Genomic DNA, 141,535 nt, shown 5'->3' with positions numbered 1-141,535 from the left:
GCTGCAATATCTAATCATAAGCTTATTGTAATTTACATGTCCTCATTTACATGAGGCTGTAATTCTTTGGGTTTGTCTTTGCCTTTAGCTTGGTCAATAAAGCAATATGTGTTTTAATGTAATATATCCTGGTCTCCAGTTTAGAAACTCTTTTGGGCAAAATATTTCTTACTGCATGTGATATGAGATTGGGTATCATCAGTGTACCAAAAATAATTTACATAAACTGACCTCTCCCTGTAGATTTATATAGACACTAAGAAACAGGGCAGAAAGGGCAAAATCCTGCAGCTCTCCACAAGGAGATTTCTCTTAGCGAATCTCTCCACCACTAATGATGGAGCACATTGGACATGGAGCAAAACTAGTACCAAGCTAAGCCTCAATACCCTAATACACACAGACAGTCCAGAAGGATACCATGTCTTATGAAATATAAGGCTGTCAGGAAGTGTAAAAGAATCAGGATGGACACCCATCCAGGTCTCAGCACAGTTTATCTACAAAAATAACTAAAGCCATCTCCATCTCATGCGCAGTACTGCATCTTGACTGGAAAGGATCTGAATACAGGTGGGTGCTTGATTTATGACCACAGATTGAGGCCAAAATTTCTGTTGCTAAGTGGGAAATTTGCTAAGCGAGTCTTGCCCCATATTACAACCTTTTTTGCTGCAGTTGTTAAGTGAATCACTACACTTGTTAAGTTAGTAATATGGTTGTTAAGTGAATCTCGTTTCCCCCTTGATTTTGCTCATCAGGAGGTCACAGAAGGTGATCATATGACCTCTGGACATTGCAACCATCATAAATATAAATCAGTTGCCAAGCATTTGAATTTTGATCCAACAATGCATCCCCATGACTAAGGGGGATGTCAAAATAGTCGTAAGTGTGAAAAACGGTCATCGGTCACTTTTTTTCAGTGCTGTTGTAACTTCGAACAGTCACTAAATAAACTGTTGTAAGTCGAGGATTACCTGTAATGTATTTCCATCAGGGCAATGTTTCTGCACCTTAGCAACTTTAACATTTGTAGATTAACTCCCAGAATTCCCCATCCGTTATGCTTTGAGAGTTGAAGTCCGTGTATCTTAAAGCTGCTAAAGTTGAGAAACATTGTTCTGGGTTACTTTGTAATTACAGCTCAACAACAGGCTCCATAATTACAGTGGAGACTGCTGCATGTATGTTGGTTGGCCAACTTTTTTTAAATCACAGTTCAATTTTAGCACAATTGGATATATTTAGTTTTAGAAATGGCAGACATCTAGGGCAGATGTTTATTTGTCTCTGCAAATGATTAGACGAGGAATATTCAGTTGTTTAAAGTATGCTTAATTAATTTGGAACTGGGGGGAAAAAACCGCATCCTGATGTTCTTCAATTCACTGGAATTCTGAACATTATGCTACTTTCTCAAGACTACTCTTTATTTTTCTCTCTCCTCCATAATCTTTTTTCCCCTCCTTTCCACTGCCATCGTATCCTTCTCCTTACGCTTAACATCCAGCACAAGGCACGTATCCTTGTGACCTTCAGTTGTGACCCATAGAGTTCTTCCAAGCATTGCTACCATAGAGGCATGGTTAGAACAATTAAATAGATGGAGATTAATTACCTTTCCTGCCATTAATTCATTTGATTTGATTTAAAGGCAAAAGAAATCAAATTGAAGGCATTGCTCTTGCTCGGATCTACTTCCTTGTCCTAACTCTGCCTGATTTTTGGAATGCAGCTCTGCATGCCACTCAGAAATAAAATGCAGATATTGTTTAAACTTTTTAACTGTGTGTAGGTGTCTGCAGCTATTTCTGGCATTTTTGTTTGTCCAGAATACCTCCATGGAGAAAAGTGAGGAGAAGCAAGGGAAGATGAGCCATCTGGTAAATATTTCTTAAACGGAGGAATCTTCGTGTGGCTTTGTGTTTGGGGACCTTCCTGCTATGGGCCCAATAATCACGCCCTAGTCATCTTGATAACTGTAGGGATCCTAAGCTGCTTTCCATTGGGTGGCCTTTGGAATGCAAAATATTCCAAAGTCTCAGTCCAGCACAGCTGCCAATGTAGTAACAGCTGAGAGAGGTTATTGTTTAAAAGAAAGGAAAAGGGGAAGAAAAAAAGAATTCCCAGAAAGGTCACTAGGTTACAAAAAGATAATAACTGAACATCCCAACTTGTATGTAATTAAATGGAGATTGATTTATATTATGTTTAATGCATACTGTGGTCAGTCAAGCATCGTTTTCAGGATTAAGAAATTGCATCGGATGTAGCAGTGCTAAAAGATTTCCTTAGCAGGACTCCTTGAAACAGTCAATGCAGCTTCCATTAGTCTCCCCCACCCCTGCGCTGCTGTAGATTGTGGCAATAAACAATCCCCACGATGAACTGAAGTCTTAAATCAATCCCCAGATCTTTAACCTTAGGCAAAATTTATTGTCAATTTATAGAATTTTTTGAGAAACAAGGTAACATAATTCTTTTCCCCCCTTCAGCTGGAGGGGCAGGAGGAATAATATAAAGGAACTAGAATTTGTTCGATTCTGTCAGTACCGTCATTAATAAACTGGTGTCAGCTTCTCAATACAAATAATAAAATATTCACACTGCTACTTGTTCTCTCTATTTTATCTTTCAGGGAGGAGACTCAGGTTTAAAATTTTCAACCCCCCTCTCCTCCATGGCATTTTTAAATAGTAAACCATCTAATGCTAGTCACAGATTTGAGTCAGAAATATTCAATGAAGCACATATAATGCTGAATGACAACCTTCAATAGAGTTCCCTTTGCCAAATTGATGGCATACAGTCTTGATGGACCAACTAGTAGGAAATTAGTTGCAATCCTAACACACAGTGGCATCTGCAGGTCTCACCGCTTCTGAAGAAAGCAGCATTGCAACAATAAACCACAAGCTTCCATCTTTGCAATTATGTATACAATGTCACAAGGCATATAGAAAAGAAGGGCTTGCTCCATAACTTCACAATGCTGTTTGTGTCAGTCCGACCCTCCTTGCCCCCACCCCATCCTCATAGGCAGACACCACGGGTAACACATCTATAAACTGTTTGCAATCCAAAACAAAACCATCAGCTCTTTTTGTATAATTCTGTAACATTGCTCTGAAAACATTACATTGGCATGCTCAGTATAGCAGTCTGTCAGCAGCTCCATGTTCAAACCACTATTTGGACTCAGATATGCTGAGTCTGGCTGAACACCCTTAGAATTATCCTTCCAACATCAGTAAAATGAAGACCCAGATTGTTGGGGGCAATATGCTGACTCTATAAACCATTTAGAGAGGGTTGGAAAGCACTATGAAGGGATGTGTAAGTCTAAGTGCTATTGCTGTCATTATATATGTCTGTTTTTTTAACTCTTCTATGTGTCATGGCTGTGAGGTTAAGGATGGAAGTACAGCCGCATCTGCTTGCTGCCACCCATTTAGAAACATCCAGGCAGCGCATGCAGTTTAAGGGATGTACAGAGCCGGGAAACTGCAGTACTGATATGCAAAGTATTAAAAATATTGTGCAAGACTGCCCATGACATGCATTCTTGGGTTGCTTAGAAGATCTGCATGAAACAATAGCAGAGGAGACCACCTGGATAGCTGAATTGGATATCCAGTTATAAGGCCGCTACTCTACCCCATAAAAGATTTGTACATGGATTGTGTATATATGTTTACTCTCTTTGTCATGTTTTCATCTTGCAATAAATAAATAAATAAATAAATAAATAAATAAATAAATAAATAAATAACAGTCTGTCTGTCTGTCTGTCTGTCTGTCTGTGTCTATCAATCTAGCTATCTAGCTATCATCTATTATCTATCATCTATCTGCCTAACTTCAGTAGAAGTCAAGTTGCAGGAAACAAGTCACTAGTTAAAGTCATGGGTATATTCATACAATGCATGGTTAAACTAGGGATTATTATCTATGTTTGTATGGACATTGAACATAAACTAAACATACCTAGACTGACTCTGTACAATTTGCTAAGCTAAATTGTGATTGTGATTGGTTAATTTGGGTCCTTGCAAACACAACATGGTACATTTTCTGTAAATGCAAAACATTTTCTTAAGACTGTTTTTTTGTTTGTTTAACTATTGACTTAGCTACCGGAGGGCACCTGCATGAAGCTGAGATTTTGCAGAAATAACAAGCTGCATGTTTTATCATTTGTTCAAATATTGCTTTTCTGCCACTTGCATCCTCAAAATGGTTTGCCATCATTATCGTACATTTAAGAATTATGTCCAAAAATCCAAAACAGTATAATTAAAAATATACAGCTCCTTCACTGCTTACAAACTATTACTATCACAAGGAATGTTGCAACTTGAATGAGAGATTGAAAATCTTTTAGATTATAATGCCAGCAGGATATAGTAAGAAGATCTGAATTCAGATTTTCAGATTAAGTGCGTTTTAATAATCTGTGTTAATTTGAATGTTTATAAATATGCTTGTACTCATGCAAGTGTAAAAAAAAACATACACAAATACAATATATTGTTCTTTTGTCTAGAATTGCTATCCCTTATAAAGCTTCAAGTTTTTCACCTATCAGATCCTACATGAATGAGCAGAAGTAGACTAAAACTAAATTTAACAATCTGGATAGGTTAATAAGAACTGTGTTCTTGCACATAGAACTGCAAGATGAGAAATTAAATAATATCTGTATCTGATGTCTATAATATTGAAGCAATTTATTGTCCAAGAAATGAATTACTGGCCATCCATTTGCAAGGGTGCTGATTAGGATGCAGAGAAGAGCAACCAAGATGATTAAGGGACTGGAGGCTAAAACATGTGATGAACGGATGCAGGAACTGGGCATGGCTAGTCTAGTGAAGAGAAGAATCAGGGGAGACATGATAGCAGTGTTCCAAAATTTGAGGGGCTGAGGAGGAGGTCAAGCTATTTTCCAAGGCAGCTGAAGACCAAACAAGGAATAATGGATGGAAACTGAACAAGGAGAGATTCAACCTAGAAACAAGGACAAATTTTCTGACAGTGAAAGCAATCAACCAATGGAACACCTTGCCTTCAGAAGTTATGGAAAGCTTCATCACTGGAAGTTTTCAAGAAGAGACTGGACTGCGATCTGTCAAAAATGATGTAGGGTCTGCTTGGGCAGGGAATTAGACTAGATGACCTACAAGATCCCTTCCAATTCTGTTAATCTGTATCTGTATCTAAACATATCAAAATATCTTCCCCTTTTATTTCTTACCATTTATTGGCAAAGAATAGAGGGGAAATAGAACAGTGACTTCTAGTTACCAGAGGGTGGGACACTCTCCAGAAACTGCCACTACAGAAAGTGAAGCAGTTGAAACAAAAACAGTGAGACTTTCTTTGCTCTCTTACCAAACTTTCTGATCCAATATAAATATACAAAGTACATTAAGAGAATTTACTAGTTGATTCATTTTAACTCCGGGCACTGGAGGACAGACATTCCAGAATGTCTGGTACAATTGCTGCTTAGCCAGCATGAGAAACTTTGGTTAAAGAAGAACACATTTCTAACCAGCATGTAACCATATGAAACTCTGAAAAGTGAAAGAACAGCAATATGAAATAGAAAGGTAATCTGTAAAACCAACATTTATTTTTAAATAAATAAATAAATAAATTTATACATTCCTGCAACAACCCAGTTCATGATACTGGGGAAAAGATGTCTTTATCAGTCTTTGTGACAACAATGGGATTTTTTGCACCTTGTTTCCAGATGAAAGGCAAAGATTAGAAAGCCTACCAAATACTAGATGGCAAGACATTAAAACAGAAAACTCCAACTCTCTTGTGCCATCTAGTAGCCATCTAGAGCTTTACAGCCAATTTTGGTAGGGCATCAGCAAGCCTAAGATTACCATCTGCAACAAGTTTGCCATACTAATACACCATGGAGTCTAGAGTTAGGAGTACTGCATCATTGCTCAGTTAAAGCGAACTTTATTGAAACAATAGGAAGATGCTAGCATAAGTAGAGAGTGCCATGTACAATTCCCAACTCCAAATGAAAGGACTGACTGACAGGAGAACTGTCAAAGACTTTTCCTTCCAACTTCAGAGCTGCTGCCAGCCATGACTATGTGTGTCTTGACTGGCAGCCTGACCTGATATAAGAGGTCATCCAATGTTGCAATGATAGATGATTGACTAATAAAGCTCTAAGAGTAATGCTCCTTATGATTTTATGAAGCCTGCATATTATTGGCTGTTAATTGTTGATGGGTCACCTCCTTTCCTGTGAAGCCTTCCAGGGCCACTAAATTGCAACAGCTTCTAGAGGCTACCTTAAATGTCTAGCATGGACCTCGCCCCATTCCTAAGAGGTCTGTAGGGGGGCTGCATAAGCGCACCAACATGCCTACCATTCCTGTCCTACTGTCCCCATTTATTCATATCCATTTCCTGTGCTCATGTCCATTTTTATACTTATACCTGTTATCTTGTACATATTTGACAAAGTTATGTATGTATGTATGTATGTATGTATGTATGTATGTATGTATGTATGTATGTATATATATATATATATATATATATATATATATATATATATATATATATATATATATATATATATATATATTTGTGCTGATAAATAAAGGGAGACTAGTATAGATCTATTTCAAGCTATTTAGTTCTCATCAGCTATATATATATATATATATATATATATATATATATATATATATATATATATATATATATATATATATATATATATATATATATATATATATATATATATATATATATATATATATATATATATATATATAAACTTTAGAAAATAAGAAAGAATCTTACAGCATTTTTTTTAAAACTAGCATATTTATAGTAAATAACAAGTGGTACTTAGGCTGCCCCAAGGATCCAAATTGTTTGCATTTCCAATTCTCTTACATGGGAGCAATATCTCATCATCAACATGACTTAGGCAGCTTGAATTTTTATTTCAAGTTACCAGAGGCTGGGGCAATCTGTCCTCCAGCCTACCAGGAACCTTTTCATTCCAGTGTGAAACAGTGGTGGGATACAACCAGTACACCCCGGTACAGGTGTACCAGTGCCTGCTGGGAGCACCAGGTCCCGTTCTGATACAGTGCTCCAGAGTGCCCACCTGTCCGCCCTCCTTACCTGTATTTGAGCCGATCGGGGCTTCCGCACAAATGCATGGAGTGAACGGTGCCTGCGGAACGCTCCGCTGAGCAGCTGGAACGTCATGGAGCATCATGGGTGGTATGTATGCATGTGCGCAATGGACGCCCACTCCCGTTGCACCGTACTGGTGTGACAATTTACAGCCAGTTATGAAGTATTGGAGTGGAGAATCTAGCAATGGAAGCAAAAGCATACATATGGAGCCCTGAAGAAAAAGTACCCAATAGTTCAGTCTTCACAAATCCAGAGCTAAGAACAGAAGCAGGAAAGAAAATAATTAGGAGCAATGTTCTAACTTACTTACACCTTGATGGATGTTGTTGAAAATTTACAGGCAAGGTGTGCTGATTGTTTAGGGTTTTCCATCAAAATAGAATAGCTATAGAAGACATTTTCTGCCTCCATAGTCAAAATGCAGAGGCCCCCAGTGCAAAATGTTCAGGACATAAGCATTGTAATGTCTTGATGTGTTTTTTAAAATGACATTTTCTCTCTGCGGGAACCTCATCATTCTTTCTAATGAATCTAGTGGATTCTCCAGTTCCAGCTCTGTCTGTCAGCTTGAAAGTAGCTTTAGCATCCCTTTGATCTATATCCAAGGGCCGTTGGGAATAATGAGGCCTATGATCAAAAAGACCAAAATGAGGAAGGCGGGAATTTCAGTACTAACTAATGATCTCTGTGTGAGAGAGAATATCTGTTTTGTGCCATCATTCGGGCAATTTGCTGGTTAGTGTCTCTTGTGTTGGCAGAATATATTTCATATTGCAGAAGAGTTCCTTTCATCAAACATTCATATATTGTACAGAATTAAGCCAGGATTCACATGTTGTATGCAATTACAATATGCATTCACATATTGTATAGAATTAAGCCAGGATTTTTAACTATGAATCGTTGACAGGACATAATAGCATAATTTGCACAGAACCTTGCTTATGCTACAATTACATTTCAAAGACCAAAATGAGGAAGGCGGGAATTTCAGTGCTAACCAATGAGCTCTGTGTGAGAAAGAAGTTCAAAATTAGGCAGAGAAAATTGGTGAACAATTTGGAATTCTCTAAATTTCTCCATAGAAAGAGAAACTCATAAAATTTCTCAGGGATGGGATTCTTCCCTTAACCATAACAGGAGAGCCATTTTTTGAAAAAGCCAAAACGGAAGGAATCAATGCCTGATGCCTCCCCTTACAGAGAGAATGAAACACGAAAAAGTAAGGGAATGGTAAAGATGATGTCCAATAAAAGAAAAAAAATCTACATAATGACCAGATTGTTAGTCCTATTTTTGGTTGCTAAACAAGGCAAAACATCACCAATCAGCACCATTTTTTGTTTACACTTTACTTTTTGTTTCTAAGTGTATGGTATATGGTATGTATAAGTATATGGTACTTGAAGATATTCTCAGAAAATAAATCTGGTGGGTTATTGCAACCCAATTCTTTATGTAGCCTACCTGTATATTACATGCATACATACCTACTCTGAAAATAAGGCCAAAGTAGATAATAGGATAATGGGAAAGACGTAAAGTATATACGTGGGGCAATTTACATTGGTATACTTTCTTGTGAAAGTATGTTCTATTCGTTATTTTGTGAATGGACATATTTATTCATAGCAGCCATTTTACAGTATGTGGTCAAAATTCCAGGAACACTTTCTACATCTATTTATTTACTGAGCACATTTTGTAAAGCTACTGAGGATTAGATGTATTTGGTTCTTGGCATACAGGAAAAATACCTTAACCTTAACCTCTGAGTCTTAATTGATGCCAGACTTATTTATGTTAAAAAAAAAAAAAAAAAAAGCTCAAAGTTTAATGCTGAAAAGTTGGCTTTTCTCCCGCGAATAGAACACCAGGTGATAGTGTCTTATGCTCTCTATGAACTACTACAATTCTATTTACATGACGTTTCCTTTGATGACACTCAGAAATTGTAATTGTTGCAAAATGCAGTGGTATAGATGCTAGTATGCAAGATCTATTGTAGCCATAAAACACTATTACAATGGCTTTCAGAATGCTTCTGAGAACAATTCACAGTGCAAGTCATACCTTATGGACATTCCCAGGGCTGGGTTGGTGCTAGCATTACTGCCAGTTTGGTGCACAAAAATTTTTGCAAAAATTTTTTATCTGCATGCGCAGAACCAAAATCAAGATGGTGCCCCAGTTTACGGGTGTGACAGGCCTGGATCGCTGCCGGTTCCAGCGACCCAGACTGCCAAATTACTACCAGTTTGGCCGAACCAGTCTAAACTGGTAGGAACCCACCTCTGGACTTTCCCATCTGGCACATTCACCCCTGGTGGAGATTGTAAGGTAAGGTAAAGTGAAATGAGTAACAGCTTTTCTACTTTTCTATGGAGGCTCCCAATTTATAGAACAATGTCCTATGAGATTCAGGTTTCTCAGGACATTGATGCCTAATAGTTACGAAGATTATATGGTATCATGATTTTATTTTGTATTTATTATTCTTCTATTGAATTGATTTTAATATGAGAGTAAATCATCAAAAGATAGTAAAACTTCGATGTGTGTGTGTGTGTATGTGTCTGTGTGTTGCATATTAGTAAATGCACAATAAATAGCACATATTCTCAAATGCTATATCCTGGATCACAGAAAGCATAGAACAATTATGGCTTTGCAAGAATTGAATATAGCATTTTCTTTTCAGGGCTGGAGTCGCTTTTCAGGGCTAACTGCTTTTTAAAAGCAAGCAACCCATTTTCAGTACAGTCACAGCACAAGAAGTACAGTCACAGCTCAAGGAAGAGAAACTGGACAAGGATTATTTCTGCTAAATGATCTCAAATGTTAACTTTCATGAACACAATATGTTGAATATTTAACTAACATATGAAAATATGCAAAACAGATTTTTTTTTTAAAAAAAATTCAGTTAAGAGAATTTGAGTCATTCCTTAAAATTGTTTTGCAGATACTTGCGTTGCTTAAAAGATCAATGCAATCAGAAGAGGACATTATACTTACAGATTCCAAGGAGGACCAGTAAAATGAATGAACGTTTTGAATGATTAAAGCCACACATGGAACACAAGAATAAAATTTAAAAGTGCAGAAAAAAATACAAAGACTTAGACATAAATGTCATGTGCTAAAAGACCAATATGAGTAATATGTGCTCTTTAAAAGAGAACAAAGGCACATAAACATTTTTTTCTTTGTTGAGCAACACGTGGAGCATGTTGCAAGGTGGGTTACTGCAACAAAATCTACATGGGAGCATTCCTAAACATGATCTGAAAATTGCAACTGGTCCAGAATGCAGCTTTGTGCAATATTGGACTCTTCACAGTTGGGTCATGTTACGCCACTGGTGAGTGAGTTGTACTGGTTTCCATTTTCTTTTCAGCTGCAATTTAAGCTGCTGCTTTTCACCTTTAAAACCCTGAATATCATTGGACCAGATAATTTGCAGGGCCACCTTCCCTGATGGTACCTGGCTGCTCCTCCAGGTCAGGTATACTCTGGCTCTCTTCCTTTAAACATCACCATCAAATGGGATCTAGGCAGCATGTCTTCTCAGAAGCTGCTCCTGCCCATTGGAATATTCTTCCTTCACGTTCTGGTATGTACCTACCCTCCTGGCCTTCCCAAAATTTGTGAAGACTTGGCTGTTTTCACAAATGTTGGATGAAGTGATGATGGAAATCAGTACATTGTTTATTGATGTGTGGTTGCCAGGAATTTTTGTGTTAGTTTTATGGGTTTTACTGTTTTTACACTATTACTGTTTGTAAGCTGCCCAGGTTTATGGTGCATTAGATGGGCAGCTGTATAAGTCTTAATTGATTAAATTTAATTAATTTAAATTTAATTAATTAAACAATTATCATTTTAGAAATCTATTGGAATAATTAAAAATCATAGGCTAGTGTAGTCAAGGGTATTAAATTTAAGAGCAAATCTGAAAGTAGTTTTATATCCTATACATTCAAGAAGGCATATGATAAGGAACTAAGAACAAGAAATATACCGTAAGCGAATTATGTTGTATCAAAAGCCAAAATAATGAATGAAAGATTGATTTATTTTAAAGTCCAGTTTGCCTCTTGAAAAGCACCTTTGGTACATTGATTTATTTTAGGACATATCAAGATGTTCTTGATTTGGGAGAGAGAAAGGATCAAACTTTCAGCAAAGGGGTGACATGTAGTAATAGCAGGGAGTGGCATCAACCAGTAGAACATTCACAGCAATACACAAAAGTCTTGGTTCAAAATTCACAGGCTGTGTAGTTGGTCTTCAGTCAATGGAACTGCCAAGTTCTAATGCAAACCACTAGTCTAGGTTAATATTTACACTGCCTTACTAAAAATAGGCAATGCTCTCCTGATGACACAGCCTACCACTGCCACAATGCTATGCTGAGCTGGATAGGATTTGAAATTTAAACCAAGTTGTCTATCCTGCTCCACACAGACTACCAGTGGTTGTCCAGAAATTTGACAGGGCAATCTGGCCAGCCCTGTATGAAATTACTTATGATTATCACTGATAATGGCACCCAATCAGAGGTGGGATTCTACTGATTCGTGTGAACCTGTAGTTCTGAAGATCAGCTGGGAGAGAACCGGTTCACTCCCACAAGCCCATCTGCCCTGTGCTTTACCTACCTTTATCTTCTCAGCTGAGTCACGGAAGAGTGGATTGCTGTGCCTCAACTGTTTTCCTCCCCAAGAAGCAATCCGAAATGTAAGTATTCTGTAAACTCTGCACACGCACACAGCAAACTGATTGTTAAACCAGTAGGAACCCACCCCTGCACCCAAAGTAAGTCTGTTCAAGCTCCTACAGCATAGTAACTCAGCTGGCACTGGAGGCTCTCAGAGCAGCAGCAAATTTGAGGTAGGGATTTTTGTCAAACTCAGAATTTCATGGCCCACACAGTCTCTGTATGCTTATCCCAGGTAAATCTCAGACTTATTCTATATGAACGGTGAAGCACTAAATCTTGTGGTCACCTCAAAACTATGGCAATGTGATCCCAGTCTTTTTTATGTATTAATTATTAAAGTGCTGAAATCCAAAGAGTATAAAAAGGGATTTCTTCCCTTTCTACCGATGGTATGTTTATTTTAGAATTTACCCTATGGCTTCATATGTTTACCAGTTCAAAAGGATGGGAAATTGTTATCATTTTTAGCAATTGATTGCAAAAAGGGAAGTTGGGGGCTTTGATAACTCTTAATTTGTCTACAGAACCACATTATTAATAAGCTAATTAAACTATAGAACTTTACATCCTTAAACTAGGCATTCTTTAAATGTTAGAACTAAAAGTCTTAAACTTTTAGCTAGATGTGAGTCCCACAAATTTTAAATGATCTGTTAGAATATCTGTATTACAAATTGGTCATTTCTCCCTTTTAAAAAAAATCTGTGGTAAAACCCTCTACACTTTCGCTCTCATTTTTTTAAAAAAATTGACTGATGGAAGAAGAAACTGACACTATTGTGATCTTTAGAACATAAAAAGGAAGGGGTCGAGCTATTTTCCATAGCACCTGAAGGCCAGACAAGGAATAATGGATGGAAACTGACCAAGAAGAGATTTAGCCTAGATGAAGTTGTGGGGGCTTCATCACTTGAGACTTTCAAGAAGAGATTGGACTGCCATTTGTCAGAAATGGTGTAGGGGCTCCTACAGGGGGTTGGACTAGATGACCTACATGGTCCCTTCCAACTCTGTTAATCAATTAAAAAAAGTCAATAAGAGAAATAAATAACATCTCCAATTTCAAAATAGGAAATGAATTTTTCAGCCACATAAGCTATAGAATTATTTAAGAAGATAGAGTCGTGTTGTCCATATTCCTCAATCTTTACCATGTGAATTTCATGCAATTATTCCCATGTATAGCATCAAAATGAGGGCTCAGTGATCAGTAACTAGGACATGTGTTGAAAAGCCTTAAAGTAGATAGAAGCATAATTGGTAAGGTGGGTTCCTTGTATTTGGAATGGAATCTTTAGAGTTTTCTTTGTTTTTCTTTTAAGGCTTAGAATATTTCTTTCTGTGTTTTAATTTTCACAATAGCGATAGAGCAATATTCAGCAACTGTGATCAGAATGAACTTCCAAAGAGCTCTGAAACTCTAAGTTGCCACTTTGCTTTATGGGCAAAGTAGTTTGGGCTTTAAAATGTGTTGCCTTTTATCAGGTAAATTAATAGTCAGATTATGCATCACATCAAAAACAGCAACATTATTATACAAATATATGCTCTGAAAAAGGCAGAAATAATTTTACAATGCATTTTTTAAAAAAAAACATGATTATAGATCTGACAACAACACTGAACATTGCTATAATAAATCTTTTGGGTTTTTGAAGGCTTTTAAGAAAAGTCCTTCAGCTAAGGTAAAATGCTTAATGGCATGATATTGCCATGTGATAATTAAAATTAATTTGGAGGGGCTGCCTAGAATTTAACTGAATAACAGACAAAGGCCCTTTTTGTGTGCGAATCTGCCAGAACCAGATGTTCTCCAAATATTAATGCAAAATCAAAAGAAACCTCACATGAATGCTTAGAAGCAGCTGATAAAAATGGATCAAAGGGCTCAAGCAAATCGCTTCTCAGAATTTGAATGGATTTATGGAAATTATATTTTGATATTTGGATAATTTCTGTGGTTAATATATAGCTCTATTAGATGTGTGAGATGAATGGACAAAATACAGAAACAATTTTCCCCAAATGCTAATTTTTGGTTCCTTTTTACTTAATCTACATAAGGATTTTGTTTGTTAGATAGGATTTCTGGTTGCTGAATTCTACACATACAGTATTTGCTGAGATACAGCTCCTTGTTCAGTATAGTTAACAGGGCTTCCTGTTTAAATGGGTTTAAGATTGGAGCTTAACGTTTCCAACAAGGCAAGTAGAAATAGAATATTTTCTATTTTTGTATAATCCTGCTTTATTTCCAAGGAGTTCATATTATATCAATGGATCTTTTCTACCATTTTTATCTTTACAATAATTCAATAATATGAGATATTATATTCAGTCTGAGAGATGCTATGCATCTCTCAGACTGATGTTTGAAAAAGATGTTTTTGCAAAATGTCGCTCCTTGCTGAGTCTTTCTTCCCGGCTGAATCACAATAAAATGTTCACACATTTCTCTTGAGTTTCATCTTTTGCTGAATAAAAGTCTAATAAATTTCCATAGTACTTTAATCAGATTATGACAAAATGTTTATTTTTGTGTAATTTTTGTCCAGACTGCTTCTGTCTATTGCCTGCTTTCTGTTCTTTTCTCCCAATTTCAGAATATCAAGTCTACATTACATGCTTAATTTTTATTTCCTGGCCCTCTCTTAGGTGCTTCTAACATATAATATATGATTCCCAGATGTCTCCTCCCTAAACTTGCTGGGGCAAGGCCAGCTTCTTTAACTTCAGGTACACAAAATATTTCCACATCCTGATGAGGCAATTAGCACTGCTTTCCACCCACCATCCAAAGGAACATGGGCTATTTTGTGAAAGAGAAGCATTCTGTTCTGTCATTTCTTTAGTCCCTACAGATGCGCAGTGACCATTTAAGGATCCACAGATGGCTTTCCATAAATTACCAGTTGCAGTATGAATTAATTGTTAAATTTAAGTGCTAGACAGCCACCTGTTCTACCTCCTTCATTTGTAATGGCTTTGCCAACAGTTGTTTCTAATGAATCTGAATATTATAAAGAAAATGCAGCAAAAACTTCTATGGTTTGGAATTAGAAGGAACTGCAGATGCTGAGGTTCCAAAGACTTTACCAATGTTATGTTTTGATAGCACTTTTAAAGAGGATTTCCATAAGAATAGTAAGTAATTGTGTAGATTTGTGGAGGGGCTACCTATTAATACTGATTCCTATGAGGAACATGTCTGTGAGTGTTCCATGATTAAAATTATCTCTTATATTGCAATGAAAGCTATGAGCAAAATGAGGACCAAGGAGTTGATTCCAAAGCAAATAGTAACAGCTTAAACTGAGATATCTAATTGTTCTTTACTAGGTCTACAAGAATCAATAATCAGAGCTTTTGTTAAGCAATGAGAAACCCAGAAAGAAGAATATTAATAGAGCCCACTTCACTAGGATCATCATCACAGCAGATGACAGCAGTAGCTTAGGCATGATTATTTCCTGATTTCTAAAATTTCCCTGTGTCAGGAACATTTTCTTCTTTCTGAACATTTGCTCTAATAAAGTGCCCTGAAGCCGATGCTCTGCCAGGAGACCATATGTGCAGAGAAAGATGTGAAGCCTGATAATTTATTCTTCAAAAGGAAAAAGACTAAGTAGATGCAGAATGGTTCTTATATGTCTGACATTTACATAAATAGTTCAAATCCTTTTGACTCCTTAATAATAAGGAGAACTATTTAGTGATCAACCTTTAGTGGATGGACTGATCTGAGAAAAAAAAATAGTAAAGACATTTCCTCAGCCAACTAAACATGATTGATCTGGAGTTGAAGATGGCTCCTATCAGGCATTGGCCTACATAAAACTTTATGATGAAGCCATGAAAATAAGGTAATTATGAAATTTCTTTATTTAACAAGGACTTTCTGTACACTTGAGAAAGATGATGCAGGTGGGCTATTATCATAAAATGGACTGATGAGCAATCAAGAAGACATGTTTTCTCTTTGAAATAAACTCATGAAAGCACATACCAAAATGTGTTATTTGGGCTACCTTGAGGGAAATGTATCTAAAATGGTAGATTAAACAATTCTACAACTAGCCAAAAAAAATGTAGCCTAACATAACCATGGTTTGAAACTCTTTTCTTCCAGTTAATCCCTGATAGAATGAATTTCTTTTGCTTATTGTCGGCTCTTTTGAAAGATTGATAAACGTTTCCAATCATATAATTGTATTGACGGTATTATAAAGTTTGGTAATGTAGTTGCATTTGGTATACTATGTACAAGTATGGTAGTTCCATCTCAAAAATCTTTCCCAACTGAAAAAGCTGCAGAAAGGGGGAAACCAAAAAGAAGTAAGAACAGACATATATTTGATTAAATATCTTCAAATATTTTTTATAAAGGCAGGGGATACAATGCCAGGGAACCTATAGTCAATGTTTATAAAAGTATGAATCTTTGGCATTCTGAATGCAGAGACGATTTATTAGTTCTTTCACTGGATTTTTATTCTGTCTTTTCTACAGAAATTGTATTCAGAACTACTAAGAAGGAGTTGCCAATTACTTCAAGAGTCATTTGTTGGGAATTATTTTAAGTTGCCAATTATTTCAAGCTACTTTGTTTATGGAATTTATATAGCTGCCCATCATATTCTCTCGGCAACTTACCAAGCAAAACATAAAAACAAGATAAAAACAATATTACAAAAAGCCAAGCCCCTAAAAAGAATAATCCAATCAAACTATGCATGTTGGTCTCTGTTAATAGCCTTGGCCAAGTGAATAAAAAAGAAGCCTGGTCTTCAAAGTTTTCCAGAAGGTATATAGGATCAGGGCTATCCAGATTTCAGGGGGATTCTATTCCATCAGGTGGACACTGCATCAAAGAATAATTTATTGGGTTCTATTAGATGGGACTGTTTCATGGAAAGGACTAAGAATCTCCTCATTCCATATGACCTAGTGAGTTGGATGGTCAGATCTGTGTCTGTCTGTCTGTCTGTCTGTCTGTCTGTCTCTCTCTCTCTCTCTCTCTCTCTCTCTCTCTCTCAGAAAATCAGTAAACTTTCATTTTTCAGCCACACCTTTTTCTTTTACTCTGGTTTAGCAGTATTTTTTACTGATTTTATGAGATTTTCAGTGAGTTTTAATTGTTTAGCCAACTTGATTGTTCCATTAATAAATGGATTAACCCTTAACCACAGATGTACTATTTCCACTATGCTATTACAGACATGAGGTCATAATGACCTCTCATATAATTTTCTTAATCTATGAAAAGAATAGGTGGGATATGTTGTTAAAATTAATTTGTATCATTACAATTTTCATTTATTGATCAAATTAACACATTTGATCAATAAACCCATGAGCCAAATCCTTTTGTAGCCCAAGGGGTTTTTCTAGATTGCACTGCTGAAACTGGTGTCAAAACACTTTGTTGGACTATTTTCAGCATTAGTGATTCTTGTAAATGCATTAAAAAGCAAACAATTCAATGTTTTTTTTACTTCAACCCACACATGCCATGTCACTAGAAATACCAAGTTTGACTTTTGAAGGTGCATAGAATAAAAGGCATCTCTTCCTGTTTTATACTCAGCCTGACTCCTCATCACATGTTCAGGCTACACCTTCTTATGGCCCATAACTCAACAGTTACCATTTTAAAAGCCAGTCTCCCTCATACCTTGTGAGAAATAATTAACTTGAACACATGCCTATGTAATTACATATTACCCATTAGCATATAATTAGAAAGTTAAAGGATAGTTAAGCAAACATACTGCTGAATTATACAAAAATAACTTTCCTGATTTAAAAACATTTAGGAACATACTACTGTATTGGGGGACTTAACTTAAAAAATGTTATTTGGGGCAAAATTAATGTGGTTAAAATATATTTTTTCTCAGAACATCTAATGAAACTTCCTAATGTGTCACAATAAATAGTTTTAAACCCTAGTGGGTGGATTTTAACTAGTACATTTATGAAAAATGCAAAACTGCAGGGAGAATTCTACTTAGGAGATGCTATATTTACAATGCAAGCATATGTATGTCTACTCAAAGTAAGCCTTATTACCCTGATTTGCGCTAACTTCTAGGTAAATGTGCAAAATTTGTACTGAATATATAAAGTGAAATACAGTGCAAAATTACTGCTGATATTGAGACTCTCCATTTCAAAGGGATTAAAAAGTATATATGGAATACGTACTTGACTACAGTGGTCAAAATGCAGAATTGCAGACAAACTCTGCCCACAGCCTGGAGTTTGATCCTGATGAAATTCAAGGTTGAGTCTTCCTTTCATCCTTCCAAGGTAAGTAAAATGAGGACCCAGATTGTTGAAGGCAATATGCAAATAATGCTTACATTGTAAAATGCCCAGAGAGGCTAGAAAGCACTATATAAGCCTAAATAATATATAAGCCTAAATGCTATTGCTATGCTATTTAGATTGTTCTAAGATATCAAATATTTGATGTATTACATCATGGATGCATTATATCATGGAAGATACAGTACATATCTTTTATAAAGCTAGCTTAGAAAGGTTTTGGCATACTTACCTTATGGCAATTTCTTTCAACAACTAGAGCTAAAAAGCCACAGAAAAATGAAAGGATGAGAAACAAGAATAACTAACAAAATGATGACTATAATGGCCATTTTAATAAAAAGTGATATATGAACTCAATCACCAAAAATTGTGCCAACTAATATTATTAATTGTGCAAGAAAATCATAGCCAGCAACCAAGACTGAACTGAAATAAGTAATAATAGGTACTACAGGTATGGAAAATTGTTAAATGGTTAAAACTATTATAAACATTTCAAAAAAATATAAACACTAGAAAAAAACCTAGGACCTGAATATTCTAAACATGATGGAAAAATCATAAGATTTATTGACAGATCTTGATATAAATGTATCGTTGATATAATGATGTTCTCGGGACATCCTTATTCATATGGAAAGTTAAAGTCATGTATTATGTATTATTTTGTGTAAGCATAATTATCTTTTTTTCATATATAAGCATATGTATAATTATTAAAAATAAAAATACTTATAGTCAACGCTAATTAATGACAGCTTAGGTAAACCAACATCTAGAGCTGATTCATAAATACATGTGTATCACTTTAGAACTTACATGTGAATAAACTATCACAAATCAAACATTACACAACAATTCTCAGCATTGGGAGGCGGGGCTGATGTCGCTACAACACAACATGCAATCTTGGAGCTCCAGGATTGCTGTTGATATCTCTGTTTCTGGACGGCCCTTTTGGACCTAAACCGTCCTGTAGAGATGGTGATAGAGAAGAGCACGTCCTGCTGATCTCAGGGACATCGCAAAGTCCCTGATAGATCCAGGAGAAAGCTCTTTTTGCCGGCTACAAGAGAAGCAGCCATTTTAACCTGCATAAGGTTGGGACAGACCCTGAATGGAAGCTGAGCAGGAGAGAGAGTGTGTCGGAATTGGTGAGATAAATTTTACTTTTAGAGAACACTCAAAAAGATTTAGAGTAAAGTTAAAATTGAAGACAGACGAGAGTAAACGGTGGATTAGCCTGAATTAAAACTATTATGTTATCTTTTTTTCTTTAATTTTGTTTCCTTTTTATGGATGAAATTTTTACAATGCCTCTTACTTTTTAAATTGGACTGGTCTCTTTTTCCCTTCTTCTATTTTTTCTCATTTTTTGTATTTGTGGATTAAGGATTCCTTTCTTATCTTTTCTTCAATGCATGGCAGGATTGTCCTTTTTAACCATTTTTTTCTTAACTCAAAGAAAGCTTAATGAGAGAGCTAAAAGCAGAGGAAAAATAAATATAGTGACGTGCGGTGAGCTTTATGGCTGGTGAGGCAAGCGGGCAAAAGCCACCATATGTCTACCACCCTATGTCTGCCAGCACCGGGGCTTCGGCAGGGCTTTCTGAAAGGGCAACACTCCGAACATGGCATAAGCCGCAGCCAGGGCAGAGGGGAAAGTGGCGGCAGTGGAGGAAGCGGCAGCAGCTGATGAAGTTCCCACGATTGCTGCCGGGTCTGCAGCAAAGGCACTTGGCAGCTCTCATGATGGGAACCGCCAAGCCCCTTTGCTGCAGACCTGGGTATGGTGCTGCTCAGCACCATACCCGAGTCAGTCCAGCACCATACCCGGGTCTGCAGAAAAGGCGCTTGGCGGCTTCTGCGATGCAAAGTGCCCACCAAAGTTGGTGGGCAGGTGCCGCCAACGCCGCCACCTGCCCACTGCCCCGGCCTGCAGCCAGCCCAGCAGTTAAGTCTGTGGGCTTTACTTCTCAGTAGCCCCATATTCGCTTACCATGTTTGTTGGTCATAAATTCCCAAGTGGCTTCCATATGCAGATTGCTTTAATTTTCCATGTCGGGGATGATAATAACAATAATGTCTTAATGCAGACTTAATCATTGTTAAGGGAGAGTTTTTGAAATAAGAGACCTCTAAGTCTTCTGATGGTTCTGCTCTTGGCGGCTCCCGCGATGCAAAGTGGAGAGTTGAACTTGCTCAGAGCATGAACTTTTCCAACACAGGGATGTTTTACAAGCAAGGCTCCTGCTGCTAGATTGCGCAGTCGCTCAAGTGCAAGGCATGATTCGCTGCTCCCAGATCAGGAGGCGGGAGAATTACGTGCCTCCTTTGCATACGATTTTTTTCACTTTTTAACCCTTGCTTAACTCTTAAAAGGCGAAAAATTTCTTATGCACAGGAGGCCCATAGTTCTCTCGCCTCCTCCTATAGTTAACACTAAGCAGACTCCAAGCCACTGTGACTTGGAATTTGTCAGCAACTACCTTGGCTTTAATTATTTTTTAAAAATTCTTTAAAATTATTTTCTTTTCCTCATGACTGGTGAGGCCATGCCTCCCCTGCCTCTAGTGACTGCACGTCCCTGAATAAGTAACACTGCTATCTAGAGGATGGAGGCTTGGAAATATTTTTTTAAATATTTGATGTATATCTCATGCTTCAAGGTTTCAGAATTTGTTTATTGAAAGAATAGTGGGAAGAGTACAGGTGCTTACACAGGTGCTCTTCTGGAATACTATCAGTAGCTGGACTGCAATAAAGAGAAAGCCTTGACTTGAAAGATTATAGTGAATTTATTTGAAACCTAGTAAAAGGCTTTGGATGTCCTAGTGGCAGTGTTTACAACCTGGAAAATGGTGTAATATGAAGAAGAAGAAAAAATAACTTTGCAAAGAATTATGCTAGAAATTCAAGAGTCCTAATAAGCACAGAAAGAATTGAAAAGAATCTGGGGATTATAGAACAAAGAACAGAAAGAATTGAAGGAAGAGTTGAGGATATTGATAAAACAATGATGAAACTTGAAGATAGAGCTCAAAAAATTGCAGAAAAATATGAACAAAGTGACAAGAAAATTGTTGATACTGACAGCAAATCGAGTGTGGAGGGAAATGATATGTATGGATACTGAAAGGAGAGGTAGATGAATTGGATCTCTATCTCATGCCTCAAAACATAAATGAAGAAAGGGGAGAAAACTTGACAGAAACAATGAGAGTATCTTTGGCAGAAGTACCAGTGATAACCAAAGGCAAGCTGGTGAAAGGAACAGATGGAGGGTTTCATGTCTTTACAAAATATGCAGTGATCAACAAGTTGCCAAGAGAAGTTCACATAAGACTTATCAAGAAAACACCTAGAATATAGATTTTACAAATGGCAAGAGATATTGGACTGTACTACTACTGGAAGGCTATGAAATGAAATGTCATAATAAAATTAAGTTAAACTTAGTTAAACTTTGAGTACTATGTATAAGACAAAGTAATAATAGTTATAGTCAAATAAATGATTAATAATGCTAATAATGCATTTATATATACTAGATTGATATATGGAATTTTATATAAGCTGTAAACGAGGACCATGGAGATGATGTGGAAAAGCCTTTTTTAAATAAAAGATAAACAATTCTATATAGAATACAATACAAAGAGGTAACACCATTGGATGAGTCCAGGATGATGAAATGAAATGTCATAATATAAATTTACTTTAAATTTAATATGCTTCACATAAAAAGGATCTAATAATAACTATATTCTATGAATGTTTAATAATAATAATAATAATAATAATAATATGCATATATATTAGATTGATGATATGAGCAATGGAATGTGCGAAAATGAGTAAGTTGATATATGAAATTAGAGAACAAGAAGATAAACAATTTTATAGGACATGGGATCTGTTTAATTAGTGGTTAGACTAAAAAAAAATAAGGAATTGAAGATTTATTAGATAATGTTACCAACACCAAAATAATAGAATGATTTAAAATAGGATATAAAAAAATACTTATTATTGGATATGTTGAAGATGATGTAACAAATTATTATAATATAAATGAACCCATATTTAGAATACCTCATTTAAAATGAAGAAATAATTGTAACAGTCAAACAAATGAAGTACTAGGATAATAATATATACAAATATATTTGATTGACAATATATGACTTTATATAAAATTTAAGGGATGACTACGGAAAGGATGCACAAAAACCTTGTAACCAGTCGACACACTGTACGGAATGGAAGATGTTTTTATGTTACCTGTTTTGTTTGTTTGTGTTTGTTTTAAAAAATAAAAACATATGTATAAAAAAACAATTCTCAGCCCTGAGATATTACCAGAATGGAGGAAGGAAGCACCATATTTTACCAGCAACAAGTGATGTATACAAGTGGGTAAAATAGCTTTCAGAGTAGCTTGCATACATAATTCATGTATATGTATGAATCATACACTATTATCTTGACTGCAAGAACTTGTGAATATACAAACTTCCCTCATCAGCTGTCATGCTTAACAGGCAGTCATCCAAACAGAGGAGACAGGGAACTCCACTAATATCTTGACTATATTGTGTGAATCCAGAAAGAAGTTTAATTCAGTATCTAAGATAAGATACTGAAACTATAGTTCCAAAGCCATGTCTTCCCCATTATATTCAAGAATTGCCACTGAACTATACTATTAATATATAAAGAAATATAAGAAACCTTAAGAATAGTTGCTATGTTTTAATTAAAATAATGCTTAAATCATAATTAGAATTTTTTTCTACATTCTACCCACTTTTTGGATTGTACTCACAGCTTGCATCTCATAAAGCCAAATAATATTGGCCTAATAAGATTTCATATCTTTGAATTTGAATTAATGAACAGTATGGTAAACAGTACTTCTGTAGTAACTTGTAAAGTACAATGCAACTTTTTCTACCAATTAATTGCAAAACAAAACAGTTTCCAGACTCATCAAAGTACAAGTGTAGCATTTGCTTGCAACCCTTTAAAGTAGCTATGCCTTTGCTCCTGTTTCAGTATTCCTTGTTAGTTTTCAAGATTCCAAATTAGTTTGGAAGCTTCTGCTATTTATTAAACACAGTTTGTTCTGCTTAATTTTAGTTATGAACTTCACTCTGTGTTCTATGGAATTGGGCTGTTTTTATTAAATATGGTTCTTATGTAGTATTTTAGATGTGGGGAAAAAGAGCGGCATTAACTTGAATATGTTGACTCCTTAAAATAGTTGCATCTTTTCCCAGGTTCGTATAAAGACTATTTTAATAAATGACAGAAACATATGCTTTTTCTGAATCAGTTTTCAAGTTATGAAACATATCTCTTACCTTTACAAAGAATATCTTGTGTTTGTGTGTGCATGTGCGTGTGTGTGATAGATACAGAGAAATGATTGTTAACTAGAAAAATACACGTCAAAGAAATGTGTACCTGCACACACATAGACGCACACATACTGTAGATGGCATGGTGGCACTGCCTTATCTATTCTGGCATGTGCCAAGACAAATAAATTGAAAGCCCCATTATGTCAAAAACTTCAATTTCAAGTTTTTCTAGCAGCAGAAAACTTCTGGAGTCAGCACAGAAAAGCTCCAGTGGTTGCCCAAGGGCACATGTTAGATGATGTGTTTTGCTGCTACTATAAAAACAGTATTATGGATGTTTACAGAAGCTATTCCCAAATATCCAAAACCCCTTGCTTAGTATTTATTGTTTACTTCTCAACACCTTGTGTCTCTTACTTGGAATCTTTTCATTTTAAAGGGTATCTATATTTGTTAGTTTTGAAATACTAGGTGATAATAGGTAGGTAGGTAGGTAGGTAGGTAGGTAGGTGGGTGGGTGGGTGGGTGGGTGGGTGGGTAGGTAGGTAGGTAGGTAGGTAGGTAGGTAGGTAGGTAGATAGATAGATAGATAGATAGATAGATAGATAGATAGATAGATAGATAGATAGATAGATAGATAGATAGATAGATAGATAGATAGATAGATAGATAGATAGATATAGATACATAGATAGATATAGATAGATAGATAGAGAGAGAGAGAGAGATAGATAGATAGACAGACAGACAGACAGACAGACAGACAGACAGACAGACAGACAGATAGATAGATAGATATAGATAGATATAGATAGATGATAGAGAGAGAGAGAGAGAGAGAGAGAGAGAGAGAGAGAGAGAGAGAGAGAGAGAGAGAGAGAGAGAGATAGGCAGATAGGCAGGCAGATAGGCAGGCAGGCAGGATAGGATAGGACAAACAGGCAGGCAGGCAGGCCTTAGGGGAATAGTTTTTGCCCTGTGGGCTTTTATCCAGTCTGTGTCAACATATTTAAAAAGGGAGAGTTTTGAGAAAGTGCAACTGGTACATAATATAATGCCGTAGTAGTGCCATAAATTGGATGGATGGATGGATGGATGGATGGATGGATGGATGGATGGATGGATGGATGGATGGAAGTTTGCTGTATGGACTCTTGAAATCTTTTAAGATTCTTATTTATCACATTATACCCAATTTTCACTTTGAGGTAATAAAATGACTTATAAATGTCATTATGAGTCAGCTTTGGTTTCTATTCCAGGAAATGTTACTTTTAATCTGAAAAGGTAAGCATGATCAGATTGCTGCTTTAAAATGTTTGTATTAATTGGACTTACTTGATAGTATCTATCATTCTCTATTGCTCCAGAGGCCTGACTCAAATGTGTGGGTAGAAATGAAGAGAAACAAGTTTTAATCGAGCTAGAAATATCCTACTCCCTTAATTTCCTAGTAGTTAGGAATTACAAATAGTATTTGCAATGCTGTCTCTTCCATTCAGACTTAGATATGAAAAAAGTACTTTAACTGCATTGCCATAATAGCCTGGGCTGGCAAAATAAATTGGATATTATCAGCATTTTGATGACATGGCACGCTAAACTGATGGATGACTCTTCCAGTGCCTTCATGTAGATGTTGAAAGTGGGAAGGAGATGCTTAGCCATATGGCCTTCTGTATGTAAGACGTCAGTAAACTGATATTTCCTACAATCACTGGCATGAATCATCTGCCAAGGAATAGAATAGAATTTTTTATTGGCCAAGAGTGATTGGGCACACAAGGAATTTGTCTTTGATGCATATGCTCTCAGTGTACGTAAAAAGACAAGATACATTCATCAAGAATCATAAGGTACAACACTTAATGATAGTCATAGGGTACAAATAAGTAATCAGGAAACAATCGAGATCAATATAAATTGTAAGGATACAAGCAACAAAGGTACAGTCTTGCAATCATAAGTGGGAGGAGGTAGGTGATAGGAACAATGAGAAAACTAATAGTAATAGTAATGCATCCTTGTAATGGTTTGGCAGTGGCGAGGGAATTATTTGTTTAGCAAAGTGATGGCGTTCAGGAAAAAACTCTTCTTGTGTCTAGTTGTCTTAATGTGCAGTGCTCTATAACGTAGTTTTGAGGGTAGGAGTGAAACAATTTATGTCCAGGATGCGAGAGGTCTGTAAATATTCTCATGGCCCTCTTTTTGACTCATGCACTGAACAGATCGTCAATGGAAGGCAGGTAGCAGGAAGCACACAACCTCAAATTCTCAACCTTATAAGTGACCTAGAAAGATGCCATGGTTGATGGCATTGAAGGTCACAGAAAGTTCTAACATAATCAGAAGAGAATGTGTGCCTTCCATTTAAATGGTAATCAAATTTATCAACCAGTGTGATGAATAAACTTTCTATCCACATCTGAAACCTGAAAGAAAAGGCTCAAAATAATTCACTTCCTTTGAAGTGCTTTGTGGCTGCTTCCTATCACAGCATTAGCAACCATAACTTTTAAAAAAGAAGACTGAAGTCATGAAGTTGGCTATCTAACACAGAGAAGTACCCTCAAGAAGGAACATGGTAAACAGTTCCTCCTGCAATACGGCTGTGATCACATTTGAGATTACAACAAGTATGCTTCTTCCTGATCTCCATAGGGGAAGAAATTGTCCTACCAGTGGCAGGGCTATATGCTATGCAGAAATGCATCCATATAATTAACAGTCAAAAGGACTCCTTATTGGGGGAAAATGCCATCTGGGCACTTGCATTCAGTTCAATCAGGAAAAGTCAAGTCTATGGTGAATCTGACTGACTTGTCAGCAAAATAATGTGCAAAATAGTGAGAGCAACCTCGAGGAGGAAGAGGAGAAGGAGAATGAGAATTTATTACCTTTATCTCCAATTATATGGAAATTAATTGTTAAAGTATTTGAAAACTTGGGTTCATTCTGGCTTTTTATAGGGCCATCTGTTTGCAGTATTATATTGTGTTCTCGGCTTCATATGTGTTTTTATGCAATCACTGTGAACAAAGTGATTTATCTTTGTTGTTTTTCATCCTCATTGAAAAACTAATCACGTTAATTATAGAATATTTTGCCACAAATCACAAAATCCTCATTATTGATGTGCAAAAAAAAAAAAGATTTTAAAAAACAGGAAAATGTCTAGTGACATATGAAAGCATTCTGTACCATGGAAGTTGAATACACATTCTTCTACGTAGTATGTGACAACTCTCTTTGGTATTTTATCTTCTTAGTCATTCTGGCAATTCATACTTAGCACAGTTAGTCTAATTTCAGACTTTCTGCCTCATGTCTGATCCTTTCTTCCTTTCCCTTTTCCCTTTCCCTTTTCTTTCTACTTGTTTTACCACAGTATTATTAGAAAATCCAGTTAATCTTTTCTAAAACCAAGGAAGTCCACCTGGCATGCATACAGATTGTTCTCAACTTACAACCTCAACTGAGTCCCAAATTCCTGTTGCATTTTGTTGCTAAGCAAGAACATTTGTTAAGTCATGTTTGCCCCATTTTACAACCTTTCTTGCCTCGGTTGTTAAATGAATCACTGCCCTTGTTAAAATAGTAACATGGTTGTTAAGTGAATCTGGTTTGCTTGTCAGAAGATTGCAAAAGATGATCCCATGACCCTGGGACACTGCAACCATCATAAATATGAGTCTGTTGCCAAGAATCTGAATTTTGATCACTTGATCATGGGGATGCTGCAATGGTCAGGTGAAAAGTGGTCATGCATCACTTTTTTCAGTGCCGTTGTAACTTTAAACGGTCACTAAATGGATTGTTGTAAATCGAGAGCTACCTGTAGAAAGACTAAACATGAAAATTCCAGTCCTTGATTTTTCATCAGACGTGGCCTCTTTTTTCTAGTGTTTTTTTTTTTTACATATACGATCGAGAGACAGAATTCATTTTGAAAATTTCTACCTTACGAAAAGGAGTATTAAATCTTAAGTAAATAACAATTAAATAAATTGTATGTTCTAAAACTTTTTAAAACATTGAAATACGTTGGGTGTCATATGCACTAAATGGTGGGTTTTAGCGGCAAAAACAGTTTGGAATTTGCATGAATTGTGAACCATCCAGAGTCATTTGCTGAGATGGACAGCTCTAGATATCACATAAATAAATAAATAAAATGAGCCCATTTCAAGGATAGCTGTACATGTCCACAGAATAGACCGGTCTCCTTTACCAAAATATAGGTGACTTGGATCGATGCAAAGCAAACAGCTCATTTCTTTTATTTTTGACATGTTCTGCTCCTAAAAATTATTCTGTAGAAGGAAACAGTGATCATTTTCAATTGTCCTGCTCTATCTGAATTGCAATTGTGCTGATTGCTTTGCTTTTACCATATGTAAGTCACTTAAGCATGCTTTTAAACAAAACAAAGATAGAACTATCGATGGTTTGCTAGCTTCACATGTGCATACCATCTTAAATCAAGAACATGAGTTTTCGTGATTGTGTATGTATGTGTTTGAATTCCATTCATTTGAACTGTTACATTCTTCTTTGTTTCTAGGCACCAATTTACTTTCCTTAGTATCCTATCAGGATCCCTTCCCAACTGGACTTATAAATAATAATAATTTATTATAATAATTATACTAATTTGTAACATTTGCCTACAAGGAAGAACTGCTGGGACAATAAAATAGACAAAGTAATAGAAAATGAAAAAGCTAAAGTGCTCTGGGACTTTAAAATTCAAATAGGCAAGCACCTGCCACATAACGCCCCAGACTTAACAATTGTTGATAAGAAAGCCAAAGTTTGGATAGTGGATGTGGCAGTACCTGGAGGCAGCAGAGTGGAAGGAAAAGGAATGGAGAAAGTAACAAAATATAAAAACCTGAAAATAGAAATATAACAAGTAGAGCAACAATAGTACCAATAGTGATAGGTGCCTTGGGTGTATTTCCAAAATATCTGGAGCATTACTTGAACACCACTGGCATTGAAAAAATCACCATCAGTCAACTGGAAAAGGCAGCTTTGCTTGCAACAGCTTACATCCTGCAACTTTAACACCATCAAACATTTGCCTGTTCCCATTCCTTGGGAATGACTCAACAGATGGATACAAATGCCAAATCCAGTTTAAACATCTGGCTGTCTATGCAACCAACCATAGTGATAATAATGTAATTGATATTTTATAAATACTACTGTATTTGTTAAATTGAATGTTAATTAATTATAATGAATGTATTAAATTATCCACTTATTCATGGATTGGGTTAAGTTCGTTGAGGTGGCTGGGCATTACCTGGGATCATGAAATATGAGGGACTTAGCTTACCAATTTAGAGAATGGGTTTTATTGGGCATCTAATCATGAAACAAGTAAGTTCACCCTAAGATAGTCATTTTATGAAAGCAGCTATGCCATGCTATCAAAATCTGAATTATTTACAATTTAGTAATAATTTGGATTTGAAAATCTGCACAATTTAGCAATCACTCTCGGCAGCGTTCAGATTTTTAACATACATGCATGGGACATAAAAGCTAACCAAAGCAATTAATGGTAACAGGGGAAAATACACTAGAACAATAACAACAGACAATATACTCCCAAGTAGACGCACCTCGATCTTTTACAGAGCTGGGGGGGGGGATATTTTCAATTATCATTTAAAGGATTTCAGGGTTCAATACAATGACATCCCCCCACCCCAGAAGGTTGCCTTCTTCGATTTAAAACATGGTTTGAATGTTCAAATCTATCAGCAGTCTCTCTCAAAGGAACAGTGAAACTTCATGCATGAAAAACATTGGAAATGAACTGAATCTGCATGAGCTTTTTATTTTATTCCCAATTGACCTTTTTGTCCAAGATCTTGATAGGTTTTTTTTTCTTTCTGTTGTGATTTTAGCCAATATATTATCAACTAAGTATATTACAGCCTGCTCTGTCCCTAAGGGATTAAGAACTATGTGAAAGCCTCCTTTTCCCCAGAAACACATGGAGGCATAATTCCAAAAAGAGCAACCAATTTCAACATCACTCCAGGAGCCCCCAGATTAATTAGTAATGTGTTCCTCTTCCACCACACTGCTTTGAAACTGTTTGCCTCTGGTGCTTCTGACAAACCGGCTGCAATTAATGCCATTGAGATGGAGATGGGCTCTCACAGAGCCCTAATGAGCAGGCAAGGTATAAAAATGCAGAAAAAAACAGCTGATGTGTCATTTCCTTTGATATACTGTTTTTAAATGCTTGCCTCAACAAAAGAAATGACCAAGTATATTCTACACAGTATGAGATGCTGGTGTTGACATAACACCCCTGGGATAACAGTAATGATTCCAACGCAAGCAAATAAGTTACTTTAATGCAACCTTCTGCAGATGTGCAATCCATGGCTTGCTAGCATTACATATGGAAGCAGTTTGTATGTATGTGCTTCTTTTTCGTTCACTTTTCTCCTTCTCACACACACAGATGCACAAACATGCACACACTTTTACTTACAACAACCTTGGGAGGTAAATGAAGCTGAGAGTTAATGTCTTGAGCAAATTCACCCAGTGAAGACTGCCCTCATTCAAATTTGTAAAATGGCCTTCAGCTCTTTTTGATCCACTGACTCTCCAGTTCAATTCAGAGCAGCCTCTGATTTGTAATCATATGAGTGCTACAGATAATAAGTATACAGTAAGTATGCTTAATAGAATAATAGAGTTGGAAGGGACCTTGGGGGTTTTCTAGTCCAAATCGCTGTTCAGGCAAGAAACCCTATACTATTTCCGACAAAAATAAGCCCACAGTGAGCTCTTTGCTTCCATCTGGTGGTTGTCTGGATGTTTACTGGGCAGATATGGTGGCCACACACATTGCCACGCACACACACGCACACACACACACAATTTTGACACATTTGATATCTCAGCACATTGATTTGATTTTTAAAAATGGATTGAGGTTTAGTACATACTTCTGATCACCAGTTTCTAGCACAATATGGATTGGTCATTAAGATTCTTCCATGGTAATATTTGGGTATGGAAGAGAGAGGAGGGGAGAGCAAGGGACAAAGCGAGAGAGAAAGAGAGAAAGGGAGAGAATATCTTTCTACCTATCATCTTTCTGTTTGTTTATTCCATTTGTATGGCTGCCCAGTTTATTAAGGTGACTCTGTGGAAAACAACCATAAACAAATTAAAACAAATTATCATCGCATTATAAAAATTAGAATATATATAGCAACCTCATAAGGGTGTTATATTCAGTTGTTATATTCTACCTGAATTTAGGTTGAACAGGCTGCCTTTCCTTCAGGACAAGAAATTAAGAACATGCCAAAAAAGCACTTTGGACATTATATTCATATTTTTTATGATAGTCCTTCAATAGTCCGTTTTTAACATTCCTACCTAATATATCCTCTATGTTTACACAGCTTATTTAGACATGCTTACTATTGGGTTGACAATTTATTTAAACCTTGATTTGTTTTACTTATGATTTATTAAGCAAATCATACTGGGTTAATGCTACTACCATAGTGTTGCAAACCATAAATGATGGGTTCACATCATTTATGCTGAAACCACATTATGAGTTAGCACAATGTGGGAATCTATCCTACTTTGTGGACTGGCGAATCATCTTATCACTATCTCCTACTGCCAATTTATGAAATGATGGTTATATGTACTGTATTTTTTGGAGTATTAGATGCACTCCCCCCTCCCTAAAAATGGGTGAAAATTTTGTTGTGTCTTATAGATCAAATAGGGGCCTGTTTTTCGCCTCCCAAACCCTCCTCACAATGCGTTTTCACTTTCCCTGGCCCCCAGAAGTGCTCCTCACGTTCCGTTTTTGTCAAAACAGGCCCATTTTTTGCCTCCCGAACACTCCATACATTATGTTTTCACCCTCCCCTGTCCCCAGAAGCAGTCTGGAGTTTTCCGGATGTTCCATTTCTGGCAAAAATGCAACACGTGGAGACTTCAGGAGGCCAAAAATGTGGGGGGCAGTGAGAGCGAAAACAAGATGCATGGAGGCCAAAAACTATTTTTTTCTTGTTTTCCTCCTCTAAAACTAGGTGCATCTTATAGTTCGAAAAATACGGGATATATGATTACCCCAATTGACATTTAAGATATTAAGCAGCAAGATCTGTTTAGAAGGAAATTGCCTTCATTAGAGCAATGAAGCTGACTAGAAGAAGCAGGTTGTTTTCACTCCAAAGTTCCTCTTTAAGTCTGTGGAAGCTTTGTAGAAAAGAAGAACTGATCGCTTCACAAAAACACAGCAGCAAGGTGTCTACATTGCAACTTAAAAGTGATTTTTTTTAAAGGAAAAACATCAGGAAATTGGAGAACTCCATAAATGGGATTTCCACAAATATCTCTATCAAGTGCTAGTATATGCTATTTCAAGGCTAGATCCTGTAGTAAAGGTAGCTCCCTCAGGTTTTAAGTACCTTTGCAGTATATGTGACCCTTGAATTACTTTGATGTAGATTATCACTGAATTTCAAAATCCCATTTCTCTCGAAGACTTCTCCTGAAGAGCCAGAATAACAGTGTAAAGGGTTGACAAGAGAATAAAGTTCTTCCTACATATTATATAGAAGTATTTATAGAGATTACAATTTATAATCTTCAGTTATGTAGGAAAGGAAAGAGTTATGCCCAACAAAGAGCTCCCTTTTTCTTCCGCTAAGAATTCTTTCCTGAAAAACTCAAAAACTGGGCTTCATTCCTATTATTCACACTACAGCCACCAAGCTGTTAGGAAACCCAGAAGTTCTCCATGATTCTTACAATGATGCTGCCAGATTTGACATGGAACTGGAACACACTTACCTTTGTAGCACCATCATTGAAAAAAAGAGAAATAGCCAGGTAAAAATAAGTACACAAGGGGAAAAGGATACTTAGGCTTATGTAGCAGTCACAGAAATGTATGTATGGAATAAAATCATTCAGAGAATATATACGAGTATATCCTCTTATCATAATGACCATTTTTAAAAAATAATGTTAAGCATTCCTACATTCTGATACTGAACTTTTTCTATGATCAGAGGGCTGAAAGGAATCTTAGTGGTCTTCTAAACCAACATCCTCCCCAGGACAGAAATCCTTAAACCGTGCCCAAAAATTAACTGTCCAACTGTCTTTGTTTTCCTCCCTCCTCCTTAAGGCTACCAAAAGGCTACCAAAACCTGGCTATTCCGGCAGGCCTGGGGCTGTTGACCTCATGAATGAGGTCCAGCCCTGCCTAGATTGAGTGCATGAAGTGATCTTTTAATCTGTTTTTTTCTCTATTTTTAATTCTTTATTTTTAAAAAAAATGTATTTCTGTAAGCCGCTCGGAGTCCTTCGGGATTGGGCGGCCTATAAATTTATTAAATACTTAAATACTTAACCTTTCTCCTTTTTCAAACTTTTATATTAAATATTTCTTGTCTGCATTATCTTTAAAATGTCAAAATAATACAATAATTAGTCATAGTAGTTTTTGAAAGGCACACTGTCCTTGGGTCTGTCCAAATACAGTGGCTTTTACATATAGCCACCATCTTCATCAACTATGCCATGGAGAGGCTGCTCTTATCACTCCTTCTAAAGCAGGGGTGTCAAACTTGCATTATCATGGTGTCGTCACATGACATATCACGATTTTTTCCCCTTCGCTAAACACCACATGGTTGTGGCTAGTGCGTGACACATCCAGCCCATGTACCATGAGTTTGACACCCCTGTTCTAAAAAGATAGGTCACTAACTGATACCTTTTCCAAACTATGATCTTCCCTTTCCATATTTATTTTTTAAGGAAAAATTAATATGGAACTGAATTTGAGAAACCTCCAGTTTACAGAACTTAATTTGCAAACCAAACATGTAGTATTATGTTATATGTTTGGGGTGCAATGAATGACTGTCCCATTATTATTCACTGTGACTGGAAGTTATCATAGAACCAAACTGCAGGATTTGCAGCATTCTATGTAATTTCCTCCAATCTTTTTCTTAAATCTTCGTGAAAAGTAGCCATTAGATGGTGTAATCAGGAAAAAAGAAGGATGAGTCGGAAGGAGGCAATTAATCAAAGGTTTCTCAGAATTGCCCTTCAGTCTATCTATTGTTGAAAAGGAGAAAGGCAAAATAAGGGGAAGAGCTTTGGGGAAAAACTAGCCAACAAGGAAATAAATATGGCCATTCTTCCTTTTTTGCTTCCACTGTTGATTACAGTCTCTACAGATTGCTATTCATTTACAAAAATAATACATGAAATGTAGCTGGAGAACATTATAAAGAATTTTCTATGGTAGATTCCATTTTCTCTACCCATTTCCCTCCATTAGCAGCATTTGTGTAGGAGATAACCAGGCTGAGCCCAAGGGAAGAGTCAAACATGTCACCTCTAGACAGTTTTACAGAGTCAGCCTCTTGCCCCCAACAATCTGGGACTTCATTTTACCAACCTTGGAAGGATGGAAGGCTGAATCAACCTTGAGCCAGTCAGACTCGAACTGCTGAACTGTTGGCAGTCATTAGAATTAAATCTATGAAATTGGGGAATAATTACAATAGGTATAAAAAGAATATTGAGGCTTTGCTTACTTTTTAATTTGAGGTGTGCAGTCAAGCTTTTTGGAATACATTTTTGTCTTCTAATTTTAATGAATCTAGATTTCAGTTATCCCTCAATCAGGCAATGATGCTACCATCTGTTCTAACCATAGACCTAATTCCTGGATAAATGTGGATACTAAGATTTTAAAAGCCACCTTGGCCTGTAGATTATCAGCATGCTCTTTCATTGTAAGCTAGATTCATACAATAACAGAATTTTAATTGATGCTCATGCTTTAACTCAAAATTAATACGACCTAGTCAGTATAATTTCTTTGGAAGTGAAGACAGTATTTGATATGATCTCTTGACAGTTTGTGAAGTGGGTCTTGATTTATTTTGGGATTTTGCCTGAGTTTTACATTTTGCATTGATATAATTTATTCAACTCCTAAATCATGTGTGATTATTAATGGTGCACTTTCTCTCTGGTTAAATTTATGATGAGGATATGTCAAGGATGTTCTTTTTCTTCTTTTCTTTTTAATCGGGCTTTAGAACTCCTTGCCTATATGATTACACTTTTCTGAAAGTATTGATGGAATTACAGTATGGGGAGCAAAGCAGAACATTTCATTATGTACTGACAATATTTTGTAAATAGAACAGAAATTTATATCCCTAATCTTATCTCATTACTAACTTTGATCTTGTCTGGTTGCTTTAAAAATGGGTATAAACAAAACTTGATATCAGAAAATCACAATAATAATTTAGTAAAGTATAAGGTTTGAAGTTTGGGTTATGTTTTGATTGCTTTATTTTTATGTTATATCTCAGAAATCCTTCTCAGTTAATATAGTTAAGTATATCCTGTTTTGATCCATATGCAAGATGATCTAGAGAGATGATCTTGAATTTCTATGAATATTTGGGGTTCATTAAATTTGATTGAGGTGAACATAAATCCAAGATTAAATTATATTTTGAGAGGCCTTCCCACATTTATTCCAACACATTATTTTCAACAAATATCGAAGGTACTAAATACATTTCTTTACTGCAAGATTTTCATTTCATAATTACTGCTACTCACAGCCAGCTCTAAATCCCAGCTATTTGAGTGTTATTTAGGATCAACTCAGCCCTGAGGAAATTAGTTTCAATTTTTTTCCCAGAATTAAAAGACAAGTTTGATTTATCCAAGTGCTTCTTGGCAGTATACTCAATTTAAGAACTTGTTATTTGTTTAAACCAGGCACAACTTGGGAAAGTCTATATAAATTAAAGGTTGGAAATTATCAACTATGGCTCCTAAAGACTAAGGCTTCTTTATAGCAAGCTGAAGGAAAACATGAGAATGAGAATCCAGAAAGAAAGTGAGGTTGTCATTGTGTAATGTGGTTCTCCTGCATGTACAACAACTCTAAGACATTTTCTTATATAACTTACAGTAAGCACCTCCTTCCAAAGCAGATGCTGCCCTCTATAGCAACCAAATCACAGGGTCTTTGCAATGTCCCTTCTCAGGCTGACTAAAACTTTCTCTTCTGAAACAAATCATAGTTTCATTTTTTTTTAAAAAAATACTTTGGTAGACTTAGGTTTTTTGCCAGGAGAGCATTTGTTGTTTAATTGATGATTGGTTTTGCAGCTACAGGTAGACAGAGTAGAGTAGAGTAGAGTAGAGTAGAGTAGAGTAGAGTAGAGTAGAGTAGAGTAGAGTAGAGTAGAGTAGGGAATAGGGAATAGGGAATAGGGAATAGGGAATAGGGAATAGGGGAAAGGGGAAAGGGGAAAGGGGAAAGGGGAAAGGGGAAAGGGGAAAGGGGAAAGGGGAAAGGGGAAAGGGGAAAAGGGAATAGAATAGAACATAAAATAGAACATAGAATAGAACATAGAATAGAATATAGAATAGAACATAGAATAGAATAAAACAGAACAGAACAGAATAGAATAGAATAGAATAACAGAGTTGGAAGCACCTTGGAGGTCTTCTAGTCCAACTCCTGCTCAGGCAGTAAACCTTATACCATTTCAAGATAAATGGTCGTGCAATCTCTTCTTGAAAACTTTCAGTGTTAGAGAATTCACAACTTTTGGAGGCAAGTTGCTCCCCTGGTTAATTGTTCTAACTGCTCAATTTGTAGGTAGTTGTCTCATTTAGCAACAATTCACAATTATGAAGAAGATGAAAAAGTAACTTTCCAACCAGACCTCACATTTACAACTTTTGCAAGCCTAAAGCAAAAGAAGCTGAAATAAGATCATAAAATTGTGATCTTTCACTTAATGACCTCTTCAGTTAATTATTGAGTTGCCAATTCCTATTATGGTGGTTAAATGAAGACTACCTGTACACAACTCCTTACCACAAGGGCCATTTGTATAATTTGATTTTGTATATGAAGATTCCCAGTCATTCAGGTCATGGTTGTCCCAAAGGTGCTTTTTCAAGAGGCAACTAGACTTCCTTGTTTTTCTTTGAAGACGTTTTGCTTCTCATCAGTGGTGGGATTCAAAAATTTTTACGATTGGTTGTGTAGATGTGAATTGGTGGGCCTGGCATGGCATGGCTTGGTGAATGTGGCAGGGGAAGGATTCTGTAAAATCTCCATTCCTTCCCGATTAGCTGGGACTCAGGAGGCAGAGAATAGATGGAGGCCTGGGCCAGTCAGAAGTGGCATTTGCTGGTTCCTTGAACTACTCAAAAGTTACGCTACCGGTTCTCCAGAACTAGTCAGAACCTGCTGAATACTACCTCTGCTTCTCATCCAAGAAGCTTCTTCAGCTCTGACTGGATGCTGGGAAATGAAAGGATTCTCCACTACCAGAAGAAGCTCTTTGAATGAGAAGCAAAATGTTTTCAAAGAAAAACAAGAAAGTCAGTTGCCTCTTGAAAAAGCACCTTTGGGAGAATTTGTTTGTTTGTTTGTTAAATACAAATACAATCTCAGCAACAGTTTCTGTGCATAATTTGTGATGTAGGAAGTAATTATGGTCAAATTATTTTCCTGACAATAACACCATTGTTTTTAACTGGCACTGCTTTTATCTGCTTAAGGGGAAAAATCCTAGGCATTGAAGTAAGAATGAATAGATTCTGCTGTGTTTCATTTAGCCTGATCTCAAAATTCTGAGGGGGTAAAAAGCCAAGGGGAATTGAAATTTAGCTACTGAGTATAAATCAAACTTTGTGCCTTAGCATTTCCATAAAGAGTCTTTGCGGAGGCTTTGCCTTAGTTTAATGAATCAGTGGTGTGCTTCCTTTTATTCAACCTGCTTTCTTTATGCATTTGTTTTCCTTTTCAGTTTCTCTCACTGGGTTGGTTGCTTGATTAAAATTTATTATTCTCCCCCTCATTTTTTTCAGTGAATAAGTCATTTTAATTATCTGGGTTTTTTCACACTAATTATATACTAAAATTAGTTATTGCAGGATATGTTAAGCAGGTAAATCATTTTATTGGAGGGACATCCTGTGCCAACTACGTTTCTTAACTGTTCTGGTGGCCTTCAGTGTGCGTAAAATATCAATGTGCGTAATATATCTATATATATCTATGTATATAGATTATTAATCCTCAGTGCTTTATATAGATAGAATTGAGGCAACCAACCTCATGGTTCTGCCAAAAATCTTTTTAATTGTGAATTTTGAAAAATTTTGAAAATTGTATTTAATAATTGCACAATGGGTGCAAAAGTACCACTATGGGCAAGACTATCAAATGTTTTCTTCACCCATTGTCTAAATTATGAGGGTTTCACAAAGTGTGATCTGTCATGGCCACCATTTTAACTTTTTAAAATTTATTCTGCACCTTCCCCTGCTTTATTGTGTACAGTTATGATCTTCTAAGACTGATTGTGTCCACCTTAGCATTTTGAGAAAGTATACCCCCCCCCCGCTTCTTCCTTTCAGCCATTTTGTGACAGCATCTATACTGTAATTGTCAACATTTAATATTGGCTCAAAAATGTTGGAAACTACTTGTAGAGGGAACATAGTTTCTATGTAAAAAAAAGAAAAGAAAGGGAACTCATTTAATACTAATAGTGAGAATGCGAAGGAGAAGGCACAGTGAGCATTCAAGTCTTTTTCTATCTTCTTGAATTGCAATCTGAATAGAATTATTTTAAAGGTCACTTGGAAAACAAAGCGTCAGTACTGAAATGAAGAACAAATCTTTCAATATGTCTGAGTGTTTAAAAGAAAATTATCATATGTTGGTGGTTTTTTCCCACATTTGGTAGAATGATTTTAAAGTTTCAATAATCAGACTTCTACCTCCACCACTATTTTTTCACTGGATATACTAGTCTCTAAAATATAATTGGCCTTCAGTGACATTCCCTTCCAATGGCTCAACTCAATATGAATGTAAAAAGTGTCATGATCCAAAAAATAAGATAATAGATGCTGCATTATGGAAAGTTTCATATAAGATTCTTCACCGGTTTGAAAATCACTTCTGAGTTCTATGTTCCCACAATACCAGAGTTTTTATTATGGCTTTCTTGTTTTGAGATTCTGTGATTCCATTTCCTTGTGGAATCACAGAGCTGCAGGGGAGATGTTAGAGTGCAGTACTGCAGGCTACTTCTGCTGATCACCGGCTGCCAGCAGTTTGGCAGATCGAATCTCACCAGGTTCAAGGTTGACACAACCTTCCACCCTTCCAAGGTCAGTAAAATGAGGACCCAGAATATGCTGAGTCTGTAAACCACTTAGAGAGGGCTGTAAAGCACTGTGGAGCGGTATATAAGTCTAAATGCTATTGCTAAGTGCTATTATGGGCTTCTAAGCTTTAGAGAATTTAGTTTGACCTTCAGATTCTAAACTGGCTGACTTTGTAGCTCTCTTTCAAGTAAGTAAAACCAGCTTCGGCTTAAACTGGTAAATGCTTTGTCAATTTCTCATCTTCTTCAGCATTTGTGCAGTTACTGGAGTCTGTACCTCCCTTGTTTTTTTCCCTTATGGATTGGGAATGAGATTTTTACTTCCTATAGCTGCTTGAGGCAGAGCACTGATTTTTCTGCTATTCTCAGCATTTCAAGTGGCAGAAGGGAAGAATATCATGATTGTTTTCAATCTGTTTCAAAGGGCTTGAAAAAGAAGAAAAGTGGCAGGGTGGAAATGTCCTACCTAAACTGAAAATGCGGTGCCGTAATAATCCTAAAACAAAATAAGAACATGACTTTCGTTGGATTTCTTTTTAAAACCATTAGCATAAGTATGATTTTGTTATGTTAATAACAAGAAATATATGGAGCATATATTAACATACCAATGGGGAACTATCAGGTTCAGAACATAATTTAGGAATGTATGGATGCAAAAATAAAATTTGGAGAGTTATATATATTACTGAAATTATTTTACTTGGCCAAAGTTTTTGGACAACAAATTTATAGGAAAATGATGCTTATTTATCTCACAGTAGAATAACTTTTTGTCAATATAACACAGTAGAATAACTTTTTGTCCTTGTATTTTATTTTTGTTAACTATTGACTTTATTAAGTAGTAACTATTTTATTAACTTTAGCAAATTTTAATTTTATTAATGTATATCACTGTTTGGAAGTTCAGAAGTTGCATACATGAACATTGCACTAAATACTCTAGCTATGATCATTTGTAAGCCAGAACTTATTATTTAGCAGGTTACAAAAATCAAATAATTGTGATTTATTCGGGTCTAAAGCAATCCATAATTTTAGCTTCTATTTTTATTAACCAGGCCATAAAATCTTGTTATAGTATCTTCAATGTCCTGCATCTACCACTATTCCTGGTCTTTCCCATTCCTTTGACATTTATTTTTCATGTTCAGTGTATTGATCAGTATTGCTATTTTTTCTCTCCTTTTTTAATACTGTATTCTGCTAAGACAAAAAGCAATAGTTTACTTGAAAATAATAGAATTGTAGCTTCAAGTTGTTTTATAGCAACCAGGAGTATACTCCAAGAATGGCTTCTGAGTCTCTGAGGAAGTGCAAAAATCTTGTATTAATATTGTCTATCTTATGTATTACATGGCATCAGAAGCATGAAAGCAGTACGAGAACAGTGAAAACAATTCTCTATTAAAGAATACAACATTGCAGCTGGCCTCACTATTCCCTTGTTTATTTGCAGCTTGACCTCACTGAGAGCCTGGCATGCAAACTCAATCTTATTTTTGCCTCGCACAAATGAATGAGAAATGCATCTGGTGCTGGTAACAGTTGTTATTTAAGTAGCTAGTCTACCATGTAGCTGTTAAATGGTTATCAGTAAGATTGACAGTTTAGAAATAAACTTTCCATAGTGTAGGGATCTATACATATTCTGAAGTATATATTTGTATTCTCTCTGCACTAGATATACGTATTAGAGCTGTGGTGACAAGTGGTTAGAATGCAGTGTTGCAGATTCATTCTGTTGACCGCTGACTGCCAGCAATTCAGCAACTCGAGTCTCATTGGCTCAAGGTTGATTCAACCTTCCATCCCTCCGAGATGGGTAAAATGAGGACCCAGATTGTTAGGGGCAATATGCTGACTCTGTAAGCCACTTAGAGAGGGCTGTAAAGCACTATGAAGAGGTATATAAGTCTAAGTGCTACACCACCAGAGTTCTAGTGGTAAGAAGAGGTAAACTAGTTTTTGGGTTTTTATTGCCTTTTTAATAATTGCTCTCCTGTGTATAGCTTGCTTCTGGCAAGACATTTTGCTGTCTGAACAAAACAAAAAACCTCTAACCCCTGTTTTATGTAGAGAGATGCACTTAGAAGGACAACTAAGGTAAATACCTTAGGATGTATTTAAGATGCACACTATCATTGAAAATGGTTGGCTTAAAGTTTCTTAGACTGTGTGTGTGTGTTTGTGTGTGTGTGAGTGTCTGTGTGTGTATGTATGTATATATATATAAGTATATATATATATATATATATATATATATATATATATATATGTATGTATGTATGTATGTATGTATGTATGTATGTATGTATGTATGTATGTATGTATGTATATGTGCATGTATGTATGTATGTATGTATGTATATATCTATATATCTATATATCTATATATCTATATATCTATCTATCTATCTATATATCTATATATCTATATATCTATATATCTATATATCTATATATCTATATATCTATATATCTATATATCTATATATCTATATATCTATATATCTATATATCTATATATCTATATATCTATGCATGCATCTTGTTCTCAACAAGTAGATGCAAAGTACATAATCATACCCAAAAAGCAACATTCCGTATATAAATACTTAAAATACTGCAACAAATCAAACAATGCCTTTACCTGCTTTCACAAATTTTTCTGGGTTTTCTTTCTTAAAATGCTAGAATATGATAAAAGGTGGAAAGTGACAGGTAAGTTCAAACCAAAGGCAGTTTATATTTATAGCAAATAAGTTGGTTCTATGGCTTTAGTTGAAACAGGATCCTGATTTAGCTCAAGCTATCATAAGTCTGGTAATGCCCAGTCTTCCAACATATCCAGCTGGCCCTTTGATGTGAAAAAAAATGGAAAAAGAACAGTTACAGACCAGATGGAAAAAAAGATCAGAAAATTGGTATTACGCAAAATGAGGACAATTTAATAAAACAAATTACGGATCAAAGTCAAATGCATATAAAAAGGTTATATAATGTATTAATAGAAATGGATTCGAAAACAGAATTAGTTAAAGATTGCATGATAAAGTGGGCACAAAATTTTGAAGAACCAATAATGTTGGATACATGGGAAAAGATATGGGTAAGGAATGTAAAATTCACGCAAGCCCAAAATCTGAGAGAGAATTTTTATAAGATGTTTTATAGATGGTATTTAGATCCTAAAAAACTGGCTTGTATGTATCCGAATTTACAACCTAAATGCTGGAGATGTGATTGTGTTGACATAAACTGGAATTTCATATACGTATTACCATATATGGTGGACTTGTAAGAAGGTTAAAGCATTCTGGATAAAAATTTGGTTGATTATGCAAAATATTTTTAAAAAGAGGATAAAATTTACCCTGCCGTTATTCTTGTTAGGTATAACTACTGATTGTACTGTTATAGAGACTAACTTGATTCTGCACCTAATAACTGCAGCAAGACTGTTGGTGGCGCAATACTGGAAGAAGGAAGATTTGCCTACTATTCAAGAGTGAACATTAAAAGTAACAAACTTAGCAGAGATGGCTAAAATATCAGCATATCTTAAGGATCATTCAGATGTGAAATATAAACTGGAATGGAGAAGATGGATTGACTATATTCAAAATAAATACGGGACTAAGAAATTCCAGTTTATGACTGAAAAGGCGAGGAGTGATATAATCTGTTTAGAGTTAGCCCAACAAAGAGGAGTTAAAGCACAAATGAAAGAGGATACTAACTTTCTTTTAGTTTATTTTAAAATATGTTTGTTAAAGATTTATACCCTGTATTTGCTCTGGGAAGTTGGGGGGGGACATTGAGAAGGGGTTGGGTTTGGGTGGGGAGGGAGGGAGGGGGATGGGAGGTAAATATTTGTAAAAGCTTTTTTTTTTTAATTTTCAATTAAAAAATGGAAAAAGAGCCCAAGTTTTCACGTATGTATAAAGAAGATGGAATTGAGTAGCTTAATAGCATCATGACTTGCTCTGTTCTTCCTTCCCTCCTTCCTTCCTATTTACTTTTGTTTGATCAAGCCCCTTTTTCACCCACCAAGTATGTCAATTCACTGCATGTAAAGTAGTCTAACTGATGGGATGCAAGCAGGTCTATATTAGAAATATTAACTTTCATAGAATAAGTTGGTTCTATGGCTTTAGTTGGAATCATCACACACTGATCCAAACATGATAAAATTGATCAGTGTTGTCCATCAAGATGGGTGCAATTAAGGCGGGAACTCTTGTCTAAATTTCTCCATATTACTACACAGTGATGGCACCATGTAAAAGAAGTTCAAAGAAACTATCACAAAAGCATTATAGATAGTGCAAAATCAAAATTTATTGGACAATCTGGGGATCATCTTGGCAAATAGAAGATTGTGACTTGAAATGTAAGAGAAATTATTGATAAAGAAATAATAATGAAATGAAAGAACAACAGATCTGTATCTGTAAATCTATGAAAAATGGGAATGCTAGATTTGAATGAAGGTGATCTGAGGAATAGAGTTGATGCATATATAAAAGGAAGATAGGATACGTATTGAATTATGAACTAGACAATTCGTGAGTTTCTTTGGGTGATCATTTTAGATTTATTACTTTACTTAAAGTACCTTCATGGTAGTGGATCTGAGTACTTGAGAGACTGCCTTCTGCCGATTACCTCCCTCCGACCGATAAGATCGCACAGACTGGGCCTCCTCCGAATTCTATCCGCCAGTCAATGTCGACTGGCGACTACACGGAGGAGAGCCTTTTCTGTTGCAGCTCCGACCCTGTGGAACGATCTCCCCGTCGAGATACGCACCCTCACCACTGTCCAGGCCTTCCGCGCAGCCCTCAAGACCTGGCTCTCCCAACAGGCCTTGGGATAAGTCTTTAATTTGCCCCACCCGAGTGCTGAATGTTGAATGGATGTTGTGTTTTTACTACTTTATTTTGTTTACATATTGTTTATTTTGTATTGCACCCCCTCCCTAATGTTTGTAAGCCACCCTGAGTCCCCTCAGGGAAAAGGGCGGCCTATAAATCTTAAATAAAAATAAATAAATAAATAAATAAATAAATAAAAATAAACTGAGAAACAGAATTATCATAGATGAGCCAGCAAGCAATGGAAGCAGGAGTAACTTCTTCCTTCCTTCCAGCATCCCTATCCAGAGGTGGGCTGCTGCTGGTTCAGATCGGTTCTGGTGACCGACTACCAGCAGAGGCTCACCCACCTGCCCTGGGGCTATCCCATCATATATATATATAAGATGGGATAGGGATATATATATCCCTATCTCACCCCGCCAATGCAGACCAGCTGATTTCCCTGTCTCACACACTATACTCACCGCAGTTGCCCAAGAAGGTGTGCTGGAAGCCACGTGCATGAAATTGCCGTGTGTTTGAAGCTGCGCACAAGCATGGAAGGCATCTGAGCAAAGCACACGTGCACACTTGTGCTCACATTTTCAGTTCTACGCTAGGCAATGTAGTTGTTAAAGTTTGTGAAGCCCACCTCTGTCTTCATCTTTGTGGGAAACTGGCAGGAGAACATTAGAAATGACAAACATTTAACCAGCATGGTGGTATAGCAACAGTGCAGTGGTGAAGTTGCCACAACTCTGCAAAATTTCAATTCCATGGGATTCATAGGTTCCAGATTGTGGATGCATTCTTTAAGTTAGCCCATTTTATATCAGTTGATTCATAAATTGTTGCCTACCATTTTGCCCAGGGTAAATTGCAAATGGACAAACAGAAGAGTTTTAGCAGTACATAGATGGAAGAACTAGCATTCATTTCAGAAGTACAAATTTGTATCAACTTATTTGTTGTGGAAGCATATAAAAGTAGGAGTCCATAGGCTGGTTTATGTTGTGCTGCTGTGGATGGTAATAATCAAAGAACGAGAAATTAGTTTTGGGGAAATTTGGATGAATGATTCAGAAGAAGGGATTATTCTACTGAGTGACTTGAACAGATGGAGAAAAGATATGAGACTGAGGGGGAGGAGGGAACCAGGCAATATAAAGAACAAGGAATGAATTAGAATAATGATTCACAAGTATCTGCTTAAAAAGGTCTGTTTCAAATATATGGCTTAACCATAAGCCTCATTATGGCAAGGAAATGAATGTAAAACTGATTGTAATTGTTTATGATGAAATTAGTGAAGGATACAAGGATGATCCCAGATGGTTGAACTGTGGAACTTCTAGTATGCATGCATGAGATAAGATAATGGTTCTATTTTTCTTGTCTGAGGATTGTATAGATTTACATTAATAGGAAGTATAAAAATGATGATTAGTGGAAAGATGAAAGCTGCAGGAAACAATGACTGAAGGGGAGAAAAAAGATCAGGATGAAAGGTATTGTTGAGGGGTGGGGGAGATAATTGTAAAAAATGTAGTCAAGGATAGCATGAAATAGTTACCATTAAGAGACATTCTGCACTCTGAATATTATTGTTTTCCTGCAAAAAAATTGTATGATGGATAGGTATATGGTATGCATGTAACTGCATTTTAAAAAGAAAATGATTCTTAAAGATCTTAGTGTTGTTCTGTGAAGAATTTACTTCACAGTTGAAGAAGAGTTTGAACACCTTTAGAAAAAACTGAGCCATATATTTGCTAGATTTGGTAGCTTTGCCTGCTCATGATATAATATAACAACCAAGGTGGTGCAGTGGTTAAATGCAGCACTGCAGGCTACTGCTAGATCAGCAGGTCAGTGGTTCAAATCTCACCGGCTCAGGGTTGACTCAGCCTTCCATCCTTCCGAGGTGGGTAAAATGAGGACCCAGATTGTTGGGGGCAATATGCTGACTCTCTGTAAACCTGTAAAGAGCCAAGGTGGCGCAGTGGTTAAAAAGCAGCACTGCAGGCTACTGCTAGATCAGCAGGTCAGCGGTTCAAATCTCACCGGCTCAGGGTTGACTCAGCCTTCCATCCTTCCGAGGTGGGTAAAATGAGGACCCAGATTGTTGTTGGGGGCAATATGCTGACTCTCTGTAAACCGCTTAGAGAGGCCTGAAAGGCCTATGAAGCGGTATATAAGTCTACTGCTATTGCTAAACCGCTTAGAGAGGCCTGAAAGGCCTATGAAGCGGTATATAAGTCTACTGCTATTGTTTTCTGGAAGAGATGTTTGGGCCAAGAAGAATGCAAAATAGCTGGTACAGGTATGGGTTTCAGTGGATGTAATCAACACAAAATTGATGACTTCCAGTCATGATTGCCAGCAGATGAAAAGAACAAGAGGGGAAAATTCAATAAAGTATAATTTTTCAAAGTAATATACTTTGGCCAATTCTTGGTAGACTGTTGATGATGGTATCGAAGGTTATATCTCTGGTCAGAGGTAAAATCTGCTTGGAATCTTGAATAAAAGTCTGCTTTATTTTTTTTAACTTGCAGGGTTTAAAAACCATTTTACCTGTTTGCAAAATAGTTTAACTCTTGAAAGTGAATACGTTTTTCACATGGAAATTCAGTTTCAACAAATTAGTGAAATTTGTCAAATTTTGTAAACTTTAAATTTTAAAGCATTATGGTGCAAAACAAAATGGAGTCCTCCCATATTTTTTCATCCGTTGCTCATTCAAGGTAAAAAAGATGAAAGAAAATAGGCTTAATTCTGACTGAAAAATAATTATGAAAGACATTTTAAAGTACTTCTTCTCCAACTGCCACAAAGGAGACACCACTGGAACTGGTATAGTGCATCATATACAATTTTATATTTAGCTTGGTCATACGAAGTACTGAAAATGTATTGTTTCTAATAGGAGTTGTTATACTATATCATGAGCAGGCAAAGCTACCAAATCTAGCAAATATTATTTTAAAGTTAAATATAATTTGCAGAACATCACACTATGTAGATTAATATTTCACAGGACATGATCACAATTCAAAATTACCTTAAGAGCCTTTGGACCAAATTTGTCATCTTTGAGAACTATAAGGTCTTGCATCTCAGTATCAAAAAAAGATCAAATGGACAAAATTAAAGGAATGGGGAACCTGTCTCAGCAGCTCAGTGTGAAAAAGACATTGGAGTAGAGACCATTGGCTGAACATAAGCTGGTAGTGTGAGGTTACAAAAAGAGGTGTGCTGTTTACCATCTTGGCTGGCTTTTAAAAAAAGAGTTGAGTCAATTCATGGAACTCAGGTGGATCAATGGCTGTTAGTGTGATTGTCTCTGGTTTCCTTGTGCAGTTGGTTGATCATTGTGACAAAAGAATGCTAGGCTAGATGGGCCAGGGATCTAATCCAGCAGAGCACTGCTTATACAGCTATTTAAAAAAACCAATGCGATCTTGGTCTTCGTTAACAGAAGAATAGAATCCAGATCATGGAAGGTAAAATTCAATCATGTTCTGCACCATCCCAATGACTTTAAAAGAAATACTTTGAAATGTTGTGATCATAAGGGGTGTCGCCTATGAGGAACAGTTAAAAGATCAGTAGACGTTTAGTCTACAAAAGAGAAGAGGGAAGATACGATAGGTGGATAATAGATATATAGCAGGTTACCATGTGGAAAGGAGGAGGTTATGTTATCCATTGAAATCAAGCAGGTCAAGACTCAATGTCTTGGAAAATTAAAAATAAGGTTATGATGTTCAGATATGGTGATGCTAAAAGATAAATGCTATTGAATAGTAGGACAATTTGCCTAGAACCCGCTTTGGAAGATTTCGGTGCTGTAGTAATTCCTTTAGATATTTTACTTAACCCTGTAACTACAGTAAAGAAGTAAGAATTGCCTACCTTTCTATTCACACCTAAGTTTTTAACGTTTTAAATTTAAAAAAATTAAAAATCATTTATCCTAACAGATTCCATTAGGATCTATGTAACATCTTTTCCTTTCAGGAATTAACCATTTATTTCTATTATTTCCCTACTGCTCTTCAACCAATTAAGAATGCACTAGAGGATAAATGGCTTTCCCTTTCTCATGACAGCATTTTTGCTTATCTCTGGGACTGTTCAAGTAAATAATATGTAGTGATAGTTAGCTTCAGGCTTTACCTTTGCCGAAGCCAAATTGGTTCTTCTTCAGCAAGGCTTGTTTTTCTGAGTAATCAATCATGTTTTCTTTAATAATACTTTCCACCATAATTAAGCTTGAATTACCAAGTAGCCAAAACTTAATTGGATCATTCTTCTGCTGTGAAGCTTTGAAATCTTTTGGAAATTGTTAACGCTGAATGATTACGGTACAGCAGAATACCACAGCATTTAGTTTTGCAAAGTTCCTTTGAAATATCTGTTACTGAAGAGAATTGTTTTCATTTTCCAATCCTTTGTAGTCTGCTTTATTGACACTGTGTGTCAATGACAATAAAATATTCATTCACAATAGAATATTTTCTGAAAAACTTTTGCTTCTTCCCATTGAGACACATAGAGAGAAAGATACAATAAATATTCCTCTTCATCTAAATTAAATGTCTATGTTCTTTGCATATCTTAAGATCTACTACATATATATTTTCAAATCACCTCTTAATTCAGATAGAAATGTCTATCCTTGATTTGCAGTCACAGAAATGCATCTTTTGGCATCTTAAAGGTTGACATTTATTATACCATAAGTTTTCACAGACTAAAGCATAGATAGCTTTGGAGAATATGATGGGCTACGATAAATCTGTGGTCCCTCTCTGTTCTTGGGTTTTATTTTGGTTAATAAAAGGGTCTCTTTATTTAAATAAAAACTCTAAAGAAAATCTACAGGAAAATAATTCCGCCTTTATGTGGCAGTTTTATACAAAATTTTCATGATGTCATTTTGGGCAGCTCTGTCAGATACAAAACAAGTATACGACAAATACTTGTCTGGGACTCCCCACCACCACCACACACACAATATGAAATAATCTTTGTGTTAAATACATGACTGTGTCTTATGTTTAAAACTGTACTAGATTGAAAAAAATGTATGAAAAGGTAAGAGAGGCTGAGCTATTGACAGGTAGACTCCAAAATCAGAATAGAGTAAAACATTTAGTATGCTAGCTAGATACCCCTGACAGATAAAAGCTACCTACTTTGACTGAAACCAAAAGAAGTATTTTATCCTTCTTAAACTTGATGAGATTTGTCCAAAATAGAGAATCTGCTCATATTTTAGCTACTGGCTTATTCCTTAGCCAAAGTGGCAGAATGTAAAAAGTGCTGCCAACTTCTACAACAGACTGTCTCCCCAGAAGGCAATATTATTTGATGCATTTAGTTCATTTACTGCACAACCTCACTGAGTGGGAACATGAAACCAATTCATATAAATGAAACTTTGGAAAAGTACAGGGGTTTTTAAACACCATAAAGGTAGCATCTGGATATTAGTGCATGCATATACGTCAGACTACAGAACAGCTGTTCTTAAAATTATACATTCTCTATACTTTGCTATTATTGTTGCTAATAAAACATTTTTTTTCATTCACTCATTTAATTCTAAGCATTTGTACCCTTTGAATGAAAGGGGTCCTACTGATTATTGCCTATAATTGGAACAATCTTTCCTTCCCCATAAATTGAAAGTCTAACAAAAGGAACAATATAATGCAAAAGAAATAATGGCTGTGAACAAGCAAATTCAGTTACTAGTCCATTAAAACTACATAGTAATTCTTACAATGATCTATTGTAAGATATTAATACTGAAAAATCTACTAAACTTACTGCATCCCAAAATTGTACACTTCTTATATTAAGTATTTGCTCTATTTATCCTCCAAGGAGCTCGGATTTTTCATCCATCTCTGTTTCTTTCATTCGCCTTCATGATAACTATAGATCTCCAAGCTTTTAGTCAAAGAACATACTGTTAAAGTTGGAAGACTTTTGTGTGTTTACTATTGAGAACAGGAATTTGATCTGAGCAATAATTAGTGATGCAAGTTTTATAATAGGAAGCAGATTAATTCGAGGAAATTCATTATAGGCATAGGCAAAGCTTAGCACTTAGTTTTTACTGCAGAAGAAACAGCAAATGTATACATGTTCAATGCGTGTACACCTGGGAAGTTAGGTAGAAGGAAGGAACATTAACCACATTATCTTAGAGAAAGGCTAATCTGCACTTTCTGCTTGTCACCTAATACACTAGAAAGAGAGGAATGGATTTATCAGCTCCACATAAAAAGCAGTGTTTTTCTTCTCACTCCTTTAGCAAATGCAGAGTAGTCTTGTCCATCTGCTCTGCTTTATTCTGCCTTTGTTCCAACTGGTTAGTGTGTCATCTAGCAAGCATTTCCCCAGTCTCTGTTCTCTGCCCTGTTCTCTGAGTTGCCTGCCATAAAAGTCTAGCTCTTACCCACCCCTACAGACCAATTATATGCTGGCTGTTTCTTTTTCTTTTAACTGAATGAAATTGATAAGAGTTCTAAGCTTCCCCTTCTAGTCCAAGTGACCAGAACTGTAAAACAATTGTCTTTTATGTTTCTACCTCACAAGACATGCTCACAAAAAGCAAAGTAATTGGCTCTTGTTTTTATGGCATGACTAGGAGGAAGAAAACAAATCCAGCACATGGTGGTCAGAATATCAGGTGCTAATTGTGACCAAAGTGACACAAGGGTTTGAAATCTGAAAAGCCAACTTCCTGATAGAAGAGGAGCAGCTGAAGATGCAATGAAGATAATTTCAAAGAGCAGACAGAATAATCATTCTCTGGTCAGCTCATCCAAGAGTCAAAATGCCGACAACTCAGTTCTAGACAGTAGAATAAAAAAGCAACTGGTAAATTCACATTTTCAGCATGAAGTCATAATTCTGCAATTATTCATGTTAAGAAAATCAGTGCCAAATTTACAGCTTTCAATTCTGCTCCCTTTGCACCTTAGTCATATATATCTGTCTTGTCAACACATCACAAAGTGGCAAAAGCTCAACAGCCTTATATAATTTCTAAAACCAGGAGAAGTGTATTGTTTTCATTATTACAACAATTGAAGATAGGCCCTATATTCATGATGGCAAACCTATGGCATGTATGCCTTAAGTGGCACATGGAACCATGTCACCTGGCATGTGTGGTGTTGCCGGTTCCTCTTACGGGTTTCTGCACGTGTGACAATCAGCTAGCCTTCTTGCGTGCGGCAGTGCCAGAAACTGGAAGAGCTGCCTTCCATTTTCCAGCGTGAGCATGCGTGCCGGCCAGCGGATCGTTGTGCACATATGCACGCCAGTAATCAGGAGACTAGCGTGGTGGAAACCTAGGGTGACCAGACGTCCCGCATCTGGCGGGACAGGCACGCGTTTCAATAATTTTTCCCACGTCCCATCGCATATTGAAAAAGTACTGATTTTCCAAAAGAAAGAAAATCAATTTTAAAAAGGATGCTGTGAAAAAAAAATCTCTAAAGTGTCGTTCCTGATGTGGCCTTTAGAGGGCAGTGTTTCCCTCCATCCCCTTTTGTGCGTGCGCGCGCCAATGCGCGCCATTTTTCTGCAGGGAGAGCGATGGTAAGGAGGAGGTTAGGTCCTGGGCCAAGCAGCTCAGCCATCGGAAGTTTTTTTTCCCCTGCTTCTTTTGGGCGCCGCTCTTCTGCAGCCATGCCGTGCAAGCCGCTGTCAATCTGGTCAACGAGATCTGGAATTCTAGCCTCATCTTCAGCAGAAAGACAGCTGGATGACCTTGGGCCAGTTTCTCTCTCTTAGTCTAATAAAATGGCAAACCAAGAACCTTGCCAAGAAACTGCAGGAACTTATCCAACCAATCTCTGAGAATCAGACACAATTGAATGAAAGAGAAAAAAATGTATGCAAACTGCTGTGTTTGGCTATAAATACAAAGCAGGCAACCCAAAAATGCAAGGGAGAGAAAAGACTAACTCTCCATTTTTTTCAAACCAGACAATGAGTTCTATGACAGAAAAATAAAATGGAGAACTGATCCAGCTTATAACTTTGCCCAAAATCTTAAAAATGCTACTCAAAAATGAGGCTCAGGGAGTGATTTTCTCCCCCAGTAAACTCTCATTTAGATTAAAACTTTGCTTTTCTGGTACAAATTATCTTCTGGTATGTACTTCACAGTCTTCCAGTTCATAACTCTCCTGTCTTTCAGTCCAGTCATCTTTGTTTAAATATTGAAGTGCTAACTTGTCATGTCAAATACAACATCTCTTCAGACAAACCAGTTTGATGGCTAATTGCAAAATCTGGAAATGGAGATTTATTTTAAGACCATTTCAGAGTTTTGTTTGAAGCAAAACAGGAGATTGTTCACAGCTTGTAGTCATCTTACATGTTCTGTAGCCTGAGGAAATGCCAAGTATTCTCATCATGGCTTCACTGGATGGGTAAGGGCACTTAATCATAATATGCATGTAAGGCTTGCTTTGACAATTTAAAGAAGCACATCCTTTCCCTAATCGCAACCAAAAATGAGTTTAAACTACCAAAAAGAAGCTGCCTTTAATAAAATGAAAAACAAATGCTTCTTTTGCCATTACTATAGACCTTGTTGGTGAATTGTTGTAAAGCACACCGACTTCAGTTGGATGACTGTTCTATACCAATAATCTGCCAAATTTGCCCAACTCTAATGACTCTGTAAAAGCTCAGGCCAGCTGTGACCTCTGCAGCTGACTAGAAAGTTGGAGCTATTCACACTTTTATAAATGCTAAAGTGATAGCAAGTCAGGGTGCCCAAGCTTTGTTATCAAAATTACCAGGTCAAGAACTGTACCAAATTAGAGCAAGTCTGAAGAATTATTTGTAAAGGTATTGATCTGTCTAGTCTTTTCCATATCTGGCGAAGTTTCTTCAATACCATAGAGTGAAATTTAATTCTATTCCTGGTGGCAAGCTTTCAGTCTCAACTTTGCATTTAAAATACTCCCAGAATTCCCAAACTACATGTTGTAGCATCTGTTGCATTGCTTGTAGAAATAGCTCCATCAGATTCAACTCCTTGAGAATTTGTGTTTTTTTAGATACTCAGTTTTCCCTAAAATAAGACCTCCCCGGATAATAAGACCATTTGGGCTTTTGAGTGCATGTGCTAAAATAAGCTCTCCCCTGAAAATAAGCCCTTCCCAAAAATATTGCAACATAGCAGCAGCTATGAGGTGACCATGCTTGCTGCCTCCTGCACCTCAAAAATAATAAGACCTCCCCAAAAATAAGGCCAAATGCTTATTTCAGGGGCCAAAAGAAAATAAGACTCTGTCTTATTTTTGGGAAAACATGGCATAACTCCAGTGCCAAACCAAACTGGGTGTTTATGCAAGTAGAAACAAACTAACACATTGCTTTCAGAATTTCCAATCTACTTTAATACAGATGCATTTTTCGAATGTGTAGGGGAGTAGTTACAGTTTTGGGATTGGCAGCTTTCAAAGAAGTATTATGTAGTTATGATTTTGATTTATATGCCATCTTCTTCCAAGAAATAAAAAGGATGTATAGATGTCAAAACCTGCTAGCGGCAATCAGAACAAACAGTCAGGGAACTAGTCTGTCTGACTCTGAGTAATAAGATCTATTAAGAAAAAGGCCAAGATGTTAGCTCAAGAATTCTGAGCACTTTTGCTTTCAAATGCGGACCTTATATGGTATATTGGCAATTCAAAGACAGTCCACTGTCTGGTGGAGTCTGGGTAACTGAATGGAGCTGAGTGATTACTGGCCAGATGCCCTTCCTGTTGGCAATGCGGAGTTATATTCATCAGAAATATTCTCATCATGCCCAGAGAGAGAAATATCTGCCTCTACCTAGGATCGAACTCACAGCCTCTTGATTGTGAGGCAAGAGCTCCACCTCTAGCCCATTGCACCAGTCATTGCCTGTAAAGCAATGACTAGTGTAAAATCTTCCATGGCTGAAGATTCACTAGAGACCATTCCTCCACCCTTCATGACTTGGGACATAGGGATGAATCTGGCATCAGCTCCTATAGCTGCATTGTTTGGTGAAACGATGTCATTTCTGCAGCAACATTTCCTGTTTGCAAATGATTATCTGATGAGAGTTCAAGACAGAACTCTAGGAAGAGTTCAGGAAGAAGCTGGCATCCAGGGTGATGGTATTTTGTTAACTGGAGGAGCAGGAAGGAGGGATTAGTTACATCTGTGGTTAGACCCGCATTGCCATAAATGGCCTATATTTCTAATTCCAAATTAGATGTGACCACTGCACCAATACCGCAGATGCAAGGCAAAGCTTGTCTAGTGTCCAAGGCAGATTTTAGCAAGATCTTCTCTTCTCCATTATAAGCTTGAAGGCTTCCTTGTACAAAATCCCTGTATTTCTTTTTTTTTAAAGTGATTAATTCATCTAATCAGAAGAAGAAACCATGCCTGCAGGTTTCATCCACTTCTGCCTAATTTTTTAAATTACCACATTGATTCCTCAATAGAATCCACAGAAAATTTTCAAAACTTGGCACATGGAGACATGGCTGCCAACCTGGATCTGAATCAAATCAAATCAAGTACTACCAAAAATATTCCTGTATACAATCTCTGGAAGAAGTTTGGAAATTAACGTTTGTCTATGTCTGTGCATATCCTTACTGGGTATCTTCACATTAGATTGCCAAAAGAACATATAAACATCTAGTAAGAGAAATAACATAATAAACCTGGAGCTACATCTCCCTCCCCCTCCCAAAAAAATACCGCCACATGTCAGTGACTGAACTCCAGACGATCCAAAATACAGGCTGTGCATCTCTTTGAAGGCCAGAGAGGGGGGGGTTGCTCCATTAATTATCCAAAGGAAGTTTCAAAGAGCCTCTGTGAAATGAAACAATGGCTACTTTTATTCAGTGAAGTGGGTTACTACACTGGGTGACTACACTGATTCACATTGCTCCGATGGAAGATTCTGCACATGAATGGCACATGGGCAGAAACAGTTATTTTACAAGGCAGATTTCTGGTTGAGGCAGCTTGGCCCCACCGTGACTCACTCTTGTGGGAAACATTTTGAGACTCTGAATGCTTTTCCCACAACTCCGTAAGGCAGATCACCTGCAACGCTTACATCCTTCCCATAAAACACTAATATTAAATAGGGCTGTGCCATGATTCCAAAGAACTGGTTCCAATGGAATGTGAGGAAGTGTAAAATAATGCAAATATGGATTTCTCTGCCATCCCTGGAATGAAATGGAATTCACAAAGATAAATGCTGGAAAGACAAATGCTGTCTTTTGCACTCCTTGATATAGCAAAACTTCCAAATTGAGTCTAGAACAGGGTATCTAACTGGTAGCCCACGGGCCAGATGCCTCACATGCAGACCTCACATGGCCCACCCCAGCTCCGCGAAAAAAACATTGCAATACATTTCTTGATAGCAATGTGATGTGGCAAGTTTGACACCTTTGCCTAGAACAGGGGTGTCAAACTCAAGGCCTGTGGGGGGGGGCAGATCTGGCCCACAGAGTGCTTAGATCTGGCCTGCAGGGCTGCCCTGGAAACAGCAAAGGGCCAGCCCACAGTGCCTCTGCCAGCAAAAACAGAGCTTGTGAGGGCCAAGCTCCATTTTCACTAGCAGATTGCTCAGGCCAACACAGGTGCCCCCGATATGAGTGATGTCAAGTTCACCAGGCCCACCCTGGCCACTCCCATTCCATCCCACCAAAGTCAAGCACAACCATGATGCTGCCCTCAATGAAATCAAGTTTGGCACACCTGGTCTAGAACATAACATTGCACAACCTTAATATTGAGCCATAATGTCCTTGGGTCAGAAGAACATACAGTAATATAATGCAATTATCAACAAACAGATGAAGCTTTATATGTAAAATTCAGACAACCTTATGTTTATTTATAATGTGTTAGAAATCATAGCTAAGACTGATAAACATTTTTTCTATCTTTAGAAATTTAAGTTATCTAAAAGTTAAAATTATCTCCAGCCAAAGTATAAATACTTGTCAAGATTGAAAAATGCTTAAGCTTCTTGTTACTATTATTGCTTTTCAACTTGCCAAACAATTGGGAGGAGGGAGGGGTGCAATAGTGAGATTCAAATTTTTTTATTATAGGTTCTGTGGGCGTGGCTTGGTGGGTGTGGTATTACTTGGTGGACTAGTGTGGCATGGTGGGCGTGGCAGGGGAAGGATACTGTAAAATCCCCATTTCTTCCCGATCAGCTGGGACTTGGGAGGCAGAGAATAGATGAGGGTGGGGCCAGTCAGAGGTTGTATTTACCAGTTCTCAAAATTTCTGCTACCAGTTCTCCAGAACTGGTCAGAACCTGCTGAACACCACCTCTGGAAGGGTGAGATGGAATGCAGAGGCTCCAGACTTCAACAGTGAGACCAAGGACACTTCTGCAGATGGCAGCCAAGACATGGACTGTTATCAAAACAAAATAATGCTTCCTCAGTGGACAATGTGATTTGTTCTATAGAAGGAAAGATGAAACCTGTTTCTTAATTATGCAACCTTTCATGAGAAAATTTAGAGTTGGTTTTGCTTTTTTCAGTGCCAAAATGATGTACTCAATAAAGTTTTGCTTTTGGGATTTTAAAATGACTGAAAGTGCTGCTTTTGTTGGGTTTGTTAATTGGACATATGACAATACCATTTTACCCAATCTAAAAAATAATAGGAGGAGAAAGAAATGAAGTCTGCCAGACTATATATAGATGGGAATATGCTGTCATATTCCTTACAATGTTCATAATTTATCAAAACAACATATTTTTTTCTGTCCCACATTAGTCCAAGAATATGTCATGAAATTCCCACCATGATCAAATGGTGTTAAGACTGTATTGAAGTTGGATTTTTTTTTTAGTCATTTCACTATGAAATTAGGCATTTTAACAGAATAACAGAATAAAAGAGTTGGAATGGATCTTGGAGGTCTTCTAGTCCAATCCCTTGCTCAAGCAGGAGACCTTATTTTTGGTCTTTTTAATTTACTTTTATTTTCACTTTATTTAGATTGTGGCTAAAAAGTACTGCAATGAGGGATTAGTTTGTACTTCAACCACTGATACAAAAGGAGATTGATGCATTCTATGATCAAGTTCAATTTGAAATTGACAGAATAAGTAAGGAAACTGCTTATGATTGGAGACTGGAGTATCATTATCAGAAATACCGGTATTAAGGATGAACATAAAATTGAATTGTAGCGTTAGGAAACTGATATGAAGTAGGAGACTGACCTACCGATTTCTGTCACCCCAATGATTTCTTCATAGCTAACTATCTTCCACAACCAAACAATGTTTCTGTACATGGACAGCACCAGATGCAGTAACCAGAACTCAAATTGACTATATTATTGCTAAAGCGAGGTGTGGGTCAATTAAGACAAATGAAAAATGTCACTATGTGCTGTGTTGATTATAGAAAGGTTTTCAGTTGTATTGAACATGTAAAGCTACAGAATGTGCTTAGAAAAATCGAGATCCCAGAATATCTCATTGTCTTCAAAAAAAAATTGTAGGTCAGGAAGGTACAATACAGACAGAACATGATAAAACAGACTGGTTCCAGGTTAACAAAGTAATGAGACTTCCCTTTTTTATTCAATAAATATGATGAATACATTTTAAAAGAGGCTGGATTAGAAGATGAGCATGATTTTAAAACTGGTGGAAGAAACATCAATAATCTGCTGATGACACTCTTTGTTAGCTGAAAATGCTAAGGACCTGCAAGGTCAACTAATAAAATCAAGGACTGCAGTGAAAAAATGGAACTAAAATTAAATATAACGAAGACCAAAGTAATTATAACAGGGAGACAACTAGCCTTAGAATGAACAAAGAACAGAAGTGTCCTTTCCATTAAGAAATTAATGAATAGATAAAGCAAAAGACAAAGCAACTTATGGCAATTAAATATGAAACAACATATTCAAGCCACAAGGTCCAGATTTTAAAGAAAATGTGCTTTATATCTATTTATTTATTCAGATGGATTAGCCACCCAATGGACACATAATGGGAAACAGGCTAAAATCTGAGTTATTTTGTACTGTTTTGCTGTTGATTTAAATGGTCTAATTGTATTTTTACGGAACTTTGTACCCCTCCAGAATTGGAACCACACCTGGTTTTGGCAGTTAAATCAATTAACTTCTGGCACATCTGGCTCAGGACAAAGACAGCCCCTGCACTTTTGCATATAGAATAATTGGTGCTTGCAGGGATGGGAAGCGGGGGGTGTCAAGTCCCTTAAATGCAGAACATAAACAAACTTCAACTGACTTTTTAAAATGGGTGCTGTTGCCAGGAATTGAGAGTTGGGGTCTTAAATCTTAAAAATTGAGTTAGGAACCCTCCAGCCCTCCCAACAACTAAGTTAATTATGATTGTGTCTTTTTGAAGCATTTGAATTTCTCTTTCCTAGATTGTATGCATGACAAGCTAACAGACGTTCTTTGATGAGCCAACAACCTTTCCCTTTTGCTGATTGTTTGTGCCTCAAGTATCTCTCCTCTCTCAGCCTCAGCATAATCTTTTACAGTTTCATTTCAGTTTTTCTTCAGCTTCTGAGTGTTTCCAGTGGTGAAAAACACCATAGCATTGCACTACTCACACTCTGGTCTTTTGCACTGAGCAAAGGGGCCAGGTTTGCAACTCTTCCGCATAGCAATCAGCCATCTTTAAAAAAATCACAAGGAAACGAACATAATTTATATGAAATATGAGGTTGGGATAAGGGAGAGGGACCTGGTTGGAAATCTATTTCTATATTCTTCTATTGGTCAACTGGAATGTCCACTGGTAGACTTCTGGGGGGGGAGTCAGCATTTCTAGGAAGCAAAGTGTGAGCAATTGTGAACCTGATTCTGAGTGCAGAATAACTAAAACAGCTACTGCAGAGAAGTAGTCTAAGATCCTGAGAAGTAGTCTAGGCTTTTTACCAATTTTTATTATCCATTCTCAACAACAAAACCATTGCTTGGAAACTCTGGAAGAAGTTTAGGGAAGTCCAATCTATTTTGATTTATAATTGTACTTTAGGATTAGTACTACCACATATTGCAGGTGTAACATTTCAGTCACTAATATTCACAAGTTAAGTTAAGGAAGCTGGAGGATGTTTCCGATATCCTGGACAAAGAAAATGTAGTTATCTGACCAGTAGCTTTAACCATGTAACTGTATCTCAAATGAAAAAGAGGGGATATAAGTAAGAGTCAAGGCTTGACTTGGGTATGCATTCCTCTTGCTAATGAATTTATAAAAGACCATCAATTTATTACACTATCTGAACAGGGCATCTCTAGCTAATTTCTCAGAGTAATCCAGTATGTTAGATATCCTCCCCCCCCCCCCCGAACTGATAGAGGTTTCCACTAAGGTCTTCTGTTCTGGTGGGAACAGAGGTCGAATCCCATTGGTCAAGAGGTCTGACAGATCCCTTTAAAAGGGGATGCTGTCCAACCCGTCTTCAGCCAGATGTTTACTTGACTTGCAATAAAGAGCTGTTGTTACTGGAGCCTTTGTGTGCCTTCCTTTACCTGATCTAACACTGGCAGCGAAGGTGGGATTGGAAGGCAACTTGATAAACAAAAAGAGCAAATCAGAATCTTGCAAGTACATCCAGCCACCCAGCCCAAAGTATCCTGTGTGGCATCAAGCAAACCATCGCGGAAGACGAAATTAAATAAAGATGGCTATGCATGCCGCACCAACTCCATATGATCCAGCCACCGAGCACTGGGAATCGTACATGTTATGATTTGAGTGTTTCCTTGAAGCGAACGATCTCACGGGTGTTCCAGAAGTCCATAAGAAGAACATATTCCTGGGTTACAGTGGCCGGGAAGTGTTCAAAATGGCGAAAAACCTCTCGGAACCAACTTGGCTCCAAGCAGTGTCCTGGTCTGCACTGCAACAAATGCTGAAGACTCACTACGCACCCAAGCCGTCCAAATATGTTCGCTGGCACCAATTTAACATCTGGAACCAGATGGAGGATGAATCCATCAATGAGTATGTAGCAGTGCTCCAAAAAGCCACAGCCTATTGTGAGTTCCAACTGGGAGATGCCAATTGTGATACCTGTCAAGCCTGACGGGTCTGTCTGCATCTGCGTGGACTATAAGTGCACAATTAAAGCGTTACAACAAAGCACATACCTGTACCCATTGTACAGCACCTCCTACATTTGCTCGCCCCAGGGAAAGTCTTTGCAAAATTGGACATGGCACAGGCATACCAACAATTGCCAGTAGATGGCACTACCGTGGAGGCCCAAACCATTTTGACGCACAGGGGTGCATTCAAATGCCACCGCCTGCAATTTGGTGTTAGTATTGGCCCTGGACTGTTCCAAAGCATCATGGAATGACTTTTGTGGGGGATTCCAGGAGTCGTCCCCTATTTTGACAACATCTTGGTATCAGCTGCAAATGAGGCGCAACTTTGAAAACGCATACAAACAGTTTTGACCAGAATTAGAGACAAGGGTCTCCGCCTCAAAAAAGAAAAATGTCAAATTAATGTACCAAAAGTCGAATTTGTTGGGTACCTGATCAATGGGTCTGGAATCCACCCAACCTCACAAAAAATTAAAGCTATTAAGGATGCCCACACCTTGCAATCAGACCGAACGGCAGACGTTTCTCAGGCTCCTTAATTTTTACAGCGTCTTTCTCAAACAGAAAGCCACCATTGCTGAACCATTATATCGCCTCATAGCCAAGAACGCAAAATGGTCCTAGGGCAAAGCTGAGACCACCGCATTTACCGCAGTAAAATGACTTCTGTCAGCAGATTCTTTCTTTGTACAATACAGCCAGACCCTGCCATTAGTGTTGACATGTGACCACATGCCCAATGGAACCAAAGCCCCATTGCCTTTTATTCCAGGACATTGTCTGTCGCAGAGCAGAACTACAGCCAATTGGACCGCGAGGCTTTGGCTGCAGTGGCCGGAGTGAAAAGGTTCCATGAGTACCTCTACGGCCGGAATTTTTAACTGATCACAGACCATAAGCCTTTGTTGGGGTTACTGGCTGGGGATCGCCCCTCCCAGCATCATTATCCCCCCTGGTGACCAGGTGGACTATTTTCCTGGCTGTCTATTCCTACCGCCTAATTCACTGACCCGGCTCCACTTTAGGGCACACGGATGCATTGAGCCGCTGCCCCTTGTCTGAAGTTCTCGCCGACCCCACTCCTGAAACGATGGTCCTCCTCATTGACTGCTGGGAAAATGGACCCATCTCCTCTAGTGACCTTGCATGCCACTCTGCAAAGGACCCCCAAATAAAGCAAATTTTGAAGTGGGTGTGGAGGGGGTGGCCCAAGGGGCCTGTTGGGGCTAATTTCAAAATGTATTTTGCCAAATGTGATGAATTGTCAGTTATTAACGGGTGTTTGTTGTGGGGGGACCGAGTAATTATTCCCAACAAACTGTGCATCGCAGTACTAGAAGCATTGCATGTAGAGCATCCTGGGATAGTCAGAATGAAGTCTCTGGCAAAGAGTTACGTATGGTGGCCTAACATGGACAGGGAAATCGAGGAATGGGTGGCCACATGCATACCCTGTCAGGAATCCAGACCGCACCCCCCCAGAAGCTCCCACTAAAGAGTGGGAGCACCCACAAGCACCATGGTCCAGGGTGCACATTGATTTTGCTGGACCGGTATATGGCCAAACATTCTTCATAGTGGTGGACGCTTACTCAAAGTGGTTAGAGGTAGTCCTAATGACTTCAACCACAGCAGAAGCAGTAATCAAAGTACTATGAAAACTTTTCTCCATGCACGGGTTTCCTGATGTCTTGGTTTCTGACAATGGCCCCCAATTCACGGCCTGCCATTCGAGCCTTTCCTAGCATCTCTGGGAATCAGGCATGCCCTGGTCGCACCATTCCATCCGGCCTCCAATGGTCAGGCGGAAAGAATGGTGAGATCTGCAAAGGAGGCCCTCACTAGGATGGGCCCTGGCAATTGGCAGACTCGAATAGACCACTACCTATTAATCCAACACATCACACACAGTGCTACCACTGGAAGAAGCCCCTCTGAGCTCCTCATGGGATGCCGCCTAAGGTCTCACCTAGACTGGCTACATCCAAATTATTCCACCACATCACCCCCCAACTCCACAAGCAAGGTTCGATCCTTCTCCGTAGGTGATTCAGTATATGCACACAACTACACAGGGGGAACATTGTGGATTCCTGCCATGGTAATTGGAATTACCGGTCCTCGGTCGTATACAGTAGAACTCGAGCATGGTAGATATTGGAGAAGGAACATTGACCAACTCTGTAGCCGGATTTCCAATTCCAAACTTAGGCAACCAACAGTAACTTCTACTTGAGATAGTTAAAGCCACAACCCTTCCACTTCCAACTCAAGCCTGAGAATCTTGGAAGACTTATCTGACTACGATGCAGGCCCACAGTAAGTTCTGAGGGAGTTAACTCCAGAAGCTCCAGCCACAGCCTGTGGAAAGTTCCAGGAGCTTCCATCAGGCAGAACCGCAGAGCAAACAAGTCCGTCCAACTTGACTGAAGAAACCACTCACACTGAACTGCGCAGGTCAGGCAGAGCTACGCAAAAGCCCACCTATATGTCACCAGCTGGGTTCATTTATCCTAGAGGGGAGGGGTGTTAGATATCCCCCCCACTGATAGAGGTTTCCACCAAGGTCCTCTATTCCAGCAGGAACAGAGGTTGAATCCCATTGGTCAAGAGGTCTGACAGATCCCTTTAAAAGGGGCTGCTGTCCGACCCATCTTCAGCCAGATGTTTACTTGTCTTGCAATAAAGAGCTGTTGTTACTGGAGCCTTTGTGTGCCTTCCTTTACCCGATCTTATTTATTTATTTATTTATTTATTTATTTATTTATTTATTTATTTATTTATTTATTTATTTATTTATTTGATTAGTTTGTATGCCGCCCACTCTCAAAGAGACTCAGGGCGGCTTACAAGTAAAAAAAGGGAGGGGGGGACATACAAAAAAATAAAAAACAACATTAAAAGTTCAACAACATTCATAACTTAGGATGGGGCTGGATACATCAACATCCCCAAGCCTGCCGGAACAGCCAGGTCTTGGTCACTTTGCGGAAGGCAAAAGGTCCGGATCTCAACGGGAAGATCGTTCCATAGGGCTGGAGCAGCTACAGAGAAGGCCCTCCCCTGGGGAGTCGCCAGCCGACATTGACCGGCAGATGGAATCCGGAGGAGGCCTAGTCTGTGCGGTCTTATAGGTCTCTGGGAGGTAACTGGCAGGAGGCTGTCTAACACAGTATATGAAGGTTTTTTTTTAAAAAAAAAGGTGATTTTCTATCTTGGTTGATTTCATCATCCAATCCAATAGTTTAAGTGCTTGATTGAAAAGCTGAAGAATTTATATTTTGTTGGTTCCCACCACTATGAATGGAAGGCCTTCCTCATGAACCTTCTACTCTATGGTGATATTGCTATTATTTCATTAGCCTTGTGCAGCAGAAACATGTGGAGCTAAATATTCCATTTCAGGCTCCAAAATGTGGAGAAGCAGCTTTCAAATACAGCTGTCCCTTTACTTCTCCTATGCAAATAATAAGGTTTGTAAATATCTGCAAATAAGATTATGTGTGGAGTCAGCAAATTATGTCTTCCCTTTTCTAAGAATTCCCGACCTTGGACAACGGCAACCATTTTTGCAGAGACACACCCTCGCTAACTGAAGATGTCCACTGAAAACAGAAGCTGAGATTCAGTTGCCCTTATATTATGGCCTATTTGGTGCCCCAAAGAGAGGTCACCAGCAGGACAGCTGCAGGGACGGTATATTGGGGAAACAATGAGCATTTTGAACTTACTTAAAGGGTTGAATCATTTTGGTGTTTTGTTTTTAGCACAGTATTTCATCTTGCTTCACTTCAGCTTATCAATAATAAATGGCATTTTTGAATTGAAAAATAAAAACTAAGAGAACAAATCACCATGTACAAATGCTGTATTCAACCAATTCCACCACAAATTAGTGAAACTATGATTAAGAGTAGGTGAATCTATCATGAAAGCAGAATCAGTGCATAACTTTCAAATGAGGAAAACCCTGAAAAAGGGTGCAGTATAGGTACAGTGTTGAAGAATTTGTTTACTTGTTTAGCATAGAAAAAGAACTGTTTTAATTGATTTTGCAGTATGTTTTACCACAGTCACTTTGTATGAAATGGGAAGCCATATAAATTTGGCATATAAATAAATAAATTGCCATCTCAGAATACCTTATTTAAAATGGAATCTATGGGGGGAAATGCTTTCTATGTACCCACTGTGAAAGTAGGGTGCTATTTACAGATAGTAAGGTCAGAATGGAAAAAGGATTCAAGGTTACTGTCTGTATCAGTTCGGCCAGTTTGATCAAAATGGTAGCAGTGATTTGGCCTGAGTCGCAGAATGGGCAGCAACCCAGGCTGGCCATGCCCCCGAACCGGTTCCCTGGTCTCTTTTGCCATTGACAGCATGTTTCCTCAAATGCACAGAAAAATTTACAATCAACTGAGCATGCGTGAGCAACAAAGCGTGCGCGAAGCGAACCGGTACTAACCGGTACAGGAAACCAACCTGACCTGTTTATCTACATCTGTGTATATTTACATACATCTACATTTCTGTATTGATTGATGTAAAGGTTCTTCAGTACCCAATTATATCATGTAATACAACTTCAACTATTGCATTTGTGTCTGACTTTTCTTCAGTCTATTAATTCCCATGAACAAAAGGCAGTCTTGTTTCAATCCATTTTGATGAAATTCATTGAGTAGAAAGGGGCTACAGAAAAGAGGTTACTTTCTCAAATCTCAGAGGAGCTGCATGACAAGTCTCCTCTGTTCAAACGCTTTTCCTCCTCACCTCCCCTTCTGATTGATAAAAAGGGTATGGCATATTCCACAGAAGAGTGAAAGGATACTTCAGCATCTGCAGTGCAAAAATGTTCAGGAAAAGCAGCTCAGTTCCTATAATCATTCATATGTGTGTGTGTGTGTGTGTGTGTGTACACATAGTTTTATATATATATGTGTGTGTGTGTGTTTGTGTGTGTGTGTGTGTGTTTTGTTTGTGCTGATAAATAAATAAAGGGAGACTAGTATAGATCTATTTCAAGCTATTTAGCTCTCATCAGCTAGCCATACTCTTACTGGGATTGGAACCTGTGCTGTATTGCATCTTAGGCAAACGTCTTAGCCATTAAGCCACAGGTCTCCTCCTTATCAGATATATACATATATATAGTGATATATATATATCACTACCAGCTTTTCCATAATTCCATAATTCCATATATTGCTACCAGCTTTTCCATAAAATACAATTTGAAACATTTCATTTTCATCAGCACAAATACAACATATATATATACACACACACACACACACACACATATATATATCTCAAAATGAAGAAACCTAATTTGTTGATAGCTAGGTTGGTTCCTCTGCATTTTGTGGTTTTGTTTTTAATGTTTTCAGTCTTACATTTGTTTCATCCAATAACATCCATTTGCAATTGTACTGATTTCATTAAGTACATTCATAAAATATTTTCTATATTTTATAATAAATCTAAAATATAAAATTACAATATATAAAGGTAGAAATTATAGGTAATGTATCCCATCATAAAGCACAAGCGTTAAAAGCCATACTGAGATGCAGGCCTTTTCATGGCAGTATTTCTTTGCTACCAGCTTTTCCATAAAATACAATTTGAAACAAACCTACATTTCATTTTCATCAGCCTCAAAATATTGAGAACACACAGACAATTCTAGGAACCAAACCATGTTGTTTTTTTTAGTACAGCTTACTAGTACAGCTGGAATGTAAAGACATATTATCCACTTTTTACTACTGGCCATTGAATGTTGAAAAATGCACCTTTATTCTGAATTGCTAGCATTCTTCTACCTACCATTCATATTCTTTAGTATGCATGTTTGACCCTGATTGGATGGTGAGAGGTGAGAAGTTTGTGCGAATGGAAACTATATAAGGAAAGTTCAATTATGGGAGAAAATAGTAACAAAACCACTATAATCTTCTAGGCTTCCGAGCTGACAGTCTTCCGGTGCATTTAAACATCCTTGTGAAGGTGAAATGATAACATATTAGAAATTTGACAACTGGGAGTTTTTCCTCTATAGCCATTACCATAATTATATGTCACTATTTTGGTTGACTTGGACAAAGAAGAAAGAAAATTTCTAAGAAATGCATATAGAAAGAGTCAAACTTTAGATGTACGGTATTGAATGACAGTGGCTGGAATGGGAGCAAAGAAAAATTAGTAGCTGACTTGATCCCAGGGGATGAGTTGAGATGAGATAACTATCCCCATCAGTGGGAAAAGAAATTACTACAGTATTTACAGAGTTGGAATAAGTAATTCAGCAGAAACATCTGTGGTTTTCAATACACTGAAGACAAAGCATCATTAATCAATTCAGCTCCCACCCACCCCAAAATCAACATCTTTATGAAATCAGTGAGAACAGAATTCAGAATGGCATTTCTGCTGCTCTGTATCTAAGAAAATTGTAGCAAATCTTGAGAAAATATTTATAAAACAATAAAATATAATATACTGTATGATCAAGTAAAATAACTACAATAGGTATTTTTAAATGGTTTTCTGAACCTACCCTACAGGTTATGGGATGGCATTGAAATATGGAGAGACTGCTAATAGGGGCCTTAATAGATGGATCAACATAGTTTCTGTATGCAAATGTAAAGTAAGTTGAATCAGAATTCCAGATGGTTAAAGTTCCATATGCATCCTTATCTTACTGTGTAGCCAGAAGGAGATTTATTTTCTTGGCATTTGTTTTGCTGCTCCGTAAACTATTGAGAATATCAGGAGGATGCTGACAATGCAGACCAAAAACTGGTTTTGTATGTAAGTGTCTAATACCTCCACATTCCTGCTTACTTAGCTTTTGTGCTCATCTGATCCAGACATCAAGGGGATCTGCTGAAGATCCCACCACCATAAAAAAAAAAGAAATAACAGGAAGGTTTGAACCAGAAAGAAGACATATTCTCTCAAATACCCAGGGTTTGGGACATGGCTGGCTGGTGAATTCTATGAGTTGAAGTTCACGCATCTTAAAGTTGCCAAGATTGAGAAAACCTGCTCTGACTATTCCTTTTCAGCATTATGGCCCATAATGAGGAATTGTGGGTGACATCTTGTTTGTGTTTTGATGCTGAATTGGTTGTGGAAAGGGATTGTTATTTGTACTAGTCAGTATCTTTGAATTGGGACGTTATATTAATATTAGCAGTGATGTGCGGTGAGGTTTATGGCTGGTGAGGCACTGACACAGTGGTGGGTTTCAAATTTTTTTAGACTTGTGGACTTCAACTCCGAAAATTCCACAGCCAGGCATGCTCAGTTCCGATTTAAAAAGACAGCATTTGTTTTTCTCCTTTTCTCCGTCTCTCCCTCCCTCCCCCGACTCTCTCAAACAGACACACGCACACAGAGAAGTTGGATTGGACTATCTCTCCTACCCCCTTCCCTCTCTCACTCACTCACTCACTCTCAAACAAACACAAACACAGAAGTTGGACTGCAGCCGATGCGAGCCTTTGATTGCAGGCGGAGCCACGTTGCCTTTTTAAACTTGTAATCAGTGAAACTGGGCTTATATAGTTTTATCCAGGTGTGTGGGGGGGGATCTACACTTGAGGATGAAGTTTGAATTCCTCCCCCTTCCTCCGATCCACACATACCTTTTCCAGCTGTTTCAGAGAGGATTTCAACTCTGCTCTTGCCTGTCATCATGAAAAGAAAAAAAATGTAAAAGGAAAAAGGCGAGAGCTGAGGTCAGGCTGAGTTAGTTGCTTCCAGAGTCACTGTGGATGACTCTGCTTAACTGTTTAAAAAAGCCTCTAAAAAGCACCCTCTACAGGAAGAGGCAGGAGAACGAGATGCCTCACCTACATCAGGAATTTTTGGGCTTTTAACCCTTGCTTAACTCTGCTCGAGTGATCATAAAATGCCTAAAGTCAGACTACATGAGGCACGTCATTCTCCTGCCTCCTCTTGTAGAGGGCGCTTTTTAAGAGGCTTTTTTAAACAGTACTAAGCAGAGTCATCCACGGTGACTCTGGCAGCAACTAGCTCAGCCTGATCTCAGCTCTTGCCTTTTTCCTTTTACATTTTTTTTCTTTTCATGATGACAGTGGTGAGGCTCTGCCTCCCCTGCCTCCATGTCCCTGGATTCTTGATACTTACCTATACTTCCCACTAAGAGAACCCTAGCTTCCAAGTTCAAGAAAGGGCTAGTGCATAAGCCAAGTATCTCAATCAGTGGTGGGTTCCTTTGGTCTGGCTGACCTGGTAGTAGTTTGGTGACCTGGGTTTCTGGAACTGGCAGCGAATTAGGCCTGCCAATCCCCCGAACTAGTTCCCTGGGTGGCACCATAGGCGCCACCATCTTGTTTTTCGCTTCTGAATATGCACAGAACAATTTTTATTGGATTGTGCATGTGCACACAGTATGCATCAAGTGAGCATGTGTGGTGTGCACACAAGCAAACCAGCAGTAGTAGTGCCTGCCAGAACCCATCCTGATCTCAATCATATGCAGCCCTTTCTTATAATCATTGTTGTTGTAGAATACCGCCCAAACATTTAAAAATAGATGTGACACAAAAACAATCTCTCCCTGATCATTCTCTCACTTTTGCTTTTCTATACTGTCTCCCAAGCTGTAGCAAAAATAGCTTGATATGTTTTTTTAAGTGTACAGGTTTATTCCAGCTAGGGAGCAAAGTGTGTGTGTGGGGGGGGGTGAAGTCCAGCATTTAGCTTGCAGAACTGACCTTCTGAATTTCTTTTTAGGTTGCAGATACCCAGCTGCCTTGCTGAGCACAGCAGTGCATGCCCTTTGCAGCAAGGCAGATTTGGGAGATCAAAAGCCATGCAGCTTAATCAACACAGAAATAATGTCTCTAGTCCTTTAGAATAGGGGGGCTGCAATGGGATTCCTGGCTTTTATCCATAGTTCTGATATTGATTGAGTAGGTAACCTTGGACCGGATTTATTCACATATTTTTCCTGTGGTTCACCTCTTAAAAATGGTAAGAATGATACCTTACTGCCATCTGTTTTGCTGTTTACTTCACTTCTCAGCTCTCAAGAAGACCAAAATAAACTAAAAAAAAAAGGCTTGCAATAACAATACATTATCATATCATCACCTTAGCCATTGTCTATCCACTGCAGGACAAAGGCCACTTTGGCATGTTTCCAATCAATATGGTCCTGAGCTTTTGTCAATTGGGCCTGCAATACTTGCTGATGTCTTGATCCATCTTTTTTTAGGTCTCTTTCATGGAGTTTTTATCAAGTAGGATCCATTCTATCACTGCTTTGGTCTACCTGCCATCAGTTCTTCTTGCTATGTGACCAGCCCATTTCCATTTCAATTCTATCATCTCTTGATGATGTTATATATTTTCCTTTGTTCTCTATACATGTGCAGATCTTTCTATCTTGTTCCATGGCTCTTTGTGCCACTCGTAGCTTTGTGCCACTTGTAGCTTTTTATCGATTGTGAAGTTAATGTCTATGTTTCACTGGCAAATCTTAGAGCAGGTAACACACACTGATCGAAAACTTCATACACATAGTTGCAAATGTAAAACAGATAAACTGGTTAATACTTATGCTAATATGATTGTGTATATGTGCATTTGAGTTCAAAATACTTTTTAAGAGTGGTTAAACAAATAAAATTGAAAAATTAGGAGTAAGTTAATTGCCTGCTAGATATGACAGTATAGTGTATTCACCTACTTGTCATGCATATTTACTTACTTGAAATGTTCACTAAAGTCAATGGGAAATTCTTAATACAAAAATAAACACACTAATGGACTCAGTGTTATATTCCCACAGCATCTGATCAAGCACAGAATATGAGATTAACAATTTGTTCCTGCCTGTTTTTTTTTTCAACAATTGTCCCTTTTGCTGGGGAAGAATTGCTACAATCCATACAGAAAATGGTATTTGCTTCTCTTTATTATTTCCAAATCTTGCCAGTAGCAGTGATTTTACAGTATAGTAATGCAGGTAGTTTTCAATTTATGGGCACAGTTGAACACAAAATTTATGTTGCTAAGTAAAATATTTGTTAAGCCATTTTGCCTCATTTTACGACTTTTCTTGCCACTGTTGATAAGTGAATTGTTGCAATTGTTAAGTTAGTTAACACGGTTTTTAAGTGAATCTTAAGTGAATTTTCCCATTGTCTTTGCTTGTCAGGAAAGTGCAAAAGCTTATCACATGATCCCAGGACACTGCAACCATCATAAATATGGACCAGTTGCCAAGCATTTGAATTTTGATCATGTGACCGTAGACATGCTGCAACAGTTGTGTGTATGAAAAACAGTCTTAGGTCATTTTTTTGTGTGTTGTTGTAATTTTGAATGGTCACTTGATGAACTGTTGTAAGTTGAGGACTACCTGTACTGTACTTTCATGGTTTATATACTAATTAGGTTTACCTAAATAGACCAGCTGGAGTTACCCGTTGCAATTTATTGTTTCTGGATTAAGTGCAGCAAGCTGTGTGCTACTGGAGATCTAACCTTCAACATTTGACTTTTGAGTGGAACTTTTAAAATTAAAGGTCACAGAAAGTTGTATCAATTCCAGCAGAATTATAGGGACATAAAAAGCTACCTTGTACTAGGAGTGGTGATTGATCTGCTTCTGAAGCAGTGCCAGCGATTTTCCAGAATCTTGGGCTTTCTTTCTTTGTTCATTTATAGTATGCTTATTCCCCAGCCTTTATTATACTTTTATAAATTCCATTTTAGTCTGATGTTTGACAAAACTGCAAACTTTTAAAATCTGCAAATATACTGAGAGTTATTATCATATTTCATGCTGCCTATCTCACCTAAGTATTAAGTTAATCTTCTGTGTTTTGTTTAAAAGGAGATATAGAGAGATAGAGATAGAGAGAGAGAGAGATAGATAGATAGATAGATAGAGAGATAGATAGAGAGAGAGAGAGAGAGAGAGATAGAGAGATAGAGAGATAGAGAGATAGAGAGATAGAGAGAAAGAAAGAAAGAAAGAAACACACATACATATTTGTGTCTATCTATCTATCTATCAAGGCTTACTATCTAAAGTAGACTAAGATGAGATGAGTAAAATAAATCTTAAACCTGCTGGTGATAATACATTAAAAGAATTTGTAAAGACTGCAATATTCATATAAATGACAAAGACAAACAGTTTAGTGTAGTGGTTAAAGGCACAAGGTTACAAACCAGAAAACTGAGTTCTAGTCCTACCTTAGGCTTGAAAGCCAGCCTAAGGGTCAGTCACCCTCTCTCAGCCCAATTCATTCCGCAGCTTTGTTGTAGGGAAAATAGGAGAGGAAGGTATTTTGTATTTTTGCATTGAGTTGTTTATAGCAGGTAAGGAAGGAAGTAAATAAATAAATAAATTTAAATCTATTACAAACAAAACAAGCACAATCAACAATTTAAAAGCCATAATACAGTCCAACTAAAACTATAAAAACCATTACCAAATTATTCTTCCATTAATATAGTCTGTAAAGTGATGATATACATTATTGGGGTGGGGTGTGTGGAAGTTGCTTAGAAAAGAGCTTTAGAATACTTGATAGTAATTAGTCAGTATTGGGTTAATTCTTAATATCATTAATTTTTCCACTTGTAGAAATCTGAATTGCTGTTGAAATGACTGGTAAATTGGTTGAGACCTTCCGAAGGACTTCGATGAGCCCTGAGCGGCTGTTTGCAGCGATCAGGACGTCATCAAAGTACGGGACAACGCCGGGGAGCCCATGGAGCAAGCGCTCCATGAGGCTCTGGAAGACCCCCAGGGCAACGGAAACGCCGAATTGGAGGAGGCGACAATGGAAAGCCCCGTGGTGGGTAATGATGGTTTGGGCAGCCACCGCATCATCATCCACCAGGAGCTGCTGGTAGGCCTGCACCACATCCAGTTTGGTGAAAATGCAGTCCTGCCCCAAGGAGTGGAGCAGGTGCTGCACACCAGGGACTGGATAGGGGTTTGCCTGGAGGCCAAGGTTGCTGGTTGACTTGTAGTCAGCGCAGATCCTGATAGACCCATCGGCCTTCATGGGGACCACTATGGGGGTCTCCCAGCGTGAATGGTCGACGGGCTCCAGGATGCCCTGCGCCAACAGCTTATCTAGTTGAGCATCAACCTTAGGCCTCAAGGCAAAAGGCACCCTGCGGGCCTTCAGCCGGATGGGGGCAACCTGGGGGTCTAAGTTGAGGGAAATAGGGATCCCCTTATACCGCCCCAGCTCGCCATTAAAGACGTCGGCGTAGTCCTGGAGGAGTCAGGGGGCATGTCCGCCACAGAATGCACCCCAGAAAAGGATAAGCCCAGGGGGGTGAACCAATCGAGGCACAAGAGAGCCGGTAGGGGTTTCTGCACTACCAGGACCTGCAGGAAGCAACATTTTTCCCCATACTGCACCCGCACCCCATAGCAGCCCAGGGTAGGAATATTAGTCCCCTGGTAGTTCCTGAGCAAAGTGTCTGCGGGAGACAGCTGCGACTTGGGGACTCGAGGGCACAGGCGGGAGAAAGTGGCCCAGGACAGGAGAGATGGGGAGGAACCCGAGTCCACTTCCATGAGGCAGGGAGACCCCTCGATGGAGATGGTGATGGTAATTTTCCGCGTACCAGCCGAGGCTTGGTTGACCGACACTGCGGGCATGGCAGGAATGTCTTCTTCCAGGGTGTAGCAGTCAGCTCGGTGGGCTTGCTGGCGTCGGGGCTGTTGGTTTCTAGGCGGCGCAGGAGGACCATAGACAGGGAGAGACGGGTCAGCTTGAGCTGGAGGTGGCAGGGTGGCCCGGCAGACCTGGGCCAGGTGGCCTTTCTTGCCACAGCGGCAGCACACTGGAGCCTTGAAGGGGCAGGATTCCCGGGCGTGATTGCCTCCACAGCTGAGGCAGGTGGCGGCGACCGCAGCAGAGACTGAGGACACCGGGGAATGGCCCTCAGGCGATTGACCTGGTCTTCATAGAACGGGTCAGGTAAGGGAACCAGTTCGTCTATGAGGCAGGTCGAGTGCGGGGAAGGCAGCGGAGGCAGTGGTGTTGGTGCAGGCAGAGCAGGCACGGGAGGCAGGGCAGGCACAGGAGGCAGGTAGTGGGCCAGCTCCGCCAGCTCCGCAGCCCATGCCTCTTCGACGGCTTGAGTCAGCGTGATGTCTGTCTTTGAGAGGAGGCGCCGCCTGAGGTAGATGTCCTTCAACCCGCAGACGAACTGCTCAGCCAGATTGTCCTCCAGGTCGGGGAAGTAGCATTGGATAGCGGCGACCTGTAGCGCCTGGAGGAACTGGTTGATCGAGTCGGCTACCTTTTGGACACACCGGCAGAAAGCGTACCGGCGCGTAATCTTAGAAGGCATTGGGGCGTAGTGAGCCTTTAGCCCTTCCATGAGTTCGTCCCAGCTCAAGTTGTAGATGGGGCGCGGGGCCGCGAAGGAGCGAGCTGTCCCAAACATCTCGGGGCCACAGGCAGTCAGGAAGAACCCGTACTTCCTAGCCTGTGAATACCCCTGCCGGTTATTGGCGATTAGAAAACATTCAAACCACTCCAGGAAGGCGGCCCAAGATTCGCCGGCCATCCCGAAGGGAGCGAACACGGGCATCTCAGCCATAGCGAGATGCCGTTGAGGAGTAGCAAGGCACGACGATGATTTCCCGGCAATGCAGGGTGCCTAATAATTGTTTGCTTGCCCTGTAGGTTGAACTCGGAGCCGATGATCCCACCAGCTCATCACCAGTGTTATGTTCCCTAGAAGAACCAGGCGGGAGGCGTCTGAGGTAAATTAACTCAACCAACTTTTATTCACAGGCATTCGCAAACAAGAACAAGAACAGACCGGCACCCCCTCCCTGCCTGACAGCTATTTATACGGAGCTGTCAGACGGGGAAACCAATAGCCGCGCGTTTGACAGCCCGGCAACTGCAGGTCACACCTGATCGGCTCCGGCGCACCTGGCTGTTGCCGAGCTGTCATTCGTAAGTCCGAGGACTTAACACCCTGAATATAAACGTTCAAAGTAGGGACAAGAAACCCATGGTCTTGGGTCTAATTTTAATTTTTTCTGCAAGGTATTAGTTTAGTAAATATGACCTTTTTGTTTCAAGATTTTTCAGCAAGATTGGAATAAAGATGCTACTGCGTTAATAAAATTCCACATCTGCCCTTTTTTTTAGGTTCACCGAGTAGCCTGAAAAAAGTTGGGCAGAAAATTTCTACGCTCATTTTTGATTCACAGTTAAACTCATTTATAACTCTGTCCCGACTCACAAGAGCTTTGGCCATTCCTACTGTCATCGCAAAATATTCTCAAAATCCCCGTATCCATTTGGGAATACCATGAAGGGTTGGGCCAACTTTTTGGCTTTGTAAATACATAGGGCAGAAGGAATGAACTGGCCACCCTGGGTATAAAAGAATCTTAAAATCTGCTGGTGACTACAGGAGGCTGAGCTCAGCACCTGGGTTCAGTGTCTAATACAGGCACTGGTGTTCTGAAATTGAATACCTAAATACTTAAAATGGAAAACCTGTTTAACAGCATTGCCACTGATATCCCAGTTATACAATTTCCGGGCTCTAGTAAACACTAATACTTTTGATTTATCATAATTAATAGCCAAATGGTTTTCAACACAGTAAAACCCAAATGCAGAGAGTAATCTTTTCAGTCCTGGCCTTGACAATGAAAGGAGAACCACATCATCAGCGTAAAGAAGCGGGATTTTTGTAGTTGTCAGCTTCGGGGCGTGGGACTCAATATGTCCAATGTAACTGGCCAGATCAGATAAAAATATATTAAACAGAAGAGGAGCCAGAACACATTCCTGCCTTACTCCATTCTTAATCGGGATAGGATTAGAGAGTTCTCCCTGCAGACCACACCTGACCTGGCTGGAGGTCTGTTTGTACAAGGATCTAATTAGGAACAACAAACGTCTGTCGATAGAACCTTTAAGCAGTTTTGACCACAACAGACCCCTAGGGACTGAGTTAAACGCTGACTTTAGGTGGATGAAAGCAGTGAAGAGTTTGCCACCTGGTATAGTAGTATATTTGTCGGCCAGGTGCACTAAGACAAAGCAGTGATCCAGTGTGGCACAACCCGCTTTAAATCCAATTTGTTTAGCACCAATAATATTGGATTCCTCAACACAAGTGAGGAGTCTGTGATGGAGATATTTAGCATACAATTTCCCAATAATGGAGAGCAGGCTTATGGGGCGATAGTCAGCTGGGTTGTTTCTATTTCCTCATTTAAAAACTGGCACAATAATTGCTAAGCTCCAGGAGGTAGGTACCCTGCCAGAGGAATTAATATATGTAAAGAGTCTTGCGAAAAGAGGAATCCACCATTCAGGATTGGATTTTAGCAGATCAGGAGGAATAGCATCAGGGCCAGGAGCTTTGCCTATCCTGAGTTTGGAGATAATCTTGGTGATCTCAGCATGGGTCATAGGTTGCCAGTCAGGGGCTATAGAAGACAGCTGTGGGTCAGGCACGGTCAAACTTGCTGACACCTGGTAAATTGCCAAGAAATGGTTTTCCCAGTCTTTGTTAGAGATACAGCAGAGAGGGAGTTGCTGATAGCCCAGTAAAGAGCTGGCAGCAATTTGCCAAAATAATCGGGTGTCCTTCTGCTGGATGGAGAGGAGATCCCACTTCTCTCTCTCTTTAGCTTTCTTTTTCTTAGCAATTAATCCTTTGTACTCCCGCTTTAGGCGGTAGTAGTCCTCTGGTGGGCGTTTGTCCCCTCAGTTGTGGTAGAGCAGGTAAACCAATTTAATCTGGTTCCTAAGCATCAGGCAATCTTTGTCAAACCAAGAATTACTTCGTGATTGATATAGACCACTTGGCCCACAGAGGGCTCCAAGCTCCCTTTGAACACTGTTAATTAGTGATTCAAAGGCCAAGACTATCTCCGAGCCGCTACTTACTAGAACCTGATTATACAAGTTGAGGCACTCCGGAGATGATAAAAAGGAGTGAAACTTTCTTTCAGTATTGGGAGACTATTTGATCCTCCTTGTGTACAAGACCACATAGGGATCAAATATCTGAGGGCCCCTAGGGAGATGTATATTTGAAAAAAGCTCAATAATTGTAATGAGGGGGTAGTGGTCACTTTCCATAAGACAGTCCACATAAAAAGCACGGACTGCCTCTCTTAAAGGTTGAGATACCAGCACAAAATCAATTACACTACTCCCACGAACGAAACTAAAAGTAAATTCACCAGCCAGATCACCTAGGGTACTCCCATTAAGAATTATCTTTTTGTGTTGGGCTGCTAGAAGGGCTAACTGAATGCCAGCAGAATTTGTTAATTCGTCCTTAGAAAGTCTGGCTGAAGTCAGATGACCTATGGCCTGGAGGGTTTCTTGGGGGTAGAGTGCCTCTATCGCTGGGGTGACTTGAACTCCCAGATGGGTGTTAAAGTCACCCCCTATAAGGATGTACAATGCTGGGAGTTTAGTTTCCATACAAGTAATATAGTTCTCCAGCGTGCCACATTGAGCCTTGATATCGGCTTGCCTCCTCGTCAGGGGAAGATAAACATTGAACACTAGTAGTTTGCTGCATCCTTTCTTAATTAAAAGCGCCACAGCTAAAGAGCCACGGGGGGGGGGGGTAGTTCCACTGTCTCCACTTTCAAAGAAGTAGAGACCAAACAAGCTAGACCACCCTTAGGTCTCCCTGCCGTAGATTGTCTAATAGCGGCCAACGAAATGGCCATAAACCCTGAAAAGGATATCTTTATCACAAGCCCAGGTCTCCTGGAGCAGGATCACATCACGTTAATGGATATAGTTAGCAAATTCTGTAGTACCACACCTTCGCCCCCAGCCTGCAATGTTCCATGAAAGGCACTTGAGTAACTGGGGGGGGGGGTAACTGGGTTTACTAGTCATTCTCTGTGGTTAATTTTTCCTAGAGCACCCTTCAGATCCAAAAAAATACATCCATTATTAGATGGCAGGGTCATCCTCTTGGGAGGCAAGCACAGGGGAAAAGAGAGGGGAGGCGAGCCTTGCTCATGGGGCTGTAAGACTCTAAACGCACTCCAGTTCGTACTTGTGGCATTGACTGGTTGCTTAGCTGGAAGGTATTCGGCAGTGTCATCAAGCGGAGTTTGAGTTAGCCCTGCGTCTCCAGATTTACGAATTATACATTTTGGAGAAAACGCCAATGGAGCTTCCACTGATAAATCAGTATAAATTTCTTGAGGTCCAAAGGAATCCTTGTCAGAGAGTGATAGACTCCAAAGCTTGAACTTAACTGCATCCAGACGCTTTATGATTTGGGCTCTTTCCAATTGGGGAAGTGCACTAAAGGAGCCAAAGAGCCGTGTCTCCTCCTGGTTCCAAAAGCCATCCTGACACAGATCAGTCCCATAGATAGGTGGAATCCCGGAGACATTGACCTGGGACCCATCTACCAAGAGACCTTGGGTGCCCTGAGCTGATGTCGCTTCTTTTGGGGCCACCTCTTCCCAGCTGATCAAATCAAGGGAAGCTTCCTGATAAGTTGTTACATGCTGCAAGGGGCTGATTTGGCCAGTTGTAGGAGGAGCAGTTAGCCTAATGTCTGAGAGAATGCCAGCTGAGGGTTTTGTAGAAGTAGGCATATAGCTAATACATGGTGCAATATCCGGAATAGCATTTGAAGTTGGCTCATTAATATATGCCACTAAGGATTTTGGGGGGCAATAAATCTCCTGCCACAAGTTGTCGATTACTCAAAAGTAGCTTAATCGATATATCTTTGAAGACTCTTCTTGGCACGATGCCAAAGGATCTTAACCAGGATCCTCTCCTGAACAGTAGTTTTGGAATGTAAGAATTATCGAACCTAAGTAGCACTCTGGTGCAGTATTCAGGGGAGGGTAAAGGTTCAACCTTCTTCAAATCATCAGCTTTTAGCCCCAATAACTTTAATAGATGACCCCTCACCAGCTGTATTAAACTCCAGTAAGGTAAATTGCCATTAATGGGATTAATGATGAGGGCCACCTATTTTCGCTATAAGACCAGGTGGCTTTTTGCATCATAGGATGCAGAATTCAGTTTGTTGGTAGAATTTCATTGGCCAGTGCTTTTATCAAAACTTTTCCTGGGATTTGGCAGGGAACACCCTGTCGCCGCCACCAACTGCTGAGCGATCATTCCAGAACACCCACTGGTAGTCCAGGAGACTAAGTAATTTAAAGTACTTACTATTCTATCAAGCTGGAGCTGAATGCTCGCTGTAGTTTCATTGCTGAGCCAAAAGTTCTACAAGGATAGGCTCATGCAAGGGGTGGTTAGGGGGCAAAGTTTCAGGTAAGTCTTCATTCTCAGCTCGGGGGGCGACGCCCTCGGAAGCTCCCCAAATGGAAGACCGAGCCAAAACAAAGTTCTCAATCTTAGATTGCTTCAAGAAAGGTTGAAAAGCCAAGTCAACGGAAGATCTACTCCTTTTCCTTGTCTGCTGGCCAGCTTCTTCTCCAATCCTTTTCAGGGCCTCCACTGGGGCGGGCTCTGAGAAAAATAAATAAAAATATCACTTTCGCGGTTCGCTTTAGATTTTACTCTGAAGTAAACCGGCAGCGGCGGGCTCAACTGCTAGCAGGGCAGTGGCATTCTTCCTGGCTGGAGGGGAGAGTTGCCGCTGCTGTCACGCTTGCGCTCCCTTATCCGTGATTTACTGGATGTCTTGAAAAGGAGAAACTAAACATCATGTTTGTATTTCCAAAGGCACTGCTTCATAAGTTGATGGGGAAAGATGACAGTGAAGGAGAAAAACCAACAAGTTTTGAAGCAAGATTTCAAATGTTCACCTTGAAGATATTGATATTGTGAAAGCAGCCAGTTCTTTGTGAAAAATTGTTACAATATCAGTCTTCGTTCAAGGAAAGAAAATCTAGCAGGCATAATTCAAATGCAGCTCTTTTCTCTTTTACAATGGTCAACCAAAATGCAGCTGCTTTTGAAAAATTATCTCATATGATCTAACACTTTAATGGGATGGGATGGGAGCAATAGATCACAGACACACACACTATCCCAGCCTTCGCTTTGCTTGGCTAAAGACAGCAGGAGCAGATGGCTCTCAGAGAGCAGCTCTGATATATTGAAAGCATTAGAATACCACTGTCTGGCTGCTTTGAGTCTTTCTGGCAATTGATGTCTCCGTCATATATATATACATACACATACTCAGTAAGGCTTTTCTCCCTAGGGCAATTGAATCTGGCAAGTGTCTATTGCAGTGTTAGTTATATTGCTCTGCTAGAAGCCAGCAAAGTAAGGCTAGAGGTTAGAGACGAAGACACTGCCTCTCATTATACCACACAGCTGGGACTAAAATACAATAGCTGAGGGTGTCAGGAAAATGTGCCCCTCTCATTTTGTGGAGAGCTATTCTCTCTACATGATTTTCCCAATCAGTCCAAAAGAAGTCAGTGACAAAAAAAAAACAGGCATCTTACTTCAAGAGAAAGATCACCAACAGCCACTCTTAACTGCATTACAAAAGAAAAAATCCAAGGAAATGCTAGTAGATAAAATTGTAGCTTTTAAAGGAATTGCCCATATTGAAGCACCTAGATAACCTTGATTAATCTAATAAATAGAAATCGGGTTGGACCAAGTTAGAACATCCAAAAATAGTATCGGTAAAGGCTAGATTGACGGAAAAAAGCATCTGTATCAGAGGTGGGGTCCTACCGGTTGGGACCGGTTCAGCCGAATAGGTAGTAACTTAGCGGCTGGAACCGGCAGTGACTCAGGCCTGCCATGCCCCCAAACCAGTTCTCTCGGAAGCACCATAGGTGCCGCCATCTTGTTTTTGGCTTCTGTGCATGCGCGGAAGCATTTTTTAAGTACTGTGCATGCACGTGGGGCTTGTTCCTGAGCAAACCAGCAGTAGCAGCAGCCTGAATCCACCCCTGATCTATATTGTTTCTAGGAAAACATGAAATCAGCAGGTACTCTATTCAGCTTGAGGGAGATTTTACTTTTAAAAGACCAGTACCAGAAAGTATTAGGCTGTGCTCAGTTGAGAAAACGTAATTGTTCAAAAATTTAAAGTAATCAAGTAACTGAATCAAAAGTATCACAAACTAACCAGAGCCCTGCAATATGTTGGCAGAGTTCACTATAGGTACAATATGGTTTGTCTGATTTTGAATTAGTGAAATGTGTAGAAGAGTCAGTGAATAAATGAGATTTGTATTCAGACTATTTGAAATAGCGCCTTGCTATTTTTTGTTTGTTTGTAGTTTCCTGGTTATTCTTGGCATGTTTTTATGCATCCTCCCTGTTGCAGGGGTCTCAACTTTTTTGAGCCAGCGGGCATATTTGAAATTTTGATAATGTATTTTGAAGCCTCCCACATTTTTCTTTTTTGAACAAGAAGACTTCAGTCGCATGAACTATTTTTATTGTCTAAGAGATCTACACTGCTCAAGGCACTTTTGAGAGGAAAAAAGAAAATGCCAGAAGCTGATCTTTTGCTATGTGGCATCTCTTTTATGTTGAATGGTTAGATGAAATAAGGATGGATACCAAAGAAGGTGTTTTGGAACTGATTGAGGTCCACAAGCTTTACCCTCGTCTCAGCTCAGTTCCCTAAAGGAGCAGATCAAAAGCTAATAAAAAAGAAGAATGGAAAACAAACTTGACATTGATTATGATTTCTTTGTTAGAACACTTTTGGATTGTCTCTTGTGGATAAAGTAAAAATGGTGAGTAAAACAAGAGAAGCCTTATTTTGCTACATTGCACTGTTAACTGATAGTTATTTAGATCAATGCTTTGGTTGATTAAAAGAAAGTATAAGTGAGGCATTAAATTTTTTCTCCTTCAGTTTGCTTTTTAAAAAGTATATTTACCATTCCAATGGAACAATCCTGTCACTTGGAAATCAACAGAGCAGCATAAAAGGCAGCTTAAGAACATCGTCAAATGGAGTGAGGCGTGTGGGCAATCTACCTTTCTGCAACTGAGCAATTATGCTATTCAAAATCCTGGTTTCTTAAAATACTTAAATATCATGGTGCCAAGTTCCTCTTCTTTCAACAGAGAATTATTTATTCATATGTAAATGTATTCAGTTTTAATCAAGCACACTTAATACTTCTTTAACTAGAAAGGCATTCCCTCCTGTGTAATGTACTCTGTTCATATCAGAACTGCTAGTTTTCCCTGTGTCTAACAATACTAACCAAGAATTTCCCGTAATGCAGAAAACCTAGCTGTGATCAACACCAGGAATCAGTTCAAATCCTATATGATTATGGATTTACAAATTGTTCCAGCTTAAAATGCCTTTATTCTGTAAGATTAATGACCGTATTAAGACAGTAATAAAACATGAAAGAAAGCAAAGATTTAGTTTTGTATTATACTTGAAAACTCACAAAAGGGAGCTTCAGGTGTCATGGTTACAAAGGGAAGTTTGCAGTTTGTGTTTGCATGAGTGTAAGAGGCAGAGATAGGGAGGAATTGCTACCTTTAAAAAAAAAAAGGTTTAGGATCTGTAATCTCACAAGTCTCAGGGGGCAGGCACTATCTTGCAAAAGACATTTCCCTTGCTGGAAGGAAACACTTGTTCTCACAGGAGTTTTGCTGCACATTGTTTGATGTAAATCCAGTAATAAGCTTTCAGTCTGATTAACCCAATTCATTAATAGATGTAATAGAAGCCCTCATTAGGACTGCTGCTGTATTGTACAACCAGGTAGGCAGATGTTGCTGACATTCATTAACAGGCATCCCTTATCGATGTCTATGCTTCCTCAGAATGCTGTAGTTTGTAACTGAGCAATATATGCGCTGATCACATTATCTAGTTTTATCTCCCCACCCAATCCACTTGGCTTCCTTCTAATTTCTTCTAAACTCCCCCCTCCCTCCCAGCATCTCCATTCTGCCCTTCTTGTATAACCTTTTCACTCTTCCGCAGTGAACTACAGTCACATGATCACAATTTCTGACATTACCAAGGACCCACTCATAAACCCCTCTCTGAATACGTGTATAACTTTGAATGGTTTGCTGAATGAATAGCCGTAACTGAGGACTACAGGTAAAAGAAAGCTAACTGCAGATTTAGATGTAATACTAATTGAATTGTCAATGGAGATTCTCAGTCATCCAGGTCATGGTTGTCCCAAAGGTGGTTTTTCAAAAGGCAACTGGACTTTCTGTTTTTTCTTTGAAGACGTTTGGCTTCTCATCCAAGAAATTTCTTCAGTTCAGAGCTGAAGCTTCTTGACTGAGCTCAGAGCTTTTCATAGTACTAAGAGTTTCTGGTTTGCTAAATAACTGATATTCAGTTTCTCCCATGAAAGCTCTTATCTGTTTTTAAAATTCTCTCCAAATGTTGGACGGTAGCTCTCACCATTTCCATCTAGCCAAGCTAGTGACCTGTAGGTGTAGCTTTTACTGCGACCCCACCCGTCCAGCACATCTGGAGAAGCCACTAAGTTAGGCACCGTCAAGCCGCCCAGCGTAGTCCTACACGGCGAGATGGCGGCAAGTAAATTCAACCAACCAACCAACCAACCAACCAACCAACCAACCAATAAATAGACTCTACGAATCACCGGCTGCTTCTTGCAACACTTCATCCCGCGTAGCTTCCGAATGTTGTCTCCCGGGTTCATGCTGGAGCGAAAGCAAGACCCAAGGGGGAAGGGGCGACCCGTGCACTGAAATCGTGGGGGAGTTTTCGGTTTGGCGCCCGTCGAGAATAAAAGGCGCCGGGAAGGGAGGGGGAATCAAGAGCGGGTGGGTGAAAGTGTGAAGAGACTTTCGCTTCACTAACGATCTGCACCAGAAAAAGGCGTCTTATCAGGTTGGTCTGTTGCTGCTGCTGCTGCTGAATTCGTCGGCGCGCGCGCCCCTGTCCCCCCCCCCTTTATTTATTTTTTTTTATTTATTTTATTAAGGATTTATATGCCGCCCTTTTCTTCTTCTTCTTCTTCTTTTGCTCAAGTTGCCTTCCTTGCTTTTTAGCCCGCTTTTCCCCCCTCTTAAGGTGGCTCGGCGAGTTGCGGCGTCCTCCGCCGAAAGCTTTGCGCTTTTCCGAGGGCGGGGGGGGCCTTAAGCCTCTTCGCCTCCCTCCGCCGCCAGCTTCCAGCCTGAGCTGCGTTCCGCGGCGCTGCATGTAAGGAAGCGCCTCGCAGCGGCTTCGCTCCAGTCGGAAAGAGAGGGAGAGAGAGAGAGAGAGAACGCCGTCCAAGAGCCGAATTGCTGGAAAGTGGCTGCTGCCGCCGCCGCCGCCGCGGGCACGTGCAGCAGTCGCACTCGTGAACCTGTAGCCGAGAAGCTGGACCAGTCGCCTTCGTCTGCGGGAGACGCCGCTGCTTTGATACGCTGGCTGATCCTCCGCCGGCACTTGCTCCGAGATTCTCGGAGATCTTCCAGACTGGCTTCAGAAGCAAACCGACGCATTGATTTTCCTCAGGTAAGGAGGACATACAGCTTGAATCTTCTACCACTGATGGTACATTGGGGGGGGGGGGGGACGAAGACAAATGGGCTTGTGAGTTTCTCTCTCTCTCTCTCTCTCCACAACATTTAAAACTGATTAATGAACATTGGCTACTTTTCCTGGTTGTTGTTTTTTTGGTCAAGATGGGACAGATAGTTGGACACAACCAACTCTTTAAACAGCAAGCGCAAAATAGATTTGGTTATTAATAAATAGAAATAACTCCCTCCCCCCCATCCTCAAGTATGAATTATTTATGTCTTTCCAGCAAATTTTTGAAAAAAATAACAACAACCCATTACAATTCTTCCTCCTGCCTCCCCTGTATTTTTCCCCCATTATGTGTCTCTACTATTCCAGTGAAAGAATCCTGGAGACTAAACCATTCCGTTAACCCATCCATCCTCTTCGGGGGCAAAATCACCTGGGCTTAATTAATGAGGAAATGCGTATGTGGGATGTGATGGTACACTTTGCTGATCCCACTTGCCTGTGGGAGAAAGAGCAAAGCAGGAGTAGAGAAATTCAAAAGGACTCCCTTTTCTAATTTCCAAGCTAACCTCCTTTTGTTTGACTGAACAAAAGAGATTACAACTAGCAGCTGTAGCGAGTAGGGGGAGAACGATTTTTCAAGATGCAGTAAAAATGACTAATTATAAGATGGCAAGATAGATCTATCTCAAGTTTGGAAGCAGTGCAGTGTGATGGGGTGCTAGTTAAATATTAAGTAGAAGGGTATATTCTTAGTCTCCTCAATCCCTTTGTCTTTGTTATGGCTGATTTTATGTAGGAAAAATCCTTCTCCTTTAGTTTTTTTGGCGGTGGATAAATTAGATAAAGATAAGAATTTCATTTCTCTTGCTATTCTCAAGCAGCTCTATCAGAAATGAAAAATCGGGGAAATATCAAGCAAGTGAAATGGGGATTTAATTCCCCAAAAGGAGAGTTCTGTGTAAAGTCCTACTGGCCTGTTCAAAAATCTATGGTCATCATTAGGATGATTCTGAACTAGCATGAGTTGTACTTTAGCAAAAAAAAACAACTCTTAGATTTGCCCTGAAGCATTTACAGAACTGAGTTATGACATTAAAGATTTCAAAGATTACAAAGTTTCTGATGCAAACCCTCTTGGTAAGCAAAGCATTACAGTACCAATGGAATGGAAAGTTCATTATAGATTTGACATAGAAGACTCAGAAAAAACATAAGAGCTTCTTTGGACAATGGTCATTTTGAATTCCTCTGCAGCCCTGGCATGGTAACATGTAATAAATGTTGTTATCTCCCCCCCCCCTCCAGTTTTATTTGGACAGAAGCCCAATGTTTTGAATCTTTTCTTTGAAGTTTGGCAGGTTCAACTTCTAGGAGAATGTCCCAGTGTTAAATAAAACCCAGTCTTATTTGAATATAGCTTCATGGCATGGTAATTATTTTAATCCAGATAATTTGGATCCTGCCTGACATGAATAATGACAATACGCAATCCAGCTCCTTTTGAAAAATCCCTGTCACAGGGAAAAATGAGTAGGAAGTAAAGGGAATTTCAGGGTCCTTCCATCTGTTTCTCATCTGCTTCTAGAATCTAAAATGGCTTTAGCAATATATCATTTCTTCCAGTCATGCTTGCAATAAAAGTGCTTAGAACAAAGTATCAGAGAAGTTACTATCACGCAGGTGAAATATAGGCAAAAACCACCTATATTAAAAAAGACAATCTGATTCCAATCAAGATAATTTAAAATCATATGCTGCAATTCTGCAATTTGCAGTATTTTTAGAGGAAAATGAGTTCATTGAGTTTTCTTCCAGGAAATTACAAAAAGGTGAGATATACTGTGAATTAAATCCAGATGATCAGCAGATTAAGTCTCTAGCATTCTCCAGCAAAAAAAAATGTCAGCAATGTACCCTTCAAAAGAGCATTAGAAATCTCTTACAAAGCATCAGACATAGATTTGGGGATCATCCACATCTCCATTAGCTTCTGCTCTTACTCTGCAAAATCCCTTTGTAGTGGGAATTAAAAGGGTCATTTTTTTACTTTGTTCTTTGTGTACAGTAAGAATAAATCTTTAGTTAGCCAGAATTGTCAGTTTTCATGTGTTTGAATGTTGTGCAAATTAAAATATAGTATATAGAAAGTATTAATAAGTCAGATAAAAGAGATATGTTTGGCTGAAGCTGTTTGAACATACTAACCAAGGTTTGTTATAGTATATATGTATCATCCTTAGAGCAACAGGATATGTCAAGATAATATTGAATGTTTCTCTGCATAAAGATATACATGTTTACACACTTACATATTTATAGAGGTTTCCCAAACAAACTGCAAATGCTTCCCCTAAATCAGAATTTTGGCTCCTGGCAAACGTGGAGTGGAGGTGAATTGAATACAAATAGAAATGCAGCAAGTTCAAGTGGGGTAGTGATGGAATATTGAATAACCTTCAGCGGTAAGCAGCTATCCACAAACTAGGTGCTTTCTATATTGCATGGGTTCAGTCGTCAGCCAGAATGCATAATCAGTGCCATTTCATATTTTCCCCATTTTGGGGAAAGTTACATCTCAAGTTTGTCCTTTTCAAAGTTTCATGCCCAATTAGAAAGACTGTAAAGGCTTGAAGCAGGTGCTGAAAGGGAGTTTTCTCTGCTTGTTCTAGTCCTGATGAAAAAGCTGCAAATTTCATTGGCAGGAAGATGGGGTTTTTTGGTACAAGTGCAGAAAGTTTTCTCCCATTGCAAATAGCAGCTTCAGAGGAGGATCTTTTTATCAAGGCTGCAACAGAGTCTTCCTCTCCCTGCAAATTTGGTACAGTCTCCATAATTAACATACTGTATGCTGCATTTGTGAGAAAACACCCAAGGCCATTAAGTGCAAAGATGTGTTTAACATTACTTCTAATTTGGCCTAATGTTGATTTTCATGTTGCTTTTTCTTGATTGCAGACTTCTAATCAGAAAACATGAAAGTAATATTGATTCTGGTTGCTTTTCCTACATAACATTTTTTTAATGGACATCCTTCATGCAGTATTCCTTTGATAAGTCTTGAAGTGATATAAAAGCACAAGTAAAGTAGAAAGGGGAAAAAGCTAGCAAAATTACAGTAAAATAAAAATATGAAATGTAGAGGAAAGAGGTTTATAGCAACAACTGTAATGTGCGAAGTTCTTTGAAGATTAAAGCACTGGGTTTAGCTTTCAGTGCTACCTGGAAAGCATTCCTGATGTGTCTTGAATGCAAAAACCAGTGAAGTGTTCTAGTGAGAAATTATTTTAAATTCCACCATTTGGAATTTGAGAGATTTGTTTGAGTCAATATTTGGAGAGACTCAACTGCTAACTGAAATGAAGGGAGATTTCTTCTATTTCTAAACAGTAAGTAGAACAATACGTTTTCTTCTCTTTAGTTATTGGAATAAAAATCTGTACTTTTTGACATTTATACCTATATGTAATAAAATTGCTTGGCAATTGACAATTTGTAGAATATTTCATAGCCCCCAAGTTACACGCAGGTCATATCACCAACATTTGGCTACCTGTTTCTTGCTGCCTCAATGTTTCAGTTTGGAGTTAGGTTTGTTTTGGGGATCAGGTTTGTTTTTTAATAATATGCAAAACAATTTCATGAAGCGTTTATACCAAGTTTAATGTGTTTATCATTTACTTATTTGTTTTACTGTGTCTCCTCCCTGATTCTGTAAGCCTTCCCAAGTCTCCAAATCAAACTGAAGAAGGCTCTGCCCACAATCCTCATTAATACACCTGCGTATCTTCTAACCTACTCTGGCAGCTCCCAATGAAACAAAGTTGTCACAGAAACCACTCCACTTCTCTTTCTCATATAGAATGAATAATTTCACTTCAATAGTAACAATCTATTCCTTTGTCAAAGCTTACACATCAGTGGACGGTAGGTGGACAGTAGGTTACCAAGCACACATACACAGCATATATTACATCTGGATGGGAAATTTAAAAGATATAGCCTGTGTGAGCCAGAGGTGGGATTCACTTACCTTCCCTACCAGTTTGTAAATGTGGGCACATGCGCACGCTAACTTAATTCACACTCACCTCATCTGTGCATGAGCACCGCTTTCTGTGCATGTGCAGTGCTCACACATTACTTTGGGGTGGGTGAGCGGAGCCTCCTGCAGCCACGGTTCCACCACAAAACCGCGGACGACAAAACCGCGGACGACAAAACCGCGGACGACGAAAGCGCGTATGTGACGTCATCACAGCGCGACGAAAAAGATCTAAAAATGTAAAAATAAAGCGAAAACCTTACCCTAACCCCCCCAAACCTAACCCTAAACCTAACCCTTAACCTAACCCTAAACCTAACCCTAAACCTAACGAAAAACCTAAGGCTAACCCTTAACCTAACGCTAAACGTAACGCTAACGCTCTAAACCTAACCCTAACCCTTAACCTAACCCTAACCCTTAACCTAACCCTTACCTTTATGTGAATCGGCTTGCTGTAATTTAATTTTTATTTCAATTTTTCTATCTTTTTCGTCGCATTGTGATGACGTCACATAAGCGATTTCGTCGACCGTGTTTTCTTGGAACGCGGTTTTGACGGGTCACGGCAGCCACTGCTACCAGTTCACCTGAACCAGAGAGAACCCGCTAAATATCACCTCTGGTGTGGTATCTATGGCCCCTAGCTTCACTTTCACAGAGATCAAATTCGCTTGTTTGGAATAATGGGAGTTTAAGAGAGAAAATGTGTCCTTTAGGGTTGGTAGAAGTTTAATGAACAGGTTCCCCCTCCAAGAACCACGAATGTCATTTTTTCTCCAGCAATTTTGTACAGTCATGTCCTTACAGTCATGATCCTCTTCCCTTGTCCATTATTTTACTGGTTAAGAAGAAGACTAATGGAGTCTCATCTTGAAGTAGTACATGATGCTATAGTGTCAAATCCTCCAGAAAGTGACCATCTAATTAAGTAGTAGATTCTATTTCATCCCCAAAAGCCGCTCTTTTTTCTGTCTTTCTACCTAATCCCACTTTCTTACTTCGATCATGAACAATGTCTGGCTAGTTTCTCATCTTACACTGTAATTAGTTAACCAACTATATTTCATATCATGGTAGCCATATCACTTAATTTATCCTACTATCAGTATTTTTTTTTTAGTTTTGGACTTCTTTCTTCATCTTGTAAGGCTTTGGCTAATATGGCTTTGGTCATCTTACTATGATGAAACACCTCTTTCTGTCTTCCAATTGTGCGCCTTGTCATGAAGATTTCTGAGATGATAGAACAGGTACAGAACATCTACCGATCATTTCTAAAAGGAACACCTGGAGCCCTAGCACACACTGAATCACCTTGGATATGGAAACTGTCAAGATTTTATACTGTAATTTATGGTCTTCCTTTTTGAAGGTTGAACTGTGTTGAGGCTGATTGCACTAGGAAATGCTTGTAACTGTAATTTCAACATACTTGGAAGACACCAGATTGGGGAAGATCTTAATGTGCAAAATCTGTGTTCCCTTTCAGACTTTTGTGTAAGAATGGACAGCTGCATCTAATTCCAGAAACCTACTAGTCCTCCTCAGTTTCATACTAGTTAATTCATATTTGCCCTTTCCAATTTCTTCATTAATCCTTCATTTTTAGAGAAAATGTTCATTTTTCATGAAGTTTTGTATTTTTGTCTGAGATGCATATTTTATGTAATTCTGGTACCATGTAATTCTGGTACAATTTTGTGAAGTTCAAATAGAGGAAAATTCCAAAAGATGTCTGTGTTCTGACCTATTTATTAGTCAAAAAGTCTAGCTCAGATCAGTTTGTTTAAAAAGTAAATATCAAGCTTCCCTATGAATGAATATTGTCTTATATTGATTTTTGAATTAGTTGAAAATGTAATTCTGTAATATAGTTGAGGATTGGAAGTATTGTGGAATTCAATAATTAATTGTGATATGACTTTACTTCTGTATCTCTCATTCTGTATCTCTCATCACTAATGAGAGATACAGAAGTACCCACTAATTATGGGTCAAGAATAATTCCTGAGTTAGTACAGGATTTTGACTAAGCCTTGAACCTCCAAAACTCTGACTAAGCTTTGGCCTCTTTCGATGGGGTGTTCTACCTATAAATAGTATGTTGTGGTAGAAAATCTTCATTGCAATAATATTGCTATGGCATCATAAATCCATGCTTAATAATTTTACCACCATGGTACAAAGCAAATGATATCCTAATCTGTCAAACATATTTTCCACTCTCTCCCCCCACTCTTTGCCACCCAGAGTCCATTTGGTTTGGTGGCCAATAAATGTAAATAAATAAAGCATAATCTTTTAGAATTAAATTCAATCTTCTTTTATCCCCTTAAATGTAATTATTTAGTAGAGAAGATAAGGAGGCAAGTCATGGCAGGATAGTAATCGTACCGCAGCATATTCAGTGTAGTAGCAGAAGTAATTGGTATATTAATATATATAACTGGTATATAATAATTGGTAGTGTCAATTTCAGAGCTGCTAGAGAAAGAAGAAGGCAGCTTCTTCTTTCAGTACCATCTGAGCTTCAAGAGGCTGATACTAATGAGGTAGACTTAACGGCAGAAGAATGGGATTCTTCTTGAAAGCTGTAAAAACCCTGCAAAAGTGTCGGGGGTGGAGACACAAGGAGCCACATCATGCATGAAAGAGGAGACTAGGCTTCTCCAGAAACTAGCTGACTAATGGAAGTGGGTAAGACCATTCCCAAATTCTAGGCAGTATTTCCAGAGTGATTGTAGAGAGGTAGAAAGCAAGAAGCAGCATGTTCTGGGGTCATTTTGAAGTGGCAGTGCTATAGCAGATCTCATTGCAAAAAGCACCCAAACAGGAGGGGGAAAATGGGAAAGTACAGCATTAGCAGTTTGGTGATGCATTCACAGAGGCTGTGATGGTCTGTATTGCTAGCAAAAGAGGCGGGAGGGGGGAATCAGTAAGGCACAGCAGAGACAGCATGAGCAGTCGCCCCTCCCTTTCATGCCCACACAAACATGGCCAAATATAATGCACAACTGCTGATTATTGACATTTCTCCACTATTTTCTTTTACTGGTCCTTCTTCCATTTAATGAAAGAGACTTTTATTTCCGAGAAGATAAACGTCACGTGTTTGAACCTCAAGACTTTTTCTGGTTGTCTTCAGTCCTACTGGCTTCCTGGCCTTCAATTAATTTGGAAAGTAAGGTATCAAGAGGGAATTCCAACCCCTGGGACATTGTCACTCTTAAGGAAGATCCTGCCTGGCCAAGTTGTTAAAAAAAAATCTCTTTTCCTCGAAAAATTCAGAAAATCATATACCCAATTTATTTGTCCATAAAACTGAAGGATTTTGAAAAACTCTTGGAAAGTGTAGCACCTTTTCCCTCTCTGCCTTCCTCCACACGTATTGAAAGTGTTTGCAATAGAAAACTGACCAAGATTCATGGCCACTAGTCTATCAGGTGATGATGATTTTCAAGATTAATACAGATTGCCACTTGCATATGCTACTTAGCTGAAATTGGACAACCGACCATTCACCATGGTGGCATCATTATTTCACATACATTGATTCTTTTGATGGACCCATTGCAAATATACACTGTATTGCAGATGTGCATTATCTGCTTGGTGATTTTCTCTGTATCAAGCAGTCCCTGAAAAGATGCTAATTCAGCTCCAGAGGAATTGTTATACATGATGTAATTTAATGTCTGGAGTGTATGCCTGTCTGTCACTACAAACACATTGATGGAGATCTTGAGAACATAAGCAGGTACCAACATAGCCAGGAGAAGTACCTTCATCCACAAAATGGCTATTGACTAAACTATCCTGCTTCCCAGCCATTATGTAAATAGGAGATTGTTCAGGTACCAGCATATCCATGTTGTTAATAGAGGTAGGTAGGCTGAAGGCTTCATGTGGTTGTTGTGCTACAGGGAATTTAAGCATGGTTGATCATTACTTAAAACTTCAGCTTGCTTACAAATTTCATATAATTAATATAAAACAAAAATGGCTGCTCTTTTAAAAAAAATTACCCATATTATGGGAGAATTGAGTTCAGTTTTTTAATCATCCATATCTAGGTAGAACAGCCCATTCCAGACTGAGTCATGTTTCTTAATGTCTGCATCATACTCCTTGAAGAGATTAAGCGGCCTGTGTTCATCCCTAATAAATATATATATATATCTGTATGCATTATTTATTGGTTATTCCACTTAAATACTATATGCAATCTGAAAGCTGGAAACAGGACAGCAAGTATAATCATCGTCCATGTCTTGAAAAGGCAATGCCACATTGCATTTATTAGCATGTGCTCAACTTTACACTGAATAAATATTTAGCAGCAATGGAGAAAGAAACCTTGCAACAATTAATAATCAGTATTGTGTGTTTAAAGGCTGTTGAATCAGGCGTGGGGTTCAAACATTTTTACTTCCGGTTCTGTGGGTGTAGCTTGGTGGGCGTGGCATGGCTTGGTGGGCATGGCAGGGAAAGAATACTATAAAATCTCCATTCCCTCCCCACTCCAGGGGAAGGTTACTGCAAAATCCCCATTTCCTCCCAATCAGCTGAGACTCGGAAGGCAGAGAATAGATGGGGGTGGGGCCAGTCAGAGGTGGTATTTACCAGTTCTCGGAACTACTCAAAATTTCTGCTACTGGTTCTCAGAACTGGTCAGAACCTAATGAATATCACCTGCTGTTGATATTGAATTAAAGCAAGCTAAACCAGAACCAACACCAAAGACAACAAACTAGTACCTAGTAATTAATCATTCCCAGTTTTAAGCAATCCTTGCTGTGCAAATCCAATTAAATTTGCTTTGAGAATAACTATTTCAAAAATAAAAATTTAGCCATAGCATGTATACAGGTAGTCCTTGAGTTGCAACTACAGTTGAGCCCAAAATTTATGTTGCTAAACAAAACATTAAAGTGAATTTTATCCAATTTTACAACCTTTCTTGCCACAGTTGTTAAATTGTTAAGTGAATCACCGCAGTTACTACGTTAGTAATATGGTTGTTAATCTATCGACTTTGCTCCTCAGAAGGTCGTGAAAAGTGGCCACATGACTCCAGGCACTGCAACTGTCATAAATATGAATCAGAAATGGTCATCAGTGTGAAAAATGGTTATAAGTCACTTTTTTTTTCAGTGCTGTTGTAACATTGAACAGTCCGTAAAGGAACTGTTGTAAGTTGTATATACAAAAAGGGGTAGACAGGAAAAAGAATTTTAAATATTGAAAAATTATCTTCCCTCATTTTGAAACATTGATTTACTCTAAATCAGTGGTGGGTTCCTAATTGGTTTATTACAGGCTCAGTGAGAGGGCGTTTTGCTCGCGCACTGCTTGCTTCACTCGCATGACGCCCACTGCGCATTTTTGCGCATGCACAGTTGACTGAAAACTGTTATGTGTTTGTGCAGAAACATGCCGGTGATATCAAAAGAGCCTGTGGAACTGGTTTGGGGGCATGGCAGGCCTGGGTCGCTGCCAGTTCCAGTGACCAAGGCTGCCATACCACTGTTCGGCCAAACCAGTCCAAACTGGTAGGCACCTACCACTGCTCTAAATTATTTTCCAGTACTGTATTTATCATTGTCCATCTGTTACAAAAAAATGTCACATTATTCTCAGCTTATTCTGAAGTTCAGATGTTCTGGTGCTTTGTCAGTAACCAAGGAGATTTCAAATATTGCTTAAGGGATGTGGAAAGGAATAGAGTCCTCATCAAAAAAAAATCTATCTTAGACTTCGTTTTTTTAATTAGGGCAAAGAACAGCAACTATAATGGCATCATGACAACAGTGGCAAATTCCTTAGGATCTGGTTTCACTTGTCTTGGGCTGAGGCAAGATCTTAAATGTATTTATGAATTGGTTTATATAGCCATCCATCTCACTTTTACACAACTCTTATAATTAAACAAATTAAAAACAAAAATACAAACGTAAAGCAAAAATAAAAACACATAGCAGTCAGGCATGATCTAATCCTTCATCCATACAACCAGGAGATGGGCTCTAACCAATGGCAGCACAAAGCCAAATTTTTAAGGTCTTGCAAAAGGCCAATAGGGGTGGGCCATTTTAATCTCAAGGGAAATTTGAAGTAAAAGGTGAATACCGTGATGGCAGAAAAGGTTTTCCTACTGGCCCCTGCCAACCAACAGTCCTAACTGATGGTATCCAAAGCATGCATTTACTTGTCTGTCTGTCTGTCTGTCTGTCAGTCTCTGTCTATTAATTTGCCATTGTAACTTACCCACTTTTGAACGTCAGCATGTTTACTAATTATCTTCCCCCTCCCTTGTTTTATTGTAAGCCGCCCGGAGTCCTTCGGGAGTGGGCGGCATACAAGCTCAAGAAATGAAATGAAATGAAATATCTTCATGGGAAATGCAGCTTCACTAGAGAAGCCTCTAAATTGAATATCTTACTGATTTTTAAAATATTTAATGAGCTCAGTCAATTAAGAAGGTATCTTTTTCAGGTGCCATTACAGGAAATAAGAATTTACAAGAACACAATTGTCCTTTTATCTAATATCCTTTGGTTTTCCTTATGTCTTATGAGAGATTTCTGAGGGATTTCTGCCCAATAGTCATATAAAAACTGCAATTATCCAGTGAGTTTTATGAGAAAGAAGAATGTTTTCAGTTCTCAGAATGGATTTCATTTATAATACACAGATCTTTTTTGGCTCAACATAGAAGCAAATGTATTTCCCTCCACACTTTACCCTTTGTTGAGATTCTAGAGACCAATTTTATTTGAATATGTGGCTGTTCACAAATGGATGGGTTTTTTTTTCATTTAGAAACATGCCATGTCCTTTCAAGGTGCTTTGCGTTTTTGCCAAAAGGATAGAATAGAGACATTGTTTATTTATCACTCATTTACGCAGGTGACATTGCCTCAATGAATAATTTTTATTGCATGGGAAGAGCAGATTCTACCACCACTAAAATACTAAATGCAGTTGTTGAAAAATAGCAATCTTAGCTCCAGCTTTGTTTTGCTGTGGTGATAGGGGATAACACTTTTTAAACTATGATTATGGTAATATATGGTATTACTGAAGCAAAGAAATATCTTCTTTGTTTTTCTGCATCCTTCCATTTCAAGGAACTTACCCCATTTGTTTTTTCCCCTTCCTTTCTTTTTTTTAGCTTGGCCTTTCAAATGATGAGTTTTGACTTATTTCTTTTTAGTATTTGTTTACTACCTTTAGCTAGTATGAAATACAAGCTCCATTATCTTCTCTTCTCCACAACCCTCAGGAACAATTTATCCCTTCATCTTCCCCATTATATGAGGAAGAATATTACTCAAGTAATCCACAAAGGACCTTCTGCTTAAAGGTTTTAAACCAGCCATTGTTGTAGTCTTAACTTTAGCAGGAGCTTTGCCCGTCCAAGTTAATAGGTAATAACCTTTAACTACACTTTATGTGAAACTTCACTTTTTAATTTCCACATGTCAAGCTGGTGTTAAAAGACACAGCCAAAAATGTCAATTGAAATAGGGCAAAAACATTTGTAGCGTATTGCCTCTTGTTGGAAATGTACCATGATGATATACTTATTCTTCTACTGCTTTCAAACTTTTCTGAAAATGTATTCTTAGGGCCCATTTGGGAAGGGCTTTATTTTTAGGGTTTTTTCAAAGCATATTCTCTTTTCATATCATTCCAGGTTGAATATATTTGAAGATTCAGAGTATCTGAATGATTAACAAAAGACATAAAATTGTTGAGTATCTACATTAGGCTGCTGGCCCTGTCACCCATAGGCCTGCTACAATTAGAAGATATATTGAAATAAAAATAATAATCAGCACACTGGAAAACACATATTGTAATTATTTTTTTTTATTTTTTATTAACAAACATATAAAATACACACACACAAAACCTAGACATACACCACATTTACACAATACAATATGAACAGGAGCTTCCTGTTCTCTCTAATAGCAATTATCAATCGATGCCACTCACCTTATATTATTTCCCCTTCTATTGTATTTCATTTGGATTTCACCATTCTTAACCCTCTTATATTACTCATAACTATTATTTTTTGAATTTTGTTATATTCCTTCATTGATTCTTGTTTCTTTCCTCCATCCATCTATACCATTTATCCCATATCTGGTAGAATTCTGATTCTTCTTTTCCCTGGATTTCTTTAGTTAGTTTGTCCATTTTAGCACAATCCATAACCTTTCTTATTATTTCATCTTCGCTTGGAATTAATTTGTTTTTCCATTTCTGGGTAAAGACAATCCTTGCCTTTACTGGATTTCTTTTTTGTATTTCGCAGACATTATTCCTAATTTAAAAAACCTTCAGGTTTCCATTCTATTTTAACCCCTGTTATTGCCTCTAGCCAATTTTTGATCCTTTGTTGTAATTAAATTAATGTTTTCTCATTAGTATTCTGTGACATGATATACAGTGACTTTCTAACTTTCCAAACAGATAATGACTGGCCTAAAATGTGAGAAAGGGAATTCTATAGCTCTGGGATAATGCTGACTATGTTGGAATTCCCTTTCTAGGATCAAACAAGAAACATCCAGACTTGGAAGTGGATTTCCACTGCAGTGTTACAGTGTCTTCTGCTTCCGTGAAGACCTCCAAGACTATCTTTCCAAGATCAATTTCCATAACATTGAGAAAGGGATCAGATGAGACTCAAGCTCTCTAAATTCTAATCCTGATCTTGATCCTCAACCATACTCCAAACTGCCTGTGAACTTTAGAATAGTTCAAGTTATTTATTGAACTTCCATACTAAGTACACATCTTCAGGGAACACATCCCACTGAAGTGGGACTCTTACCGCTGTGAGATTAATTGAATGTAAATCGCATTGGTGAGCTGGGTTTGACCTTGTTATGGCTGTCACCATGCCGCATTATGTAAGCAATATTAATTTTAATTCCTGCTGCAGTGACTCCTCTGTTCCTAAATTAGCAATGGAATTTCCATCAATAGCTTTCTATCAGTGCCCATAGAATTCTCTCTGTTAGGTTGCTCACTGCTTCTTAACTCTGCTGTAAGCAGCATCAGCCGTGTTTTAACTGGGGAACTGCTGTCTGTTGTACTGAGTGCAGACTTAATAAATCTACAAAAATATTTTTGAATCTAAGACAGAAATAGGTTGCTGATAGAATTTCTCCCATCTTTTCCTTAAAGCAAGCAAGTGTGGAGGATGGGTTTTGAGAAACAGTAAAATGTTTCGTATCTAGCTAGCAATGCTCTGACACAGAGGAATATGTCCAGTGTAACTGTTATAGTACCTGCACAGTGACATTGATGGAAGGAAAAGCATTTTTCTTTAAGATTCATTGTTATCAGGTCGAAAACGTGTTATTTCCTAGCTCCTAACAATGTCCTCATCTCCCTCATATTCTTCCTTTTCCTACTTCTCCTTCAGTAACACCACTGTAGTATCAGGAGGGTTAGAATGCCACTAATAGCTCATTGTGGGTGGAACATTGCCTGCTTATTATCCTTTATTGGGTGGCAGCTTTATTTCATCTGTCCAAGGTGCTCCACACCATTGAGGTGACACGGTTTGCCTCATTAAGTGCAGGAATGACATGATTTGACTCCCCCAGCGCTTTGCTACAGGGTGATTTTGCATTCTGTCCAGCAGTAGAAACAGCTTTGCTTTGCTGATTAGAAGCAGGAAGATGAATTATTTCATGAAGCAGCTTTGAAGGAATGCTTCACTCAAAATACTGGCTTATTGCTGCCCTCCATCCCATCTGTGCCAGGAGTCCTTTTTTTTTTTTTGGCTCAAAAATAATTCAACAACTCTTAGTTTGCATCACATTACAGCTTAATTGCATTGAATAAGCCATTATATAAATATCAAGGAAGTAAGTTAATTATACTTAAGTAGTTGTCAGTTGTTTATACATAACCTTTGGTCATATTTTTTTTACTATTTTTAATTTTATTCTGTCATGTTTCTTCAATAAGCCACTCAGATTGGAGAAGCATGAATATCAGAGCAAATAATCAATCAATCAATCATCCAACTTCAGAAATAGATATACAGCTGATTCCCAATGGTACAGATAGGTACAAGGAGCTGGTCCAGATGTAATGGTAAGAATAATGTAATTTGTTCATATGTTCAAAAATACACATTTTAGAGGTGAGAAGAATATTTTCTGAAATATAGAGGTTACTTATCTGCTGATTTCTGCTCCCACACTTGCCCTTGTTTTGCTGGCTTATGCCAAAGTTTTTATCGGGACTATAGCCATTGGGTGGGGAAGAAAAATTCAAATACCACCTTCCAGCTTTCCGGTCCTAATATTTCTCTAAACCTCCCAAGACTGATTTTACATTAAATAAAAATAACCTCACTCTAGACATTTAAGTATTATTATGTCTCTGTGGCTATTTACATAGCTAGTGCATTTGGGAACTTACTTTAGATGCCAACTTTGTGTGTGTGCATGTATGTTTCAGCATAACTCTGGAATGCTTAGAGCAATTTCAACCAAACTTGGTACACAGATTACTTACCATCTGGAAACAAATACTGTGGGGGTAAGATACCCTTAATACCCTTTGGGATGTGTGTTCTGCTAAGATACACCCTGTTGTGCCTTACAATGGCTTCTACTGTACTGCCGTAAAATGGATTCTATTGTGCAGTGCAGTGGAGTCGCCATGGTAATGGCTTCACAGTACTCCACAAGGGGGCTTCCTCTGGTACGGGGGAAAATCCAAAATTAGAAATTAAGGTGGTATCACTTTTCTTGACACTTATGGGGGCACAGGGAAAACATTTGTAACTAATTTAATTGTTGCTGAAATCAGGGCTTTTCCTGTCTAATTCAGGATTAGGATAAATAGAAACCTGGGCAATGCCGGGTTATCAGCTAGTTATATATATGGATTGAATGCAATAAACAATTGTTTTCATCATGAGTGGAAATTTCCTTTTTTAATTTTTTTTAATTTTAAACACATAAACACATCAACAAAAACAAACACATGACTTAAAACAACATGGGAACAAGAAGTTCCATCATATATCCTACAGCAGTTCCGTATCGGTTTCTTTACAGTTAGTGTTTTCCCTTCTATACATTTCTATCTTGCATTCATGGTCTTCTTATTCGTTATCCATTTTTATGTAGAATTCTATATTTATTTATACTTAGCTATTTATAACAAAATATTGTTTACCTATATTGTGCTTTATATTATTACTGTCATTTATTCTCTTACATACAATTATAGGTATACATTCACATAGTTATTCTTTTTCTTTGCCATTCTTATACTTTTTTATTCCATTTAAAAGGTTATAATATACAGTTTGAGTTGTTTTGTTTACCATCCCTAGCGCCTGTTGTAACACCACCTTATGAGTGGACATTTCCAACCGTGTAATCCTTCATATCATTATGAAAAAAAAGTGACAGAACTTTAAATAATGCAGCTTTTGCATTGTGTGTAAGGAAAATTAAAAGAAAGGAAGAACAACATCCAGTTACAAATTAAACATGAATATTGTGTGAATAATAAGTAGTAGTTTATTAGAACATTAAATAAGATGATTGTTGAATCACTCTAAATTATAGGGATACAACAATCCCTTTTTGGCAGCCACCACTGGGATAGTGATTCAGAGTACAGAAATGTCCACCAGTGGGTGCCTTCCAGATATTTTAGATTTCAACTCTTATAACCCCAGTTTCTGTTTATGTTCACGGGGAAATCTGAAGATGTAACCAAGAAGATGTTACATGGTTAGTTGGTTAGATGTTACCTAACACATCTGGAAATCAGTGTGAAAAAGAAGGTGGCATGGGAATGGGTAATGTTCCAGGTGCTCAAGAAGAATCTGATCCCAAGTCAAGTATAGACCACACAATTTTGACACTTCGGATTGGAATAGCTTTGTCATTTTTACCCTATTCCCCCTATTGCTTTTAGCAATGATCTTGCTTGAGAGAAGTGGATAATTGCATTTTTTGTTATTGATATTGTTTCCTCAGATACCTAGAGCAGTGTAGATCAAACCACTCACTTTATTCTCAATGCAATATCTGCAAGCTAAGAAGCATCTCATCCATGGAAACTTTGGTACCCAAGACTACTAGATGACATTCACTAACCAAAATCTAAACAAATAAATTTCACAAGTTATTCTATGCTTTGATGTGATTTTATTTGTTATTATATTTGTGCATTTGACTCATCTTAATTCTTGGCAACTATATGGCAAGTCCATGCAGTTTTCTAGACAACATTTTTGAAGTGGTATGTTAGTACCTTCTTCCTATAACTAAAAGAAGCTAGATTCCATGCATAAGACAGAATTAGAAGAACTCATAGTTCCATTTATGTGTTTGTATATGCACACCTGTTGTGGCCCAGCAGGAGCCGTTGGAGCTGCAAACAGACTCCGATAGCGAGGGACCCTATGAGTTGGCTCTGGAAGATGTGGAGGACCCTGGACAGGGTTCAGGTTCCGAGTAGGGACCAGAGAGGCTGGTTGGCCACCAGGAGGCGCCTGAGGCATGGAGCAGCGGTGAAAGCCAAAGAGAGTTTGTCCCTGACGTCAGGCCCTGGAGCAGTTGGGAGGACTTAAGGGAGGTGGTCCCAGACGCCAGGCAAAGACGCCAGGCAGATAAGCGCCGACAGCAACTACTGAAATATAGAAGATAATTGGGGCCAGGTGGTTGTGATTAGGCTCCTCCCAAGAGAGTATATAAGAAGAGATTTTGGGAGGAGTTTTTTTTTTTGCAGGACACAACCATTATACTAAAGCTGGAGAAGCTCTTGTGTGTATTTCTTATCTGTGGAAGTCTGGGTTGCTGCCAAAGTCTTGTTGGTGTGTTAATTTACTGTGAATAAATTGTCTAGCAGTAATCTTGTGTCAGCGTGACTCACCGTACAGAGGGCGGGCAGAACACACACCCATATGCTTCTTTTATTTTTAATATTCTTAATTTCAACTCATTAATATTATTAATATTTTTAAGTGTTCATCATTTTTATTTTTTTCAGCAATTGTCATGTGTGGTCTAATAAAACCCACTTTCTGAAAGGTTCTGGACCTCTGAATTAGAGTGCAACAGATATAGGTTTGTTTAGTTATCATGTTACAGTAGCTCCCATTTCTGTTAATTTCATCAGTGAAACAAACAAAAATTGGCCCAGCCATCTTAGAACAATTGGGAATGTGGAAAGCATGGACAACAGGCCAGATTGCTGTATCTTTCCCCTTTCTCAGTTTATCACACTCAGTGGTGTTTTCTAACTACTATTTCTTACAAATTGTAGCTCCTTAGAGAATTCCATAGTCATCTACTTATTTTGCAGAACCCACAGTTTCAGTGAAATCCAACTGCATTTATAAAATGTAAAAAGATTCAGATATATGAAATGAATGCTAAGTATGTATGGGGTGCAACCAGTAAAGAGGAAGTAAACTGGGGGTTGCTGGACACTGCGTGGAAGGATTTCTGGCGGAACTGAAAGTGGTTGATTCTTTGTCACATAAATTTGTAAGTTTAACTCAATATTATCTGAAAAATGGGCATCATGAAATTAAAAATTATTCAGGGGACGAAATCTGATGATACTGAATGGAAACAGAAAATGCTGATTGTGAAAGTAGTACAAATTTAACCAATTTGTGTGGCCACTTTCATTTCTGCATAGATACTGGATATATTGATAAAAGCTGTATGCAGTCATCGCTAAAAGACACAGGTTTCCTAAAGTTGAAAAGCACAAATACTAGGATAGAGTGGATTTGTCTGCTAAAGATGTAATTTGCATTGCCGGGGCTGATTTTTTTAAAAAAAAAAAACTACCTGCAAAACTCCCTTGAGACATTATTTCACGAACCACACTAGAATACAAAGACCAGCAATATCTTTTGTATTGCTTTTTAAAAAAACATGTTCAGGTCTTTTCACAGGCATTCTGATTCCATGTGCAATGATACATTAAATTGGAAATAAAAAAATATATTCACATCTATACCATTTGCTGCATGAGCTGGCTATTCAGCTTAAAGAGACCAATTACAGAAAGTAAAAAACAAAGCAAAGCAAAACCCATTTTGTTAGGCACTGTAACAATCACATGGATGCATTTCAGTACCACTGCAGAAAATGACTTAACAGTGAACCGTAATACACTCTAGTGGTGAATATTTGTTAAATGTGTACAGAGATTATCATTATTACTATAGGGTCCCATGTGACACACTAGTATCAACAATATACATGACATTATACAGAGTAACATAACAAAAACATAAGGTCTTTACCCTAGGGGCCCAGCACTCTGATTGTCAATTCTGTTGAATTAACACAGAAGCAGATGGTTTTTTGTCCCCATTAACTCTTAGGCAGGAAGGAAATGAAGCTTTGTTCATAATCTTTAGATAAGTGACCACATCCATAAAACAGAATTACATACACCAGGGAAATAATGAGCTTTTTTTGTTATGTCCGTGCTATAACCCTATTCTACTCTGCTCAAGTATCATTGTGTGAATCCATGTGGGTGTTAGTGTATGTGATCTGCATCAACCTGATTAACAATTTTGGGATGAAAGAATATGACTTTATATGAAGGCTCATATACCCACCCTGGCTCATTCTACAATGGTTAAACAGCAAGTGCGACATTTCACATTTCTTGTTTGACGTTATACAACTTAGCTTCCAAATCACTCATTCATATTACAGCAGTGGTAGAGTGCGTCACCGGAAAGAATAATGCTTCCATCAATATTTTGCAATCAACATTTTAAAATCCATAGATACGTTGTGTATTTTGTGACAGCGGGAAGGGGCATGAAATCACATGACACACAAAAACATTGGCAAACCAGATTAATGTCTCAAAAACCATGACTCTTTGGTTTAAGCAAAACCTAGTTGCTACATTATGGCAAGTCACATTCGGGGTAAAACACTAGGACTATCAGATCTGGATTGCAGAAAGCCTGATGACCACTATAGGGTTTCAGAGATTACAGAAGAGTCTAAATTTATTCCCATCCATTGGCCAAATATATATTTGCAGACCAGATCTGGTTAGCCTAATTCTGAAATGCTAGGACAATAGTGGGACATAACTGCATTCCAGTAATTATCAAATGAAGGAATTCTTACTATGTCTACCATTATAGTTATCTTACATAAGTCCTTATAAGGTGCTTTCAGAATTCCAATTGTGGCCTTATTGAATTGTGGTTCACTGGGGTTTCAGGAAAGATTCTTTCCAATTCCTGCATGGACGTATACCAAGAATTGAACTTCTATTTAGTTACAGTCACTGCATGTGGTAGATTCAAACCAGAATAGATGAATACATTTACTCATGAAGTTTCTTATCCATGCCCTATGTAACTCCTGATTTGTTTAGCCATATTTGCCCTCATGATTTCATTCCTTTATTTTTGTTTTTATTTGACTGTTGTATTCTTTAAATGATAGCCTTTTCCATATTAATTAAAAAGGGCTTGGAAGCTGTAAAACCCTGGCTAATATGATTAACAACAGTGCACCTGCTGCTTAAAAAAGTCAACCAGCCCTGAGGCCACTAACTAGAAAAGACAGGGAGATGAAGTCATTTAATACGTTATGAGAGAGTCCCTTGAATCAGTGCACAGTGTGTGCAACAATATTGATTTTCAACTTGTTCTGCCTCAGATGTTTGAGAATTGGCTTAATTTAAAGACTTCTTTCTATTCTGTTTAAGAACATCCTTATCTTGCTTAAGATGCTTTTTCTCATTTATTCCCAGAACACAAGATAGAAAAGAGTTTGACCCCGATGGCTTTTTAGGATGCTTTCCCCCAAGTCTCTTGGAAGCTGTCCGAATTACTTCTTGAGACTGGCAATATTCCTAAGATGAGACTTCACAATTGCTGGCTGCTTCAAGCCAAAACTCAATTAGCTAGGAAATTTGTTCTGTTTTCTGGCACTCAAGAGAAAGAATGGCTTGTTTCTCACAGATTTTTAAGACTTTAACGTGGATGAGTTTGGGAGTTGCAAAAGGATTAGAGGAAGATGCCAATTATAACCAAGGCTCTCAGATATGGATGAAATCTCTAGATCTGTGATAGCAAAACTATGGCATGCATGTCGCAGGTGGCACGCGGAGCCATTTCTGAGGGCACATGAGGCATTGCCCTGTCAGCTCCAGCACCCATGCATGGGTTTGTCAACTGATTTTTGGCCTTGACATTTGGCCGTTTTTCGCCCTCCAGAGCCAAAAAATGGGGCAGGCATTAAACTATGGGGATGGCCATGTGAACACGCGCGATAGCATGTGAGTGCATGCTTTTGGCACCTGAGGTGAAAAAGGTTTGCCATCACTGTTCTAGATGACCGCTGCATGGCAGCAATCTTGATTTTTGAGTCTTTCCTACCATCATCTGGTGCTCATCAACACCTTTACAGTCCAAGTCTAAGAGTTCTATCAGAACGTTTCTCAAAATGTTAAATCTGCTCAAAAAAGGATGAAGGCTCCTATTATATAGGCACATATGAAAGAAATGTACTTTTAGATATCACAAACACAATCTGATAATAGCTTTAAAATGCAGTTACTATGACTGGAGCCTCCTAACTACATGGAGCTACTGATGATATTTTAGAATTAGTCTGTGTTTTCTGCAGTCACACTTTGATTACTACTTTATTGTTGTTGCTGAGAACACTTCAGAGGTGGTCTTTTGTAAAACATGTTACTATAATATAATTTGGATACAAGCAAAGCACGATTTACTTTTTTCTGTCTCTAAAAAAAGAGGGACATTCAGGAAGCTGCTGTACTCAAACGGCAGATGGGTTAGATCAGTGGTGAAATTCAAACATTTTCCCTATCGGTTCTGTGGGTGTAGCTTGGTGGGCGTGTCTTGGTGATCATGTGACTAGGTGGACATGGCTTAGTAGTCATATGACCGAGCAGGCGTGGCTTGGTGGTCATGTGACCGGGGGCCACGGCTGCACAATTGACTCACACACAATGTAAAAGCAGCTAGACGTCACACAAAATGGCCCTTGCAACAAACAAAACAAAACAACGCTATAGAGCACTGCACACCAAGACAACTAGACACAAGAACATTATCATTCTGCTAAACAAATAATTCCTTCACCACTGTTAACTATTCACTAAGGGTGCGTTACTATTACTATTAGTCTTCTCATCTTTCCTATCACCCATCTCCTCCCACTTATGACTGCAGAACCTGTTACTTTCTTGCTTGTATCCTTGTGATGTATATTGATCTTGATTGTTTCCTTATTGCTTATTTGTACTCTATGACTATCATTAAGTGTTGTACCTTATGGTTCTTGATGAATGTATCTTGTCTTTTTACGTACACTGAGAGCATATGCATCAAAGACAAATTCCTTGTGTGTCCAATCACACTTGGCCAATAAAGAATTTTATTCTATTCTATTCTAAAAGCAGCTGGAGTTCATACAAAATGTCCCCTGCACCAAGCAGAGGCACAGAGGGCTCAAAAACCAACTATCACACTTTACACAAAAATAACACAAAAGCTGCACAACTGATGTACACACAATGTAAAAGCAGCTGAACTTCACACAAAACTGCCCTGCAACAAGCAGAAACCTCACAGACAATCAGGCACAGTTGATTGTTGCACAGCTGATCAGTAGTTAAAAAAAGGTTTAAAAAAGTAAAACGAAAAGTTCCCATGATTGCACGGCACAGTTTATTGTCCCACAGCTTATCGTCCAGACTTTTAAAAAAACCTTTTTTAGCATTTTTTTTTTACTATCGTTTCGGGCAAACTGGCACCAACCGGTAGCATTTCACCCCTGGGTGAGATCATATTCATAGTCCCAACTCTTTCCATTTCTGTAGGAAAGGTAAAACCTATATGTTTTTCCCGTAAAAAAAAGAATCACATGGGAATGAATGTAAAAAGAAAGGAAGGAAAGAATAAGGTACCTTCCCATTTTTGAACTGTTTTTGTTTGTAGATGGAAAAAAAAATAGAGACAAAATCATGTAAGAGATGTAAATTTGAAGGACTTCACATCTTCCAAGCCACATAGAATCATAGATTGCCTAGGCTGTCCAGCATCACACAGTAATTCTTTGGTGTTCCTGTTTGAAGAATATTAGAAGCAAGGAAAGCAATCTCTCCTGACATTGATTTATAAGCACAATACAAGGCACAAGCTTATCTATGTTTAATTGAAGTGTGGTTTACCCAACCAGTTTTTTACATTCAGATGGCATGCTAGAGATAAACATAAGTTTACACTGCCTCATAGGTTAAAATGATGACCTGCTTTGTGTTTCATGTGTTATATTAATTCAATTATAGACTATATTCACACTGATACTAAATCAGCATATTTAAACTCTGATTTCTTGATCCTGGGATAAGGGTCCAGTTTACATATAACAATGAACCATAGTAGTGGACCTAAACAAGCAAAACATATTAAAGTTTAATGCAATGAGTGATCTTAATAATTGAGCAAGGTTGGAACTGCACTCCTAGCAATCATAGTGGGAGAGGAAGTTTTAATTGCACCATGGGCTATAAACAAGGGAATGCATATCAGTGGCGGGTTGCTAATATTTTTACTACCGGTTCAGGCGCACTCCTGTGCACATTCGTGCACGTTCAAGACGCTTCTGTGCATGCACAGAAGTGGGTGGGCAGAACCTCTCGCCTTTGCTACAACGGGCTGAACTGGGAGAAACCCACCTCTGGATGCATTGCTCCAGATTATAAAGAGGTTCAAATGAACCTCAGAAAAACCTGAAGGAAAAGTTATTGTTAATGCTATTTTTTTATTATTAAGGTTTGGATTTGGGTGGGAGCAAGATTAAGAGACAGTAAAAAGCATATCCTTGCTTTGTATTTTGGATTGGATTCCTCATCTACAGTTGATCTCATTTTCCTTTCTTTTGTTATAACATGACACCCCATAGTTCTGTTCCCTCATTCTTCCTCCCACCCCCGCCTTGTTGAACAATCCGTAGGAAGGTAATTAGGAACAAGGGGGAGCCTGGGATGGCTGTTCTGGTATCTGGTGCTTCTCTCCCCACCTTCAACATGAATAAGTCCCTTCATGTGTTCCCTCTGGAGAAAACACTAATGCTTTTGTTTGTAAGATTTCTAGGGTAGGATAGAATTAATAAATCAGAGAGCTGGTGTTGTGCTGTTACATTCTTTCAATTTTAAAGCAAGCTGATGAAATTAAAAGGGGGAGATAATTTGTTTTAAGGGGAGCTGCATATTTGCAGCCAAATTTTTTATCCACTTTTATTTTTCTCATTGTGTGCGTTGGTTTTCCTTTTATCCTTCTCTTTTGTGATGCTTTGCTATATTGTACTCTAGGTTTTCTGCCACATTATCATCTTTTCCTCCCTCCCTTCTCATTCACTTCCTCCTCCAGCCTTTTGTTATTAAGCAGAATTCAGTGCTCATGTTGATTTATGAAAGCCCATCAGTCTTGGAACCAGGCAGTTGAAAGCAGAATCCTCTGTTTGAATTTAAGTGACTAGAGCTTTGGGGAAACTCCTCCTTTATGATATCTCTAACATTTAGAGAATGTTGGATAAAATATCAAAATTTAATTTAAATTTAAATAGTTTTTTTTTAAAAAAAAATAGTGGGATGCAGTGGCTCAGTGGCTAAGACTTGTCAATCAGAAAGGTCAGCAGTTCCACAGTTCAAATCCCTAGTGCCATGTAACGGAGTGAGGTTGTCCCAGCCTAGCAGTTCGAAAGGACGTAAAAATGCAAATAGAAGAATAGGAACCACCTTTGGTGGGAAGGTAACAGTGCTCCATGCACCTTTGCTGTTGAGTCATGCTGGCCACATAACAACGGAGAAGTCTTCGGACAGTGCTGGCTCTTCGGCTTTGAAACTGAGATGAGCACTGTCCCCTAGAGTTGGGAATGACTAGCACGTATGTGCCAGAGGAACCTTTACTTTTGCCTTTACTCTGAAAAAATAAAGGAAAGTCCCTTCTCAGTGGTGGTTCTCATGTTTTGGATCTCCCTGACATGCAAATTAAGCTAGGTGTGTGTGAGAGAGAGAGATATTATATCTATATAAATAAAAATGTAATGGTTGTTTGTTCAAAATCGCTAATCTCCAAAAGTTCTTCACCGATTGCTTTGAAATTTTGACACAACGTTGCATTCGAATACGTGAATGTTTTTATATACGTATGTTATATAGATGTCACACCTGTGACAGGTAAAAACATGATTTTTTGTAAAAACATGTTTTTTTGAAAACCAGCGCCATCTGGTGGACGTAAAAGCAACACACACTATACTAACTATTTCATGATTCCATTTCAATGTTTCCAGTGCCATCTGGTGGACGTAAAAGCAACACACGCTATACTAAATATTTCATGATTCCATTTCAATGTTTCTGATTGCATTGTTATATTGAATTTTCATATATTTCAATTTATTTTCATTTTGATTTAATTATTTCGTGTGACATTGCATTGGAATTGAGCTGTGTCGTTTACCATAGCATTCATTTAGTGAGTATAGTATATTCGGAACAGTTCGGCCTCTCTCCAGCTTTGTCCTGACGGTCCCTTTATATGTGTGGCTGGGCTGCGGCCGTACCCTTTCCCCTTTCTGCCCTTCTCTGATGAGCTTCAGCCATTTTCACCAAGGGGAGCCGAAGCCCTTCGCCCTCTCCCTCCACTCTCTCCCCTCCCCTCCCGCCGGGCCTTTGCTGTCTGCGGTGGGGCACCATCTGCACCATCCTTCGGCCGTCTCCCCCCACCCTTAAGCTGGCCTACCCCTGGCCAGCCCAGCGGAGCTCCAGAGGAGGCAGAGGCGGAGTGTCTCCTCAGCCCAGATGTTTGCGCATGCTCTCTACCCCCCTTACAGTGAGCCAGCTACGGCCTCGCCAAGGTGGCTCTGACGGGGCGGCGGTATCAGCCTGAGGTGCAGCAGGGCTGGAGTGGCCCCTGGGTGCCCTGTGAGGCGGCACACCAAAGACTTCTCCTCTGAGATCCTGGACGTCTCACTCTCCCGGGCCACTGACTTGGGGGAGCCCGAGCGCAGCTCCTCCGAGGAGATGCTCAACAACTTCCACGAGGCTGACAGCCCCGGTGCTGCCTCCCCCAACCAGCCTCGCCCAGCCCAGCAGCCCCGAGTCCTGACCAACGGCATCACCCACCTGCTGCCCCACTACGCCCAGATGTCAAGCTGGCCCAGTGACGTGCAGGTAGGGGAGGCAGGGCCTCACCACTGTCATCATGAAAAGAAAAAAAAATTAAAAGGAAAAAGGCTGAGGTAGTTGTTGCCAGAGTCACAGTGGATGACACTGCTTAGTGCTTAACTGTTTAGAAAAACCTATAAAAAAGTGCCCTCTACAGGAGGAGGCGGGAGAACCACGTGCATCATTTACTCCATCTTTATGATCACTCGAGCAGAGTTAAGCAAGAGTTAAAAGCCAAAAAATTCCTTATATAGATGTGGCATGTGGTTCTCTCGCCTCCTCCGGTAGAGGGCACTTTTTTTAGAGGCTTTTTTAAACAGTTAAGCAGAGTCATCCATTGGAGACTCTGGCAGCAGCTAACCCAGCCAGACCTCAGCAGCTCTTGCCTTTTTCCTTTTACATTTTTACATTTTCATCATGGCAGACAAGAGCAGAGTTGAAATCCTTTGTGAAACAGCTGGAAAAAGTATGTGGGTTGGAGGGAGGGGAAGGAATTCAAAATTAATGTAATTTGTAAATAATTGTATTATTGTAAGTAATTTGTGTGTGTTTGTGTGTGTGTGTTTACCCACCTCTGCTGGCGCATGGGCTGGCACTTTTTTTTAATGTTTCGGAACCATTCCCATAAATAAACGCATTTATTGGGCAGTAGGAAATACTTCAGCTGGGAAGTGTCTGAGTTGAATTTGGCAACCCAAAACTGTTAAAGTGAGGAGGCTGACCATTCAGCAGGCATGTTTATAATCATTTTCCATTTCCTGTCTAAGGGGAACCACTTTAAGTGTGGGGTGTCTTCATTAATATAATCTGCCCCTTTCTCCTTCTGATGCTGTTTTGTAGGAGAGGGGAGAAAGATGGGTTGTCCCTTGGTGTGGTAGAGCCCTTCCGAAAGCCCTGCCGCTGTGTCCGACATAGAGGCATCCCGCGTCCCGCCTCTATGGCGGACACAGCGCCGGGGCTTTCCGAAAGCCCCACCAAAGCCCCGCCACTGTGTCCGACATAGAGGCGTCCCACATCTATGGCGGACACAGCCCCAGGGCTTTCAGATGCCCCGCCAATGTGTTCGACATAGAGGCGGGACGCCTCTATGTCAGACACAGTGCCCTGCCACTGTGTCTGACATAGGGCAGCTTTTGCCCACTTGCCTCACCAGCCATAAACCTCACCGCACATCACTGGCTGTAAAGCACTACAAAATGATATATAAGTCTAAGTGCTATTGCTATAAGGTTTTTAAAGGTATCTATGACATCCATTACCTTAATCAGAATGCCAAAATAAGGATGGTGATGTTGAGATGTAAGCTATGCCACTTTTTAGATGTATGAGCAATGTTGCAATGCATGTACCAAGAGGACAAGGTTTATGCTGCAACATCCCAATGGATCTTAACAGCCTCCAGGTACTGCTTAAGCATTTTTACAGTGATCCTGGTTCAGTATGAGGTATCTATAAATAGCTGAATATTGCCAAAATACTGCTGATATCATACCTCAAATCACCATATGAAGATCTTACCCAGCAGCTTCAAATATATAGTAGATAGTATAGGAAAGGAACAGATAGTATAGGAAAGGAACAGGTAGTAGCCATAGTAAAGCAATTAAGGACTCAAGCATTGATGCACAATGACTGGGCCTATCCGCTGAATTAAAATGGAACCTCAGGAAAATAGTCTCTTACACCCAACATTTGCAAACAGTCCAGGAAGATAACATAGTTGATGGATCAAAAACCACTGACTGGTTTAATAGGACCAGGATGTACACACTCTTTTCATATGTAATTGTTTGATGTAAGCTTGTTACTCTTAGCCAAGAGCACTATTTCCATATTTTTGTTTGGGGGAGAAAAAGAGAAGAGTTTAATGTGTATCATATTTTGATTTTTTTCAAAGCCAAACTTCAGCAAACAACAAAGAATACAAAACTACATGTATCCCAAGCAGCATGTTTATATCATCACTATATGTATCCTTAATATGTTTATTCAATCATTCATTGAATACCAGGGGGACACCAAACCTCTTTCTTTTACTTCTGTTCAGTACTGAACCAGTACTAGTTTATTTATAAAAGTACTCATTTATTTTCACTCAGCCTTTACTTTTGTTATGTGCCATTTTACTGCACTCATAACCGGAAGGAAGCATGAAGTGCTCCAAAATCTCCTGGTAGATGGCTGCGTTGACCCTGGTCTTAATGAAGCACAGTGGTCCAATGTCCTCTTTTCTGATGAGAGCAACTTTTGCCAAAAGCAACCAAAAACTGGTTCCATGAACATGGGATTACTGTGCTTGATTGGCCTCTCCATTCTTCCTCCAAAGTCTGGGTCCTTGGTTTCCAAATGAGATGCAAAAGTTGCTCTCATCAGAAAATAGGACTTTGGGCCACTGAGCAACAGATTTGGACCACTATGCTACATTAAGACCAGGTCAACGCAGCCGTCTACCAGGAGATTTGGGAGCCAGCAAACTCGTCTGACCTGAACTCCATAGAGAATCTATGGGGCACTGCCAAGAGAAAGATGAGAGACATGAGACCTAACAATGCAGAAGAGCTGAAGGCCGCTATTGAAGCATCCTGGTCTTCCATAACACCTCAGCAGTGTCACAGGATGAAAACTTCCATGCCACACAGCATTGAGGCAGTAATTGCTGCAAAAGGGGCTCCAACCAAGTACTGAATACGTATGCATGCTTATACTTTTCAGAGGTCCCATATTGTTCTAAGTACAGTCCTTGTTTTATTGATGGCATGTAATATTTTAATTTTCTGAGATGGTGAATTTGGGGTTTTCATGAGCTGTACACCATAATCATTACAATTATGACAAATCACGGCTTGAACTATCTTGCTTTGCATGTAATGAGTCTTATCTCATATATTAGTTTCACCTTTTAAGTTCTATTACTGAAATAAATGAACTTTTGCATGATATTCTAATTTTTCGAATTTCACCTGTACCACTCATCAATATGTTGTCATTCCCAAAAGTTCAGATTCATCTTCCAGCATGCTCTTATTTTATCTGCATCGCAGATCATAATATTTATTTTTAATCAGTCTACTGGAAGCTTCATGTTTGACTCACATCAAAAATATTTTTAAGCAAATCACTATGCATTTTTTTCTGTTATTTTTAATCTTCACTATTCCATGCTTTCTTTGACTGCATTCTTTATAACTACAATACATAAATCCATTAATTTTGTTAATTTGCTATGTGTACTTATCAGTAGATTTATTCCGACTCACAACATATACATATCTTAAGCAGATAGTCACTACTCAACACCCCCATTCATTCTTGGATCTTTAAATCTCTCAGTCACTTTTACTGTATCTCTTATTTGATTTCCACATTTATCATTAGCAGACTTTTTTTCTTGATCACATTCATTTTTTCTCAAATTATATCTAATTTTTCCATTATCCCCATATGCTATAATATTATATGCAACTGTTACCAATCAATGTGTTCCTATTCCTGTGTACTCACAATAACATACCTTCACACATGCATACTAATCTTTCCATTCATAATGGATCCTACAACTTCATTCTCTACATGTATCAGTGGTGGATTCTGGATACCGTTCCAACTGGTACGGTTGGAATGGCCTGGTGATGTCCACATGGCCACATGTAGAACATGTGCACAGCATGTGCATGCATCTTAGTGCCTCCAAGAGCCTGCACAAAGCTCCAGCGGCTCAGCGGAACATCACACAAGCACTGTATGTGCCATGTGCATGCGCGGAAGCGCCAAAGACTTAAAAGACTGATAAGGAGCTCGGGCGGACAGGTGGGCCCTCCGGAGTACTTTACCGGAACAGTATCCAGTGCTCCAGGCAGGCTCCGGTATGCCCATACTGGGGCATACCGCCTGCAACCCACCACTGTTTTACATGTATCCATTAATTCCACAAGGTCAGATCACCTTCCAATCTATGATGTTCTTTCTCCTTTTCTTATTTTTACAGACACACAATACATATACTTTCCTTTCATTTATTTTATTTATACTCCCTATCATTAACTCTTGCATTCCAAATCACAATCTTCCAGTCTTCCATTGATCACCATTTATCATGACTTACACTATCACAAAGTTTTCACCTAAAGTCATGCGATTCAGAGGTGGTATTCTGCTGGTTCACCCTGGTTCGGCTGAACCGGTAGTGGCAGTGGCAGAAGGCCACTGCCCACCCACACAGCCATCATCACAGATGCTCTGCACATGTGCAGAAGGTTCTGAACCGTTAGCGAAGATAATAGGAAGTCATGCCTGATGCAGTTGAATGAAGAAGTAGAAAAGTGTACCAGTCTTAGCCAGTTTCAACCCAACCCAAGCATGTCAATGCTACTCTGTACAAGCTTGAATCAAAGACTACTTTACATTATTGCATTCATCTTTCTAACTTAGAAATACATGCAAACACAAACTCAGAATACAAAACATAAAAACTATTGAAGTGAAATATTTCCCAGAAAGCTTGCCATTAATGTGAGACATAATCTAAACTGTTCTTTCAAAGGGACTTTGAAACTTAAATGGATTTTGATTTTATTAATGGGAACTTATACTTCAGAAATAGTAAGTTATCCAAAACTGATTAAATCCGTTGTTCAAATGTTCAATCAATGCTGCACTATCGCAATTTCTGCATAAAATATTGGTATGTTCTATATCTTTACAGTTTATGTAATCTGATGTGGAACAATGGGAACTGGCAATATGAAGCAGTCTAACAAATCACTGTTATAATGGTGAAAAAACTCAGAACATTCTGACTGTTTTAATTCCCCAGGCATCACATTTTTCTGTGACCAATCAGTAACATAAACACTTGCTGCCTCTAGTTCTCAAACTGTCTCCACTCCTTGAAATAAAACCAAAAGCGTGCCCAAGATTTTCCTTCATTTATGTAGTTTTAAAACTCATGTATGCAATTTTCTTCAGCCAGAATTACTAATAATTCTACATGTTGGAATGTCAGTGAAGGAGAGCTAAAGAAATCCCTGCACTGAATCTAATCAGCTAAAAACTATCCCTGATTGGATAAAATCAATATTTTTTAATGTTGTGATAATATGCATTCTTATTTATCTGTTGGGTAATAATTTAATTTGCCATTTATAAAATAGTATTTTAGTTAGATTATCGTTGGTAATGTGCAAGATTCAAAAATTTACCTTAATTATGAGCTAAGCTAGAATGTGCATCAAGTCTCATGTAGCAGCACACTTTGTTGCTACTCTAGCTTTCCACCCTTACATTGAGCCAAGAGAAGGCCATCACGAGGAATATCCTATCATGGGGCATTACTGAAAGAAGGACACTTAATGTGGACCTAGAGGCATGCAATGGAAAGCAACATCAATTAATATCTTGCTCTATGTCCCAGCATAGCTTATTTATCCCTCACAAACATAGGTAAATAAAATGGAAACACCCAGACAATAAAATATTTAAAAAATTTCCCCCACGGGGAAGAAAGGTTGGTAGAAACCAGTGGGCAGATTTCAACATAGTGTTAGTATTTATACCAATCTATTTCAACTGATTTCAAATAATATGATTACACTTTTTCCTCAAAAGATTAGAGGAGACACTTTCTTAATCAGTTTGTTATTTTGTTACATGGGGCAGCCCTTGAAGAGCATTCGGAGACTTCAGCTTGTCCAGAATACAGCCGCGCGAGCGATCGTGGGTGCACCTCGGTTCACCCACGTAACACCTATCCTCCGCGAGCTGCACTGGCTGCCTATTGGTCTTCGGATACGCTTCAAGGCGCTAGTCGTCACTTATAAAGCCCTTCATGGTATTGGACCTGGGTACTTGAGAGACCGCCTGCTGCCAATTACCTCCAATAGACCGATCAGATCCCACAGATTAGGCCTCCTCCGAATTCCATCCGCCAGCCAATGCCGACTGGTGACTACCCGGAGGAGAGCCTTCTCTGTGGCTGCTCCAACCCTCTGGAACGAGCTCCCCATGGAGATTCAAACCCTCACCACCCTCCAGGCCTTCCGCAAAGCCCTTAAAACCTGGCTGTTCCGACAGGCCTGGGGCTAAAGAGTTTTGGCCCCCCTTCTCGAATGGTATGGTTGTTGTGTGTTTTTAAATTTTGTATTGTTATATCTCGCCTTTTTTATCCCCCTGTCTGTACCCCCTTCCCTGATTGAATTGTGAGCCGCCCTGAGTCCCCTTCGGGGAAAAGGGCGGCATATAAATGTAATAAATCCAATCCAAATCCAATCCAATTTTTTTTAAAAAAAAAAAGTCGACATGAAATAAATACATGTTTGAATTTCTCCTAATATATCCTCCTCCAGCTATTTCAAGTGCCATATTGCTGTAAGAGTAATTTGAACTGTTTCAAGCTGATGGAATCCTCTACATGAAGCTAAGCAGGATTGGGCCTGATTAGAATTTTAATGGAGAGCTTCAAGAAGAGCAGACCATACTAGGAAGTCAAAAAGATGTCCAGAAGACAATAAGAAAACACTTCTATGATGTTGCCAATTAAACTGTTGCTTTCCATAAAATTTGACTTAAAGGAGACTTAGGTAAGTTGTGAAAAAATATGGCATTACAGAGTTTTTTGTTTTGTCTTGTTCTCTTTCGTTGCATTTGTATTTTAAGTATAATAATTCAAATATTCTGTGGAGAAGTCTTTCTAGTAGGACTGTTTTTTACATTCAATGAGAAATTGGTAAGGCATTACTGTATAACTGTCATGATCGGGAACAAAAGATTCAGTGCAATAGGATACAAACTTTGCACACTTCAAGCAGCAGTAATCTTCAGAGCATGTAGACATGTAGATTTGGTCTGTAGGTGCTAAAATTATTCTTGGGTAAATTTGCTATTCAAGTCCACTCTGATGTGAAAAAGGATGTTATCCATGTTACTGTTCCACTAAACTGAAACTGGTTTTTGTTATCCTGAAAATTTAATGTAGGCTCTTTTCCAAAAGCCCACAATATAATACACCAGGAGATGAAGCTTGAAATTGTCACCTTATATGTACTGTCAAGACAGCATACAGATACCATGCATAGATGTCACAGTTGGAGGTGCTCCTGGGCTGCTATATCTGAAAAATCTTTGTAATTTAGTACCTATGCAGAAACAACTTGCTTTATAGAGAAGAACGTGAAAGGTTATGCAGAAAGTTCCATCACATGTTATTTCATGCACAAAACATAAAAGTTTTATATAGACACAGATTCAAATATGAGTGCTAAATATGAGTGAAATAGGATGATCAGAAAAGATATATAAGATGGTACAGAAGACTTATCAGACATAAGGAACTAAAAGTGTAAGGTATTGTTTTGTATTAGAAATAAAATAATTTCTGTTTTGTGTTGTGCTCTGTTATGATAAAAGACAATTTTATCTTCTACAGACACAGATTCAAAGTGAAAGACTCCCAAATGGCTATCACAATCCTTTTCATATCATGGCTCAAGACATGATATAGAGAAAATTCTGGATTATTGTGGGTGATTCATCGCAACCATGATTCCCCAACCTAATATGGACTGTGTTTAGATGCCTTGCAAAGCTTATTTACTTTAAACAGGTTTTGAAATTGTGTGTGTGTGTGTGTGTGTGTGTGTGTGTGTGTGTGTGTGAGAGAGAGAGAGAGAGAGAGAGAGAGAGAGAGAGAGAGAGAGAGAGAGAGAGAGAGAGAGAGAGAGAGAGAGAGAGAGAAGTTTGGACGATATTGAGTTTAGTTCATAACAACTAGACTTTAACAGCTGTATTACTGATGCTTTTGAAATGTACTGTGCTTGATTATTTTTAATGTTTATTCTAGGCTACCTTCCAGTTCTGTGGAAGTTGAAATAACTAAGTAGAATTAGAATGATAAATAAAGACTAAGCACTGGCACTGTTCTAACTCCGTGCAAATTGTCACAATTTTTCCCATGCTGTAAAGCAGAACTCTTTCACAGTACTGCTCGTCCAGATCAGATGTGTTGACATGCAGAATTGTCTTATATCTGATTTGCCCACAGTCAGAAACAGGTATGCTAAATTAATAGTCACAGGTATGGTTTTAAGCAGGCAGAAAGCTGCTTCAAGATCTACTATCCCTGCTAAACATTATATTACAATAGGATAAAATTTGAGCTGCGACAAAACTCCTACTCAAAAGGAGTAGGAGTCAATATATGCTTAATGACCAAGAGCAGTATGAGACTGTGAGCTCAGATGATATCCCTCAACATCCAGCAACCCAACTCATGAGAAGCAACTATGCAAAGTGCACATGAGTTACATCACAACCTCTCCTTTGGAGAGATTTTACTGGCCAGGTTTTGGAATCCAGCTGCTGTTCTCCACCATAAACATTATCCCACTTTGGCAGGGATGTCTAGTTTGCCATGGCACTCACTGGAGGTTTTCACAATTATGTTCATCCTATTCTAATAAATCTCATGTACTGGATTTGATTCACCTTGTTAACAGTGGAACATCTTCTCCTTGCATAACTGATGATAGTGTCATATATATTGCTTCCCATTGCAGGTTATTGTCAGAAAAAAAATGTTTTGTGGATTTTTATGTCAATTTGTATGTTCTGGTCTATTGCCTTTCTGAGAACGAATACTTAAATATTAATTGCTATGTTCATGTGGGAATCCCCAGTCTAATCAAGAATTCAGAATGTTTGGATATATTCAGATACTTGAATTTAATTTATGTATTATGATCTCAGCACCAGCATGAATACAATTTCTGTAATATTCAGAAATGTTGAACTGGGCTTGTCAATTAAACTGCAAAACTAAACCTTCAACTTATAGAAATTGGATTAATTAATTAATTAACATAATTTTGTATCATGCTACCATCCTCGTTAAAAGGTGTATTACTACAAATTACCTGTTGTCATTTTCAGCTGGACCTGCAAACCAAGCTTATTCCACCCAAAATTTCAAGATGCCACCTTGAAATTGCTAGGAAATTACATAAATACTTATTTTAACTTGCTATTCTGTGGTAAAAATACCTGATATAAATGATACCATAATGTTACTAGGGAATTTGATTTATGTGATGATGGTCACTAACTGAGCAATTTTATAATGGGCATGCTAAATTCATGAAAAAAATGCATCACTAATCAAATAGAATCTCCATGATAATTTTTCTGAACTTCATGGCAGTCTTTGTTACCATTGATCAAAGGATCTTTTGAATCAACCATTTCATCATAAAACATTTTAAAATGCTCTGTTTTCCCCCTGTCAGGGCAAAGTATGCTTCTTTTGTTCCATTTTGCTTCCTTCAGCTTGTGTAGTGCCACAAGCTCCTCTCTAATTTCTTAAACAAACTATTGGAAGTAGAATCTCCTAATAGTCTGTGCTAAAGTGTCATTAGAATGAAAATCACATATAGTCTTTCCTTTGATCTACTAATTAGAAAATCACTTTGGAACTTCTGAACAATATCTGGATGTTGTTTTGAGGTGAGCCACACTAAAGTTCAATCCAAGTAATACAGAGATAATTATGATGGCCATTGCCTTTAGTATATGTTTGATTCTCGATAATACCATTTTCCTGAAAATAAGACCTCCCTGAGTAATAAGCCCAATTATTTAGCATATGCACTAAAATAAGTCCTCCCCGAAAATATTGCAACACAGCAGCAGCCATGAGGTGACCATGCTAACCGCCTCCTGCTCCTCAAAAATAATAAGACCTCCCTGAAAATAAGGCCAAGTGCTTATTTTGGGGGTCAAAAGAAAATAAGTCCCTGTCTTATTTTCGGGAAAACACAATATTATTTCACTTCTAAAGAACCAAGTTCAAAGCTTCAGGATATTTCTGGACTTAGAAATATTTGTGAAAGTACAAATGATGACAGTTGTGAGTAATGCATTTTAGCAGGTTAAACTGATATGATATGGTCATACTCAGTCACACTCAGGTTAGATTGTAAAGCGTATAACACTAGATTCTCTTTGAAGGATTTGGAAGTGTCACCTGATGCAAAATGTACTACATATGTAGACAACAGTTAAATGACATACAGACCATATGTGTTCCCAATGAGCTTATGTATGTCTCCAAGAAATACTCTTAGAGTTCTCTTTTTAACATCAGTTCCTGAGAATTTGAAAAATAACCAATCATCAGAGGAAGATTAAATCAAGATATGGTTTCACTCAGTATAAAAAGAGGTTTACATATCTGAATGAATTTTTTCCCCCCAAGTATAAGTAAAATGACTTTAGTAATCTTATGAAGCTGCATTGTCAGTAAAAAGCATTCTCCTTCAATGGCGCCTTCAGTAGCTTTACAAAACACAATTCGTGTATTAAAAGGACCCTAACAGCAACTTTCAGAGATAAGCAATTGATTTAAATGGTATACTAATACGAAAATGGCACTTGGGCTGGGCTCTATGTCTCTCCACATTCACACAGCATGTTGTTATCCAATAAAAGCCTCCACTTGAATACATTGCTCTTACATTTAAGCATTCCAACCCTCAATCTATTCAGGATCCTCCAAATAGTATAAGGGAAGCCAGATCCTTTAGCCATAACCACCTTTAATGTTATTTCTTGCTCAATGGTCTCCTTCCTCTATCTTTTAATAAAGCTTTTCCTATATCTGAGTTGGCTTGGGACATAGGCCCATTCAGAGGATTATCTGGGTTCATTATCATGCTAAGTTCTCTCGGTATCTGCTGCTACCTCTCTCCTGATCTTATGTGGGGTAATGCCAGTGAGGGAGTATATTTTCTCAAGGTGTAGATTTGAGGCATCCTATTACTAAACGTAACTGCTTCATTTATGGCAATGTCAACTTTCTTTGCATGTAAAGATGTGTCCCACATTGGGGCAGCATACTCTACTGCAGAAATGCTCAAGATCAAAACTGATATGCACAACATAGATGGCTGAACTTCCCATGTATAGTTTATTAATGTCCTGATGATATTGTTCCTCAAGATAGCCTTAGTATTCAGGCAATGCTGTTTTTAAAAAAGCCTCCTGTTGAGTGTTCCAGCTACTCGGTGTTGGACAGTGCTGTAGTTAGTTCCCTTGCCACATAATATCCAACTCTTCCCTTGCATCTTGATTTTGGAGGTGTAAAGCATACACATGGGCCTTGTTTGGGTTGGGTTTTAAATGGCTGATTGTGTATTGCCCTAATTCTGAGGTTTTCCAGCTACCTCATCAAAAGTTGATCCTTGTCATCCACTGCTATCTTGTCCACGTGTTTGAATAGATTTGTGTTGTCAGGGACTGGTTGATTGTTTGTATAGATATTGTATAATGTCTGAGATAATACACTTCCTTTTGGCAGCTCGTTTTTCTGCATCCTCCCTCTACTCGTGCTTACCATTCAGTAGCACATCGAATCTCCAGTTCTGGAGGAAGTTGCCAATGACTCTTGTTAGCTTCTGATCTCTGCTGATATTATTTAATTTACCCTATGGTTTACAGTGTCATATGCTGCAGTTAAGTTGATGAAAGCCACTCCAGTAATTGGTTTTCTTTCAAAACCATCCTCAATATATTGTGTAAGGTTTAGGATTTGACCACAACATGACCTCCCTGTTTGCTCCCTTATAATCATTTCAACAATAAATTTTTGAAATACGATTGAGAATCATACATTCCAATGTCTTGTGGAGATGCATAGGAGTGATACCGGTCAGTAATTTTTTCAGCTCATCTGAGACTTTGCTGGGTTTCAGTAAGGCAGCAACTCTAGCCTGCCACTATTCCACTTTTGGGATCTTAAATTCAGCTGTACATCAATTGCTTTTATTATTTTGATAAACAACTTTTGAGGTGGAAAGCATACATAATACTCCTTCCTCCTTCTATCTTCCCACAACAACAACTTTGAGGTGAGTTAGGCTGAGAGAATTTGACTGACCCAAGATCACCCAGCTAGTTTTCATGCCTAAGGCAGCATTAGAACCCATGATTTCCCATGAACATCTGGTGCCTTAATCACCACACCAAATATTTATTATTAGTAGTAAGTATTTAATGTACAAAACAATCACTTTTTTAATTATATGAGTGTTTGAAACAGGAAGACATTCTTCTAAGGTAGAAACAGATATTGCTGAACCTTTCAAATCAATGTTTGTTACCATCATAGACGATTCCGGTGTTTCTGAGAAAAATTTGAGGGAAGGGCAAGCAACTACAGGGTCCTACCAATTTCAGGGAGTAGGATGAATGACTCTAGAATGCCACAGATACCAGAGTTGGCATGAATTATGCATCTCTTGTTTAAACAGAGGTCAACATCATCAATAATGGACTAAGGACTTCTAGCCATCCATTTGTATCTTCCCGTGCCAGCAGCAATTCATGAAATCTGCATGGATTTCTTCACTATTTTTCAGAACTGAGCAAAGAAGCTATAGAACAGAAAATGCTACCAGGCCAATATGCAGCAAATTTCAGTGCACATTTACTAGGCTCTGGATGAATTTAGGATTAATTTACAGATATGATTAGAAGACCTAATTAATGACAACAAAGTAGAACAACCAGACTTAGAACTGACAGTGAAGAAACTGAAATGATAGATGGTGAATGGCTTTTAGGATCAAAGATCAACAGTAAGGGGACAAGCAGTCAAGAAATACCTTGGAAAAGATATTCAGTTGTTGTGATGTTTCTGTACCTACAAAGATCAGAATCATGAAAGCTATGGTATTTCCTGTGATACTCTATGAAAGTCAAAGTTTAATTTTAAAGAAACAGGGTAGGTAGAATATTGATGTATTTGAAGAAGACTCCTTTTGGAGAAGACTCCTGAGAATACTGTGGGTAGGCATGAAAACAAATCATTGAATAAGTCAAACCAGAGTTCTTACCTAAGACACAAATGACCAGGCTCAAATTATCCTACTTTGGGCACATTATGCAAAGAACCAGCTCTCTGCAAAAGGCTCTAATGCTGGAAAAGGTGTGAGGAAAGAAAAGGACAACCATCAGTAAGATGGATAGACTCACTTGCAGTGATGAGTGCACAGCTGCAAGACCCAAAAGACTAAGTTAGGGATAGATTGTCATGGAGTAAAATCGATGTGGTTGTGATTGTGGCTCTTAGAAGTAAAAATTGACTTAATCGCACAAAATCAAATCAGGTATATTGGTATACTAATTTTTGTATTAGTATGAAAAAAAAAAGTAAGAATAAAAGAAGGATTGTATATTAGCCCCAGCTCGATCAAGATATGGCAACTGTAATAGGGAAGAGGGTGCTGGGATACCAGTGTCCATAAAAAAAATAACCTGTCTCATGACCATAGAATTTACATTTTGCAATCTTACATTGTTCTAACATTTCAAGCCATTTCCTGCTTGACAAATCATTCCCAACATGGGGCCCACGCCCCACAAGGGGGCAATTTGATTTTTAATGGGGGCAATTTGAAGCTTGTTTAAACCAAGTTAATGGCCTTTTAGACTTCCTCCTTGTGAGTAGAGTTCACTTTTTGAGTAAAGTAAGGATTATATGTCACAGGAGGGAGGGCATCAGGATTTTAGAGATGCTTAGGTTGGACATGGCCAAAAAAAGGTTGGGAACCACTGTGCTTGACTATGCAAAAATAATATTTCAGATTTTCTTTTATGTGTCTATTAATAAACCGGACATCTCACCACTGCCAACTCGCTGTGGCCACAGTGAGTTGTCCTGCAGTAACTTGGCCATAGCAAGTTGGCCTTGGTGAATTGTCCCACAGGTCACAATGAATTGTACATGGACAGTCCTCAACTTGCTACCACAATTGAACCCAAAATTTCTATTGCTGAGACATTTGTTAAGTGAATTTTTCCCCATTTCTTGCCACATTTGTTAAGTGAATCACTTCAGTTGTAAATTTGGTAACAGGGTTGTTAAACGAATTTGGCTTCCCCCATTGACTTTGCTTGTCAGAAGGCCACAAAAGGTGATCACATGATCCCAGGACACTACATTTGTCATAAATATGAGTCAGTTGCCAAGCATCTGAATTTTGATCACATGACCATAGGAATGCAGCAATGGTCATAAGTGTGAAAAAACGGTCATGTTACTTTTTTCAGTGCCATTGTAACTTAGAACAATTGCTAAAGTAACTGTTGTAAGTTGAGGACTATCTGTACAAAACTTAGAACAAATATTACTTACCCTTCTGAAAAAAAATATGTATCATGCTCATTGATGATAAATAGTGTACTATGGCAAAGGTATTTAAATATGTTGGTAAAACTAAACAGTGAATGAAATGAAATAAATAACCATATCCCTCTTTCTCCGGATAATAAGCTCATTCGGGCTTTTGAACGTATGCGCTAAAATAAGCCCTCCTCCAAAAATAAGCCATCCCCCAAAATATATTGCAACACAGCAGCAGCCATGAGGTGACCACGCTCGCTGCTCCTGCACATCAAAAATAATAAGACCACCCCGAAAATAAGGCCAAGTGCTTATTTCAGGGGTCAAACACAGTACTTCGGGGAAACACGATACTTTTTTTAAACTAAACATCTAGCAAATTTCTCATTTTTTATTAGCATAACAAATAGTCATGAAGTTTTTATTAAAGGCATTCATTCTCTCATCCCCTCTTGCATCCTTAAGTCCGAATTACCCTTTAAGAAACATTAAACATTTTAAAAGATGAGCTTTCAGTGAACTGTAGTGCGGTAGGCGCTATTTTGAAGTTCCTGCTAAAATAACATTGAGGGAAATGATCACATATTTTTTTACCACACACAAATATGTAATTTTGGATCAACAAATCATCAAATCACATCTTTATTATGGCATGTTATGTTATCACTTGCCTCCCTCTCTGGATGTTCACGCCAAAGCTTAGCTGTTTATGATGAACTTGATAAGCTGACCCCCATAAAACCATATGGGGCAGCATTTCACACACTGCAAGTTTCATCTTGTGCATTTTAAACATACAGTACACAGTTTTAATTTAGTTTGTATTTCTCTGGACTTTAAACTTGGATGCTCACATCAACCAAATTTTTGAAAGATCTTGTTTTTCAATATTTTTCCCTTAACTTTAATCCTTTCTTATATGTCTGTTATTAGTAAACACACTATTCCCATGGATACATATTACCTGAATACATTTTTTTTGCAGGAGGCTTGGGGTTAAAATGAGGTTTCTGTTCTAAGGTTGAAATTCAAGCCTTTAAATATTGATTCTGCCATAGAAAGTCTGCGTAAAATGTAATGGAGGATCGATGGCTGAAATTAAGTAAGGACATGTTTTAATCAGAAATTGGCTCAAGATGCTTGTATACAACATATTGAAAGGATCCATCATGTGCTGGTGAATGTTATTAAAGGTTCTTAGCCATGAAACAACTATTTCTTTTGGGAGGATTTTTAAGAAAAAAAAGGGAGGAAAGAGAATATTCAAAGAAGAAGAAAAGTTGTTGAAAAGTTTCTATTCTGTCTTTCCGCATTTAGAATCCCTGCAATCTCTTCCGTCCCTGGGTCCATTTCAATTCCACAATTACGTTGATTATTGACTATTCATCTCCTATGATTATATATCATTATATTCACTATTTTTCCATCCCACTTAAAAAACCCCACTATTTGTGTTATAGCAACCTTCCTATTATGGCAAGTATTTAAATCAGATGAAAAAGATTGAAATTAAAAGCATAATGTAAAAGGTTACAAATGCAATTGAACTTTCTTCTGTGACCATAATAAAAATTGATTTGGGGAGGTGGGAATTAAACTTAGCAAACAAAAAAAAACAAATTTAAATCTAACCATTAAAAATCTGTCAAAAAGTCTTTACAGATTTCTTGGCTGTATTGAGATTGGGGACTGTCTTTGCTGCCAAAGGAGTTGCATTCTTTCTTCCACATATTAAATAGAGGGACTTGTGGCACAAGGGAAATCTCTGAACGGTGTGCCTCTGCAGATTTTAACACTGTACAGCTTTCAGTGGGGAGAGGCAAGTCAATTACTTACTCAGAACCCAAAGGTTGTATGTCAAGATATTTGCTAGGAAATGGAAACAAAAGCAAGCAGCAACTTGGCACTTTGTACCTACTGTCAAAGAAAAAGAGTAAACAAACTGAAATCTTGCCAATTTCACTGCTATGGCAATTTATACCTTATTGCTGTGACTGGGCTACTGCACATCCTGGAACAGTTCCCAAAAAATACAGGAGGTCAACACAACACAATTTTAATAGCATTCTTTCCATTCCTGCCACTAGTACAGGGTGTCAAACGCATGTCGTCATGGCGGCGCGATGTGACGTAGCAGGACTTTTTCCCTCTTCACTAAACTGGGAGTGGGCATAGCCAGCGCATGACACATTCAGCCTGCGGGCCGTGAGTTTGTCTAGAACAACAAAACCATGCTTATGCCTATGACAAAAAATAGATACCAAAAGGCCAGTATGCTATCCTTGTGGGTTTACACATCATTGGTTTTTAATAGTAAAACAAGTAAGGATGTCTTTGCAGTTGAATGGGTTCCCTATCAAGTTTCTTACTCAGAAATAAATACCATATTTTTAGAGTATAAGATGCACCTTTTTCCCTCATAAAAGAGGCTGAAAATCTGGGTGCATCTTATACACAGAATACAGCATTTTTTGCCTCCCAAAACCCCACCCTTTCACCAAAATGGTCTAGGAAGCTTCCAGAGTGCTCCTGGGGGATGGGGAGGGCAGAAATGAGTGAAAAACAGGCCATTTTTTGCCCCACCAGTCCCCAGGAACACTCTATAAGCCTCCTAAAGGCTATACATGCCCTTTTTTGACAAAAATGGGCTGGTTTTTGTGAAAACAGGCCATTTTTTGCTCATCCCCCCCCCCAAGAGCATTCTACAGGCCTCCTAAAGGCTGTTCATGCCCTTTTTTGGGGAAAAAACAGGCCATTTTTGGGAGGTTTGCAGAGTGCAAAAACTTTTTTTTAATTTGCCTCTTCAAAATCTTGGTGCATCTTATACTCTGAAAAATTCAGTATTTCAGGAACCCCAACAATTTAAGAAAGAGGCATCAATTGACTTTTGTTCTGTTTTATTCTGTTTTGCACTTGACATCTCATGGTGTTGTCATGGTGTTAATTTAACACAATGTTTCTCAATTTTGGTAAATTTAACAAATGTGGACTTCGACTCCCAGAAGTTCCCAACAAGCATGGAGAATTCTAGCAGAAGGGAATTCTGTTTAATTCAAAATGAATGCATGCAGCATTAAGACACCAAAGCTCTATTTTAGTCTTATAGCCTTGATTTAAGGAGTTTAAAATGTGAAGTAGAATGTGCTCGTAGTGGTATGAAAAACTCTGGGTTTACCATGTGAAGTCTGTAACTAAAAATATTACTTTGCTGTGATGGAAATACTGTATTATTTCTGATATTTAAAAAAACTTAAAGTGAACTCTATATGTGAAGAATATTAAATTGACATAATGGGAAATGTGCTCACTATTACTTTGGATAATCAAGATTTTATTTTGTGTTTAAGAAATGAAGTTTCTTAAATGAGATTTAACTCTTTTGTGTGTCTTTTTGCAATATCCCTCCCTTACTGTGTTTGTGTGTGTGTGTGTGTGTCAATGTGTGTGCAGCTAATGTCCTCCTCCCCTCCGTGTTTACATTTTAAAACAAATAAAAGAGGAATGGGACTTTAGAAATTGGAAATAAAACAAAAAATAACTTTAAGTAAATGTGATATAAGAGAAAAAGTTTAATTTGTTAAATTAATTAAGTAGACAATATGAAATTTTGGGTGTATAATGAATTATTTGATATGGTAAAAAATGCATGTGAAACACTAAATGAATAGAAAAAACAGTGGAAATTCAGAGGAACACCTAGAACAAAGAGGAGAAAAGGAGAAAAGAAAAGAATGAAGAACAGAATGATACTACAGAAGAAAAAGAGATTGAGAAAGGGAAATACCTAGATGATTATATAGGGATTTACAGTAATATACCCAAAGGAGACAAGGGGGAAGTGGCCCCCAAAAAGGGACAGTTAAATAGCAAAGGTGGGATTAATGGGGAAAGATGGGAGAGCACTGGGGAGAGGTACTAAAACAACAGGAGAAAAAAGGAGAAAAAAAGGTTGGAAAGAAAAATATAGAAATTTTAAGATCAAGAAAAAGAAAAACTAGGCAAATGGGTGGAAAGAAGAGTATATAAGAGAAGTGAAGTTTCTGAGAGACTAAGAGAAAATGGTTGAAAGGAGGAAAGAAAGAAAAGGATTTACTAGTAGAATAGAATAAAATTTGGTAAATATAGCCAACAGTATATATTCAATACGATGGGACGGAAATGGATTAATATTATTACTTGTAGATAACTAATTAAATGAAATGGTTACTATATAAAATTAAATTTGAGAATATATGTTATTAATAGTAAAACAGAAAATAGATGGAAGTGATATGTTAAATTAGATTAATTTGGAGAGGCAAATAATGATATTGTCGGAATATTAAGAATAGATTAAAATTAAACAGGAGAATATGGAATGAATATAAGATGACTGAAATGTAAAATGAAAATATGATGTAAAATGAACTATGTACAATAGAAGGTGTAAAGGAGGAAAAACCTGGACAACACTTTGTTTATAAAAGAAGTTAAAATATGTAACAAAAAATTTAAAAAAACTTTATTTGCAAAAGAAAATAATGTTAAGTATTAATTAGTAGTGGGTAAAATGAGACACAAGAGGAATGTTAGTTCGGTCTTCACAATGAAAAATGGGCAACAGGTTCTAAGACTAGCTGCCTTGCAGAATTTAGAAACTTCCGTAATATCAAATTTTCCTTTCTTTTACTAAGGTAGTATAGACACTATTGTTCCATAGGCTTTTGTGACTATGAAGCAGACCGCAGGAAGGAATGGAGAGAAGTCAGCTGAAACACCCATAGTTTTGCACGTTAGGTAGGATGTCCATAATATCGTGTTTCTTCTAAGCATGAATGAAATGTTATTCTGTAGCTCATAAGAACTATGATTACAGCCAGATGTGCTATTCCTTTGAAGGCAGTTGAATTTATACAGAAGATTATACTCTGTGTCTCTTCCAGAGGTACCGCTTCTACTTGACAGGAATGTGGAAGGCAGGCTGCAAAGAAGTTGCTAAATATACATACTCAGCACTTGAAGAAATTCTCAGGGAACCTCAAATCCCAGCTGATTCCAAGAAAGCCAAGGGACTAGGGATCTGTCAGCCTCCTCCTGTTCCTCAGAGCAATTGGTGTCAAGGCATGCCCGCTGGTGCGACGGATTACTGGTGAGTGTCATTTGCAACAGTGCAATGCAGATGAAGTGCTTGCCTTGCAAGGGAGAGAGTGTCAGGATTCTGAATCATATATTTTGCACATGGGTTACGGTTGAATAGAATTACTAGTCTCTTCATCTCCATTCATTTTCCTCACTTCTGGTATTACCTGCCCAACTGGACAAACTTCCTCCTCTGCCCCAACACATCAAGCTTTTTGCTTGTGTAGCCTTTTGTAGAGGTATCCACAAATCAGACAGCTTCATCAGAAACATATGGGAATGAATGCACACTGTATTTACAAAAGGGGCAGCACTTGCATCACAATGTCACAATGCTCATTTTATCATTTTCCTCTCTTCCCCTCTCTTCATGTCCATGCTTTCAAAAATGAGAAAACATTGCATAACAGAGGTTCCTTCAGGCCAATCCCTGAACCATTACAGTGCAGTGTCTCTGTTTCCCCCCGCCCCCCCCAAAAAACCCAGTGGTGTGATGGATAACAACATGTTACTACTATTATGCTAGAGGCTCAAATCAAGTCACTGATTTTGTGAGGGAAACGGGAATGTATGGTTCAGAGTGGGATGTGGAATAAATTACTTTAGTTGAATAGCGACCATTACTTTTGACAGCCAATTACTTTTGACATGTTTTGATCCATCAACCCCAAATATCTCAATCCCAGACATTATTACTATAAAACAAAGTGTACATGCACAGAGAAGAGATTGGTAGAAAAGCATTAATGTATATACGACCAGAAATGATGGAAAGGAACTAAAAATTTTCATCCTCTCTTGTTTTTTTCTATCTTCAATTGCTTTTGTATGTTTTCTCCCTGCCATTTCCTTTCTGATCATGGAACAGGGTTGAAAAGATTATTTGAGACAATGGTTTCATAAGGCAGTTCAATTGCCCATTACTCCCACATTACTTTTAAGCTATACACTCAGTATACATGCATATTCAAGCTAGAAGTTTTAACCTATGGCTTGTGTATATCTCAAGCCAAGCCAAAAATAATCCAACCGTATTTTGGTTAAGTCTTACATATGTACCATGCAAAAACTGTATGCCACTTTAGCATCGTTAGAATTCTAAACATAATTTAGGATTATGTTTATTTATTTTACTTTTTTACGTTATTGTATTTTATACTATTTAATTCATTCAAAAGAAAAAAATAGCATGCTAGATCACAATCAAAGTAAAATCAACTGCTTTGAAATTGACCAGGGCCATACTTGCAAATCCTGTGTTCGAACCTATTGACCCAACCCAATGAAAACTCTGTTTCATTTTTTATATGTTGTAGTTATCTCACTTTTAATAACCATACTTTGCTCTGGAAGGTAGGGAAATGCCCAATCAGTGGAAGTTCTCTGCAGCATGCTGAGGAGACGTAACCTTCTCACCACACTTCTAATTGCTTTGCCATGGGGTCTTCTACTAACTTTGTGGCATCAGTATCCAACCACCCGCTATCTGAGCCTTCTAAGAAGTAAGTATATAAATCCTGATTTACAAAACTTTCTTTCATAGCAAACCTTTTGCAAAAAAAAGTACTCAGTTAGATAAAAATCCAGGTATTTTAAAAATAGTGTTTATACAATTCTCTAAAGCTTAAGACTTCATTGAGTCAGATGCAAGACATAGGTGATTTGTGTTGGAGGTATGAATTCAGGAACTTTTGTTAGAAAATATGCTCTGAACATAACCAGAGTGTTGAAAGAATACTGAGTAATTAAGAAGCAGAATATCCAATTTTTAAAAAATACCCATAAGTTCATCTAGGATGTAGACATAGCCCAGTTATAAGTAAATGTTAACAGACATTCATTGTATTTATATAAAAAGCTAGATTTATTAAGAGGTACGTGAAAGGAAAAAATGCATGCTTTTATCTAAATTACATCTTGAAAACAGGGAAAGTTGTGATAAAGTCTGAAGCACCAAAGAGAAGAAAATTTCTTATCTCTTAACAGCAGAGATTCTTGACAAACAACATAGATATATTTTTTCTCATCTATTTCTTGCCCTTTGCCCTTGTGATAAAATAGACTCATAAGGTCCTTGTTAGGTACAGACAACTCTTTTTGTTGTCCGTAAACAGTCACTAGGGCCCAACTTGTTTGAGTTCGTATTGGAGTTTTATGAGAACATATTATAAATAGCCCAGAGTAATTTAGAATTAAACAGTGCCTAAATTGTATTAAACAGTCAGTTGCAAAGAGATGGTGCCATTTTCAGCAGTTTGCAATCACTTAAATCTTGGATGGATGGATAGATGGATGGATGGATGGATGGATGGATGGATGGATGGATGGATGGATGGATGGATGGAAGAATGGATGGATGGATGGATGACAGACAGACAGACCAGAAAGACTGACTGACTGACTGACTGACTTTCCTGGTTCCCAGACTAATTAATAGTTTGCAATTTCCTACCTGTATTTGCTCTAAGTACTATCTAGACCTAACTTTTCTAACATCAGTCAAGTTTAGCTAGACTCAGGTTTAATTCACTATTAATCTGTAATATAAAGCTAGGGTAAGGGATCTTTTTTTTTGATCATGTGTATCTCATGTTCACTGATAATTCATTGGCAGTTTATACTAATCAATGTTTTCATTTCCTCAGAGGCTCTTTTGTTCTTTGATACTAGACTATTATTTACTTTCCATTCTACAAGCAAGTCTCCATTTAAATGACTGTTCCATTTCTCAGCCATTTGCACAAGCTGAGTTCCATGTAGGTTAGCTGGCTCTTTTGCACATCCACAAACAGCTAACTGCATGTAGTCCATTACTAATACACTGTATAGGCTGCAATCCAAGCTGCAATACAAATATATTTTAATCTCTAATTTTTCTACAGCAGAAAAATACACAGCCAACACCTAAAACTAACTTTTAGATTCCCTTCCCCTCATTCTATCCAACATAGAGCACAGTGTGGGTGTTTTGCTTTAAAAGGTGAAAGCAGGAAAAATCTTAGGACCTAAGAAGTAACTAAATTACAATTATAAAGGTAGCAAGATCGCCCACAGCTGCAGGGGGGGGGGCAAAGAATTTATGGGTTGCATAATGGCAACACTAATAGGTTATAACTCATCAGTGTTCAGAATATCTTCCTCCCCTAGACAACAGTCAGTGTGACCTCACAGTGCACCCACTGAAAGAAAATTAAGCACTCTCCTGGATATTGCTTCCATGATTCATAGTTGCAAACTCTTAAGGGTATTGCTATTACAATAAATGTAGATTTGATGCAAACCCTATTCTTACTTTTTGGGGTATTCCTTTTTCTCTTTAGTTTTTCCTTTATATATATATATTTAAAAGACGGTCCAAGATCGGGAAATAGAATGGCATTTTTAAATCAGAAACAGATGATATAAACTCAGAGAAGTGCTTTGATGGAAGGCTTATGCTGTATTATCTTTTTTTACCCCTTTTGCCTTAGAGGAAACAGATGAAAATGGCACAGCTAAGTCACTCTTCAATGGGACATCTCTAGTGAGGGAGGATGGGCTTGCATCATGCACTCGGCAGCCAGCCATTGGGACAGCTCCCAAAATAATCCGGAATTATGTGTACTCCAGGCCTCCTCCATGGTCAGACACATTGCCTGCCATATTTGTGATCACACCTACCTACACTCGACCAGTACAGAAGGCTGAGCTGACCCGACTGGCGAATACTTTCCTTCATGTACAGAACCTCCACTGGGTAGTGGTGGAAGACTCTCCTAGAAGAACCATCCTGGTGTCCAATCTACTGGAGAAAGCAGGGATTCATTTTACTCACCTGAATATCGAGACTCCTAAGAGTCTGAAAGTAGGTTTGTCCTGGATTCCATCTCACACCCCCAGGGGCACATTCCAGAGGAACCTGGGACTGCATTGGCTTAGGGAAAGCTTTAGCACCACACCAGTACCTGAAGGTGTAGTATACTTTGCAGATGATGATAACACCTATAGCCTGGAGCTATTTGAAGAGGTAAACTATTCAAAGTTTTGATGGCTTCACTTTTGACCCATGATTTAGGCCCGTGATGGTGGACCTATGGCACACGTGCCACAGGTGGCATGCGGAGCCCTCTCTGCAGGCACACGAGCCGTCACCCAGCTCAGGTCCACCACACATGCGCATGCGCCTCTTTCCCACCAGCTGATTTTTGGGTCTCTGCCGTGCATGGATATGTGCGTGTATGCATGGGGGGAGTGTGGGCACACAGGCATGCACAGTAGTGGAGGAGAACAGAGGTGTGAGGTGTGCCCCACATGCCCTGTTTTTTATTTTAGGAGGCTTCAGGGAGGCCTGCTAGACCCAAAATGGACCACAGGGGGTTCATGTGCATCTGCAGGGGTGATAAGCATGTGCAGGGGATGGGGGAGCATGGGGTGGGACACATTGAATTTTGGTTGTGGGCACATGCACACATGCTGTCGCACGCAAACAGCTGATTTCGGCATACAAGGATAAAAAGGTTAGCCATCACTGATTTAGGCAGATTAATGATTACATTTTCCATCCTTCATTCTTTTGATATACAAAGGGAGGTGTACTGTAGGTTAGAGAGTCATAGGGAGGTATATCAAGGTCAGTGGAAATGCTCATCCTTTGCATATAAAATATCACCATTTCAATCAATTTCTGGTATTTCACATTAAGGTTGGGAAAGTTTCTCAGTGAAACCCTGACTCGCTATTGCGCTAAATGTAAATTAGCCCTTTCCAATCAGGTGTCCTATATTTGTGCTGGACCACAATTGCCAGAAATCCCAATCAATATGATATCAGATGAGTGAAGATGAAATAAGTCCATAGATGATTGATTAACTGCCAGTACAACCTACCAGTAATTATAATGAGGGTTGAGGTTATAGCTGTCGTTCTGAAATATGGACAGGAGTATTTAAAACCACACCTGAGCCTGTTCCTACATATCTCGTATCTATGTAGAAAATGCAGACAGAACTCCTTCAAGAAAAGACCTTCAGAAGGGCACAGCAGAAAGTAAGGCAGAAAGTTTGGCATGGAAAGGTAAAAGTAAAAAAGAAAATAATAAACGTGATTATATGTAACTACTGCAAGGATACATATAGAAAAAGTTGGCCAAATCCCAAGAAGGGTCTCACAGTATATAATAATAAGAAGAGAAGGACTTGTGTATTCATGTATTCTTGTTTTCTTTCTGACAAGCAGATGCGCTACACAAAGAAGGTATCTGTCTGGCCAGTTGCTTTTGTTGGTGGTCTCCGGTACGAATCCCCCAAAGTGAGTCCAGCAGGCAAAGTTGTAGGTTGGAAGACTGTGTTTGATCCCAACCGGCCTTTTGCCATCGACATGGCTGGCTTTGCCATCAGCATAAAACTGATTTTGGAGAAACCACAGGCCAGTTTCAAGTTGGATGGAGTGAAAGGAGGCTACCAAGAAACTAGTTTATTAAAGGATCTGGTGACAATGGATGGACTGGAGCCTAAAGCTGCCAACTGCACAAAGGTTAGCGAAGTTGGGGGAGAAATATCACACTAATTTCCTCCACCCAGTAGATCATTGCTCCCATGCTTATGTTGTCAATTATGTACATTATAATTACATTTATGATAATTATATAAGAATAATTATATGCACATACTTAATGTCTAGATCTAGATATCTTAAAACATTGGAGCTAAAGTGTTATATAAACAGCTATTACAATGCAAATGGGCAATGAAGAAAGAGATTTAGCATGTTAGTCCACATGCAATTAAAACATAAAACACATACAAAAACATATACTTTAATACAGAGGTGGTTTCCTGTCAGCATTACTACCAGTTCGCCGTGCAAAAATTATGCGTGCATGCACTCGCTTTATTCATGTGCATGTGCTCATTTGCACCTAAAAAGGTCTGCATGCACACAACATTAAAAGGGGGGGGGAAATACATTTTTTCAATGATGTTCTGTGAATGCGCAGAACAGAAAATCAAGATGGCGGCAACAAGGATAGAACCGGTTCGGGCACATGTTCGCCCAAATTACTACATACTCTGCTGAACAGGTCTGAACTGGTAGGAACCCATCTCTGCTTTAATACAGGGATATGAAAACAGATATCCAAATGACTTTTCTGAATGTATTGGCTGCCATCTAAAGGTCATATAAGAGTCAGTTTTGGGTACTGGTTAAGGCCAGCAGACCATCAATTCTAGTCCCACTTTAGGCATAAATATAGCCGGGTGACCTTTGACCAGACATTTCCCACTCAGTCCTAAGAAGTTTTTCAATTCTGAAAAGCTTTGCCAAAAAAAACTACGGGAATTTTTCCAGGCACTTTCTGAATAAAGACAATAGTATGGAAGGGGAAGGGGAGAATGATGCTGAATATTTTTGCAGCCCACACTTGGTTGCCCTTCTATGAAAACATTGGGAGATTTTTTTAAAAAGATAGGTAGTTATACAGGTGATCAATCATTGCAGTAGAAATACTGTATTCTAGATTCAAAACAAATATCTTTCTGTACATTTTTAAATTTTAAATTGGCTTTTAATGCAAATGACCCATACGTAGTTAGGAACCAGCATGAAGCTATCTGCCCAGTTTCCACGCTTCTCCTTATCCCCATTTGTGCTTCTTATCCTCTATCTCAATTAGCCATTTTTACCGATTTTGAATGTAATCTACTGTAGACACATTTCCCTCCTCCTTGTTCAATTTATTCCCAGCATTTGTGGGAATAAATATTTTGTTGTTTTTATAGGATACTGCTGTATCTATAATGAGTCTAAAAATAAACCAGGTAAGTGTGTGATTATGTAAATATACTCTTCCAAGACGACTTGCAATTTCTTTTGAGTCCTATCTAGAGATTTGATATGCATAAACGTATGTGTACTTATTCACTAGACAGGTTTGCTGATACCTATTATATGTTGTTGTATAAATTTAATATCTAAACTTTAATATTTAATATTAAATTTCCTTGATAGGTTTTGGTCTGGCACACAAGGACTGAAAGGCCAACACTAGTTAATGAAGGCAAACGTGGATTCACAGACCTAAGGGTAGAAGTGTAGATAACTTGTTTTTTTGCTGTAAGTATAAGATTTTTGCTGTCTGAAGGTTTTCCTATAATTTGCAAGTAGCTCTTTAAACATCTTCAATGTAGGATTCATTTAATATGCATCAGGATGGGTTCTTGGATACATGTATTAATGGTTTAGTGCAGTGGTGGATTCAAAAAATATTACTACCGGTTCTGTGAGTGTGGCGTGACTTGGTGGGCAGGCAAGGAAAGGATAGTGCAAAATCCACATTCCCTCCCCACTCCTGTGGGAAGAATACTGTAAAATCTCCCTTCCCTTCCCACCCCACTCCAGGGGAAGGATACTGCAAAATTTCCATTCCCTTCCCATACCACTCCAGGGCAGGGATACTGTAAAATCTCCATTTTCACCCCACTGCAGGGCAAGGATACTGTAAAATCTCCATTTCCACCCCACTCCAGGGCAAGGATATTATAAAATCTCCATTTCCACTCAAGGGCAAAGATATTGTAAAATCCCAATTCCCTCTCCACCCCACTAATCTGCTTTCCAGATCCGTTCTCCTATGCAGGGCAACAGAAAAAAACCCAGCTGATCAGCTGGGATCTGATCAGCTGGGACTCAGGAAGCAGCGCATAGATAGGAGTGGAGCCAGCCAGGGGTAGTATTTGCCAGTTCTCTGAACTACTCAAAATTTCCGCTACCAGTTTACCAGAACTGGTCAGAACTGGCTGAATACCACCTCTGGCTTACTGTCTCAAATTATCAATCCTGGTCTGCCTGTGATGTTATATGAAATGCTATCAAAATGTACTTTTGAGTCCCACTCATAAAGTCAGAATTCAGGCCCTGGCATGGGGTTCCTTGATTAGGGTACTGTTTTCTGACTGATTATTTGCCTGGTGCTAATACCTGCTTATCTGGATCTAGGCTTTTGGAGAAGATGTTTTCTAGCCTTTCTGTTTCCTTCTTAGCTTTTTTATTGCTTCTTTTATTGTTTCTATGTGTTTATTGATTTGTCTGAATGTCAAGCTTCCAGGAATTCCCTAGTAATTTTGAACTTATCTTTGTCTAAGAGTTACCAAGAGTCCTCAGACTGCAGCAGATATAAATGCAATAAACAAATAGATTAAGCAAGCAGCTATCATCAATCATTTATTTTCTTTAAAAAATTTAAGTGAGTTATGTGGAAGCTAGGGGCTATCTAGAAAATAAAAATTAGCCCCTACCTTACTTCATTTCACATATGTTCACATTTTAATAGCTATTAATAAAATATAATGTTTTAAAAATTGTATAATTTGGGGCGTGGAGCCTGCTAGGCATTCAGGAGACCTCATTTGGAGATCTAGTGTTTTTCCCATCATCAAGTTGTCTAAAACATACATTAAAATACATTGAAGAGTACCAAAATACCCTGAAGTACATTATTAATCTTGTTCCTCAGTTCACAGCTTGTTGCTATATGCTTTTCTTCAATTTTATAATAAGTCCTATGAATTAAAAAAATGAATGTCTTTTTTTCTTCTCAGTGTTTTTCCTGCAAGTGCAGAGCCCATTGGTTGCAACATGAATTGACAGGCTCATTGCCTTAGCCTGGCATCATGGTCTCTGAGAGAGACAGACAGTCAGACAGACAGACCGACAGACAGAGTTTGGCCCCAAATCAGCTGGCTTTTATGTCTAAGACAGTATTAAAACTCACAGTTTCCTGGTTTTTAGCCACTACACCAAAATGGCTAATAAGAGATACTTAAAATGTTAGTTAATGTAGAGTCAGAATAGTTTCCCATCATAGATCATTCCTTGGTTAATCGAGCTCAAAGTTTGTGTTACCCAGTTTTTCTTCTGGCTCTTTCTATCCTCTAACACAAACAATCAATTTAGGGATCCTGAAATCAAAAGAGGCATTGTTGGATTTAATTTAATAGTTAAACATTCCTAAAATCAAGAATTTTAAACCACTTACTTCTAACAAGACAACACAAGTGCCTTTTGTTTTCCAGAATATGAGATTTATTTTTTATTTCCTTTTAAAAAAAATAATTAAAAGAGGATTTGGGGTGGGTGGGAAATCCCTGTATTTCAGTCTTTGAAAACTGATCTGATAAAGCTCTGTTAATCTATATATTGCCAGGTTTGTTCTTCTTGGACAGTGTCATTTCTTGATGGAAGTAATTGATTATGAAGCTGAGCCTGACTCAGCACAATCTCAATGTTACAAAAAAGATATATTGCAAGCTTTAAGAATAACTTTAAAAGATCCAAGGAGAAGTATTGGCTGGCAGTTCTAAAAACTAAGATGGCTCTCTGTCAAGATTTCAGGGATTGAGGCTTCAGCTCTAGTTAATTATAGTAGGTATTGGTAATGCAATATTCTAATTCTGTGCAAAATAAAAATGGGCTGCATTCATCTGTTCAGCATGAGTTTAGAATAAAGAACGAAAGCAGCTAAAATAATCCATATTAGATGCCAAACGTGGAACATATCAGATAGTCTTTTATCAAATGAAACTACTCAATCATTAAGCCCAGAATTATTTAATTAACATAGCTAACAATGACTCTCTGGTTGAATGTGTACTTATTACCTGTTGTTTTTAAATGCAATGTTAAAAAACGTATCTGAATTGCCTACATAGAAACCACTTCCTGGTCTATTGAGTTTTGGCTCTTCCATGAAGAAATTTGTTATGAATTTAATTCCTTTCCTAAGACTAAGTAGACAAAAGTAAGAGAATCTGCTACCTCTCAATATGCTAAGCTTTACACATGAAGAAGGGAACACTAAATTTCTACTACTGCAGTGGTGGGTTCCGGATCCTGGTGCAACCGGTACAGTGCAACGGGGCTGGCCGTCCACCACATGCACATGTGCATGCGTACTTACTGCCCGCAATGCTCTGCGACACTCCAGTTGCTTGGCGGAGAGTCACAGAGGTGCCATACGTTCCGTGCGCGTAAGCCCTGACCGGCTCAAATAGAGGTAAGGAGGGCGGGCGGGTGGATTCTCCGGAGCACCATACCAGAACAGTACCTGGTGCTCCCAGCAGGCACCAGTAGACCCGTACCGGGGCGTACCGGTTGTATCCCATCACTGTACTACCGGTAGCAGATATATGTTACATATGATATATGTAACATCTCATTTGGTCCTGATTCAACTCAATGTCTTTGTGACTTGAAGTTATTTGAGATGTAATATGTAGATTGAAATACTTATCCATATTTATTTATTTCATTAGTTTTACATTTAATTCCCCCCAAATCAAAATTCCAAGGCTCTTCTATAGATAAACTAGTTCAAAAATATTACAATATAATGGTGGAACAGGGGAATTTTTAAAATTGATCAGCTTTAAGTTTGTTTTTCTTAAACTAGAAGTGGCACATAAGACTGTTCAATATTATCTATCAGATTGATGAGCACAGAAATTGGATGGATGATTTTTCCCTCCCATGGTACCATTTGTCAAGAAGAAAACTCCCCAGAGTAATGAGAGTTGGCACCACTTCTAAAAAAGCTCAGTGGAAGAATTCCTTCATTATGTTTTTACTTGTACTATCATCTCTCTTCAGCAGTTTGAAGCCAACATGACTACAGACTGCTAGGAAGGGGATTATAGAGTAAAAACAGGACATTCACTCTTGGCAAGTGATTACTTCATACCTTAACAAATGCAAAAAAAAAATGCAAAAACACCAGACATCAGCAATGCATATTTCTCTAGGAAGTCTCCTTACCATTAAAAGAATTTGTAAAAACGAAGTCTCATTAATCAAATGAGAAAAAAGTAGAATAGGTTTCCTGCCTGATACCACATAAAACAAATTGGATTATTAGCAGCTGTCCTTTGAGGCTGTTTTCCCAACACCTAAGCACTGCATAGATACTTTCTGGGAAATCTCAGTTTTTTGCTTGCCTGAGGGGAAGAAAACTGGTTAATGATAGGAACAACAACTCCTATGAAACTCCTATTCGTTACTGAGCCTTAAAACAAAAACTAAATAAAACTTTAGTTGCTGTGGATGTTCTCTTGTCTCCAGAAGGCCAAAGCAAAAATGGCCATGGACATATAGAAGAAAGCAATCCTGAAGCATACCAGGTAGTTGTGTAGTTATTAACTTCCCTCAGGCTCTTCCTATATTTGAACAGAATGTTCATATAGGAAATCCCAATATATTTTCTAATGCAGTGTTTCTCAACCTTGGCAACTTGAAGATGTCCGGACTTCAACTCCCAGAATTCCCCAGCCAGCATTCGCTGGCTGGGGAATTTTGGGAGTTGAAGTCCAGACATCTTCAAGTTGCCAAGGTTGAGAAACACTATTCTAATGCTCTTCCCTGTAAGATCAGTTTGTTCTTCAACCATACTGCCAAAGTGACAGAATGATACCACGATCAAGGTGGATCTTATGAAGATATGTTGTCAAAAGTGGCTAATTCCATTTCCATCCTTCTTCTCACACATTTTCCCCAGTCTCCTTAACTGACCCATGCTGACACCTTAAGTAGAAAGGAAATTTCCTTATCAAACACTGAGTGAATTGTCTTTTCTCAGTGTTGATGCAGCAGAAATATTTCATATTTGGAGAGACTGCACTTCAGGGGGAAAAAAATAAGAATCTACAACAAGCCAGAATAAACTTCTTGACCAAGGAGAAAGGGGTAGGCTACAGAGACTAAGCTTGCTGAAAAGGAAACAATCTGAAAGTATCATATATTATCTGCTCCCAGATCAACATGTAATTTCACTTTCTCAAGTTTTTCAATGTTTCTGTTGTCATTATAAACTGCATTCAGCTAAAGTAGTGGTTCTCAACCTGTGGGTCAGGACCCCTTTGGGGGTCAAATGACCCTTTCCCAGGGGTCGTCCAAGACCATTGGAAAATACATATTTTCAAAAAAAAAAATACGGAAAACGTAAAATAATTTTATGGTTGGGTATCATCACAAGATGAGGAACTGTATTAAAGGATCGCATTAGGAAGTTTGAGACTCATTGAGCTAAAGGATGGTATTTTAAAACTCCTTCTATATGATGGAATGGCAGAAATCCAGGATTATTAGGCCAATGTCTCTCATTTCAATATGCTGATTGATAGTTTTGTGCTAATGATTTTTTTTAATGGATATGCATAGGTTTATGCTTCTTGTATTTATGCATATAAATACAATAAACTGATTGGGAGAAAGTAGGGATAAAAATCAAATTATTAATATAGCATCCAAAAAATTGTTGCAAATCAGCTCTGAACACGCTCTCTTTTTTGTGTCAAAAAGAGGTTTGTGGTTTGGATGAAAACTATACTGTTCTAGGGTAAATCCTGGCATGAATTTATGTAGTTCTTTGTATTCCAAATTCTGCTAAATCTGTCCAAGAATATATTGTATGTTTATATATGCCCTTTAAAAATTCCCTTTCTTCTTGTTTACTTTGTAGATAGCAACTTCTTGCACACCTGTCTATGATCAGCAGAGTACTGATGCAACAATCAAGAATAACATCCACATCTGCATTGCATTTACCAACTTCTAAATTCTCTAAAATTAGGGAATAAAGAAACAAAGTCAATGTCATATTCAAGGCCATTTGTTCTATATTCTAGTCATTCACGACACAACTAAGAGGACCTGTTTCTTCATTGTTATCTCTGTGTTGGAAGACATTTTTCAAGTAGAGAAGCATTTCTGTAAGCATCCCATTTCGGATACTATTAAGAAAAGCCTAGTTGGAGTAAGGGGCAAAATTTATATTTGCTAATCCACACATTTGAAGCTTTGTTTTGCAATATGTATTGCAAAGACATCAGCTTTTGCAAATCTACTCCAAAGAATGGCAATTCAAAATGAACTAGTTCCTGAGTCCCCCCAGGGAAAAGGGCGGCATACAAATAAAGGGGAAAAAAATGGAAAAAAAATGCCTACTACCAATGAAATATTTCACATTATTGCAAGAAAGAGAGAGCCATTCTCAGAATTACTTAAAGCCTCTTTTAGACTTAGGAGTTCTTGTTTGAAAGATAATGAGTGAGCAATTCTTGCTTGGAAGATCAGGAAGATGTCTATTGGAGAATGAGATATGCATCAGTTACCTTTTTCATATCCAAACCAAGATCAACTAGTTCCTCTTGAATCTGAATGATAAACTGAAAAAGCAAGTTTGAGAACTTCAGCATCAGCAACTCAACATCATGCCCTGTGGCTATGTAGATAAATCATTGTCATGAGAAATAGAGACAATAAGAAGCACTCAACTACTTAGTTCTCACTTTGTGAGCAGTATATCAGACAGAACTAGTTATGATTTTATTTTTGGAACTAGGAAATGTCACATTAGTATTCATTTGGTCCAATCTAGAAAGATTTTTCTTTAGTCTTTGTAGCTTTGTAAATATCTAGCATATTCTTAAACTGTCAATGCAGCTGCATGATGAATTTCAACTCTATGTGGAATAA

General features: G+C 38.4%; 1 protein-coding gene across 6 annotated transcripts; it reads left to right on the top strand.

Annotated features, from left to right (window-relative positions):
• The first annotated feature begins 83,044 nt into the window (after positions 1 to 83,044).
• LOC106549009 (galactosylgalactosylxylosylprotein 3-beta-glucuronosyltransferase 1) lies at positions 83,045 to 140,938 on the top strand. 6 transcript variants are annotated; one of them, XM_087721314.1, is made up of 8 exons: positions 83,045 to 83,411; positions 115,086 to 115,319; positions 127,837 to 128,042; positions 129,386 to 129,534; positions 131,503 to 132,038; positions 133,244 to 133,543; positions 135,020 to 135,124; positions 137,214 to 139,178. In XM_087721314.1, the coding sequence occupies exons 4-7, from the start codon at positions 129,423 to 129,425 to the stop codon at positions 135,104 to 135,106; spliced, it is 1,035 nt and encodes a 344-aa protein (XP_087577440.1). In that variant the 5' UTR covers positions 83,045 to 83,411; positions 115,086 to 115,319; positions 127,837 to 128,042; positions 129,386 to 129,422; the 3' UTR covers positions 135,107 to 135,124; positions 137,214 to 139,178. The 6 variants fall into 6 exon arrangements, with proteins under 6 accessions (XP_087577440.1, XP_087577438.1, XP_087577436.1 ...); XM_087721312.1 differs by lacking the exon at positions 137,214 to 139,178 and adding an exon at positions 140,520 to 140,938 and having other exon boundaries at positions 83,048 to 83,411; positions 129,390 to 129,534; XM_087721310.1 differs by lacking the exon at positions 137,214 to 139,178 and adding an exon at positions 140,520 to 140,938 and having other exon boundaries at positions 83,051 to 83,411.
• Positions 140,939 to 141,535: the final 597 nt, after the last annotated feature.

Source organism: Thamnophis sirtalis, unplaced genomic scaffold, assembly GCF_051295495.1.
Source record: "Thamnophis sirtalis isolate CommonGarterSnake01/CBP01778 unplaced genomic scaffold, rThaSir2_p1.2 scaffold_8, whole genome shotgun sequence".
Taxonomy (NCBI): domain Eukaryota; kingdom Metazoa; phylum Chordata; class Lepidosauria; order Squamata; family Natricidae; genus Thamnophis; species Thamnophis sirtalis.
Note: the sequence above shows the minus strand (reverse complement) of the source record. Positions and strands in the feature narration are given on the sequence as shown.

What these genes read in the sequence shown, in the direction of transcription:
- LOC106549009 (XM_087721312.1), top strand. Translation starts at nt 129,423, where the DNA reads ATGCTGAGGAGACGTAACCTTCTCACCACACTTCTAATTGCTTTGCCA. An exon ending in CTATCTGAGCCTTCTAAGAA is followed by an intron (nt 129,535 to 131,502) that starts GTAAGTATATAA and finishes CTTTTGCCTTAG; the next exon opens with AGGAAACAGATGAAAATGGC. An exon ending in GCCTGGAGCTATTTGAAGAG is followed by an intron (nt 132,039 to 133,243) that starts GTAAACTATTCA and finishes CTTTCTGACAAG; the next exon opens with CAGATGCGCTACACAAAGAA.